Raw genomic sequence first — 118,291 nt, forward strand, 5'->3', positions numbered from 1 at the left:
ACAACACGCTGAGAACTTATCGATGCGTGCTGACATCTGCTAGCCATCCTGCCGCAGGAGATCCGTGCACTGCACCCAGACTACACACCCAGATCTCCCAGGCACATTGATTACAGTATTTATGAGAGGCAGGGCTGTTGTTGCTGAGGTTTGCTCAGTCCACAAAACTCAAGGGATGATTTTTTTTCCCCACTTCAACCTGTGTATCCCTGTTCCTCATGCACCATGGGTGGATCCACCTGCTGCATAGGGCCAATATTCAGTCTGTAGTATGTACACTTTACTGAACACTATTTCTGTAATACTTATACTGAGATAATGTTTTCAAAACTAGACTTTAGATTTTGGATACATGCAACCTTCAGACGTGGCTTCAAGCCCACTTAAGGGCCCTTAACAAGCACTACATATTCATAAACAAAATCTGCAATTAAAACAAACTATTAGGGGCGTTGGTGGCTTAGTGGATAGAGCAGGCGCCCCATGCACAAGGCTGTTGCTGCAGCGGCCCGGGTTCGACCCCAGCCTGTGGCCCTTTGCTGCATGTCTCTCCCCCTTTCACACTTCACTATCCTATCAATTAAAGGGAAAAATGCCCTAAAAATATCTTTAACAAACAAACAAACAAACCACTATGTACACAGTATGCCTGGTTGGTAATCCAGTTTTGAGATGAACCCTGTACAGGGTGTCTACAGGTATCAGACAGTTAAATTGAATGCTTTTAAAGACCCATTCAAGACAACTTTTAACCAAATTTAGGACCGATTTTTGGACAAATCATGCTTCACTTATTGTAGCATTGCAGGTAAGCTTTGCAGGCAAGTAGTGTATATGTGGTCTTTTGTCAGAATATGGTTATTAGAGTGAGTTAAGTCAAACTACATGTTGTCGACAGGTAAATTCAAGTATGAAGTAAAATGACAGTATTAAATTTTTTTAGAGATTTGTAACTGAAATGTGGACTTTTACATAAAAAAGGCTTCACATATTTGCACAAAAAATGGATAAATGAAATTAGATTAAATGTTCGTGGTAGTTTAGACCTCACAAATTCAAATTTAAGACTATTTGATAACTTTTTAAGGCCTTATTGTTGTAACATTGATATAAGACATTTTTAAGACATTTTACAGACCAGACCACCCTGCTGTAAGCTGCTGATAAAAATATGAAACCCAGGATGGATATCTGCTGCAAAAACTAGCGTACAATTAATGATAAAGATATGTTTATTGACATATCCATCAGTGCGGACTCCAATGCAATTAACCATGCAAATTTTCCAAGACAAGAGTAGATCATAGTTCCAGTGCTTTTTTTAACTGAACAAAATGTTACAAATAAAAAGATTGCGGAGGTATTCCATAATCCTTATGTCTCTCTCATTATATACACTGTGGGGGGGTTTGCATTAACGGGACATTACCATGTTAGAGAAACAACTTGCAATTGTTAACACGGACAATCATTGACACAGGTGGGCTCGCTTAAGGTACACCATCCCAAAAGAATTTGTCTTATGATATGAACCGAGTCCAGGGACTTTTGTTTTTTGACACGCTAACTCTATTGCAATGCGTCCATAAAGAGGTAATCTAATATATATACTTTATATACTCAAACCAGAGAAAAGAAGTTCCAATAAAACCACAAAATGTGTGGCGATTTCTTAAAAAATAAATGATGGAAGAGTTAAGAGTTTGTCTTGTTTTGGAGGAAAAGAAAAACAAACAGATATGGCAGTAAAATCAATATCCAAACGTTAAGGCACTAGGTGGGCCAAATGCTACACCTGTTTAGTCTTCTACAAATAATTTACAATTCAAACAGTGCAGTTTTACATTTGTTAACTTAATGTTTTCCTTTTGAACCATGTATCTATGAATCAATGTAAGGCAATACATTACAAAAAAAAAATACAAGGAAAAAAAAAATATTACAGAGACAATGTACCAAATAAACAGAAAAAAATCAATTAAGTTTTAGGACTCCTATATGCCACTACAATGGAATATTCCTTATGGCTTGGAGCAATAAAAATAATTATAATAATAAAAATAATGCATAGATTTAAATGATGATCTTGCATGCTCCTCACTCAATACTCAAAAAACATCTAATACTTATGTCCCAATACTCTGTCCCAAACCTGATAAGTGACTTGCAGAGTGATAGAAATAAAGGCAAAAAGGCCAGAGATATTAGAGGAAGGCATCAGTCTTTTTTTTTTCTTTTTTGTTTATAGCTGAAAACAGAAGTATGCTTGCATTTAGCTCGAGTGTCTGTCAGGTGGGGGAAAAAAATTACAAAATAGATATTCGTTTTCCACCCCTGAGAAACCACCACACACTGCAGATCTGCAATCCCTGTATGACAGTACCTTTAAACTGAACACATACTTGCAGGAGTCCCAGCAAAACCCCCTTTTTACCGTCCCGTTTCCATCATAACTGTCATATAATATGAAACACAGAATGTCTCCATGACATAAGTCCCTCTATCGCTCTACAGTCCATCTTTAGTTCAAGACGAGTGTGCCATCTTCTGGTAGAAATGGAGAGCTGCAAGTTTGATGAGTTGAATGAGGGTTAGCTCTGGAGTGAAGACGGGTGGCAGAGGGAGGGGGGTATCACGCCTCGTAATGTCCATGATGCCTTAGTCTGACATGTGTTGCAATTTTCCAGCGCTGGATATTTATTGATATTTTTTTTTATATCTTTTTTTTTTAACGACTTTTCTAGGTAATACAGGTTTCTCCGTTTTTGAGGATGAGGAAGGAGGGAAAGTTTAGAGTCCAGAAAAAATCCAAACCGTTCAGATGGTTAGCTGAAACAAAAAAAAAACAGAGACAGATGTCCAGTAAAAGAGAGATGCAAAGTCGTTACCTTGGTTAGTAACCCATTCTAGGTCAACATATGACAGAAGAGCTGGTTTACAGACACTGCAGCACCGTTAATTCCTTTGCATCATGTTTGACAGGTAATGTAAAAAATCTTTTATGTGGACCACTCTAACAAAGAGTTGCATATTAAGTCTATAAGTTAGTTACTGAACCGAACACATTAGTGCCAATTAGAAAAATCCCAAGTGTCAACTGAAAAGAGCCCAACCAAGCAACCAAGCAACCAACCAGGAAGTGTCTCGTGTTAGAAACACCCAGTAACAAAATTAATAAATAGACAAGTTTAAAGCTGTAGAGAAAAGTCTAGGAAAAAAAAAACAAAAAACAAAACATCAACACTTTCTGTTCTGAAGAAGTTCCTGTCAACAAGTGCTGGATGTTGTGTCTGCTGCTTGGAGGCTGGACTGCGCTCTGCTACAACACAGGAGACAAACAGCAGGTCACGCGACTGACTTGACCACATCTCAGCCCACCAGATGGGATATAATAAGACTTCTGACTGCAGCACACCCTCTCTCACTGCCTAAAACAATAGCACAGTGCCTTATTGTACGCTGTGCATTTACATTATAAAAGCCTAGACGACAGTCACAAATTGTCAAGTTACCTCAGCTTTCCTGTATTGCTTTTAGGGTTCTTGCGGAAGGACTGGTTTGGTCCAGAGCGAGTGGACATAGAACGAGGTGAGGCTCTTGAAAATGTGGATGGTGGGGTCTTGGGAATCTTCTTTCCGAGGTGGCCGATCCATTTCTTCTGCTCATCCTGGGTCAGGGCCAGCAGGAGCATGTCGCGGGCAGAGGTCACATCGTAGTTTACTGCAGGGGAAGAGACAAGGTGATGCAGATCAAGAATCAGCTCTAAATATGAGCTCAGAACTAGCCTGCATGACGAGGTTGACCACTGACACATATAGAAATAGCTTGTTTTGCTTGATCAACAGACCCAGAGACAGTTCACAACAAAAGATTAATCAACTCTTTGTTTCATGGTAAAGTTAGTCAAGCGTGTGACTGTATTTACCGTATGAACTCACTGATTATACATCTACTCAAAAGCAAATAAACCAAATAAGGAGTTTAATGCACCATTAAGAACACTAGGTAGCAGCAAAAGGAGTTACTAAAGATGCTCTTTAACTAAAGATGACACATTACAAGCTGTGCCAAAGGTATGAAATACTACTTCACACTTTAAATATTGAAAAAGGCAATGTTTTGTGAGGACAGAAATGCACTCAGCATGTCTGTTAGGCCTCAGGAATACCCTTAATGCGTTTTGGGGGGTAAAGCGGGATTTATAATTGTGCATCAGCTCTATGTAGAGTTGTAGCTTACACACGTAGGCATATACTTGTGCGGTGGTGTGTCTGCGTCACTCTGCAGTTACACCTCCAAAACACTAGTCGACAGCAGGGTGTGTGTGAAGTGTTGTCAAGTTTAGTTGATTCAAAACACTCCCAAAACACACTTAAACACGGCTTAATAGCAACAATTTCAAACACAAGAACACAAATCAACTTCACTATAACTCACAGCATTTACAGACAAACATTTGTTTTTATCTGGACACATTTTCCCCACAAATACAACATGCTAATGTTATTAGCACAAGCCTATGGCATTTTACATTGTATAAATTAGCCTAGTGGCTAACTTTTTTCTTTACTCATATGAAGCCAGGGACAACAGCAACATTTAACAAAGGTAACGTTACAAAATTCAGCTCCATTACAACTCACGAGGTTCACCTAAATGTTTTCCAAACTAACTAGCCTATGGCATGTTACACTGTATAAATTAGCCTAGCAACTAGCGGAGATTTCCTCTGCTCATATGAAGCCGAGATAAATCACACACAAGACTTCAAATGCTATTCTGTGGAGGCTTTGTTGTCTTCACAATTTATTGTTTCTTATCTGTAAAATTAAAGTAAATAATCACTCTGTTTCCATTGAGGGGAATGGTTTCAGCCTACAAAAACAGACAGGAGGTCTGCGTTGCCGCGATGTGTAGTTACATTTCTGGGGAGGTGCACGTCAAGCTACGGCGTAGGGTACGGCGTAGATTCTAGGCAGAAGTATAAATCTCGCTTCACACTGAATGTAAACAGAACTTTGGTCTGTTTACAAGAAAACTCCACAGGTGATCTTTAAGCTACAAAAGCTGCAGGTGGCCCATGTGCCACATTTTAACTCAAACTCCTCAAGAGTCATTGTGACTATCACCAATGCTCATACATTTCTGTTAAGTACCTTTACACTTAATGACCGCTCGTCTTCTTGAGAAATAAAAATGTTTGTTCATCGTAACAGCTTAGACTGCCAAGGACAGGACTTTACCTTTGCAAGGAGCAATAACATCCTCCTTTTTGTCGAGGTGGTCCTTGTGGCACTTGACGTGGCAGCGGCGACACTCCAGGGCCGGAGGCGGCTTGAAGACGTGCCACAGAGGCTTGGCGCAGGCCTCACAGTTGGAAGGGAAGTGATATAGCGTGGGGATGAACTCGTGGCCTTTGTGTGGGAGACAGTTGGTCTTGTCGCCCTGAGGGACTGTTTCCATGTCCGCCTCCTTCCTGCACTCTCCCTCATTGGCATAGAGAATCTGTATACAGAGACAGAGAGGGCCTCTGTCAAAAATAATCTGCACTAAAATAAGCATTTCTGAGGCTGGGCAGAGCTCCGCAGAATGACTTGACATTTTGACATCAGACATATAGGCAGAATGCAAATATGAAAATCTAGAGAAATCTCCAGCACAGACAGGAGCCTCCAACCTGGAATATTCTTGGAATCTCTTCTGTCTCAGCTCGGTACACGTCTCCCTGTGTGACTGGTCTCACGTGAAACAGTTTGCTGCACAAGAAGGCACAAAATTAACAATTAGATATCAATAACAAACCCCTGCATCATCACCTCTGTGAATAACTAAAAGGAGCCGAAGCCAGAAACAAATACTTACTCGATATCTAGTACCATCGAGGGGTTAGACTGTTCCTTATCCTGCTCATCATTGTAGAAAAGAATCTTCTTGCTGCTCACCACCACATACTGCGAGTATAAAAGAGGACAATGAGAGGAAGACGGATATTGTCCCCAAGGGGTTTATAGCATTCTCAACAAACCATAACAGACTTCAACACAATGCAGGTGCGCAGAGGAAGCACCAACTAAAACACGACATACCTGCTTCTTCCATCCGTATCGCTTGATATTAGCACGGTTAGGAATGGACAACCAACCCTCCAATCTGGATTCTGAAGAGCAGCCGAGAAGAAACAGAACTTAGAAAGCAATGTGGTGAATTGAAAGCACTGTGGGGCAACAGGTCATGCAGTGTTTAAATCCAAACTCAACTGGAGAAAAAAAGTTAAGTGACAAAAGTCATAATTGTTTCAAGACACCAAGTGAACCCCTGAAGGAGTCCTGCCAGCGTTAAGGGAACTGCACTGGAGTAGGTGATTAGAGATGAGTTTAGATGTCCCATGCTGCTACGACACACTCCCCATGCAGGAGGGTGAGTCCTTCTTACAACATGTTAGCAGAGCATGTAACATTTTATCATTTCAAATTATATTAAAAGCTCTTTAATAAGAATTATGCAGCAGGAATTAGTATTTTTTTCTCAATTAGCTTGATCACTCACTCCTTTCACAGAAACAACCATGTACATTGCAGGTTATATTTAATATTTGGTGGTAAAATTATAATTTCAAGAGCATGCTGCAGAAACAACACAAGTTAAATGGGAACAGTGAACTAAAGGGGGGCTTGTCTACAGTGTGAGGAAGTCTTCGTGTCCAAACGAGCAGTACTTCTAGGTGAACATGCCGACAGAAAAACAATAAGAGTGTCTGAAGCACACAGTGCCATGAATCAAAAACAGCCGTTTCAGTTTCAAGACACGTTTTGAAAGGTGCTGAAAGTGAGGCAGTAAACCCCACACAGGGCGTAGCCTAGTATGATGATAACCTCTGGTCTGATGTGGTTACCTCACCGTTGGTGCTGACCTGGTGACATTAAGCAACTCACTGCTTAACATCCCATTCAAGATAGTCTTATAATTTGGACTGATATTTTTCTCTCCACTCCACTTCTTTCAAAAGTCTTGTCGAATACCACTAACAGAGATGGCTTTCTGACCCCCGGGGAAAAGGATATTTAAGAATAAAAAAAAAAAAAAAATCAGGGGCAAAAAGACACACAACAGCTGCAGCACAGGCCAGGCAAGAAGGGCTCGTCCACACAGTTACTCACAGAGGGAAAGGAATAGACGTTACAAAGATAAGAAGAGCAAGGAGAACCGACTGGACATGAGGGGAATAAAGAGAGAATGATTTAACCACAGACACCAGCATATATGGAAACATCTAGAATCAGGCATAACTGTAAATAATGAAATGTGTTAGCAGACGGTACTACTATGAAATCTGAACAGATGTTAATCATTGTACAGCTGTAAGTATGGCAGTGTGACTTTACAACCTAAATTGGGAGACTGCCTCAGTTTAAAGCTAACCACAGGCACCTGTTGAACAGCGCTCAATAAACATCTGCTGCTCTGTCTTAAATATACAAAAGGCTGCTTACAGTGAATCATTCCTGAGAGCACAGATTAAACACTGCTCACGAACAGAATGAAAAAACTGAGAAACAGACTGATGTTACCTGAAAGAATGTTTAGATGTCAAAGGTAACAAAGCTGGGCAAAATATTGACATTATATCGAGATCATTACAAGATAATAAATATCGTCTTAGATTTTGGATACCATAATATTGTAAATGTTGTCTGTTCCTGGTTTAAAAAGCTGCTTTGCAATAAAGTGATGTCATTTTTTTAGCTGACCAGGCCTTTGTAGCTGTTCTATTATTTGCCTTTACTCATTAAGTCATCATATCCACATTACTGATGATTATTTAATATAAATCTTGCTGTGTAAATATTATGTGAAAGCACTAAGTCAGCCTTACAATATCGTTGCAACATCCATGTCGAGGTATTGGGTCAAAAATATTGTGGCATTTGATTTTACCTCTATTGCCCAGCCCTTGAATAAAGTACAACCTTTTGTTAATGAGACAATGTACACATGTCTGAACTTGAGCTCACTTAATACAAACATAACCATTTAAACTCATACTTGTGTTAAGCGGACGTTAAACACTGGTCCTTTACATTTTTTGTCAGTTTCCTATGAGGGCATTTTTAGGAACTTTGTTTGTACCAGCTATTGTAACCAAAACCTGGCAAGTTTACACATATTTGAAAAACATGTTACTACACGGAAACACAAGGAGGAGAGGGGTAAAGTGTGGTATTAACATCTTTCCTTCTTAAACATGTTTATCATAACTTGGTGCTCAAAAACAAGAGGGCCTCTGTTGCTTTCTTTCTCATGACTGCAACATGAATGGCTCACAAGTTGGTGGGTTTTTGCCTCCACAAGGTAAAACATATTAAACCCTAGGGCTGCCCCCGACTAAGAATTTTCCTAGTTGACCAGTAGTCGCCATTACTCAACTCGTCGCCCACATGTTAACAATATTAATGTAATGATTAAATGATATATTTTGGTGGTTTGAGTTGAAGGTGTGACAAAGAATAGTATCAGTAACATTGTTAACACTGTGCTACATGACAGAGAAATACCAACCGTACTAATGAACCTTCATTAATATAGGCCTATATTTTATCTACAAGTGCACGTCACACACTGAGCGAGCCGCCTGTTAATGATGCTGTGGGCTAATGTGCATGTAGCTACTTCCATGTTTCAGATGATATGTCATGTTTGTAGTCGACCAATGAAGATAAGTTTACATATCACCTTGGGTTCATCCTTCACCTTCTCAAAATGATCCCACACTTTGGATTTCCTGCCCGACATGTTATTAACTAGCCTGTGGAATAACCGCAGGTACCAGCCCCGGAAATAAGGGGTCGTATACATGCTACATCTTTAACGGTCTGGAAAACGCAAGGTCGGGTGCTAGGTGCCTTTTTTGTGACAGTCTAAGCAGCCTTAACAAGCATCGTAGAGCCTTTTTACCTAAAATCCTTAGCACAGAGCTGATCTTCTTCCAGGAGCTGTTTATAAATGTGTAGGCCTAACATCTGTGGGACAGATGTAAAGCTCTGGGTAGCCCTGCACTAACGTGATCAACTTTTCTGTATTTATCAGACTCAATATTTACAGAAGAAGGGAAAAATATCTGTCGGCTGTGATTGGTTTGTGACATGAATCCTGTCTGACAGCTAAGCGTGGACACTTCCTGTGTCTGTCCTTTCAAATTAAATTCCCACATGGTCCAGTCATATAGGTTTTGATTTGACAAGGCACAGCTCCTATTAGAGTTTCACATTTGTTTGTTTTTTCTCTGCGACTAAGCGACCAATAAAATCTTGCCGACTAATGACCTTTCTGGTCGACTAACGTTTGGTCGACTTTTAGGGGGCAGCCCTGTTAAACACATCTTTCATTGTGTTGAACAAAACACTTGGTGTTTCTATGCAACTCCAAGACTATTTAAATGCCCTTAAATTTTCCAAACTCTTCTCACATAGCGGTCTGAGAGGAATCCTGCATTTAAGACTTGAGTTAATTATGGATAGTAAAAGTACAAACAGCAGTGTCTCATTTGGCCCTGCGGTGACCCTACCTGCGATGTTACTGTCAGTCTCATCTGTCTGCAAGCTGGTGACACTAGAGTTATCCATGCGCTGCTGGAGATCGTTCAGTTTCTCCCGAAGCTGCTCGATGTCGCTCTCCTTGCTGTCCAGCTGCATTTGAAGCTCGTTGCGATACGTGCATTCCTCTGCCAGTTGCTGTTTGTAGAAAAGCCACAATTTGGGGTTAAAACACATGAGAATTTTTTGATTTTACAGGCCTGTGGTGTTCTGACTACTCTTCAACGTACCGCCTGCATCTCGCTCAACTCCTTCTGATACTTGATGGCCATGTGGTTAAACTTCTCCTTCTCCTGGTTAAGGTCCAGCTGAAGCTTGCGGTTCTCCTTCTCCTTCTTCCGCAGGTCGGCAGTGCTGCCCTTCTTCTTCTGGTCCAGCTTCATGTCCTTGCGGTTCATGATTTCAGCCAGCTTGTTCACCGCCTGATAAGTTAATGTAGGAAAACAGTTGGAAAGCATCAGCCACCATTCTCCACTTGCATTACTCGTGTTTGCAGTTACCTTCTGACTCAAACTGTGCGTCTTTACCTGAGTCTTCAGTGTGCGCTCTGTGTTGAGGACCTTCTCATAGTTGGCCTTGATTGTATTTACAATCTCTTCCTTCTGAGCTGCATACTCTGTCGAGAGAAGGAGAGTCAGCCTGTGCAACAACATAATTATAATGCAGCAAAGAAACATGAAGGTCAACAAAGGGGCAGTACCTTCATCCAGAGTACTGAGTTTCTCATTTAACTCAGCCTTCTCTTTGCTGAGGTTCTCCACATCTTTGGTCAGAGTTTTATTGGATTCCTCCAGCTGCAGAAAATGTTCAATATTGTCATTTTTTCCCCACTCAAAATTGAGACAGTAAAGTTGCATCTCACTAAACATACAAGGTGGGGGGAAATAAAATAATGGTGTTGAATTTGCTTACCCGTGCAATAGTAGAGTCCTTCTCCCCAATCTCCTGTTTATGTCTACTTGCTGCCTTCTTGTTCTCCTGGCTGAGCTCAAAGTACTGTTCCTCCTGCAGCGCCCGGGCAAGCTGCTCTGACTCGGCCTTGGTCACTGTCAGATCCAGCTGGGCAGACAGGGAGTCCCTTTGTCCAGGATAAAAGAAACTTGATAAGTTTGCTGTTTGCTCTCACAAGACACAATAAAACTCAAAATAATAGGACACAAAACCATCAGCTTATATTTGGGTGGTTATATCAATAAAGCGATGGCCTGGAGTCTCTTACCTTTCACTGCCTAACTCCTGCACCTTTTTATGAGCCTCTTGTACCTGCCGGTTCCTTTCTTCAAGCTCCTCTTTTAGCTCCTTGACCTGAGTTTTGTAAAGCGTCTGAGGGAGGACGGACAGATAGTTCAGCCAATGGCGTTCACATTAATAAAGAGGACAGAGACATCGAGTAACTGAGATTTATACTTACAGAAAAATACTGTTCGGCCTCAAGCTGGTCCTGAAGTTCCCTCATCTGTCCCTCGTTGCCTCTGTATTGTCTGTTGACACATCAACCAAATACATTAAGTACTTTATTTTCATTCATTCTAGGCATCTAGGTAATTTCCCCACACTTTCCAAACAACACTCTTCAGCCAGGCAAGCAGAGCCAGCCTCTCAGCCCGCCCCCTGTAGTAAAATGTAACTAGCAGCACAACCAGTGGCACTGGCTGCAGCACTAGCCAGAGGATTAGCAATGGAGTGGATGGAGCTGGACTCTAAACTCTAATCCTTTGATATAAACACTGTTGCAGAACAGCTTTGGCATAGTCAGCCTCTAAGCTGGAATAATAGCACTTATTGGAAATAGCAGGCAATTGTAGGGCAATTTGCGCCTTGACTTCCAAAGAGCATTACCGGCCGGTGCAGCAATAACAGAAAATTAGTGTTTCTGGCTGGTGCTGCTGCCAGTTGATTTCAGAGTAATATTAACTGGCACAATGGCGGAGTAACAGCAAATTTTCCTAACTTCCTACCACACATAATACAAGTGTTTCATCTAGTGGTCGACTGATAGTGGAGGCCAATAGAATAACGATAGCTTGGAGCAGGAAAGCCAATAGGCAATCGCCCCCCAAGAGTTTATTCTATTTATTATAATTTCTATTGATTTTATGCACATTACATAGACACAATGTAATATGGTAAGTGGATGGACAACATCTGCAACATTTCATGACAAAAAACAAGTGATCAGTTTTACAATTGGGATGGATTTATAATTGTAGTACAGGACGGCCACTCACTTGGTCAGCTGTGCCAGCTGGAACTCCAGCGAGCGTTTACTCTCTAGTGCTGTGTTGATCTCCTGTTTGAGCTGCTTCTCTGAACACCTGAGACGGTCAACCTCCTGCGTGCGGCTCTTCAGGTCGCTCTGAGTCTGAACACGTTTGCTCGACTCCTGTTCTCCCTGTATCCTTAGATTCTTCACCTGGGGAAAGGACAACACAAGAGAGGTAAGATATCACCGATACAAGGCACACAAGTGCTAAAAAATATATATATTCATTAAAGTCACTGCAAAATTGAGAGGGGTTACTTACCTCATCTTCCAGCCTTTCTTTTTGCTTCATCAGCTGCTCCATCTTCTGCACAGACTGCTTGAGGTCAAACTCTAACATCGAGCACTGCTTCTCAACCTCCACTACCCGGCTCTCCGCTCGCATCCTCGCTCCGGTCTCCTCAGACATCTTCTGCTGGACAGCTGGAGTGGGACAGTGACAGAACAGTAACAGTCAATTCCATCTTCTACTGCTAATAGACATAATATCAGAGTGGTAACCCAGATTTCACAGTAAAAATATAATCTGAAAAATGTCTGAGTATCAGGAGAACAAATGTGAAATACAAAATTAGATTATCAGAAGCTGATGCACATTTTGTCACTATTTTTGTCATATTTTTTTATTTCAGCAGCTGTATTTGTTCCAGTAGTTTTTCTGTAAACTACTGCAAATAGTGTGTTTTTGGAGCTAGAAACACAACGTGTGAATGCATGGTGGTGTAACATCCAGATGAAAAACAGGCCTTTAACCTACGTCCATTAATAGGCACAATAATGAGCCTTAACTATTATTAGAAAATGAACTTAAGTCATGGAATTAAAATTAGCCTATTTCAGCATGAACAAGTTGAAAGGCGAGAAATCACCTGAACAAGTCATCATCCTATTGCAAAAATACTGCTTTAGAGCCTGGCTTTAATATGCAACGAGGCGTTGCCCTGACTTGCTGACTGGCTTACACACCCTGAATTCCTCCCACCCAAACATCCCCTGCAGGTGAGTCTGATCAGATGGTAGACAAAGATGAAACAGGAAGAGGAAGATGAGGTCGGAAAGATTAAAATACAGGTGGAGAGGCAATAAAAATTAAGAGACAGGGAAGTTCAAGAAGGATTCAAGAAAAAAAGGAACCAAACAGAAAATGCAAAAAGGAAAAATAAAGCGGGGCAGGGCATGCTCCGACACAGGACTGACATACCATTCGTGGCAGCTGATTTGGCTTCTTCAATTGACTCGTATTTGTCAGTGAGCTGTGCCCGCGTCACCCTGTGCTCAGTCTGCTCCTGCTCCAGACGCTGCTGCAAGGTCTTCAGTTTGTAGTTCAGGTCGATCTCCAGGTTGTTCTTTTCCTGTGAGGAGGGGGAACGACCAGGAAAACAACATGAAGGCAAGCTGAGAGTGGAAGCATTTTCGTACATAAATACTACTTGTACTTTGTGTGTATACCTTCTCCAGGTTATTGCTCTTCTCTTGGGCATGTTTGCGCTCCGCTTCCACTTTGGAGAGGCTGTGCTTCAGGTTTTTGTTGTCCTCTTGCATCCCTGCCATCCTCGCTGAGAACGGACAATAAAGACAAACAGTTATTTTTATGGTGCTTATATTATGAAGCTGGCGTTTCCATTGCTTTGTCTGTCTGTTTCCAATACAATTATCATGAACACTGCTGTGTGCAAAACTCTGGTTCTATCTTTATGGACAATCAAGAACACATATGCAACCAGGGGGCAAAGAACACACTGGCACCATGTCATAATAACTTATCTATAAGTTTCACCACAAAAACACCTAATGCTTGTTTGACAAACTGTTTTGACCTTCACATAATGACTTAAATTTTCCTCCTTCCCCTCTAATGCTGTGACTTTCAGAGGCTTGTTTCCATTAAAAGATAACCAGCTGACAGATAAATCAGAGACTGATCTGACTGCTGTGGGCGTCGTCAGTGCTTGAGCATGTCCTACCTCAGTGTGAGAGTGAGGGATAGCTTTCACAGTGTGGGATTTCTGCAGCTGTCTCAAATGTCTTAATTAGATTTTTAAAGATGTATTATGAAACACACTGAGATGGTTTAATAAATATTTAAGTGTCCTGCTTTCTCTTATTCAAAGATCACTACGATATATGCTTTAGATACTTAAAATGAATGCTTTTAAAGACCTTAGATTATACATAAATTAAATATAATTTCTGAGCAACTTTAAGACTCACTGTCAGTGAGCGTCTGTCGCCCTAGTTTGTGTTGTGTGTCCTGCACCGTTGACACTAGTCGACCGTTTTTTTTTTAGCCATTGAGCGAAACGGTTCATAAATGTTTGTGTTATAGTTTTCTAGAGAACAGTACACATCCTTTGCTCTTTGAAACATCAGGTTGTGATGTGTGCTAGCTGGCTAAATAGCGTCTTGAATCCTTCCTGTCGCTCTTCCGGTTTCCCCTTTTAAATGACCGGTACAGACTACAGCCGCCTGCTGGTATGAAGACTTATTTCCTCTCATGCAGGCGGAGAATGTACGTGCTAGCTGACTATTGGCTGTAGTCTCTGAAGTGTGTTCAAGGCAATGTTTTGGCCGAGACACAGGAGACGTGGTGACGCAACAGCCTTCGTCACTTCTTTTTCTTTGATGTTGGTTTGGTGTTTCTGGGCCTTAAGACACTTGAAGACTTTTTAAAGACCTGCGGACACCCTGGTGTTGGATTTGCATTTATCAGTGTCCTCATTTGTGTGTCAGTGGATCACCTTGCAGCTCCCTGATCTCCTCAGAGCCCAGGCTGTAGTTCCTTCTCTCTGATTCCAGGCTACTCTGAAGTAGCAGGAGTTCCTTCTCCAGCAGGGCCTTCTCCCCGTCCGCTGCGCGGCACCTCTCCTGCAGCTCGCGATTCAAGCTCTCCAACTGGCTCATTGATTTGGCCATCTCCGTGTGGCTCTTCCTCAGTCTCGCCGCTGTGTCCGACTCTGCGCGCAGGAGGTCGTTGGCCTCTTCCATCTGTCAATCGAAATAGAGAGGACCAGAAGGGAAAATTGAGTGTGATGCATTGTCCTCCACTGGTCCAGACTGAGTGTGTCTGCGTGTGTATGAGTCTATTGTTTACTTGATTCTGCAGCTGGGCGATCTTGTCATTTGAGGCCTGAGAGTTCTGGCTGATCTTCCTCATATCTTCAAGCTGCTCTTTTAAAGTCGACACTAGGAACAAAACAGATGGGAAATAAATTAGGCAGGGCTTCATTTACGCTCCCAAATCAACCCCAAACAACGTCACGTCCCCAATTTCTGTAACAGCTTATTGCTTGAAAATCAATAGGAAAGTCAGACAGAGATGTGCCTGGTTTAACAGTTAACTAGATCTGTAGTAGCAGTGAGCAGGATGAAGGTCACACCAGGATGCCAGCTAATCCTTCTGGGGCCTATGTCCTGACCAGATCAAATGATAATGAGAGCATAGGGCATTAACATGCAACAAAACTATGTTCAAATACGGACTGCTTCCGCGCTTCACTTTGCAATTATACTTTAATTGCACAGTGTCTGAATCATACGTCAGCAGCACCTCATTATCTTTACCCTCATTCTCCAAATTGCGTCTCTTCTCCGCCTCCTGGTCAGCTTTTCTTTGGTACTCAGTGAATCTGTGCTGCAGCATGATCTTGTCCTTCTCCAGCAGAGACATGCTGGCCTCCGCACTCTTCCTCAGGTTTGCCTGTGGCAAGGAACAACAGAGCAGCTGTGATGTGGCAGGAAGAATCCAAACCTTAATCTAGCCCCTGATTTTATACTGTAATTTAGCGTCATCATTTGATTCTACCATCACACTTTTTGAACACATTACAAAAACAAAAGCTGTAGATGCAGTTTCATTTTATAGATGCAATTAAAGCAGCATCACTATTTTATAATTTGTCCATAAAAAGAATGTTTAAGATGGAAAAAAAAAAAAAAAAAATCAGCATTTAACCTCTTCATCCAGTTCTTTCATGATCTTGTCAATCTTGGTGTTTGATGTCCTGTGGAGAACAGAATTTGAGAAGGACACTTAACTTCAGAACACTTTACTTAACCAGAAGTGTGGTTTACTCTTTTTAAACAATCAGGAATACACATGATGCAACCAGGGAATAACACAATGGCACCGTCTCATATTAACTTCTCTATGGCCCTTTTTGCCTAGAAACAATAAAATGGCTATTTTTTTTCTCTGCATCAACGTAGAGCCTCAACATATCCTACACCATAGCCTGACATGCACCTCCCCAACAATGTAACTACACGCTGCAGCAACCTTCAGGGATTTATATTTTGGGATTTATCCCGGCTTCATATGAGCAGAGGAAATCTCTGCTCATCGCTAGGCTAATTTATACAATGTAAAACGCCATAGGCTTGTGCTAATCTTATATTTGTTTGGAAAACGTGTTTAGTGAACCTTCTGAGCTGTAATAGAGCTGATTTTGTAACATTACCTTTGGTAAATTTTGCTGTTGTCCCTGGTGTCATATGAGTAGAGAGACGTCCACTAGCTGCTAGGCTAATTTATACAATGTAAAATGCCATAGGCTTGTGCTAAAAACATTAGCATGTTGTATTTGTGGGGAAAATGTGTCCAGATAAAGACAAGTGTTTGTCTGTGAATGCTGCGAGTTATAGTGAAGCTGATTTGTCTACTTGTGTTTGAAATTGTTGCTATTAAGCCATGTTTAATGTGTGTTTTAAATCAACTAAACTTTACAGCACAGAAACCTCTCCCGCCGACTAGTGTTTTGGAGGTGTAACTGTAGGGTGACACAGACACACCACCGCACAAGTATAAATGCTCACAACGGCGTAGGCGACGCGTGTAGGCCACAGCGTAAGGTCTGCTGCTCAAGTATAAATCACTCTTTAGAAGTAAATATCTCACTAAATCTGTGCTTTGACTATGGATGCAGCTACCTTTTCATGTATAAATGAAAGTTCGGCTCCATACCTGCATTTCTGCTCCAACTCATCCTTCAGCTGCATCTCACTGTGGAGCTGCTCCTCCAGCTGGTAGATCCTTTTCTGCAGGTTCTCCAACTAAAACACACAATGAATAATTCTTGATCCTCATAGATACAGACTAATAGTGAAGACACCTGCATTTAGAGAGTTTGAGGTCATGAGAGGACATGGAAGTATGGCTGTTTCTCCATCTCAAACTACAAAAAAAAAAGTTATCTACTCACGTGACTCTTGTCTTCCTTTGTGGAGCTGCTACGTTTGTCACTGGCCTTTGTGCTGGCACTGGAGCTGCGCAAAAGGCTGGAAATAAAAATTGTTTTATTATTGATACATGATAACGAAAGTGAAAACTACAACTACCACAATTCCCCAGTAGAAGAACTACCTGTATATAACAATGTTATAAATTACAGGAGCATTTACAGGCAAACAGAAGCTAATACACATCTACTCAGAAATAAGTTATTCAAACTATGTCTACTATGACAAATTGATTTCTACCATGAAAACAGTGCACTCTACGGATTGCTATTAAAGTCACGAGTCATTTTAAGACATGAAATAATGACTGAATAGTGCACCATGTCATACATACATCACTGTAAAACCCAGCATTTTTATTTACAAGAAATTATGTAGACAGTTTGATGTCAAAGTAATCATTCTGCACATTGATTATGAGCACGGTCCGGCAGACTTACTGCTGACTGCTGTAGTAAGTGAACCCTACGAAGGGAAGCTGGTTGCCCACGAAGGCCTTTGGTATGGGGAAGGTCTCCTCCTCTCCCCGATCCTCCTCGATGTCATCAAAGTTACTGGTGTCGACGTCACTGCTCAGTTCAGGCACTACAGGGGCAGCCGCTGCACAGGGCATGAAAAGATGGAAGATTAACGATGATACAAGATAAACAAGGCCATCACAGGTCATTATGGACAATTAGCCCGTGTTTGTTAAAGGCACAGTCCATTTAAGAAGACACTCCCAAAATAATTGGTGAATTGAATTGAAATTGAATACAGGGACAAACACTGGAGAAAACATCAATATAATGTTGCATTCACTGCACGGCACGGCTCTATCAGCCAACATTGTGGGTAGCACCTGGTACTTTTTTTAGTACCACCTTGGCTGTGGTTCCAAGCGACCTGAGCCGATACTAACAGGTGGAGTTACAACACTTCAGACCACTGACTGGTCAGAGGGAATCATCACTTGCACAACAGAGACATCCTGCCAAATAGCGAGGTTGCCATCAATCATGGCCGCAATTTTTTTTTTATTCATTTGACCCAGGTTTAAAAAATGGCAGCCCGTAAAGCTACGCCACACAACTGATGAAGTGTAGATGTTCCTCTGTTTGGCTGCCAATGAAAGGATTCAGCGAGTGTCACAATGAAAATGATGTCCGTGCAGTTTCATAATGTGTCGCGATGGCAATCAGCTGAGAATTGCATCTACAATGAGGGGGAAAAGAAACGGAGAAAAGGGCCCGGTACCAAAAGTTGAGCTGAACCATGCAGTGGAAATGAGGCATAAGCTCATAATGCTCTGTGATGTGAGTTTAAGTTTGGTAAATACCAGTAAACACAGCAGTAAAGTAAGCCTAGAATTATATTATATTAATTTAATTATTAATAATTAATGCAAGTATATCTTTAATCTGTATGCTCATATCACTACGTTTTTCTCTTCTGCCTCTATTATTTTCACTTAATCTTCTCTTTATGTGTCTGTCTTATTTGTATTTTAAAGTAGATGACCTTCCAGATAGATAAAAGACACAGAAACAAGTGTTTCACTTTCCTCTGCAGAGTTTTTCTGGATCATAGGTCTTTATTGAAACCCTCTTTAAAACAAGGGAACGCAGCCAGCTAGCAGAGCTGTCAGGCAGTGGAACGACAGGGGTGGCCAACACCAAAGTGCTGACTTCAGCCTAGTAAAGTATTAAATATAAAGCCACTAAAGAACTGACTATAGCTCCTGGATTTAGCCCTACATTTCTAATCTCTCTCTGCTCCAGTGTCAATCCCGGCGCATTAACATTTGCCATGGACTGCTTCCCCATTGCTGGCCTCAAAAACGATGTGCTGCCAATTATTCCTCTGAACAGGAATCACGTTTAGTCTTGGAAAGGATACTGAATGAATGGCTCGTCTACAAGAATTTCCTGCAACTGTCTGTAGTAGGTCAGATGGAAAACATGATCGTTGGCTACATCACTGCAGTAATAGTGAGCAGACTGCCAAATGCAATGGGAGGTGTGAAAGTATAATGAGTAACAGGGGAGGTGTTCTTACTCTCTCTGATGTTCTCCCATGTCCACTGGTCATTCTTGAAGAAAGGATGCCTCTTGATCTCATCGACACCATTACGGCCAAGTCGAACTTCTCTGCGGGGGTCAGGGAGGACATGCTTAGTTTCATTCTTGATCATTTCAATAGTGTGTGTTTTCATAACACCAGTAGAAGCAGTCCTTCAATATCTCCATGCAAAGACACACATCTTCTTTGTTATTACATGTCAATCAAGATTCTTTCCACTGAGGGCCCTCTAAGCTGGGAAACAATCAATGCCTAAACAAGGCAGGGGTGTCATGATAAGGACCCACTTCAAAATGCAGTGCTTAGCGTGCCACTATCTAACCTGTCAGTCAGGAAAGCACAGATGAGATTCTTGGCGTCATTGGAGATATCGCTGTCGTCAGGGAAGGTCAGGGCATTTTTGTGGTTCATAATTTTGCTGTAGGTCCCCACCAGGGAGTCTGCATAGAAAGGAGTGTCGCCTGTACACAACAGAAGACAAACAAGAGCCATGGGTTACTGATATGTCAACAGTAAGAACTGCGTCACACATAGGCAATGTTTACGCCTGCTATTAACATGCGTCCTGGGTGTTTGGATCACAAGTGGTGAACTCTAAGTATGGGTGTGAATGCGACCTCAATGCATCTTGAGATCCGATCGCTCAGACCACATCTGGAGGTGGTCTGGGCTGCATCTGGCCACATTCTTTCAGCAGTGTGTACGCTCACGTGTCCTGCGCCACAATGAAGGAGCGCCTACCCAGCTGTTGTGTTTTAATGTGCAAAACAACAAGACAAGAAGTAGTTTTGGTTAGCCTGGAACACGCCAAGGAAGATGCCTTATCTTTACTGTTTTGATTTTAACCGTGCGCCAAGGTCTTTACAAACACGCATTGCTGCCTCCCACCGGTTAAAATAAACAATGCATTTGCTCTTAGCAAACGTAAATGATGCAGGTGTTTATATGCATATGGAGAGGGGAAGTGATATATGATCACAAGTGGTCACCCGAGACGCATGTGGGGACACTTTCTAATGCCAGGTAAGGCCCATTCTTACAAGTGAATCACCCAAGATACATGATAATACCAGGTGTAAACAGGGCCATACACACTGAACATGGAAAAAAATATGCAGTAAAATTTAATGAAGTCTCATTTTGTTGTTTTATAATATAGAGAAAGGCAGAAATAATCCTGGGTTTTTGTGATTGTAGGACATTAACTTCATGAGACAGGTATAACAACATTTAATGACGTCCCGTACAGGAAATACTCGATCAAAAACTCACCAACTAGCATTTCGTACAGGAACACTCCCACTGACCACCAGTCACACTCCCTGCCATAATAGCCGTCTCCTCCTTGGGATTTCAGTACCTCAGGCGAAATGTAGTCTGGAGTTCCCACTGCAGTGTCGCATCGTACCATACCATCCTGAGGAGGGAAAATAATATTTAAAAATCATTACAATTTCAATACTTTTTCATAGTAATGAATCTGTCAAATTGTCTTACAATGTTTTTCATATGCCTAAATAATCATTAAAATCACTAAAAATCTCACACTAAAAATATTAATAATGTATGTGGTGTGATAACATTTAATATTGTGACAGAAAATAAACGTGATACCTTGTTCATTTTCATGCAGGTCCCAAAGTCTGCCAGTTTCAAGTGGCCTGCTTTGTCTAGCAACATGTTATCAGGCTTCACGTCCCTGACGAGGCAAAAATACAGTGATATCAAACACGTACACAAAGCACAAACAATACATCGAGCATATAACAAGAAAACTAGATTAGACTTTGCCTGTGTGTGTGTGTGTGTGTGTGCGTGCGTACAGTTAAGGTTAGAGCTGCTTGAGGGTGCCACTTGGAAAAATAGCCCTCCAAATTAAAAGCGTGTGAGGGTGCCGCAGTGTTCTGCAGTGCTAGGTGAGATGTAATGAGGTATGAAGGAGGCTGGGGAACTGAGAGAGCAGAATTTATGTTTTCTAAAAATTTCCTTTCGCTACTACTTCCAGCAAGCTAATGGGAAACAGCGAGAGAGCTTTTTAATACAAATGTCATGGTGTGAATTTTCCATCATTGCAGCTGCGCACAGTGCTTAGTGTATAGAATACATCAGTAGCCATTTAATAAAAGAAAAAATGTATAGCTGGAGTGTATAGAAAGTATATCATAAAGATGTGGCTCTGTCCAGTGCAGAGAGATTGATCCCCCACTACTTGAGAATATATTACAGATTTACAGGCAGCATCATGGAGCTGAAAAAAGGCAATAGACAATTTAAATCTCATATAAATCAATGCTAACACAAACAAGACAACAGTGACAGCAGTTCTGAATCACTGTTAGGTTTTTACAGGTTTAAGACACCGGTAGAGACAACAGGTATTTAACTAGGAGAAAAAACACATTATATATGACACTGTAATGCTGGGAAAGCATTATGTCTGAGTCTCAGTTTTGAAAACAAGCAGTAATGCAGCATGGCATCTATAGCTGGAACACTAGCACAGCCCCCTTAGATCACAGGTTGCCACCACACCTTCTAGATCCTTCTGCATATCCCACAGTGGTCAAGAACCATAAAAGAGAAATTTTTACATGTTCACTTTGGACGAGGTTACATAAGCAATTCCCAACAGCTTATGAAACCTTACGGACCTCACTGACGTCTGAAATACTGCAGCGTTTTCCGTCAGAAATGACTCACATCAAGTGTTTGACTTCAGCCAAGTTGAGAGCCAAACCAACAAACACAAAGACGACTGGGAACAGGGAGAAGTTTTGCTTTTACCTGTGGATGAAGCCCATGGAGTGGATTCCGTCCAAAGCAAGAACAACTTCAGCTGTGTAAAAGCGGGCCCACTTCTCTGGGACGTCATAGTTGCTCATCAAGTTAACCAAGTCGCCACCCGGCATGTATTCCATCACCATGTAGAGGTAGCGGTCATCTTGGAAAGCAAAAAAGAGCTGCAGAATAGAAAAGAGAAGAAATAATTAATTAAAGCAATACATTTAAAAATGAACTAATGTCTTACTAATTCATTTCAGACTCACACATACGACTGGGTTTATGTATGTGTGGCCTACACGCTAGGTTACACAACTGTTAGATCATCATACCTGCACCACCCATGAGCTGTTGGCAAAAGCCATAATGTCCCTCTCCTCCCAAAAGAAAGCAGAGTCCGACCTCTTGATCATCTCAAATTTGCTCAGCAGCTTCATGGCGTATACCTTGGATGTGGCTTTGTGTCTGACCTGGAAAAGATGAGCAGGTGACAATCTAGTTAGGCTCATTCAGAAAAACACTGTCTTGAATAATATATTGTTATTTAACTTTCTAGACCGCGTTATCAAAAAAATACACATACACACACACACACACACACACACACACACACAAACAAAGTGGCGTTCTTACCAATTGTACTTCTCCAAATGCTCCCCTCCCAATAACTTTAACCACTTCATAGTCATCTGCTTTCATGCGTAGATCACGAATTTTACTAATGGTTTCCTTATCTGGGGAAAAAAAAACCAAGTAGAGACAAATGTTAACAGAAAATAGAAAGTATAGAAGCCAAAGTTGTTGCATTGACCTTTAAGAGAAGGCCTATCCTTCAAGTTGATACAGTATAAGGTGCCTGAGAGACCAGTTTCCAGTGGTTGCATTTTGTATGAAGATCAGCTCAGTGCTTCTCTGATTTTATTACCCAACATCATTTAGGTGTCATGTAATGTCTGCATTTAGCAGAGGTTGACATTTGTAGGAACATCCAGCCTGTTGGCAAACAGATCAGAAAAAGCTCACAGCACCTCTGCACAGCTGAGAGCGGCAGTTCGGGGAAAGTTTGTTGCTTACTGAGAGTCGGCTTCTCCCTGATGTAACAATGCTCGCTCCCCTCTGGGAGATAATATTCACTGTTCAGCCAAATTTGGTCATAGCTGAAACTAGGGGGGATAATTTTCAATTCACATGGGTCACAACTGGCACTGGAAGTCATGGAAAAGGGGGATGTGGGGGCATGCAAGTTCAATAGATCTAAAAATAAAAAGCAAGGCCAGAGTTATTAGAATAAGAACATTTAAGAGTGAGTCATTTCCACTGTGATCATGAAAAATCCCAGAGGACGAAAAAGACATAAATCATGTTTAGAAATGGTACACATAGGATTTTATGTTGCTGTTACAGAGATATACTGTGCGTAGGGGTGGAGGATTATTTCCAGTAGGTCCCAGGCAGCACACATACAGTAGAGCAATCAGCTGATGTGATCGGGGTGCACAGCACAATGCATGGTGGAGAGAATTCAGAGTAAAGAGCCCTTCAGGCGTTGCATGGTACTGAGGAATAGCTGTCTCACAAGACAGCTAGTCCATTAGTCTACATCCATCAATGCATTTCCAACACTTGGCTGCTACACACAAAAGTACTGTATCAAGAGTAACTGAGGAGATGTGTAATGGCAGTTTTAGCCCAGGGGTCTACAGTGGGCTGGGTTGATGATCAGATATGAAACAGAATTTTTGTTTTCCTCAAACTGATAAAAAGCCCCGACTCTATTGCATTTCCTCTCAGCCACGTCTCATGGAAGCAGGCTGTCCCAACAACTTCATGACCATCTTGACTAAAGTCATTACAGTTTAATAGATTTTATACCTGATTATTGGAAACGCAGTGACAGAAGGCCCATATGCAAAATCTGTGCACATCCTGCTATGGAAGTGCACAGTTTTGTCAAAGTGTAAACACAGCTGCAATCATTTCCCCATGAAAACTGTCACTACCTCATCAATGCTGCACATTAATCTCAACAGATTTCAGTGCAACATTTATTTGATGGAGAGGTATTCTTGACAAAGAGAGGAAAATTAAAAATGAAGGCTACAAAACATGCCACAAAGGAAGAAGGCTGTGCTCACTTATATCAGAGGCAGTGGGAGTACGCATTTGTTGTTTAGTTTGGTTGTGGGTGTTCTGGTAAATTATATATGTTTGTATATATGTAGCTCAGGAAATTAAAGACACATCTCCAAAATATAAAACTGATGCTCTGCCCCCACCGCAGACATTGCTGGCTGAGATAAACACTTTAATATGATGGCAGCCATTCCCTAAAAATGTAAATGCAAAGAACTACACAGTCATACTAGATCTATCCAGGTTTAGCTTCACTATCTGTTTTGGTTATGGGGTTCCCCAGTCTGAGGGCACTGCGAAAAAAGAGAAGCCATCACCATCGGCATCATGTGGGTCACCAGCCATTTATGAAAGCCCCTTTGTTGGGGACACTAAGCAGCAGACACCTATTGTGTCCAAGCCTACATAGAGGCGGTGACCCAAAAACAGCCTTCTTTTCTGAGCCCGGGCTTAAACCTACATGTAACAGGGTCTGCAAACACAAACGGTTCAAGTGGAAGACATGGAGAGATCATGGTTAAAGGAAAAGCATTATGTGAGCCACTTACATCTACTCAAAAAGTTGTCAATGCTCTTGTTTTTCCTCAGGGCAGGGAAGTCAAGGTCATACACCAGTGCGTCCAAGCCATCCTGAAGGGAGAGGAGAAAGGGTTAACATGCATGCAGGCAAACAAAGCTACAGTGTCTACCACTGCAGCGACATCACACACAACACGTTAAAAGCAAATACAGTGTCCTGTCAGGCAGTTGGCCTCCGAAGACCGGCTTTACACAGAGTTCTGCAAAAAGCTAGTGGTTAGCTTCCAGACTGGATTACATTAATAATGTCTAGAAGGGTTTTAGCTTGTTACAAATATCCGGATTTTAGTGTGACTGTAAACTAGTTTATGAAGTGATTAATGACAGATCCAGTGAAGGATCTCAAAGGGCAATTGTTTATTAAAAGACGCCTCAAGGCATGTCTTGCATGTCGCCTGCCATGGACCACCAAATCACTGTTGTAATACCAGCAGAAAATCTTTAAAATGCATGCCATGCATCAAAAAATGCACGGGAGGAATTAAACAAATATTTCAAACAAATATTTGAATAGGCTGAACTGATATCTCAAGCACTCATTTGTGTTTCTATAAGAGGCTGCAGCATCACTTACTGTAGCAAAGCCCACTGCCAAAAAACTAAGGAAACATATCTGGTTTTACTGTTGTCAGTGATATAACACTGACAGTCATACAGCTGGAGGTGTACATCTGCACAAGAGAGCATATGCATTCTGAGCAAGGTTATGATGTCTGGGAGCTTGAGTCAGCTGCAGACCAGAAACACGTTTATGAGCTGTACTGCTGGAAAACCTTGACAAGAGAAAACATGGACACTGTAAAAAAAAAAATCACAGTTCTACAGCTTCTCTACAGTGTATTAAAGGAGCTGTATGTGAAATTCAGAGCACATCTATGATTAAGAGCCTGGGCCGGGATTGTCTGCACACGGCTCTCAACATGGAGGTGAGTGAGCAGCTAGTGAACAGTGCTAACAGAACTAACACCGTTAACCTTTTGCACCGGTGCCATTACATATACTTGCTCTCCCACCACCATGGGTCGGGACAGCATTATTAGCAGTAAGGCAGCGATTAGCTAGTGGCTGGATCAGGGGTCGCGTTAACTGGATATTTTCAGTCATTGACCGGTTTTTTACAACAATGACCAGAAAATCTGAAGGCCATCGGTCATTTTGACCGGTTGCAATTACCACCCCTGCCCACATGGCGGCGGAGTGCACAATCAGTGGCTGCCGTTTTCACACTGCAGAGAAAAAGTCATTCATCTGCTTCATGTAGCGTTGTTGAGCCCTGGACACACTGGACGCGTTACGCTTGACTGTCCACATAGGCAGCGCATTTTTCCTGCGCTCTCCGCACCGGTTAAACATCGACTCCACTCGTCTGTTCCCGTAAGTACTCGTTTTTTCATTTCAACAGGTCATTTTAAACATGGGTAACTCCATATTTTAATCATTTTTTATAACGTTATAAGTTAATTACAATTTGTCATTGCATGCGCATGTATTGAGCGTGTTGGATAAACACTGAATGAATAGGGCATATTGTTCTGACCATTTTATTTATGTAGTTATGCCTGTAGGCTCGGTGACACAAAATTAAAATTGTAATGAAGTGATTAGGGTATTGAAAAATGTGTTCGGTTATGCACTGTTGTGTTATTTTAAATTAGAAACACGATATTTTCTCCTCACGTTCCTCAGTGCGTGCTGTTGTTATTTTATTTTGAAAATTGGCCGGATTCTCTCGTCTTTTCTGTGTCCGACTTCCTGTTTGGTACGATCTGCTCTATCCAGCTTGACAGAAGCGCTTGCGGCTCACATGAAAAATAGACCAGACGCCGAACTGAAGCACTGCCTCCGCGGGCGCTCCGCTCTGCTCAGCGGCCTGTGTGGACAGTCAGATAGGTTAACATGGGCGCCGACTGAAAAACTGCCTCCGCTGCTGGGTGCTGCGCTTCGGTTCCGTGTCCGGTGTGTGGATGTCTGTTCATCTTTTCATTCATGTCCTTATTAATGCACACTTTATAACTTGCTTGTTGGATTTATTAAAAATGAATGAATGAAAACTAAATATCTTTGAATATCTTAAAGGAAAATTAAAATGGCCGGTAAAAACAGATTATGACCGGATTTTTATGACCCTGTCGGTCAAAATGACCGGCGACGAAAAAGTCTAGCGCAACGTCTGGGCTGGATGCACAGCTTTTTTCGTAAGAGTGTTTCAGACTTTATGGAACACGCTAGTGGGGTTCACACATGGACTAACATGCACCCGCAGCTGGACCTGGAACCACAACAAAGAACAGAGAGGCTAAGATTATAACATACAAAGTGGGAACTTCGTGAGTGACTTCATTCTCTGCTCAAGACACCACTACTCATCTATATCTTTACACAGCAAATAATTATTGCTGCTATAGTGATGCTATATTAATGTTAAAAATGCACCTTTAACATAAAAGATGGCTATTGTAAAAAGGTAAACTTGAAATGGATGATCAAAAGCAAAATCCCCCACCCTGGTCACAAAGATTATTATACAAGTAACTGAAGCTACGAAATACAACAACAACAACAACAACAACAGCGTGCTTAATAAGTGTACCCTGAATATAGTGCTGCAACATCCACTGACTCTCATTAGAAACCCTTTCACGACAACTTGAACAGCATTGTCCCTATTAGCTGTAAAAACGAGTTAAGAATGATGGTGGTGATGAATAACATTAAAAAGGAGCATGCATAAATACCTATTTCAAATTATGATGTTACAGCTACAGCTTTGAAATTCCAAGAGCTACAAAAACACATTACAAGCTAGATTGTCTCTGGCTAGGCAGGAGCATAAATGCTACTAGCTGGATTTAATCTTCCATAATCCAGGATGGCTGAAAGAAGTCAGGCACACAAGCATTTGAACACAAGATACTGTTATGCATTCCCTCTAGCGGGTGTGAACCAGATGTTGAAACTGAGCAACTCCTGACTCTCTGCCACGGGTCACTTAGCCTACAGTTCTTCAAAGGTAAGAGATAAATGTAAGAGAGAGAGACAATAGCGTTCATCTGCCCATGAAATATTTAATTAAGAACATTGTTTCACTTGTTGACACGAGCGACATTATTCTCTGAAGTCGCTGTTATCTAAAGAATCTTGTCATTCCTGTCTTGTGAATGATGTTCTGTTAAATATTCAGAGGATTCCTTTTTGCATCTGAGCAAAACAATGATGACACATGGTGAATCAGCAGCTCAGACAAGGCGAGGAATCCTCTTAAGTAACTCTGCCGCTTCTGGAGGTCAGGGCCACCCCCCTCACCCATCCAGCCCTGCGGGATGGGTGGAAGCAGGGAAAAAAGCAGATGGGAGGGGAGAAGAAGAAATGGGAGGTGAAGAATGGCGGGGTGGGAAGAACAAAAGCAACGTAGACAGAATGTGGGAAATTAATGACAGGGTAGGTTGTGATCAACGCACATGGCTGAGCTGAGAGCCATCATCTCCTCAAAAAAAACCTAAATTAAAGTCAACTTTTAGGAAGGAAAATTTACACAAGACAGACCATAGGCTGGGAGAGAAAAGGGGCCTTGTTGGTCATACAGTATCCAGCGAGCCTGGGCTGGAAAAAAAAAAAAAAGCTGAAGAACTGAGTCCTTCAGGACCCTAATCACAAGGCTCTGTGCTCAGCAATGCACGTTTGCATAACTTCCTGCCGCAGAGAACTCTGGACAGCCACAGTAACATTCCTTAACAGGACTGTACACGTCAGAGAGCTATTTTAGGTATGTGGCCAAACAAGTTCTCAACAAAAAGTGAAGGAAGGGAGGAAAAAAAAAATCCATCCCAAGTACAGAGTCACATAGTGAGCCTTATTTTCAATCAGCGCTAGTGCCTAACGCTATGACGGAAAGGAGGAGGAGAGTGGAGGGCTGGTGCATGTGGGGCTGGCTGGTCCTATAGTAGAACAAATGAAGGAAAAAACAAAGAAAAATCGGAAGACAGCCATGCTACGAGTCCTCTACTGAAACAGCAGTGTGACAAAAGAGCCAGGTTTAGACAGTGAAACACTGCAGCATGGAAACAGAATCAAGGATTTAACTGCTGAAGAGAACAAATCAAACCTAAGAAACAAACTGTACAACATCAAATCAGCAATCTGACGCAGTAAGAGTGTGTAGCATTGAGTGTGATCAGCAGCTGTGCAAGGTTTAAATCTCAGTATTTGCGCTTCTGCTGTGGCGTCAGCTATCTTAGTAATATATAGTGATATAGCAAATTTTCTGGTGAATCAGTGGAGAAAGTTTTTATGAATAAAGTGCCTGTTTTGGCTATTCCCCCATATTAATAACTGAATTATAATGTTATTCCTGCTCATTGACTGGCAATGCCTATAATGGTCACACATAGGTACTAAAGTGATAGCAACAACAGTACAAACAGTACAGAAAAATCTCCACCTGCAGACAAACTTACATTGTCTCAGGGTGTAGCCATATTGTCCAACTCTAAGAGGTGTACCTAAATGCATCATACATCAGTGTATCTGTATATTTACCTGCAATATCAAGCAGCAGCACCGTAACCACATAAAAAAAACTGCATTGTGTTAAAAAATGCACTCACAGAAAAAGGCAGAGTCATCAGGTTCAACGTATAAATATGAAACCTAAGCAGCTACAGCCGACTGTTTTGGTCATCAAGGTTGAGGGTCAGTAACCAAAAATCATCTGTCACTATCGGGCTTTAAACCACTCTGCCGCAGGTCCAGATAGAGAAGCCAGGAGCACAGACGTACCTCATCCCAAAATCAGCTCCAGGCTACGCTAACTAATATGAGGCTGACGATCCAGGGATCTCTGACAAAGCTCTCTCTTAGCTAGTAATTCAGCGTAATTTCCAGAGGTGAAACTGTTCCTAGATAAGCACTTCTACCGCACTTCTTGCAACTCTGAAATTTCCAAGGCCCAAGGAGTTTGTCTGCTTTCCAGTCAAACAGAAGGGAAAAAAGGCATCGATGATAAAAATGTGCAGCACAAAATGGAAAAGAAAATGCTACACTAGTGCGGATAAATAGTACCGGGGGTAAATATTAAATGTGTGTGGATCTAGCCTTCAGCCTCAGAGACTGTGGGGACTGCCCTGCATCAACCAGGCAAGAGCATGTGAGAATATTTAGGGTTAAAATAGAACATAAAATATCTAACAATCTACCCCAGTGGTCCTCACCACACAGGAACACTAAGACAGCATTGTTGTTGCACTGAATAGCCTCTTTTTTAGTCACACTTACAATTTAGTGACAACATTATTTTAGGAATTGTAAATGACTGCTATTTTTGAAATGAACTTATTAATATAATCTCACGTTCATCCTGCAGCACCCTGGGAAATATATCCATATTATATCAACATCATGATATGAGACAAGATGTCACAATATCAAGTGTTGACTTCATGTAATTTTGTCAACTTACCACGCTGCTCTAGCTTTTCTTTTATTTCCCTTTCCCCACTTAAGCCATTTAGTCAGAAGAATAAGGTCTGCAGTTTCTCTTTCACACATGCACCACACACCAGGAGACTGTCTGTGTCAGAAGCGCTCTCACCTACTGAACACACACCATTTGATTTAGGCTCCGGCCTTTACCTACATAAGTTTCCGATTCTCGTCATCTCTCCAGTTAGACATCTTCATTGCTGTCTTCCTATAAATGACCCTCCTTCTTCACCCTCGGGTGTTTGTTGTCTTTCAGTTTTGCGCAAGCCTTTTGATAGGAACGTCATCAACACGCCCATTCGCTCGCTGTCAATTCTCTGGACAATTACCAGCTCTATTCACATATGGGCTCAATCAGGCATTACATAGATTTTGCACTAGAGAGCTGGCAGGATAAAGTCAATGTAATGTCCGGTCAAACTGCTTCAGACATTTGCGTTCTCACATGTAGCTCCTCTGGATGATGTCCACATAATTCCACGTTTGCAGTGCATGCGTAAAAGCGGATTTAGTTATTATATCCACATTACTGACTTCTAAAAAATCTCATGGTGCAATTGTTTTTTTAAAGCAACAATAGTCAACCCTTTAAAGTAATCACAATGTCAATATTGAAGTTTTTGGTCAAAAATAAAGTGATATTTGAGTTTCTCTATATTGCCCTGCCCTGCCCTACCCTAGAGGCACGCATATCCCTATTTTAAAAAACACTGATCTACACTATTATATACAGAGTAAAACCATGCATAAAAGTCACTCAAGTACAACAAGCATTGGGTGGTAGCAGTCCACAGGCTATGTTTTACTTTGTGGCAGTCTTGGGAAAAAATCACTGGGAAACCAAACCAGGCTCTCAGGACTCAATGTTATCCTATTTCTGCTGATGCTGCTTCAGCCAGAGGGCGACACATCCCTGGGATTACTAAATAATAATACGAAAAACCATCTCATCACCCTAATAATAAAATGTGGTAATTATGTTGAAAAAAAAATGTATAGTTATACAAAACGCACGAGCCAGTGGTTGACATTACATATGGCAATTATTTCTTTAAGCTTTAGGGAGAGAAATCCACACACAACACACAAGCTCTTTTCCAGACATTAAAGTCTGAGTTAAAATTTCCATGGGAGACTCAGCCACATCATCCCTTTCTGCATGCCAGCACAAGGCATGTGGACTGGCCTAAGTCGAGCCCTACTTCTCACTTCCTTTTCTGCCACCTTTTTAAGACAATATGCTTTCCACATGTGAGCAATTGTGCAGACAGCCGTTCAGTTTGCCATGCAAATAAAGGCAGTTCCATCGCAGGCTGTGCCCGTGTAAACACAAAAGTGATCATACCATACAAACCAATGACGCCATTCAAAGCATGGAATACCACAATGCTTCCTCACTGCTAACGTTCAGGTACAGGCACTCACATAGAAATGGAAATATAAGCAAATACATATCCATCTGCTTTGGGATTTAGCAACTTGTATCCCTGAGAGATTCGCTCTCTGTGATATGTTTTTTTAACGAAGTTCTTGATCCTAACTCCTTTTGTACTTAACATCTACTGACAGAAAATCCCACTTACCTAGAAAGACTGCATATCTAACAAGTCTACTGGATAAATGGCAGTGACAGTGAACCCAGGGGTGGCAAAACAGGGGCATTCCATTTCCTTATGAGGTCCCAGTGAGCGAGAATCACTGTCACAAATGCTCTCATGTCAAAATATAATTGACTTATTCCAACAGTGTAGAGCACTCACGTGTTTCCACTGACCGGGCTCTGGATTCTCAAGCAAAAACTCTGCTGTCCTGCCTGCTCTGCCCAGGATTTCTGACCTCGCCCCAGCAAATAACCATCTTATTAAACGTCAACTCGGCTCACTTCGACCATCTTTACAGGACAGGGGTCGCAGGGGGTATTTGTAAGTTGGACAAACGCACTACGACTGTAGACCTTCAGGAATAAGATGAAAGAACAGCAGGAGGCTTTAAAGTTCAGTGGGTGAATCAAAGGAAAGTGCGTTCCATTATTAAAAGACTGGATCATTTTAGTATGCATTCCTGCACATAATCAGTCAGTTGAGGGAATGCAGAGCTACAAATAGCTCAGCCAATTGTTGTTCCCATAGCTGAATAGCTGAGGAGAGCACTTTACAACTGACAGCCCTGAACCTTTCTGACAATGGGGATGGGTCAGATGCAGACAATAACCATTACCACAAATACATGTTTTTCAACTCAAAGACATGCAATTTATCATTTAAAGGACCAAAGTAGTAGTTTTCTATATTTTACCTATGAAAATCATAGCATGCTTCAAGTAGGTAATCCACCACTTTTACTCTTTATCATTGTTACTGTACATTAGCCATGCAGGGTATGACCTAATTGGGATCAGGGACCATTTTGCAAAAAAAAATGGGGGTGTTTTTAAGTATGCTGCAACATCCAAGACTCCAGTATGAGTTTACAAATCAGTGTTTCCTGGCAGCTGCAGTACCATTTGACAATAACAAGGCTGGGCATGAATATCATAATATTATTAGCCTATATATTTGCCTCAATTATCATAAACTGGTCGGTGTATAAATACAATATATGCAAAACCTTCATTCAGCATTAAAGGTCATTACTCTGCACACTCTTTGCTTTGAGTGAATATGTGGAAAAACAACAAAACTAAGTAGAAGCAGGTGACTAAACTGCTCTGTCATAACCTGAAAACAATGGCCGTCTGCACTGTAACTCAACCTAAACAGATTACACTGTCACTATCAGTGCTGACAACACCTTGCAGGTAAGGTTTGTCCATTAAAGGCAAAGGTCACTACAACAAGGGCAGGCACTCTTCGTGGGCAAGACAAGGACTGACTGTACTCTGGCTGTTACTCAAGTTAAGCCACAGCAGATTGCCGACGCAAGGCAATTAGGAAGCACTACAGTAAAATGGTTCTACATATCATGCAGGCAGTTGTGAAAACTGACACACCTCTGCCTGTTCAAAAGTTCTCCATGGCCAGACCATTACTTTGCTATATGACAGTTTCCTTTGAGTGCCTCAACTCTGAGAACTGGGCTGAATTTTGCTTGAAATGGAAAACATGGCACATTCTGACTGGGGCAGTGGGACTGTAATTGGAGGTGAAAGAGCAAAAAATGTAACATAAGCAAGTTACGTTTCACACTAGCAATTTTATTCCATTGCTTCTTTGCCACACAGCACCATTAAGAACGGGGTTAGTTGTAATGAGCACCTCCTTCAGTTAGTCAACACAGATATTGTTGTGAGATGAAATCTAATTTGAGTGGCAAATACTGGCAGGCGTTACCCTGCAAATATGATTTTAACCCCCTAGTTAGCCTATGTTATGTATTTAATAAAGCATTTCTTCATCTGTAAACTAGCTCGGAGGAGGTACAGTTCATTTTGCCCTTTCGTATCACAGCAACCTACCACATGCACTGTACCACTTACAGCATTGTTGATTCAGCCATACCAGCTTATTCAACTGATATTGTAAATCACTTAAAAATAACAGCATCCACCCTAACATGTACATGCAGCGTTCACACAGTCAATCACTGTCCACAATCCTGGTTTACTAGACTTGTGGTTTCCTGTAATTACTCTTATTACAGATTTAGAGTCCAAATAGCAGATGAAAGAGGGATCAAAACACAAAGAGGCCAACGCACCCCAAGTGTCAAAGTAAGAACAAAGACAGAAGGCCTTTATGCATCTCAAATAGAGGCAAAGCCCTTGTAAAACAAGTTCCAACATATCAACTCAACAAGTCTAATTTACCAAATAATTACAGACTTAACCACTTAACGACCAAGTGAAAAAAGCAACTAGCAATTTCTATTCAATATTTTGAATAAATTTATAAACGCACCATTTCCTCTATGCTAACTTTCAGAATTATTTGATGCAAAACACAGATCGTTGACAAGAGAAAAACTCGTATGGACAATACTCAGACCCTTTATGTCAGTGAGCTTTCCCCTCACAATGTCAAGAATTCTGTCTGTTAGAGGCCTGCCTAGAGCACAATGATTAGGGAAGGGGCAGCCCATCCAGATAAGGCGTTCTCCTCTCCAAGCAGGATTTATTTAGGGGGTGAAGATAACAGCAACAGGGTTGGAATACTGTGCTCAATGGGCCAGCCCAGAGCTGAGTGGCAAGGTGTAGGCCAAATGTCCCCATCACGCAACACAGACCAGGCTTCCATGGGAAAAAAAGCATAAGTCCAACAGCGCTATACTTCAAATGGAAAGCAATGCCAGCTCAAGACTCAGGTACAGAAACATGGCCAGTAAAAGGCTTGCATTGTGCATTCTGATGGAACCTATTACTCATAGCCGAGCATGTTGGCTGCTTTATGAGTTAAATGTCCTGATTCACGGCCTTCAGAAACATGAGTCTTCAGTCCACATAATTTTGGTTTATGGGTAGAGAGAAGAGCCCACACCCAGCTACCTCAGAGCTGCCTGCCTGGTCTCAACTCTCTCCAGACGTGCAGAATGGCTTTGGGACACACAGGGAACTCCGGGCCAGTCAAAGACAAGAGGTTATTTGATTAGCATGGAATTTTATTAAGCTGTGGGTGGAGTTGCATGGTGGCAGAGAGAGCCTCAGCAAAAGGCCTCCATTCATTGATCAGGCAAGACTGCAGAAAGGGGAAAAAAGAGGAACAACACCCTTGTGTGTGTGGCTGCCAGCAGGAACAGTCCCCGCAGCTTTTTGCCATTAAAAATGCAGAGCGTGTGCACTTTTAGGTGAGTTTAATTGCCTCTTTCTGCAACAGGATGGGAGGTCAACGAGACTAAGCAAGTTTTCTTTTGAAAAGACAGCTATCTACAGCAGCCTATACACAAACACTTCAAGTTGGGTGTGTGGGTGGGGTTTTAGGACAAGCCCCTTTCCCAAAATAGAGTGCTTCCCTGATGTTCCTTTGCTTAGAAAGTCAGTCTGTGTGCTAACACGTCCCATATCATACAGCCAAGATACAGGAGTCATTAATCAAACAGAGTTAACCTGGTGTGAACAACCCCTGAATGAGTTAAGGCGAAACTACTACTTGAATGAGTTACAGTGAAACTACTACCTGACTGAATTACAATGATACTACTGTAAATGCACTCAGAGCTGCCAGTCATTCCTTTTAGACTCAAGCTGTGAATCCAAAGCAAAAACTCAGTCATATCTACAAATACGAAACTTGTTGCCAAGGCATATCCCTGGAAATCCAGGCCAAAAAGTTCAATCCAATCACATGGCTCTTAGTTTCATCACACTAAACATCTGAGCGCAACTACTCCCATGAGTCACTAAGAGCCCAAAACCTTGTGAAAACACTCAGTGCCACTGTCATCCAAGCTGAGAGGATTCTGATAGCAACAAACACTTGACACAACAACATCCCCTTGGCATCCACTCCATGGTGAGTCAGTTCCTGGGATTGCCGCATGTAATAAAAAACCTATGAAGGTGTTGCTTTAGGGGTTAGCACGTGGCAGCAGCCGCCTTCTTTCCTCAGACAGCAGAGTCACTTCATGAATCGTCACCCATAGACAGGAAGCAGCCTGGGCGAACTCCAGCCAGCAGGTGTACTGATGCAGCTGGAGGCCTGCAGGTTACAACAGGCTTGCATGCAACACTATCACTTCAAATAGGGCTCAGATCAGTCAATCTAGACAAAACAGCACACCTAACCAATGATTTCCTTGTGATTTAAAAGCGCACACTGGTGACACCAGACAGCATTATCAGTTTGTAGTGGGTGGAAAGGAAACTAGTACAAGTAACATGATTTCTTTTACCTTGCCTGAGCAAAAATAACCTGACAAAGTGTGTGTGTATCGTGGAGAGCAGACACACGGTTGCCATCTGTCAGTCTAGTTCAGTTACCATTGCTTTTTAATTAGTTATTGAAGCTACTTCAACGGGTGCTGACAGTAGATCGCTGTTAAACATCAATCTTACTGCTGGAAATTAGAGATCCATTGTTTTTAGCTGCGAGTTTATGATTGCAGGATACCAGAGCTTCAAAGTGTTGGTTGTTTTCCTTCCGCAAATCCTTAATATATATACGATTACACACGGGTGTTTGAAGATGAATTAGTGCGTGAGGCAAACCGGCCTGTCGGCGTCAATATCGGCACATTCCTACAGTGACAATTGAGACGACTTGTTGGTCTCGGAAAGAATTTCTGCTCCAAGGAGTAGACTGACCCCGAATGGTTGCCTCGCTAGCTGCCTAGCCAGGTAGCAAGCTACAAACTTACCAGAAGACAATCCGTGTTTACTTCTGACTTTGGGTCCTTCAACATGGCATCGATTTTTTCAAACCGAGCCGCCATACTTTCCCCAGCAGACATTTCTGCTGTTAAACTCAGTCCCGGTGTTGGGTCGTGAACAAAAACAGCTCACTGGCGAGGCAGAAGGCTGGCTAGCTAGCTTTAGCAGCCAGCGGTAGCTAGCTAGCCAAATGTTCCTTTCTTCGTGTGGACTTTACACCGCACTTCAAAGAAAATACATCGTTCTCCTCGAGCTCTCACAGACGATGAAACGTTTAAGGTTGCGTTGAATGTACAAAAGCCACATTTTCAGAGTCCAAAGATGTTTTCCCAGTATAAGAGGCAAACAACTTCAGTGGCAAAAGATAAATGCGGCGACAGATTAGTCAGCCTCCGCAGGATGCCACTGAGGATAAGGGCTTAAAATGTTGGTGCATCCAAACAAAAGGCAATTAAAAGTTAAATGTAACGTCTGTTTGAAAAGCACAGTTTGAGGGAAGGTTAGTCCAGGCCCGTCCCCATAGCTGTGCCGGGCCCTTGCAGAAAACGACAATAGTTTCTGACAGCTCAAAAGTAGAAGTGGTGGGGAAAAAAAACTTCTGCTTCTTCCAAATTTCGACCAGTTTAAACACGGAGTCGTTACAACGTTTAACGGCAGTCCTTCCGCTGCGTCCCGTGCACTGTCACTGACTGTCGACTGTTTCCCGTCCTCGCTGCTTTAGCTCTCAGACGATCGAAGGCAGATAAACCGGGTTTAGATGTGTATTAGTTTTCGGAAAAAAACAGCAGACGATGCCCGATTTTCTCCCACAGTCTGACCAACATGTCCGCCTTCCTGTTCAAACACCCCGGAGAAGCAACTTCAAAATGTCAAGTACTGCGCATGCGCCCTGCCGAGGCGCATTCAAAGCAAAGAGTTCACAGAGCGATGATGGCAACATGTTGCTGTTCCGAAATGTTACAGCGTTTAGTTAGCGTCTCATTGAAAAGCTACAGTCAGAGGGAGGAGAACAACACAATTAATATTTGCAGAGAGGGTTTCCCAAAGTTTAATCTTTAATTCTATTATATTATGTGAAATTATCCACATGGGTCACAAATGCTTATGAGTCATAATCATGCACAGGGCCTCTCATAAGAAGGAGTAAAAAGGGTAAAGCTTTTGGGGGGCCCAAACGCTTTGGGGGCCTAAATATAAGCAATAAAAAGCAAATTTTACTTTAAGCATTTTTTTTTTTTTTTGTAGGAAAAAAAACACTGGACATTTTCAGAGACCCAGCCATTTTTGTGGGCAGGCCTTGGCAGATTTATTGTATTGTTTTGTATTCTATATTCAATATTATTCAGTAGCTGAAATTATCTACATGCTTTATGGACCATAATAATGTACAGGGCCGCCCAAAAAGGGGTGAAACAGGAAAGCTTTTTTGGGGCCCAGGCGCTAGGGGGCGCTCATGGAGGCCAACAATATGTATTAAACCTAAATAAAAGCATTATAAACCGAATTTGACTTTGAACCAAAATATTTACCATTACTTATTAAAACAACAAATATAAACATTTAATGTTTCTTTAGTAAAATATAGCCTGTTTCATAATGATATCATAATATATATTTTTTATTTCTTTTATTTTTTATTTTTTATTTATTTATTTATTTTTTGCAAGGGAAAGGGACCTTTTCAGAGGCCCAGACATTTCTATGGGCAGGCCTAACATTATGCACATGTGTTACAGATGCGTACAGACCATATTCATGAACAGTGTCACCCATAAGGGAGTAAAAAAGGGGAAAGCTTTTGGGGGCCCAGCCACTTAGGGGGCCTAAATATAAGCAATAAAAAAAAAATTACTTTAAGCTTTTTTTTTTTGGTAACTCTTGCAAGGAAAAAACACTGGACCTTTTCAGAGACCCAGCCATTTTTGTGGGCAGGCCTGATTTAATGTATTGCATTGTGTTGAATTCTATAGTCTGTAGTCTATATTCTATACTATATTATATTATATTCAGTAACTGAAATTATCTACATGCTTATGGACCATAATAATTTACAGGGCCGCCCATAAGGGGGTGAAAGAGAAAAGCTTTTTGGGGGCCCAGGCGCTAGGGGGCGCTCATGGTGGCCAACAATATCATATTAATCCTAAATATAAGCAATATAAACCGAATTTGACTTTTAATAAGTAATGGGAAATATTTTGGTTCAAACAACAAATATAAGCATTTAATGTTTCTTTAGTAAAAATTGCCTGTTTCATAACGGGGTAAAAAGTGGAAAGTGTTTTTGGGGCCCAGCTGCTAGGGGTGAGGGGGGCCTGGGGGCCAACAATAATCATGTTCAAATAAATAGGTTTTTTGTTTGTTTGATTGATTTTGTAGTTGTTGTTCTTTTTTGTGTGCATAGATATTGATCATATATATTCTATAGCCCCTGCAGTGTCCATTAAGATCTTTAGTAATGGATATTTATTTGTAAGAGTCATTCACCATGAGCTAATCATCTTTACTATCTTATACTGCAGTGATTTAAAAGTTCATCCTCAGATCACAGAGATTTATCCCAGCAACTCTCAGTTTGTAGTTTTCTTTTCTCATTTTGACACTAGGAAAAATTAGATTAATTCTAATCCAGGGTAATATGCTAACATCATTTCCAAATAAGTTTTTAGTCCATGTGTCCTATGACTGTCTGTCACAGTTAGTTCTCTGAATGAACAAATGAAGAACAGGAAATGCTTCTAGGATGTGATGCTCCCTTGAGAGTGGTAAATGTCAGCTGGTCTCATGTGTGGCTTATTTCTCTTTTATATCTATTATTTGCAAAAGCTGCACTTTTTTGTTCCTATTTTAATGTAACCCTTTAATAATGATATGAAATTAGCAACTGTGAGGACTTTATGTGTTTGTTGTCACTTTCTCCTTTAGTCCTTTTCAGCAGTGATCCTCTCCCAGTCTGTGTCTATTCTGCACTTCACCCAACAGAGGGCGGTGTTGTACAACTTTTATGACGAGAACTCACTTGTGTTTGGAAATTTTCGGCCTATGATGCTGACATTAACTGTACTGAAATGTCTTAACCTCTATCTGCTGTGTAAATTACACATTGTATGTATACTAGTTATATACGCAAACAAATTACTTTATTGTAAAGATGGTTTGTGTGTAACCTGTGTAAAGGCAGCTGAACTTAATGCATCAGTTTTATATTTCTGCCAATAGAGGGAGACGTTGTAAGCTTAGAGACTGTAGAAATACTTGAGGTTGCTTCATGAGTTGTGTAATTACAATTTTCATATGCAGTTGAAACAAAAATGTGTCTTACAGGTTGACTAATAAGAAGAATAAGAATGTTGTGTGTCTATTTATGTAGAAAATATGCATGTATTATGTATGTTAGGGGTGGGAATCACCACAATCCCCCCCAATACAATATTATCACGTTACAATATTATTGCTATTTTGAATGTTTTGCAATATGCTAAGTATTGTGGTGACATATCCTGTGGTATATTGCAATATAATTACATTTATTCCCCTTTTCAAGTGCAAATTAAGGAAAAACTTCTGCTTTTATCTAATAAGATAGAGCTTCAGTCTGTTCATCTCACTTTAATCATTTTGATTGCAGGAACATGTGTGTTGTGGAAAAAACAATTGATTCTATATTCTAGTAGGCTACCAAAAGTTTAATTTGTATTTGCAATAATTATAATTTAAAAAATTAAATATTAATACTTGGCATTTCTATATTGATGCAATATTGCCACCTAATATATTGCTATACTATACTGTATACATTTTTCCCCTGCCTCAAATGTATGTATGTATGTAGGTATAGGAAGGTACAGGTATGAATGCCTACATAATATATCCTCATATACATATGTCTTCATATGAGGACATCACATTTTGGCTTTATTTATACATCATTGTACTTAACTTAGACCTGATGTCCTCGTTTGCGGACACTTTTTGTGCCATCTAGTGGTAGTAAGAGCACAATACACTCATACATGTAAAAACAAGATGGCAGCCATCTCTGCCAAGTCAGTCTGCTGCTGATCAGAAGTGGACAAGGTCCAAAACCTGATCACATGTTATGGTTGAAACTTGTGTATTCATAATTAATAATGTTTGTAGCTTGATATGATATGGCAACAAGTTTGACCAACTTTAGCAACAGTAACAAGCTAAGACGCTGTTCATTAGGAAATACTCATGTGAAGACATTTGGACTTTATTGTTGTTTTGTTTGAGGACATTGGGACGTAGTCTCATTTGAGGACATTGGGACTTTGTTGTTGTCTCATTTGAGGACATTGGGACGTAGTCTCATTTGAAGACATTGGGACTTTATTATTGTCTCATTTGAGGACATTGGGACTTTGTTGTCTCATTTGAGGACATTGGGACGTAGTCTCATTTGAAGACATTTGGACTTTATTGTTGTCTTGTTTGAGGACATTGGGACGTAGTCTCATGTGAAGACATTGAGACTTTATTATTGTCTCATTTGAGGACATTGGGACATAGTCTCATTTGAAGACATTGGGACTTTATTATTGTCTCATTTGAGGACATTGGGACGTAGTCTCATTTGAAGACATTTGGACTTTATTGTTGTCTTGTTTGAGGACATTGGGACGTAGTCTCATGTGAAGACATTGAGACTTTATTATTGTCTCATTTGAGGACATTGGGACATAGTCTCATTTGAAGACATTGGGACTTTATTATTGTCTCATTTGAGGACATTGGGACGTAGTCTCATTTGAAGACATTGGGACTTAATTACTGTCACATTTGAGGACATTGGGACGTAGTCTCATTTGAAGACACTGGGACTTTATTATTGTCTCATTTGAAGACATTAGGACGTAGTCTCATTTGAAGACATTGGGACTTTATTGTAGTCTCATTTGAGGACATTGGGACTTTATTGTTGTCCCGTTTGAGAGCGTTGGGATGTAGTCTCGTTTGAGGACATTGGGACTTTGTTATTGTCTCATTTGAGGACATTGGGACGTAGTCTCATTTGAAGACATTGGGACTTTATTATTGTCTCATTTGAGGACATTGGGACGTAGTCTCGTTTGAGGACATTGGGACTTTGTTATTGTCTCATTTGAGGACATTGGGACGTAGTCTCATTTGAAGAGATTGGGACTTTATTGTTGTCCCGTTTGAGAGCGCTGGGATGTAGTCTCGTTTGAGGACATGGGGACTTTATTATTGTCTTGTTTATCGACATTGGGACATAGTCTCATTTGAGGACACTAGGACTTTATTGTTGTCTCATTTGAGGACATTGGGATGTAGTCTCAATTGAGGACATTGGGACTTTATTATTGTCTCCATTGAGGACATTGGGACTTTACTATTGTCTCAACTGAGGACATAGGAACTTTATTATTGTCTCAATTGAGGACATAGGAACTTTATTATTGTCTCAATTGAGGACATTGGGATGTAGTCTCAATTGAGGACATTGGGACTTTACTATTGTCTCATTTGAGGACATAGGAACTTTATTGTTGTCTCAATTGAGGACATTGGGACTTAACTATTGTCTCATTTGAGGACATAGGAACTTTATTGTTGTTCCATTTGAGGACACTGGGCTGTAGTCTTGTGTTAGGGCAGTGGGACTTTATTATCATTAACAATGTTTAGTTTTTTTTAATTTATTGGTTCCTACTGATCCCAAATAGCTAGGAGACATTAAAAATGTACACCAAACAAAAGTTCAGGTCTCAGTGAATAAATAAATCATACATTATTTTGACTTTGTTTGCAAGTTTGATTTATTTGTTTACTTTATTTGTTTGATTCCCTTCCTAATTCAGCCATTTTTACTGTCTGTCCATTGAATAATATAGTAGTGTAGTAGGCTGTAACCAGCGTCTCTGTGTTCGCCTGCTCATATTACGTCACAGTTAAACTTAATTTTGGTTGGTTTACCGGTTAATTCGCCAGTTAGCTACGTGGATAAGTTTGTGTTTCCATCCTCTAACTGAACCGCTGAACTGAACCAAACGGTGAGTTACGTACAGTAATTCCCTGACGTCACTTGGCGGCTCTCTCGCGGGGCTCAGATCAGCTGTGGCAGAGCAGCAGCAGCAGCAGCAGGCAGCGGCAGTGTGGACGCAGACCTAACCCACAGACCCGAACCTACGTGGACATGGCCGTGTAACGCGTTTCCGTGTGGATAAAGGTAGGCTTGCTCCGCGCTACTTTTCTATTCCTTCACACTTGGTTAAAAAACACATGTCATGGGGAAGCATGTTGGCGATCATGGACACGATCAGACTAGTAACACTCTCTGGAGGATGGTCGCGCTGCAGCCTGCTGGTGGTGTGGTGTCCGGTGTGTCAGCGGGGCTCAAACAGATGCTTTAAGTTTGTTTAATCAGTGAATTATTACATGTATTAAAGCTCCTGCTGGAGAATGGATGTTTTACAGAGAGGAGTGGTAGTTAAGGTATAACGAGGAGCAACTAATCCAATGATAAGCAACGTCTCTTAGTGAGCCTGCATGCTCTGGAGTACTGCATTAGTGGGCTGTCATTTAAAAAAGCTTTTTGTGGAATATGTACTCTGCACAAATTGACAAGCCTTGCCTAATGTCGTGGCTGTCAGGGTCCAAATGTATGTGCAACCTGACCTACATCTAACAGCCTAATTAGCATGTAGAGTATTTAGTAATTAACATCTCTGACAGTGTAATAAGAGTATCAGTGTGGGGGTTTACTTTTTATTAAACCTGTAGCAGTAAAGAATCCCAATTCATTTTAGATCAGCAAACAATTTATCTGGATATGTAAAGTGTTTTAGTGCTTTAGTCCTTGAAATGCAGATTTTATTATTTTACATCATCTCAAAAAATGCCACTGTCACTTGTAACAGTCATGTCAAGTATATCTGGAACCAGTCCACCAATTTGCATGTTTGTTAAATACTGTTAGAGTTGCCTAAGGCTCCGTGTTGAAACAGGCTCCAGCAGCTTAGATAAGGTCATATCAGATAAACAGGACCAGGAGATGGATTTGGTGGTTTGTCATTGTAATTACAGGCAAACCAGTCCGTCTTGACTTCATTTAATCTGCCATTCCTCAGGTTTATTGTCCCAGAGGTTGCATTCCTGCCTTCTCCACTTCCCCCCTTTTTGACTTAGAAATGTCATCAGAGTTAATAACAATGACATGCATGTTACCCGCTCACTGTAACGTCAAACTGAGCAGCCATTTTCCATGATGAAACAGCATTTTAATATTGAATTGTTTTCTGTCTGGGTGCATAGAAACTCAGATTTTTGAGCTGTATGCATGACAAGAAATACATCTAAAAGCCAAATTGTTGCTGCATATTTGTGATATCTGACAGTCACTGTTGTCTCCTGCAACTACATCCTCTCTAAAGAGCAACATAGTTTACATCAGACACGTCGCACAGTGTCATGTGAGTGCCTGCTCTGTACCAGGAGTATGGATTGAGAATTCGCTGGGTGGCCTGTCTCAACCGAGAGCACGCGCAGCCCTGTCAGAGAGGGCAAGGGCTGGAGGGGTCAGGGGGCTCTGAACGCTGACCATCTGGCCCTTGGGGGGCTGGTTTCCTCCCTGGCTGCCTTTGTTCCCGCGGAACAATTGGGAGTTAATCTAGGAGGAGATAAGTAAGGCCCGCTGTGACGCCACTCCTGCGCTCGGACAGGTTTCTCTCCTTAGCCTTGACGGAGACATCTCCCTCCAGTGTTGCTCTGTGAAGGCCTTGAGCTGTGGAGGTTTGGAGGTCATTTCCTTCATGTGAGTGCAGCATCTTTGAGGTTTTATTTTTCAAATAAATTGGCTCTGAGAATATGGCAGGTGTCATTGAGAAATAAGCACATGCAGGTTTTCTTGAGCAATCATGATCAACCAAAATGAGATAAACCCAACTAAAAGTCACGTAGTCATTGCTCATCCGTGTTCACTCTTAAAAGATGCCCTCTTGAAATCATACTTCATCCTTAGCATGTTGTTTTGTCAGTCTTATACGTTGTTGTATCAATGGTTCCCTTTCTTTTTTTGCCAAAGTTTAATTCACAGTTGTATTGTGCAGAGGACCTGCTGTAAGGCAGAAAGGTTTTCCAAAAATACTACATGCCATGTCTTACATGAAAAAAGCTCAACCAAGCTAAGCTTAGATGACAATTTGGGCGTAAGGCAATTTTCACCAGGGTAACAGATTGACATATTTTCCCTCATTATTCCCCCACTATCAAGACTCCTCTTTTGCTGTTAACGCCTTGTGTCTGCTCAGTTAGCCCTCAGCGTTTCTGCTGATTTTCAGGAGAGAAGAAAGAAGACGCATGCTCATTTGAAACCCAGCATTTTCCCCTCATATACTCTCTAATTATCGCTCTCTGTTATGACACACTAGCGTGTGATAGATCACTTAGATTTGCATTCGGTGTCATAACATAAAGGCATACATAACAATTGATTACCAATCCAGTCAGTAACAAAGAGGTCTCAGTTTCTGCTGTGGCTTCAGAGACGTATCATCTTAAATATTAATCAATGAAGCAAAATCATTCACATGAAACACCCTCACGGATCATTCGCAGGACCGATTTAGATCGCAAAAACACCACTGGGACTGGTCAGCAATCGGGCAGATGCTTCTCTTGATCCTTTCAGAGGAACTCCTGAGTGGCTGTGGGCTTCTCTGATCCTGAGTACAGATGGTACAAGGGACTAAATCCCAGCTTCAGAGATCAGTGCTATTGTTTCTCACTTTTTTAAGCGCAGTGTGACAAGACCTAGAAAACAGGTGGTCCTTAAAATACTGGTCATTTATCAAACTGCTGAGGCACAAGTCAGGACCATTTTGGAAAAGAAAATGTTCCTTGTGCCACTTGCTTATGTCGACACGGAGAGATGATTCAGTCATTAAAACACACTCTGTGATCGTGATCACATCGAGTGGTGGCAGATCTGGTTCAGATCTTATAAAAAGTAGCTGTGCAGTTGTGTAAAAATACTCCATTACAAGCCCGTATTCAAAATCCTATTTACAAGTATTATCAGCGAAATGTGCTTGAAATATCAAAGTAAAAGTATGCATTATGTAAGTGTTATATTGTTGGGGTAATATGGAGAAAATCAAATCACCAAATAGCTTGATATTGATATTGCAGTGATATTATAGGATGGCATATTGGTGCTTTAACAAAATATTTACACAATGAGATTTTTGATAAATAATCATCAGTGATGTGGATATAGTGACAGAAAATTACATCGCTTTACTGTATTGCAGCCTTAAAAATTAGGAAGACAACACTTACGATATCAGGATATCCCAAATCAAAGACAAAGCAGTCTTGTATTAATACAATATCAGTATATATTGCCCTATTATATACTGTATATATATCATATTATTGAACTCTTTTTATGGTTAAATTGTCTTTAATGTTGTATCTGTTGGGAGTGAAGCTAATGCTAACTGTTTTATACAGTGTTGTGTTTAATCTGTGTTATAAAGATTTTATATTTTGTGTGTAAAATATTAAGCTGCAAAGTATCTGTAGCTGTCAAATAAATATAGTGGATTAGAAGTATGACGTAGCATCAAATGGAAATTGGAATAGGAAATTATAAGTAGGGCTGGGATCAAATTTCACAATAGTTTTGACCAAATACGTCGATATCGATATGTGACAATATTGTAGCTTAGGCTATTGGTGCTTTTGTAAATTATTTACACAGTTAATTTTTTAATAAGTAATCACCAGTAACGTGGATATAATGACTAAGTTGATAAAGGTAAAAACCGAACAGATATTACTGTAACACAGCCTTTAAAATGAGGAAAACACAATATATCCGAAATCTAAGATGATATCTAGTCTCTTTTTTTTTTTTTTTAATTTAGATGTTTATTGATCAGGGACAAATGCATTAAACATTATTTCATATAAAATACAAAACAGATGTCATGCATACAAGTTTCTAGCTGAAGCTAATTCGCAACCCCTGTCCCTGGTTAGGCTTTTGCTATTAAAACAGAGTTTGTGTGCAAAGTTAAGAACAGTACAGAAACATTAATATACAAAACATATACACAAAGACAGAATCAGGACATAAACAATAAGCAAAAACACAAAACAATAAAGGGCAGTACGCTAAATGAGTACAATAATATATAAAATCAGTGTTCACAGGCTTGTTTCAGTTTCAGCCGTTGTTTTACTTTTATGTTAGAAGCCTTGAGCTCTGTCAATGTTTTAATTTCAGATGGTAATGTATTCCATAGTTTGGTACCTATTATTACTGAAAAGGATGACTGTCCGAATGTTGTCCTGCGTTTCGCTGTTCTACACTTACTGCTTGTTGCACTCCTAGGTCTAATTCCACTGTTATGTTTATTTACCAGTCGGCAGAGCATTTCTGGGGCAAGGTTGTTCACACACTTGAAAATCAGTTTTAAAAATGAGAGGCCTAGAAATCACAATATTGTGGAAATATTGATGTATCTTAATGTATTATCTGCTCTTATGTACTATTGAGTTAATGTACTTTGTGCCATTCACAGTAATAGAGATCCAGTTTACACCGAACTGGATTATACGTTATGTTTCTGAGCAGGGTGTCTGAATCGCTTTAGTAGTAACAGTGTCTAACATATAAATCTGAATTATTCCGTGGCTGCTCAGAATCTGTATAGAATAGATTATAATTGGCTAATCACTCCAGTGAGGTCATCAACTGTTTTATGGTTGTTGCCAGAAATACAAGAGCATCTCCGTGTTGATCCGCACAGCCAAATGTGTTCCGCATGGATGCCAGTAAACTTTTAACCTGTCCTTTTTTTATTGAGGGCCAAGAATGTCAGGAACATGGTGTTCACTGGTGTTTGCTTTTATATAATAGAGAAACAAATATTCACAAACTGTTATGGGAGTATCGGGGTTTTATGTTTTTCTTTCTGTAACAGGGAGTCATATCGACACGTGGTTAATGTATACTCAAGGGCAGTAATGCGAATAGTCTCCAGTTGAGAGGGTTTATTGAACCATTCATTTAACCAAAATCACGATATTAGATTCATATCATGTTTTGCCTCGTCTTCATCAACGATATCTTAGGAGGTGGTCATTTTGGATTTCAGTGATCCAATCGTTGTTAAAAAATGCAGTATGAGAGAGGAGGGAGGGAAAGCACAGATAAGGTCTGCAGGGGAGGCTGAGGAGGGGAAGAGATGGGAGAAGAGGTTAAAACAGATGTGGGGGTGATGAGGAGTGAAACAAGGCAGCTGGATGCAGACAGCAGCTGATATACATGGCAACATTGTTTTATTCCTCACACTTGTGGCTGGGCTGTCCAGTGAATGGACACATAGTTTGGTCAGAGTGTGCGCAGAGTGGAGCATGATGTGACCCAAACTGTATGTACTGTAAGAAGGTGCATGACACAGTCGACAATTGGATCATTAAAGCCAATCTCACAAAGGCCTGTGCCCCTCCCCCGGCTGAAAGGAGATGTCAAAGGTCTGTGACCTCTTCCATTTATGTGCATTGATCCCTCTGGTGGGGGAGGGGCTGCCTTCTCAAGCCCTCCGCCATCAGCTGTTACATCTTAGTTTCACCTGCAGGAAGCTGAACAGTTATTTTGTATTGTTTTTATTTCCCTCCCTTTAAAGTTAGCTTTGTAGCTGTGGTCAAACGCCATACAACACTTTATTAACTATTTAGGTTATTTTGGATAAAACAAGTGATTTGAATAGGTCCAATGAGCATGTTTTTCCCCCCAGCTTTTGATATGTTATAGACTATTGAGAAAATAGTAAAATGAGTTCCACAATCCAGCGCACAAAGTAAATGAACCAGCTAGTCGTAGTTGGAAAAAAGCAAAAAATTAGATGTAGATATCAGTGCTGTAAGTCAAGGAACATCTTTCAAAAAACATTAAAGGAATACTCCACCCCTCAAATGAGCATTTGTATATCAATTACTTACCCCATGTTATGTTGAATTCGTGAGGACAACTTTGTCTTTCTCACATGCCTCTGTGGTGAACGAAGAATCCAAAAACGGAAAAAATTCTTAATGAATTGATGTCTTAGGGGTCCACGTTTCACAACAGCAAAACTATATCAAAACAAACTAAAACAAATGTTACACACTCTGATGCAACAAGTGTGGTATAATCCGAGTCTTATTTATCCAGCCGTATGCTTAGTACCTCCCAAACACAAACATTTTCACTAAAACCTTAATATTTGAAACACTACCTCATAAACACTCTCCCGCAGACGAGTTGCACGCCTGTGATGTTTATGCAGAAGGGTTTAAAATTGTAACATTGCATGTGTTTGGAAGGTACTGAGAATAAATAAGACTTGGATTATTCTGCACACGCTGCGCGAGAGTTTGTGAACAGATGTTTTGATATGGTTTTGCTGTTGTCAAGAATTTTCTCTGTTTTTGGATTCTTCGTTCACCGTGGAGTTTTCTTCCCAAATTCAATGTATCACAGAGTGAGTTATTGATATACAAATGGTCATCGGGGGCCTGAAAATTTTCACACAGCATTTTGCCTCCTCTTTGTTTTGACTTACTGGCTGTAGTTATTTTAAATGTCATGGTGCGTGCTAATTAGTATGAAGTATTGACTCATGGTTGATAAGGAAGCTGGGGTAAAGTGTATTTGATCAATACAGATGTACAGTACATTTCAAAGAACAAACACTTTAAACATGAAATCGAATTGACCTCTTTTTTTTTTACCTTAAAAACCTACAACACATTTAAGATCAGACGTTTGTGTTCAACACACATCTTGCTCAGTGGAGGCCCATACTTTCTAAAGACGCTGCAGCAATACATTAATCAATAAGTAAAAGCTAGAGCAAACATCTCATCCCTAATTGTCTGACCATGAATTTGTGCTGTTGGTTGTGAGCCTACTTCGCACCTCTGTGTTTATGGCCTGTTTAGGAGTGAAGGGGAAAGGGAAAGGTTGTGACGATGAAATTCCTCTAAGACAAGAAAATGGCCTTCTTTCTCACAGCCTTAGAGTGTGGGTTTCAGTGATGGGTGAAAGGAACTAAGAGTCAGGAAGGTGGGACATGCAGTATGTAGGAGTGCAGCCAAAAAGACTGGCCTGAACATCCTGCTCTTTGTTGCAAGGGAGGCTTGGGATAATAGCTGTGTGTGTGTGTGTGTGTGTGTGTGTGTGTGTGTGTGTGTGTGTGTGTGCGCGCATTTATACAAAAGTAGAACACGACCTGAGTAGATTCAACTTCCTGTTGTCCTGTCTTTTATCTCTGATTCGGACATGTATGGCAGCCTCTTATCTGCCACTGCTGTATTGTCTGATAAACTAACCGACTGACTCACTGAACCCATTCCCTAGTTCCTTTATGCCTTCTGTCTCTATAACACAACAATACTTATTCCTACTCATACAACTACTCTGATGGCACTGTTACAAAGTATTTTGTATTTTGTAAAGGCAGCAACATACAGACCTGAAACAGTTGTAGGTGGCTCCAAAGCTCTGTTTCTCTGTAGTCCCAGGCCCAGATCAAAGTCGAAATAGCTCCCTGACAGAAATGGATGGAACTTATCTGCCTCCAAGTCGTTCGTCGGGAAGCGTGTCCGGAGCAAAGTCAAAAGGTCGCCATTAAGCGGGGGCGTTTGTGTGTGTGGGTGTATTTGCAGGGGAGTGATGGCATGTCAAGGTGAAGGAGGAATGTCAGTCTTTTGTTCCCTGAGTTGAATTCTTGCATTTGCAGCCCTAATAAACAAATGAAGTTAATGTCCCTGACACCTGAGCCCTTTCATCTTGCATCGCATCACAGCAGGATCGTGGCATGAAGTGTTTATCTCATGTCTACAGTGTTCCTCCTTTTTTTTTCATTATTATTATTTTTAGATCAATAATGTCTTGGATTTCTGTGGGCTCTGTTACATCAGTGTAAGCTCATGAGGAGCAAGGTGTGCATGCAGCTCAGCGGAGAGCTCTCTGTAATAATATATCTTTATTCTTGCCACTGAAACCTGGAAAGTCTCCAACTGACAATCTCTTCTGGCACAGCACTGGAGGAAGAGAACAGTTCGTTCTCACAGGGTGTACCTAACCCCCTCCCCCCCCTCCAACACCTCCAACCCCTCCAGCACACAGATGCCAACCAGAACCTGCAGCCAGACATGACTTCTCATAGCTTACACGTTCTTTTTAAAGAGTACAGTGTGTGCTGTGCCACAGGTTAAATCATAGTGCAACAGTCTGATGGAGTTCATGTTTTTACAGGTTGGGTTTAATTGTTTGGGCCTTGGCTACAAGTGTCAGGATTGTTTTTGCAAAGGTATACAATGTTTAATTCATCAGCATACTGGGTTTCTGTTTATTTATTAACATGGCAATTTAGACACATCGGTGATCATGCTGTGCATTTACTATCATACTCTCATTGTGCTTTAATGCATGCCAGCTGCAGCCCCTCTCATTTCTAGAAAGCCTGCCAAAAATAATATGAATGAGACAACCTGTGGTATACTGAGATTGGAAACAGGGAAGATACAGGAAATAACCAAATATTTACCCTATGCATAATGTGTGGTACCCTTGCCTTTCTCTCCCGCCCCTTTTGAGTTCTTTTAAACTTTATATGTGCAAATTCTAACCTCACCTTCATAAATTTTAGCACTCAAGTCTGTATTCTTATTTCAGCCTCGTAAAATGTTCCTTCCCATTGGTGATTAGGGTAATAAATGTAAGATTTTATTGTAGGTCTATCTGATACACGTGGTAGAATATGACTCATCCTGCAGTGAGGTGCGTCTCAATGTTGTTGTTGTGAAGGGACAGGACGTGCGCTAACAGCTAACAGCTACAAACACCCAGGCTTGTAGATTTCTGTCATCACCACAGCAGCATCATTGCCTTTTCCCTGTATTGACTCCATATCTCCCTGCCCACAAACACACACAAATGCACAAACACCATCACAGGGCATTCACTCTCTCTCCCTCTCCCTCCCTCCTCGTATTGAAACACAAGGTCAGCGAGTGTTGATGCAGCCAGGGTTTGTGGGGGAGAGGGCTGTCTGCAGCAGCAGAAGGCTTTTCCATAGGCTGTCACAGATTGTCCAAGGCTACGGTGACCAAGACCCAGCGCTGTGCTGCGAGGACTCAGTGTTCCTCTGTGGAGGTCATTCTATCTCTCTGTCTTTTCAATCTCTCTGTGTGCACATTTGCAACCCAAGCTGAACATGGAAAAGTATCGGAAATGCAGAATTCTTCATTGATTTTCTCTGTAGATCTGTGCACTGCCTTGCTGATAAAATCAATAGCATTAAAACACGGATTAGCATTTTTCATCAAACTAATTCAGTGAAACCAGTTTTGTTACATGTCAATAGAGGGCCCCAGGATGACGTTTTTCCTGTAGGTTGACATAGAAGTTAGAGTTGCGTAGCATCGTCAAAAAGCCATTGGCATTTTGGATTATTGCCAAAAATAAGCTCTGTGGAATGAACACCACTTTCATGATTGAAGGCTAAATGCAATCACCAGAAGTAAAAAGCTAATGTTAGGCTGTAAACAAACCATACTAGGGTCAAACGCAATGACGTTCTGTAGTCTCATTTAGCCACTTGTTAGCAACCAGCCAAACTTCGACACCCCAGCCAACATTTGTATGTGGGGCCCATATTGTCCACAGGTTCCATGTTGGCCCCATATGGGTATGTTAGTGCTACCTGGGTACCAAGTGGATATGGGTCCAAAATGGGCATCTTAGCTGGGGCCCACTTGGATAACCCACCCATGTGGGCAATTGGAACGGGACCAATATGGAACCCATGGACAATCCCATTGGGGGCCCATTTTTCAGCTCACTTACCCACATGGGACTCACATACAAATGTTGGCTGGGACATAGAAGCTTCAAAGTTCTCTGTTTTAAAATGAAACGGTAACATCGATTAAGCTTGTGTTTACCACAGACCTTATTTCAGGCATCGAAACAAAAACCCATTGGCTCTGAGACGAGGGAATCATGAGTGGTAAAATGCTAACTCATTTCCGGGTTTGATGGCTCATTCCTGGGGCACTCTGTTTAAGCCTTGACCTAGAAGATGAAAGAGGGATGTGTGTGTGTGAGAGACCTGTTGACATACAGTATTAGGGCTCAGCGAACATGTTTAAATGGCCTCCGCTGCTATTACCAGACATAAAACATACTTCAGTTTCAGAGAAGAGAGAATGGCAAGCACTGGGTCTGTGGATGAAACACAAACTATGCTAGGCAGGAGATGGGCATCCAGCATACGACTGTGTAATATAGAGAGAAAATGAAGAAGAACCGAGTATATGGCTGGACCATGCATGAAACCCTAGAGGGCTTTTGATTTGGAACAGGAAGCGACGGTATTCACTCAGTCACGGACTCTCGACTATAGCACTGGCTACGCTTTTGCAATCCAAGCCAAAAAACTGTATGTAAATACTTGTTAAAATGAAGAGAAATACACTTAGGCACACTCACAACCCACCGATTAAGCTCCTATTTTCTCGTTATAACACAAGAAGGAAGTGTGCATCTACTGCTAGCTCACCTAGCACTAAGGAGCCAGCTAACTTTACAGCTTAGCTGAGGAGGTTGCCATTAATGTTTACATCTCACGCTGTCATGAGCCTCTTGTCCATGAGTAGATGCACACTTCCTTCTGCACAGTGATATGGTTGGTGCGTGTATTTCAGTAGAAAGAAAATGGTTCCTATGAAAATGCTCTCAGCAAGGTCTGTGGATTATTTTGAGTAACTGGGTCATGATTTCTATAAAGAGACATTGCTGTTGAGTTTTTTAAATGTATGTTTTTGGCGCTCTGAGCACCACAAGCTGATGCCATATAGTTCCATTATAGACATCTCTACAGCAGGTATCTCCAACACTTGGCAACTCACACCTAAACAATCTAGACTGATAAATAGCAGGTAAGAGGACAAACATGCACTTAGGATTTTGGGGTGAACTATCCATTTAAGCTAATGAGTGAAGGTGGGTGTGTTAACTGTCTTGCTAAGCTAGGATTGATAAAAGAAAGGTTATTACTCACAGCCCAGACCAATTGGAGAGTGCTTCCCCTTTGAAATCAGGGTTAGGAAAATATCTGGTTTGGACGAAGTCAGTCTGTGCTTAGCATGAACGATATTACTTGCAAAGAAGAGAAATACCCATGCTTTAGAGCATGACTGATAAGTAGGAACATTTTGAAATTTGCTTTTTCAAATGGCCCACTTATCATGTAACTTCAGCATCCTGGCTGTTTTAAGGACCACAGCTGAAGAAAAAAGAGGAAATTAATTTGAAATTGAAACATTCTTTTATTCAACATTTCTATCACTTTGCACCTGAGTGTGCTGTTAATTGTTATTTCCGGCCGGTACACCACATTGTCCAAGGTTCCCTGTCTTAACTGTCACATCTGCCACTTGGTGAAGTATTTCATCTCATCAGAGGGATCAGTGCAAGATGAAGTGCACCAGGCCTGAATAGGTTTACTGTCACTTTTTCTCATCAGCACAGTTTGTGTGGGGGGTCAAGCCCTCGACAAAGGCTGGCTCTGCTTCCATTGTGTCATTAAGACAAAAAAAAGAGAGCCCTGCTGATGTCGTGGCTCTTGCTGCAGTAAGGAGGACTGATGGGATTTAAGTGTGTGTCCTGTCACCGAGGGCAACCTGGTGCTTATTAATCCGGAGGGTGGGGGGTAATGGAGGAGATGTGGTAAGAGAGGGAGGGGGTTAACGGGGGTGGGGTGCTGCTGATGCAGCAGTGTCGCCTGAGGTCAGGAAGAGCGACATGATGGATACAGCTGATCGCCCGGTAAGGAAGTTTTGAGGGAAAGGGGAGGGGGCGCCTTCGTCGGGACATTGAGAAGCCTCTTTGTCACGGTGTCACTCAAATGGATTCAAGGTGGCTGGGACTTTTTTCCAGGAAGGAAAAGAAAGGAGAGGTCTTATTGTGAGAGGTGGGTCTCTCTCTGGACGCCTGATAAACACAACAGACCTCTTTCTTATGTCCTCTCCGTGAGTGCTCAGTGCTCCAGCGTGGCTAAATTCAGTTAGTGTGTCAGCTCTGTGAAGGTTCAAGGAAGAACTCTGAGTGAGTCGGGTGTCTTTTGTATCCGTGCCTTTCATGTGTTTTCCTTTATTGTAAAAAAGGTTTAAAGTATCAAAAATGTTAAGTGAAGCTCTTTAAACAAAAACAAGTGACGTCTTCATCCTAACGTGTCTTGAACATGTCTAATGAGTAGAGCAGGGTTCAAACAATGGCTGTTTTCATCACTGATTAATCTGTCAGTTATTTTCTCAGTTAATGAGCTAATGATCTATAAAATGACAGAGGACAGTGAACATTTCCTAACGCTTATTATCACAGAAGGCAACACATTTGAAAAGCTAAAAGAAGCTATTATCGAAATAGTTGTCACTTTGATTCATTTTAATTCATTTAATTGATTACTAGACTAATTGTTTTGTTTTAGGGTACTCTTAGTATAAAAGGTATAAAAAAGAGTATAAAAAAGTAATCATACTCATGGTCTTCCTCAGCTTTTCTTTCAAAGAAATTTCAATCTTTCCTTACGACTAAATTACATCGTTTATTTTCTAAGAAAAATTTGAAATGATCAGGTAGGGGTGTGAAATATCATCTTGTTCACGATAATACCGGTATAATTTTTAACATCATGAAAAATTTATATTGTGATACTCGCGATATTTCGACTTGTTGACATATTGACATCATACTGTTACCCACGGCAACAACAAGCATGACTCCACGGTGGTTCCAAAAATGGTCGCAGCTTCAGTAGTGTGGAATAAACTGTGGCGTCCTGAATGTTTTACTTCTCAGACTTTTTTTAGTGACTTAACGCTCAGAGGGAACTCATTCAGCGGCTCCTCTGGCAGCAGCACAGCGTCTCTTGCTGTGCGCACATGGGAGTCGGTTTCGTCAAGTGATTCTGTCATAAACTTTTGGTAACGTAAACCTGCGTGACGCTTGCAGCTCAACAAAAAATAGTGGTATCATAACAGCCTGTCACAGGTTACAGCGTGATGATTAGAGGAGAAATGGCAGAACATAAAGGTCCAGGTGGAAAAATAAACAAAATTATTTAGGATTTTACTAAAAGAAGGAAATCAGCTGTTGATTTATATTTATAGATCCCAGGGCACATTTTTTGTATTTGGGAGCTGTTTAAATGTGTAATTTGTGGTAGATTTTATTTAGTTGTACTATTAATATTGTAACAGAATCTGAATCTCATTCTGAGTTACTGTTGTTGTTCACAAACTAAAGAAATGAGAGATCATTTTTGTTTAGTTTTTACTGAATATTTGAAGCCAAACTGTAAAACTATATCTTTTATTTTGTTGCGATTATTTTGTTTTTTAAATTAATACTAAAAATTTTTTTTGCTAATTTGTCATATCGTCAAGAATATCGTTCTCGCAAAAATACCCTGAAATATCCTGATATTATATCAGGGCCGTATTGCCCACCCCTATTACCAGGATTACAATCATAAAATACCATCAACTATGAACCATAAAATAAAGTGAAGAGAGTAACATGCAGTTAAAGTTAATCAGTGTATCTTGAGTTATTAGTCACACATAAAGCTTTGGTATTCGTACCACAACTCAGGTGTCGTATTGGCACACATCTTGAAAATAGTCAAACAATATGAAACCCTCACACAGTTTTTGAAAGGTTACTTACTAGACACCATCATCTCTTAAATCCCCCATGATCATCCTGCCCTCAGCAGCCTCAGTGTGACTGAGGTGATGTGGAGGCAGGCTGCAGTGCAGCCCCTGGAAACAGAACCTGACCCCTTTGCTCGTTCTGTCATCTGATAAGAGCCAATGTTTTGATAGTGTTGGTCCTCTCAACGTGATCCATGGCTCTCCTTTTACACCCCATAACAAACAGGGCTGTCTAAACAACAGTTTATGGCCAGGACAAGGCCTGGTCAACCATCATCAAAGATCTACTCTGGGATGAGCCATTAGGTGAGGACCAGATGTTAGAAGAAGCTGAGGTGATGGTAGAGGATCGATTTCTACCTCAGAGAATAAAATGCTTCATGTGAGTTCATATATGATAAGTTTAATTTGATCTTTTTTAAGATATATGAGGTTAGGGGGTGATTTTTGTAGTCTAAGAATAAAAATGTACATCTTTAGAGAATGCATTATGATCAGTTAAAATCCAGCATCTGCTCTTGTTTTTAAGTTCTTTTCTCTTTCCGTCCTCATGCCCTTTACCATTGACCGCCGTTTGACCGCTGCTGCTGACAGCTTTACAGTATGAAATAGAACTCATTGTTGTCTTATTCAATATGGCTTCGCTGAATAAGTCCATAAATGCATTAGGGTCCTGTGTCTCTCCCTGTTGTTCCGACTTAGGTGAACTGACGTTCAACCCGGCAGTGTTGTAAAATGCAGATTGGGTTCACTGACAGGCCTTCCATTTTATTACACAGTCATGAGCGGCGTTGTAAACCGTCACTCGTCCTTCACTTTCATTCACTTATTCTATCGGAGATAACGGCTGTGAGACCTGACCTTTCTGCTCACTGGTCACATTATCAAAGAGCTCAGACTTGTTGGAATTTTTTTGTTACATTCTTTAACATGTGTAAAAGGTAAAAATATGGGTTTCGATATTTATGGGCAAGATGCCTAAAAATCAGTGTAGATTACATTTTTATTTTTTAGCAAACGATAAAATCGAGAGAAAATTAGAAACGTGATTGCTAAATAAATAATCACAGCTCTCAGAGGTTGTATTAAATAATAAAAAGATTTATGTTTTAACTCCAGTCTCATTGTGTTGGTCAGCTGTGTCCACAACTTTTGGGCATTCGACTGAGTTGAGCTGAAACAATTATTTTATTAGTGCATCAGTCGACTACGGAAGCGTATTGCATTCACTTGACAAATGAAAAAAAATCTGTTTTATTGAGTAATTTTGTTTCTGTTTTTCGTGGTATTTTTTGTTTTGTTTTTCGGGGTAATTTTTTCTGTTTTTCTGAGTATTTTTTTCTGAGTTAAGAGAGCAATAGAACAACAGACGCTTTTATTCCTTTCTTGAGGGCTCGATATAATAGAAGCAAACATGACCCACTTGTTTAGTTTAATCCAGTTTTACTTTGTTTTGGGTCATGTGTTCAACTGATTCTGGAGAAACACTGCCATGTCCAGCAGATCTGAATGGGCTTTTCGTCTGAACAACCGGAAAGTCTTAAGGTGCCTGCGTAAAGTCGACTAACTAATGATAACACCATCTATATGACTTAAAGACAAGAGTGTCTCCCAGTGTCTCAAACCCAAAACAAAGTAAAACTGGATTAAACTAAACAAGTGGGTCATGTTTGCTTCCATTATATCGAGCTCTCAAGAAAGGAATGAAAGCGTCTGTTGTTCTATTGCTCTCTTAACTCAGAAAAAAATACTCAGAAAAACAGAAAAAATTACCCCGAAAAACAAAACAAAAAAAACACAAATTTATGAAAATTATTATCAAAAAAGGAAAATAATTAGTTGCAGCCCTGTTTTTGAGTATAAAAAGAAGTTTTAGGGTTTTTTTTGTTGTCTTCATGATTCAAACACTTCGGCTGCACTTAAAGGTCAGTTGAAAGTATATATATGTCTCATCTGTATTCATTAAAATGTATATACCATTAGATGATTGGCATGTATTGGTAGCTCTGCACAATAAATAGAAATATTATGTAAATCACAATATGGCCAATTGCAATGTGCAAGTTAAAATGTGCCACAACATACCATTAAAGGTGATGTATTGTGGTGCTACAAAGATGCCCCGGCCTACAAACCATATTGCAGACATAAGGGAACATTTGTTCAGCAGGCAGACCCAGGCAAAAGTCACATTTTAATTTTTCTATTTTTTTATTTTTCAGAGAAAATGAAGTGCAAAAATTACCATTCCCAGTAAAATCATGACTCATATCGTAATCACAGTATCTGTCACAATAATCCTAATATCTTTTTCTTTTTTTTTGCATGTCATGTAGGCCTACTTGTTTGACTTGTTTGACAGGTTGTAGTGGTGGAATATCAGTTACAGTATTTACCGTAGTTTTACTGTAAACTAAAGCGTTTGCCGTGTTACCCCTGAGTTGGTTACGTTTAACAAGGTTTGTTTACATTTGTGCTGCGTCAGTTATCTGTTTGGTGGACCCGTGCCATTAAATGATTCTGGCCTTTGCCCGTGGCTCAGATTTAGTTTAAGGTTAAAAGCCTTGCCCTTAAACTCATCCGCCAGGCCAGAGTGTGTGGCAAGGTCACCACTCCAATCAACTCCTGTTAACACAAAGGCTGCTTGTCCCCCTAATGAATTAGCACTACAGTCCCTCAGCGAGTCACTACACCGCCCTCCAGCCCCTCGCAGGCCAACCCCAGCACTGCTGCCCTTTCACACGCACCCCCTAGCCCCTAATTTTGAAATGAGTTTTATAACTGGACAGTAAACTTCCAGTGGCTTAATGATGATGACTTCTTCATCTGCCCAAATGCTCCTTTTGTCCACCCCTCCTCAGTCCCTGTACCCTGCCCCCGTTCCCTCTGGTCACACCAGGCCTTAAACCCTGGTTCACCCCACTTTATAGTTCCACAGATAATCCCCTAGAACACACACACATGCACACATGCACGTGCATGCACACATACACCCTGGGGCTATTATCTCCACTGAGCCCTGCTCTGTCTCCTTCTCCCTCTCTTTCTCTCTGTTGCTGCCGACTTCAGCAATGGCATTCAGCTGGAATGTTTGCCTTTGTTTGTGTGGCCCACTGGAAAGCCATGAATGACCTTAGCTCATCTGCTATCCTCACTAGCACTGATTTGCACTTCAGGGCCCAGCAGGCAGTCCCATGGAGCAGGGGTGAGGTGGTTTCGAAGAAGCTTGTGGGGCTTTTATAAGGAAATGAGAGCCGCGGACTGCCACCCGGATAGTAAACAGCAGTGCGAGTCTTAGCACCTTTGGTGTCAGGTAGCGCACGTGAAGCGGGTAGGAGAGGGGATTCTGCTGCGGGAATTTTCACATGCTGGCAGTTTTGTTTTCTCGATTTGTTTTTTGACAGTTGAGCTGCAGGATCGTTTTCTTATTATAAGAGTCAGATGTGTTACTTAGCACCTTGGTTGCTGTACTTCCTCCCCACCTGATACTCATCTCTCATCTCTTGATTTGTCGGTTGTCGTCCACAGAGAGCTATCAGAGCCTCAACCTGCTATGTTCTAATCAATAGAAGAGCTAGGTTAGACCTGTAGGTGGGTTTTTTACTCCAAACAACTGTCTAGAGTTGCTGAGTCAGCGAACACAAAGCCGTGGCGTTCCTCCGAGAATCCTACCCCCTCCGTATTCAAGAGTCCCAGATCTCCCAGAACCCCCCGCAGCTGATCATGTGACTCGTCTTTCCTCAGGTGGTGGTAGGGATACTTCCCCTTTGTCAGGGACTTTAGCGGGAGCTCAATGCAGCGATGAAGGATGGGCTCAGGGGCGGGCAAGCTTTCAATCCACACTCTTTTGTCTTTTTGCACGGTGTCCTTTGAGGCCAAAGAAAATGCTGGGTTTACTCATTATCTCCGTTCTAAATGGGCCATTTAAGACAGGCCACGTCAAAGTCAGGGGCTTAGACATAAATCACACTGACAGCTCTTTTCCCCCAGTTGAACTTGTGGCTACGCTGCTTTCAAATGGATCATTGTAGAGGTTTCACTTTTGTCACACCTGATAACTACAGTTAATTTACAATATCTTGACCGTGCCAATCCGAGGCACTCCTGAGACCCACTGATATGTCCCCATGTGTGGTCTAAACCAGCAATAGCCGGACACATTTCACAGTCAAACTCAAGCCCAATGTTTAGACAAATGTGGCTGATGGAGAGAAATGAGTGCATGAAAGCCCCGTAAGGACTAATGGACGCCCTGATTGGCCCGTGAGGTGGTTTACAGCAGCCATCGCACTGACTGCGCCCCAATATAACCATTGGAGAGGAGGTGAGAAGAGCTGCACGTGGCTTGATTAAAACAACTGTTGACTGTGTGTCTGTGGTAATGAACTGGAACACCAGTCACACGGCTCAGTGAAGCGAGACACCTGGGCAAGAGAGGGAGAATTTATGACAACAAAAACATAACCAGGGTTTATTGTAATCATCCATTACTATTGTTTATCTGTGTTTAACTCTTTGTTTGCCTTTTCTGTTAAAGTTCATCTAAAAACCCAGTTCGGAGACAGTGTTGCATTCACATTGTTCGTTCTCTCAACTTTATAAAAGCAATTTCATGAATTAAATCGATTCATCCGAGGGGTAATATTAGTATGAAAGAGAGACCTAAAAATGCCTCCTCATGGGAAATGGCGAGTGCATCGTCCCCGCCATCAAGTAGATGAGAGTTTACTCAGACCTACTGTTTACCTGACAAATTCTTGCTGACTTTACTTGGCATTAATTAGTCGGCAGGAAAACAGACGGACAGGAGTCTTAGGGTCTCAGCAGAGGCAGATGGACGCTCACATAGAGTCTTGGTTTTTTGCCGTTTATAAAGATGCGTTTCCTGTCCACTGTCGCACTAGGTGCTTGCTCTTGGTGGGAATTCGTTTGAATTGTTGGGTCTCTGTTAATAAATCAAGTATGATCTAGACTTAAAGTGTCTTGAGATAACTTTTGCTATGATTCTGCACTGTATTAATACAGTTAACTTGAGTTAGGGCGCATTGCTGTGACTTTCCATGTGTCAGGAGGCCACGGTAAATTATTGAGTTACGTTCGATACAAAATTTAAGCAACCTTGAGTAGAAAAGGTTGAAGATTTAAAATGTTTTTATTAAAACTGGATTATGAATCCTAAATATAGTGTCAAAATACAATATTTTTTTATGAGGACTCAGGAAGAGTGATTTAATTGGTCTCATATTGTGAAGTAAGTTTAATATTTTGCTCAGATGTTGAAGATAACTTCAGCTGCATACATTTGGATCGTTCTGGTGGCCATAGGTGTAGATTTCAGGGGGACGCGGGGGACACGCCTCCCTCAATATGTAGAACATGCATTTGTTGCGCCCAGTAAAAAAAATTAAGCAGCAGAGGACTTTACAAAATTAAGACATTGCCACCATAAATCGATACATAAAAGGCAAAGCAAGGCACACATATATCCTGCACAATGTTAAAATGAAACCTACGTCCTTGTTGGAGCCCCCCCTCCATTTAGTAACATCATGATAAGGTACTAGCCCTGATCACCAGACTGTGATGATACAGAATCCCTAACATCTGCCAGAGCCTGTTGATTTGCGGTGCATTTCCGTTTATTTATTTTGACCAGATGAGCCCCTGGTATTTATAGCGGGAGTAAAACCCCAGTGTGGGGTCAATCTCGGGCACAAAATGCTCAAGCTGACCTGACATTCTTGTTCCCATTTTGCTGGGGACGGATTCTCCTGTCTGCTGAATTGGCCCCCAATAAAAAAGTCAGCAAGAGACTGAACCGAGCGTGAGAGCAAAAGTTTGATTTAAAGATTCACCCTCCCCACCCCCACCCCTCACCCCCTTTTTTCCACCCCGAAAACGAAAACTTCCACCTGACACGGTGTCAGCGCCTTGGCGTGCTGGGGGTCACGCGTGGCAGGGCGCCGCGGCTGTGTGGCAGCGGGGAAATGCTGGATCTTCTTCTTTGTTTCCCCCCACATCTCCGCAGGCCTCCAAGAGCATCTGTCACCACAGGGGGTCAGCAGGGCCATGATGAATGAGCCCCCGGTGGATTCCCTCCCTCCTTGGCAAATGGCACAGGACAGAGGAGGGCATAGGGGACTTAGGGGGAGGGGTCTGTGTGTATGTGTGTGTGTGTTTGTTTGCATGTGAGGGAGAGAGAAAGAGGGAGGGTTTCTGCTGCTCTGAGGGAAGGAGTGGGATTCCCATTTCTCTCCATAGAGTATCATGACAAAGGTGACTTGAGACATACCAGAGAAGAGTGAAACTCCATATGCTGCCTGGATATCAACAAATTCTTTCCCTGAGGATTTATGATCTAAAATGGACTTCATATGAGAGAAAAGCTGCCTTTACATTTGGGATTTACTGCATTTGATTTTGGATTTAAAGAGTTTATCCGCTGGTCGAGCAGTCATGGAAGGTACAGGAGCTTTCTTTTTCTTACTGCTTGCTGTTTGTCGCGTGTGGCTCTGACGTAGCATTAATGAGATGGGCTTTTAGCACCTAATTTAGAGAACATGAAGAGATGTTTGTCTTTTTTTTCCCTCCCCTCTTCATTTCTCACCCCATCCCCCTTTCTCTCATGTCTGATGGGCAGTGTCTCCTCACCACAGCTTTTCTGATGTTAACAGTGTGCTGAGCTCTCTCCCGCATTTCAACCTTAAACATTAATGTATAACAATGAGGTGAAAACACTTTAGATATTTATCAAATTTTCATTAACATTTTATCTCCAGGGATTTTCATGACTTTCAATGCAGCCACTACATCCTGGATTAGCTCATTTTGACTTGCAGATTTTTAATGCCTCAAGTTTAACTGTATGGACAGTTTCAACATCTTCCTACTTCTGTTTTTCAAATATTTACATGGAATGTAGAAAAACAGGAGAGGGATTTCCTCACATTCATTTGGAAAAGTCTTGGCTTTGACTTGCAGGATCTGCTGAGTCAGAATCTGATGAAACCAGGTCAAGAGGGGAAATAACTTTAATCCTGCCTCTCGCTCTCTATTGTAAACACTGTAATGTAATTATGCAGCTGAGGGAGAAACGAAAGGAGGCAGAAAGAAAAGTTAAATATTTGAAAAAATGTTTAGGATAAATATCTGTCATGAGGATTGATTTACAACATGTGATTGTTGATTCTCCTCTTACTTGCAACATCCACATTCACTTTTCATTTATTTCAAATGAACCAGTTGTGCTTTTTAGAAAATGTACTGAGAAAGCTTTAGGCTTACATCATTTTTGAAAACTGTTTTCAATGTAAAAACAAGGGCGTAGCTTTTGTTTCAACATTTGGAGGGGATACATGTGACACAGACGGTTTAGGGATCATCTGCCACAAAGTTGGAGTGTAAAACACTTGGTTTTTGCATTCTGGTGAATTTTTATGTGCTAATTTTTGCCTTTGCTGCATCAATTAATAATGTAAATGTCATTAATTATGTCAGAATAAAACATTGAGGATGACTTGTCCACTGCGTCCCCTCAAAAACAATGCCTATGATGTAAGCACAGATGACTGTTTATGCAATTTCATGGTTGCATTTGTACTAAAATGTGTTTTAAAAATTCAATAGATTAAATAAAAAATTTGATTTTTCTTTACTGCAGCATTATCACAATCTCAGCTTCTCCTTTCTTTATGCATTTTTGTACAGTGTACATTACACATAACCATAGCCGTACATGATGAATAACATATGCTGGGTGTGTATGCACATGCAGTTGCACTTGCATTTCAAAGTGCCTGTTTAGTTAGGCCTGTGTGTGTGTGTGTGAGTGTGCGTGTGTGTTCAAGCAAAGCCTTGGCTCCAGCCTTTCTCCAAACCAAGCCAGCGTGTCGGCCTATACATTCCCTCAAATGTCATTACTGGAAAAACAGGATCTGATTAAGCACCTCGGGCCGGGCTCGTGTTGATGTCTAGATTTACGGCTCCTTCACCTTCATCTCGGGAGCCATCTGCGTCTCCTTCTGTGTCTTCTACCCCTTCGCGACGAGATAAGCATCAAAATATTTCAAGACTCTGCTCCTTGGGTAATTAGCAGAGATTTTTGTGAGAACACCAGGAGGAGGGTAAAGCATGAACTTGTGTCAGGATAGTACATCTAACACGATCAATGCTACGTTAAATTCAGACGTGATTTTTGTCTATTTTAAACAAAAATTTCAGTGAGCGATTCAGTCGCCCAGGAGGTAGAGGAGTGCAGGTTTCTGTCAGTCATATTGACGTTTTTACCTCTTTGCCTTGATTAGCTGTATCAAGCTGGCTAATCATTGACAAAATAGGTTACACTGTGGTCAGTAAATGCAAGTTGAACCAGCTTATGTACATTTGCCTTCTGGAGGACTTGGACCCCAGGTCAACCTCTTATAGTGTCGCACGACACAGTCATAAGTGATGATGCGGCAGATTGTGACTTTTGAGGGGAACTTTGCTTATGCTATATCAGGTCCTGAGTGACTAAACAATACTTTGTCAAAGGGTCAAAGTAACTGCCAGATCCATTCAGAGGAGACTGAGTGTGTGTGTGTAGTGAGCGCGGCTACAAACTAAAACACCCAATTGTGTTTGATCAAAATAGCCCCAGGGCTGCAGTGTCACATAACGCGTTTCTAGCCATGCAGTAGTGAGTACATATGGTTTGAGTCGCTGTCAATGTTTGAGTGGCTGTAAGTGCACCCATTCATTCTGTGAATGCTCTCAGTCTTTGGACCGTGAAGACCTGGAGTGCCAGACTTTCTGGAGCAGGCGTGTTTCAGTAAACAGTGCTTGGCTTTCCATGCTTTTGTACATTATCTCAACGCTGATTTTTATCTGGAGAAATAAAACTTAAGCATACATACATGAGATATGCTGCTGCAAATTTGTGGCTTTACATCATATTTTGAGAGTGTCTCAATGAGGCTGATGTCTTGAGAATTTCTGTAATGTGAAAATGCAGTGGGAACAAGTAGAATTTGACTATCAAGCTCATGTTTATATTAATGTCTGGGGAAAAAAAAGTCTTTATGAGTCAGCCAGAAGTCCATTCATTTCTATGAGAACCTCTGTGATCTCTGATGTGTTTGATTCCTTTTGTCTATTTTTTCTCCGCTGCAGAATTTGCCTGAAGTACGTTGAAAAGATTTAACTTTGCGGCACATTTCGGAAAGACCTTTTACACAAATTAGACTGATTAATGTAAAGCCGCTTTCCCATTGCACAAAAAATCTCACCTGCTAACATCTGGCTTTTGTATGTAATGGGAAAGGTTCACCGGTCACATGACTTTGCAGTAGTCATGGGTATTTATCGGCTCCAGCTTCCATCTGCAGTGATGGAAATACAGCACCCGGGTGGACATGCTAATTTTAGCCGCTTTACCACGTGCATCCACAAAATACTCTCCATCGCCATCTAAGCAGCGCTCAAACATCGTACCAAATGAGTTTGCATTGAGTTTCAAAGAGCGACTGAATAAATAAGAGATTTTAAAAAGTAGCCTTACTACTGTAAAAATGGTTTACTGTTTACTAACCTGTCCATGATGTCGAATGTGCCATGAGCCATGTAGATGGCTCCAGCCTACTGGCAATGGGAAGCGAGTCTATAGCCGGTTTAGCAGTTTTACCCGCATTTAAAGCATGCAAACACAGAGTTTGGTGGAAAAGGGATATAATACAGCTCTAGTTATACATTTTTTACAAGTGAAAAGTTTGATGGCATGTTTAGCTAGCTAACATTGGTAGCACAGAGTGCATAGTGGATCATAACTAGGGCTGTTTCAAACACCATTTTTGGGCTTCAAATCTTCAGTGAGAAACCCCTACAAATATCCGAAGCTTCGCCGAAGCTCAGCCGAGGGGAAGCAACACAAGCTATCATAAACTTTGCGTCTAATGACAGATGAGGACTTCAGGAATTTTCCTTTTTATTGAAGTGAAAACGTCTACAAAATGTGCAGTAATGACATCAAATGAATTGCTGCCACGCCCCATAAAAACAAATTGGCTCATATGTAGGCCTATAGACAACTGAGTGAATACATTGACTGTAACCTATGTTAGTGTTGAATAATGTTGGATTACCATTTATGTCATGGGCTATTTGAGAACTTTTGGGTAATGCATAAGTTAAAAAAAGAAACCCAAAGCATTCAAATACTGATTTGAATGTTCATTACCATGGCAACGATCCTAATCATACGGTTACGACTTTTAACATAACATTTCACAAAACTGTCTGCACACCTGACAGGCTAACCTCCTCACGTATTTGTCACTATGCAATATTGGTCCTGTCTTTGTCTCCATGCTGCTTCATGCACATATTCCACAAGACTGGATGGTGAAAAACACTCAAAATGAACTTTTCTGCCAGTTCTTCAGTGGCATTTTTATCCATTTGTGAGGAGATGCATTTCCTTGCGTTGAACACTTGGGGCATACCCCATATACTATACGGATATCTGGACACGAAACAAAACTGTGTGGAAACGATGCATTAAAACGAATCTGACACTGAATTACTCTTTATGAGGAGTGTTTGATTTTGTTTTTTATTTTAGCCATAAATTTGTTGTTCAAAATTGGAAGCTGTTTACTGAATATTTATTGACTTGAGATGAACACAATCATCAGATGTATAATACTGGCTCCTTAGAGAAAACCTAACTCCAGTATGCTACAGCAGTGGCTCTCAACCAGGGGTCCAGGATCCCCAGGGGTCATTGGGGGAATTCCAGGGGCTTCCCAGACAGATGGGATATAGTTTATAGTTTTATTTCTGTGAGTCATAAGAGTCACTATTCTTTTTTCAAATTAGGGGTCCTGGACATAAGAAGTTGAGAACCACTGTGCCACAGCATATCTCTCAGGATATATAAAATGTGTTGTTGTATCATTTACAGGCAGTTTTTCACATTAAAGATCTGTCTGCTCTCCCCCAGGTCTTGAAGCACTGAGTGAAAAGTCTTTGCTGACAGTTCCTGCAGAGTGGTAGAGATCCAGCATGTAGCAGAGGCAAACAGGTCCCTTCACGCCTGGGAACAATCCGACAACGTAAGTCACCTTGTTTTTATTTCACTGCTCATCTATTGGAGATTGCCTGTGCTCCCATATTTTCTCTGTCTCTGGTCCTCCCAAATCCACTGAGTGAAGATTATACTTACTTTGACCCGGGGTCACATTCACACAATCTGTTGATGCCACCCAGGAGCCGAGGAGTGGCCTTGACTGACCATCTGACCGACTGAGAGGCAGTTTTAAGTCACTACTGGGTGACATGAACTCCCCCCTTTTCAGCCTTTAGTCTTCACACATTAACCTGCGTCTCACCAGTAGAGTCCACTCATTATGTTTGACCAACCATCAAACAGACTGCAGCCACTGACTCACCTGAAATCCCCCCCCCCGACTACAACTGACCTTAGCAACCATCTGAGTCACACCTCGGAAACATCCGTAAAGCGACCTCTGCCACAGTCACGCTTTGTTTTAAGTTGCGCAGGTGATAAAAGGTCATTCTCTATGTTCACCTCCGGCCTGCGCAAGGTTAATGACAAATCTGTCCGCTGAGGCTCGAGGGTCAGCCAGCCAAAGAGGCCTCTGGAGTCTCCTTTGACTTCACAATCCAACAGGCAGCGGCTGCTTGAAACTGCCCTCAGGCACTCATTTCTCCATTCTGTCTTTTTCCCACCCCCTCTGTCTTTGTCTCTGTGCAGCCACCTTCCTACATCAGTTAAGCAAGAAATACTGTAGCTTCATTCTGTTAAGCTGCTTATCTCTTTGACAGCACAGTCAGGCACTGTTAATCCTGTCTTTTGTCTGGGTTGGTCAGATTCCTCTCCAGGAAGGTTGTTAGGTAAACATGGGGTCTGGAACCTGTCCAGGCGTGGGCTAAAGGAGACCTGGGAGGAGAAGGCAGCTCCAACTTTGTTCCCACCCTGCCCAGTATTGACAAAATAAAAAGGTTCATGGTTTCTGTCTGGCCAAAAGGCACTCTGTATCAGGTAGATATTGATTCTCTGACTGACACGTTCAGTGTGTGGTACAGACAAACAACATAGAAATCATTGATCTGATTGCTAGGAAAGAAAAAGACAGGACCTCACATAGGGAGCTTGGGTGGACATTATTCACTGCTTTCTGACAGGAGAAAAAATGACTGATTAATTAAGAAAATAATCACAAGATAATCAATAGTTGCAGCCCTAATTACAAAAAAATTGGTGCTGTTTATCAGTCTAGGTTGTTTTGATGTGAGTCATCGAGTGTTGAAGATATCGGTCATAGAGATACCTGCTTCCTCTCAAATTTAATGGAGCTAGATGGCACTCGGTTTGTGGTGCTCAAAGTGTCTGCAGAGAAGGAAGCGTGCAGCTACTTATGGACGAGTGGCTCGTGTTTGTGGCACTGTGAGATGTAAACATTAATGGCGTCCTCCAGCGTGGTGCTAGGTGAGCTAGCAGTAAATGTGCGCTTCCTTCTGTGCAGTGATGTGGTAAAAGTTTTATTTCCGTTCAGTTTCTAATTCAGCCTTTGTGCACCTTTGCCCTACCAAAATCAACAGAGTTTTTTTGTGTTGGAGAGAAACCCTCTGAGGCCAGGCTAGTTAAATCATTACAAAACTCTGAGCTCAACTTGATGTCACTTATACAACTGGCTATCGTCAAAACTAAATATAACCTTGTCAAATCAGTGCTTCAGCAGCTGCACAGGATCTTTATTTAGACCTGAATGAGGAGTTTGAGCTTTTCCAAAACAGCTGAAGTCTTCAAGCTGGGTCTCCACTCAGCTCCTGTAGTGTTGATGAACCACAACACTGGTCTGCACTGGCCAAGTGAAGTCCAAGGACAAACATGGAAGGTATTTCAGGCCAAACTCATGTCAGGAAAGCGGCCAGCACTCCCTTTATTTCTCTTGAACACTCTTGATTACTGGCACGGTATTAAAAACCAGTTGAGTGAAATGTTTTGACAAACTGAAACATGGGAGTTTGAGCAGGAAGCTCCATTGTGTGTTGGATGGACACCATGATGAAGCAAAGGATTGGTCAGCGCTGCTCTTTCATCACATTCGGGGTGCTATCTACTTCTCTTTCTTTCTCCCCACTCTTTGTCTCTTTTTCTGTTCTTTGAGACGACGTGCTCAGCCCTCTGTCCAGCTGCCAGCTGCCACCAGAGAGCCAGCCAACCTCAGGCCCACGCAGCCGACCCCGGCAGATGTCCCAGAGTGGACACTGGGGTGGAGGGGGCACGGGGGCAGAGCAGGCAGAGTGACACAACAGACAGAAGGAGACAGAGCCAAAAAGTGGCCTTGGCCATTATGTTTGGCCTGACAGAGAGACTGTGTGTGTGTTGTGTGAAAATCAAATACCAAATACCTCAATATCAATGTTGCGACAGTGTTGTAGTTTTGGCTGGTGGGGCTTTCGCAGAATGTTTACACAGTGAGATTTCTGATAAAGAATCATCAGTAATATGAATGTAATGTTAAATGCATGTGCATGCTGTTACTCATAGGAGCTTGCAGGTGCTCATCATTGATTATATTTATGATTATTTCCTCGATTTAATGATTAATAGTTTGGTCTCAGACTGAAAAATTCCTGCCACAATTACCCAGAGCTAGCTAAAGCTCTGCTTGATTTCAAATTTCAAATAACCAGCCAATTGATGTACATAGCCGAAACCCTCAGAAGGATACAGCTGCGTTCATTTGAGAACATGAATGCATTTGTGTGAGACACCTGCTGCTGGTCGGCCATCTGCAGCCCTCGCTATTCTTATGTAAGGAACAAATCAATAAGCAGAGATTACAGTGCCATGACTGTGCATTATTGCTCATGTTCCTCTTTGCTCTCACAGATAATGGGGAATTCTTACGCCGGGCAGCTGAAGTCTGCTCGATTTGAAGAGGCTCTCCACAACTCTATTGAGGCTTCGCTGCGCTCCAGCAGTGGAGATCCACAGCCAATCTTCACACAGCTCTACCTTGAGCCAGAGCCGTATCCTGGTAATATGGACGGTAGGTGATGCACAGGTCTGCCTGACAGTCATGTGTGTATTACTGATGATTTATTTTGGTCATGCAGCTCTGGATTACAGATACAGATACGATATGAACATGCCAAAGTACTGACACCTGATCAGTATTGTAACACTGAGTCAAATGGTTTGTCTTCAACAAATTTCAGTAACACTTTATTTTATGAGTCTGTATTTGCAAACGATTTCATAGGAAGGTTACTAAAAATATGTATGTTCATCATAGACGATTTTCAGATGATGGAGAAGCTTACATACAGGATACAGACAAATGAAGGACAATTTGTAAAACGATACAGACTACTCCATACCCATTGGTAGCTTTGTCACCTTCTACCTATGCCAATCCTCAATGCCTATGTGCAGTTTCACATAGATTGACCACGTCAGTGAGTAGAAAAACGTGGGACAGACAGAATGACTGACTGACAGAATGACACACTGACAGTTTCTGTGATTATGTACAGCATACCATACCATGACTTCAGTCAAATTAGAAAAAACAAACAAACATTGGTCCACAGGGGGAGCCACAGCGATTGGTGGCATTTTAGCCATTTTGAAGCATTTTTCTGTTGTTATAGCGCCACCCAGTTGCCAATTAGAGTTAAATTTCTCCAGTCACCTTGAGGCGTCCTGTTCTACATATCTACCAAGTTTAGTAAAAATCCATATGGCGGTTAGGCCTAGATAAAAAAATGAGCTCTCTAGCGCCCCCATTTTGTTTGATGGGCTCAATAATGGAGGGGTCCCCTCAGATTATGTGTGGTCATATGCCTACAAAGTTGCGTGGTGATGGGTGAAACCCTTGAGATGTTATACACCTTTATGTGATGAGCCACGCCCTCCACAATATTCATTGCCTTATAGAAGCTCAGTTTTAGTAAGTTTTCCAACTTTTGCCAAGAGGGAACTTTAGATATTGGTCCCTAGATTATGTTCACCCAGTTTCATGCAGATCGCTCAAACTTCCTAGGAAGAGATCCATTTGAAGTGTTTTTCAAAAAATTCAAAATGGTGGAAAATCTATATAAGCAGAAGTTATGGGTTCTTGAGGCAAATGTGTTCCTCATGAGGAGAGGCATCTCTGTGCAAAGTTTCATGTCTCTACGACATACGGGGCATGAGATATGCCCATTCAAAGTTTGACATTTCAATCGGTTGCTATAGCGCCCCCCTTTGGCCAATTGATGTAATATTGCTTCATTCGCATCCTCCCATGACCCTCTACCACTGTGCCAAATTTCACATGGATTGACCAAGTCAGTGAGGAGAAAAACGTGGAACACACACACAGACAAACAGAATTTTCATCATTAAATAGTAAGATAATAAAGCTGTCTAGGTAGAAGCTAGACTCGTCTACTCCTGCAGGCTCTGTTCATCTTTTGTTATGTTATTGAAGTTTTAATCTTATGCATATAGTTAAGCATTTCCTGCTAAAAGTCCTTTACATATCCCACCTACATGATAGGTATTCCCAGAAACACCCTTAAAAAGCTATGAAGTAAAAGGAGCAAAGAAAATAGGAACCATAGGACAAGGTGAACCGCAACCCGGACAATTGATTTGTTTTCATCATGGAAAAGTGCACTTATCTTTTATTTATCCTGGATTATGACACCCTAGAAGAGAAACAAAGTGGTTTAGTAGTTTGTTTAGGAGTTAGACCTGATCAGTGTTTACCTCTACTTGGGTTAGAGTTAGTTACTTGGGTTATAAATGCTACTGGAAAAGTGGAAAGTGGAAAAAAATGAATTTCTTGTAAAGAATACCTCAATTTAAAACCACATAAAATGAATTAATGTCTTATTAGAACTTAATTTTTGATTAATGCTGAATTGTACACTTGGACAAACGCCACATTTAACAAACCCTAACCCTGAGTACTTTTTTTTTTTTTTTTTTTTTTTTTTTTAAGGAATTTGTGGACGTGTAAAATACAGTGTTACTCATAATTCTAATCCAGCTCAATAAATTGAAAGTAATAGGATTCAAAATGTTCTTCAGACATGAAGGCGAAAGCCGACTTCCATGGTGGGGAGCCGCCAGGCCACGAGCTTATAAACGGCCACTCTTCCAACGATCTGGAGGAGCTGGAGGACGACGATGACTCAGACAGCAGCAGCCCTCCACTTCCCTACCTGCAGGCCCCTGTGCCCGACGGCTGCTGCACACTGGATGGTAAAACCAAAAGGCTTTGATGTGGACTGTTAAATATAAACTAAATATAAACATATACACGTTTGTCTGAAGTTCGTCTTTGTTTCTTTAAATGTTACATCTGCTTCATCCTCTGACGTAAAACGCTCTTCCTCCTCAGGGTTCTGTCAGGCCGGCAAGGACCTGCGCCTGGTCTCCATAGCAACCGAGCCCATTGAAGTCCCAGCAGGCTTTGAGCTGGTCGGCGCCAAGTCCCCCAACGTCCCCGAGCACATCCTTGTGTGTGCCGTGGACCGACGCTTTTTACCTGACGAGAATGGGAAAAATGCACTTTTAGGTCAGTCTGTTCTCCTGGTCTGAGATCAGAGTGACGCCAACAGAGCAGCATCATTTTATGCTCCTGGTAGATCTAAATCTGTGCTGGTCACACTCCAGACTGGACTGTAAATACTGGCTAATAAATGTTTAGTAAAATGAAACAATAACTCCATTTTTGTTCCATTACTTCCAGGTTTTTCAGGAAACTGTGTGGGCTGTGGGGAAAAGGGTTTCAGATACTTCACTGAGTTTTCCAACCACATCAACCTGAAGTTATCCACCCAGCCCAAGAAGCAGAAGCACTTAAAATACTACCTGGTGAAGAATTCTCAGGGTGCTCTGTGCAAAGGACCCCTCATCTGCTGGAAGGGTAAAAACCCCAGCGTGCACTGATTTGTTCTCCGATGATGTGCTGTTTGTTTATCATTCCTGTCTGTTTCTTCTCAGACTGTAAAACCCGTCAGTTCTCCAGCAGCGCATCCACATCCAAACCCAGCTCGTCCTCCTCTCTCAGCAGCAAAGAAAACGGAGGCGCTAGTGGACACAGCTCCTCTCCCTTCTCCCTCTCAGGTGAGGCTGTGCGCAGCTCAGATAATACTGCAAGATTTAGAGAGCCACTTCAGGATAACATGAACTTCTGTACATTTATCTAAAGTTTTGTCAAATTTATTGCCTCCATTTTTCCTAAAATGTCAATCCAAAATGTATATATTTCACCAAAAAGAGTCACTGCGTCTGTAGGTTTATGCTGTTACCATAGAGACAGGTGATGGCTAAGCCCTGAAATGTACTATTTATATTAGGTGAGCTGATGCTTGAACGACTACACTGCAATCAGCTGTTTCATGAATGAGTTTGTGACAAAAAGGAGGTTTGGTGTCTGTGTTACATCCCATTTTGTAGCGGTAATGAACCTTTTCAGTGTATTTTTATTATTGTTAAAAGTGGTGGTTGCAGTGTCTGATAGTCAGATTGAGATTGAGAATACTTTATTGATCCTGGAGGGAATTTGGGAGACTTTGTTGTTGCTCTTACACAATACAAACATAGGGAAATATAAGAAAATAGAAATAAATAAGAAGTATCCAGGGAAAAAAATTGCAGTATGCTATAATTCATAACACAGTATTTACTTTTAAATATAAAATTAAGAAAAAAAAATCAGAAAATATAAAAATATAAGAAGAGATATGTTTTAAATAAATAAAAATATACAAAATTAATCAGTTTTCTATGTCATATTGTAATACTTGTAAGCCAAAAAGGAAATTTTATACAATTCAGGCGCATAATTCATTATTCATTTCTTCGACCAATCACTAAATGCGATATGGCAGCAAGACGGATTCTTCCTCTCTTTGAGGAGATGTTTCTTCTCTGACCTCTCACAACAAGAGTGCTTGTTCCCTCTTTGATTGAAAATAAAGCTCCCGGGCTTACGGTATTGATTTGTTCTGAACCTGGAAGCTGCCTGTCAGCAGAGATCTCACACAGTAATGTGTTAGACAGCTGAGCCGCAGGGCTCGTTGTCGGCGTAACCCTCGCCTGAAATATCCGGACTAGTGAGACCTTCAGGTACGTCCTGCTCCCAAAGAGGTCGTCGACGTTTTGCTAGCCAAGAGGTCGAACACCGTAGCATGCGCCTCTCCACCTGCACTCCAAATGACTGGTTATCCCAAGATCATTAATGAAAAGGAGAGTTATGGTTAGTTTTTATTCATGCAGATATGGATACAGAAGAGTTAGTGTTTGATTGCAGCCCAGACTGTGGAGCAGTGGGTGTCCAGGCTGCAGGGAGCTGGTGAGCTGTTAATTGTATTTTAATGATAATTCATCATCTTTCACCTTCAGATTCTCCACCCACCAGAACGACGCAGGTATCCTCTGTCTTTTTCGGGAGTCAGGACCTCGGCAGAGACTGTAGTTTCCTCAAACCTCTGTCATCCACACCTGGAAACAAGACTCTACCAATAGGTGAGGCTGTTTTTCAGTGCACCTCTAATTGCTTGTTGCTTTATCAGCTAATCACCTTGTCAGTGTATCTCCCCTCGGCATTGTGCTTTACTTGGACTGTATTATTAAGTTCCTAAGGTAGATGAGACCAGAGACACACACAAAAACATCACATAACATTCTCAGTTGCATCCAGGCTTTGGTATTTGCAGGGATTTTGTTGCTGGTACGCCTTGGCCTTTATGTGAGTGACACTTCAGTGGCCTTGTATTTATGCTGAAAAGGGTTGCTTAGCTACACTACGTGGTTCAGCATTAAGGCAGATGGAGCCTTGGCTGACCGTAGAGCCAAGATTAACCTCTGCTACGGCTTGCTTAGACACACACACACACACACACACACACAAACAAACACACACACGTGACATGCACACACAAACAGATGCATGCGTGTGTTCTTGTATTTACACACCGATCAATACTAAAGGAAGGAATGCCGTAATGACTTTTTAAGGCTGTGCTATCCATTAGCTCCTTTACAAGGTTGTGATATTGACAGGCAAAGGCTACACACACCAATCAATGTTTTAGTGTATTGCAAACACAGTGAATATGAGATTGCAAAATGTCCGATCCGGTCATTGGCGATTGACGTTCATGTATAGGAAATCAATAGGCCACTGTTAGTGCTGACTCATTTTTATGTATTGCTCAGCACATAGTTACAGATGCCAAACTATTTATAAATTATAGCTCAACAACTGTCAGATGGATTGCCAGGAAGATTTTATAGACAAGCACAGTGCCCACCCAGTGGATGAATCTAATTATGTTGATGATCTAATGACTTTTAGCGCCATCATCAGGTCTAAATTCCAACTTGCCCAAATGGTTTATTATTTATAGTTACTTTAAAAAATATAATTAAATTCTCATCAGCCTCAACTGTACTTTGTTGAGGCTTGTGTTTTGAATTAATGAGCTAATATTAGCATGCTTACACTACACTAAGTCTGTGACCATGGTAAACATTGTGTGTATGTTAGCTTGCTGACATTAGCATTGAGTTTAAAGGGATGGTTCACCCCAAAATCAAAAATACATATTTCCCCTCTGACCTGTTTGTGCTGTTTATTGTTCTAAACTGTTCTGGTGTGAGTTGCAGAGTGCTGGAGATATCACCCGTAGATTTGTCCGCCTTCTCTCTAATATAATGGAACTAGATGGCATTGTGCCAAAAACTATATTTGAATAACTTAACAGCAATGTCTCTTTCCAGAAATCATGCTGTAGTTACGCAAGATATTACACAGACCTTGTAGTGAGCAGTTTCATGAAGGAACTATTTTTTTATCCCGAGCTACACCTGCCAACTGTATCACCACGAAAAAGGAAGTGTGCATCTACTCATGGACGAGAGGCTCATGCTCAAGACAGAGTAATAGTAAACATTAATGGCATCCTCCCCGGCTGAGCTGTAACATTAGCTAGCTCTGTGGTGCTAAGTGAGCTAGCAGTAGATGCACGCTCCCTTCTGCGCAGGGATACGGTTCGTGGGTGTAGTTCAGTAGAAAGAAAATAGTCCCCACATGAAACTGCTTACAACAAGGTCTGTGGATTATCTTGAGTAACTGGGTCATGATTTCTGGAAAGAGACATTTTTCAAATGTATTTCTTTAACGCTTTTAGCACCGCAAGCTGAGTGCCATCTAGTTCCATTATATTGGAGAGAAGGCAGACATCTCTACAGCCGAAATCTCCAACATCATGCAGCTCACACCAAAAGAATCTAGACTGATAAGTAGCGCTACAAGTAAGAGGAAAAATATGTATTTGTGATTTTGGGGTGAACTGTCCCTTTAAAGCACTGCTATGCCTACTAAACTCCTAGTTTTGTTAGTATGTATGTTGTTAGTAAGTATAAAGTCTTAACTGTCTCTGGTGTGTTAATGTGTGTATTCATGTGCATGTATGTGTGTCTCTAGTACCGACAGCTCTGAGGGTAAACGGGCCGACAAATGGCCTAGTTGTTGATGGCCGTCCTCCTTTACTGAACCCCTCCCAGGTCTCTTTGGGGCCTCAAAGTCAGGGGTATCGCACTGCTGACTTAGGAGACAGCCCTGGTAAGGATTTCTCTCTGAAGAGAAAATTAAGTCACATATTTTCCGAAGCACATTGTGTTACATTCATTATCTATTTTTTTTCTCTTGTCACGTTCCCTGCATCTCTTTGGATGTTCAGTACCCACTGCTATGAACTCGGGTCCTCCAAAGAAGCGGCACCGGAGCTGGCATCCCAGCTCATTGGTACCCGTCCCACCCACAGCCGTCCCCGTGCCAGCCATCCGGCCGATAGTCTGCTCTCCAGGTCAGTTCATGAACCAATCAGGATGGCTTTTTATGCCGTGTTGTGATGAGTCAGCGTGAAATGGGTTGTAAATCGATCCACATGGCTTCTTTTTGGCTCATTTCACTGTGTGTGCTTACGTGCCTGTGTAAGCATGTGTGTGTGCAGTTGTGTGTTTTCTGTGCCCTGAGGAGCATGTGTTGTTTATAGCACCCCCCACCCTCTGGGTTGCGGATGAGTATGCCGCGTCCCTGACGTACCTCTGGTTGTTAGGATGATTCACCCACTATCTCCATGGAGATAGTGCTGGAGAGATTGTTGCAGAAATAGTTAATAATAAAATTGCATGATTGAGGAACATTTCTGCCACGTCATGTTATTGTGGGTATCTGTGCAACCATCATTTCAAATTAAATTGTCCTTGCTAAGTTTTTTCACAGTACAACAGCCACAGATATTACTGCAGTGTTTTCTGGGTAATAGTACGGACATGAATCTTTTTATTTCCATCCAGGTTCTGTATTAGGAGTGTCGCCTCCTCAGCCACCGGTAGCAGGAGTCATTCAGCCTCAACCTGTCACCGCTGGAGAGACGGTCATCGTCCCCAACAACCTGCTCAACTCCTCAGGATTTCGCCCTGTCATCCTCATCGGTATAAGCTTCATTTTAGTCACCTGCTGTTTTTTAATCCTGCAAATTAAATATATTAAATAGTTTTACCAATAATTTACTGTGTACAGAGTTTCACAGCAGATCAAATGTTAAATTGTTGTCCCATATATTGTCCCCTACATGTTTCAGTTTTGTCTCATGATAACTGTCCTTTCAGGGCATGGCACTTTACCTTATTTCTATGGGAACGTTGGGGACATAGTGGTGAGCCCCCTCCTGGTCAGCTGCTATAAGAGCAGCCAGCTGACAGAGAAAACCCTGGAGACGTTGGGCCTCGACAGCAGCCAGCGTCTCTGCGTGGAGACAATGATCCTGCTCACTTTACAATATCTTGCACGTTTAGGTAAGCAGCAAACACTCAGCTCAAACACACAGAGAAGCCTCAGTGTCACTGGTATGTTTGCTGTCATCAAACACACGGGGTTGTGGGGTGAATGACCTCAAGGTGCTGGTGTCTCATACAAATATTTGTCTTTGGCTGATATTTTGTTACATGCACGTTTCTACTGTATATCAGTATTTTTATCGTTTCATATTTGATTTTTCTCACAGGCTCGGAGCAGATTCCTCTGAGGGAGGAGCTGGAGCAGATTGTTTTAAAGGCCATGCTGTGTTGTCCCCGGGGTCCTGCCATCTCCCCGTCTCAGCTGCCCTGGTTGGCTCGGCTGGAAGCCAGCGTCTCAGGGGGCAGCGTCCAAGTCGTGGTTACCCATAACTCTCTGGGAGAGGGCATCTCTGAGTCGCTTCGGTCTCTCAGTGAGGGTCCTCACCATCAGAAGTGCCTGCCCACATATGTAGTCGTTATATGTGCCTCCAAAATGAGCGGCAACGAGTTCTGCGTGCTTGTTTTGGGTGAGTGTCGCCACCTGGTTTTATTGGAACTCATTTAAGCTTGTTGCTATGTTATAACTTTGACAAGTCTGTGCACAATATGGATGTTAAAGGTGTAATAATGGAATCTTTATGTGTTATGTGACACAGGAAAGTACCAAGCACGGGCCTTAGCTGAAGGCATGCTGACAACAAATGAGTTTCTGAAGGAGATCAGCTACGAACTCATCACAGGGAAAGTCAGTGTCTTGGCGTCTCACTTCAGAACAACATCATTAGGTGAGAGCTGCGTCCGTACAACATGTGTTTATTGTTCTGTTGTTGTAAGAATCTTTGGGAGAAAGAAGATTAACTGAATGTTACACCTATTATATGGACTGAAACGTATTTTGTAGGGGTGAACTGTCCCTTTAAAGCCGATGTCAAGGACTTAAATAGAAATGGTGTTACGCATCAGTTCAATATGAGTGACTGTAGAGAGAGTATTTGTGTCACAGCAGCTTGTGTGCCCGCCTCTGTGTCTTTGTGTGACGATGGTGACTGGTTCATTTTAGGGGACAATCTGGACAAGCAGCTGGTGCGATACCAGCGCCGACGGAAGGGGCAGGTCATCCAGCCCTTTCAGGGCGATGTCACTGACCACATCCACTCCCAGGAAGCTGCCAGCATGTCACCACCCTCTGACAGAGGTTAGAGAGTGCTCCATCGTGCTCACTGAGCTGCTTGGCTCACCTGCAGGGGGAGAATTTCTTTTACCATCCAACAAAATCAATATATATTCTACCTAGACTGTAGTTATGTCACACAAACAAACAAATCTGATTAATTTATTGATTTATCTTCTATTCAAATTTCAGACTTTTCCTTTGTTCTGCAGTAAATGATCATTCTTTTGCCAATAAATTACAGTAAATTTTTATCTGTGTTTGTCACCGGTAGCAGTATACTCTACATTATTAAATGTTTTACTCAAGGTAATTCTTATTTTGTTGCACATTAAATTGACATTTATGCTTTCTCCCTCTTTGTTTTTCTGCAGCAGAGCTGTTAAGTAAGGTTTTCCAGATCTATCCGACCCAGCTGAGCGTCGCTCGGAGCCTCCTCTCTCAAGTCTGCTCCATCGCTGACTCAGGAACCCAGAATCTCGATTTGGGGCGTTTTTGTAAAGTGGACTTTCTTGTTTTGGTGCCTCCATCTCACATCCTGGTGCACCAGACAGCACAGCGCATCCGACAATCAGGTTTGTGTCCAGTGGTGTAAATATCAGCGTAATAAAGATTCAAGATGGTTTCTCCTCCTGCTTAGATCTTAAACTTTCAGAATTACATAATTAATAAATGTTCTAGCAGTGTTGTTCCACCAAGTTATGATAACAAGATCATATCAAATATTCATTTCTTTTATGTTTTGCTCAGGAGTACTTGTCGACCTGGGAATCGAAGACGCCTGCTCAGCCTACCAGAAATCAGACAAGTACGTGGTGCGTCTGGACGGTGACGTTCACACCAAAATGGAAGCCTTCATGAGGAAAGTCAAGCAGAACCCCTACACCCTGTTTGTCCTCATCCACGACAACTCGCACGTCGACCTCACAAGGTAAGACGACCCCACTGACACCGTGTTGCTCTGTTGACAATCCAAAGCCGTGTGAAAAGATGAGTTGTTATGGCTGCAAATGTAGCCTTGTCCTTCTGACACACTACTCCTTCTGAGTACAGCGCCGAGAGGAGAACAGCTGCAAGCGAATGAAAACAAACAGCACCGAGTATCTGTAACCTTGGATTGTGATGAAATGTAGACCAGATACTTTGAGACCCCTGATTTAATAATTATTTTTAGACATATTTGTTCTTACTTGATATTTTGTGTCGTTGCAGTTTGACAGTTTATGTTCCTGGCAGCCAGTCGCTAAGATCCTATTCAAAGCAATCTGCTGTTGTCATTGCCAGAAACCTAAAAAAAGATCACTTCCTGTGTTCCACGGGGTTTTTCTTGGGAATGACCTACAACACACTGGGCAGTTAGCGCAGCAAATGCAAAATCCCTCATGAACCATGTCCTTAATCGGGTGGTTATTTTTGTCTGTGTTAAATGTTACGAATCTAGAATATCCATCCATATTCAGACACTTTGCCCTACTCCCTCTCCAGTGCTCTGTCAGGCTCTGTGTGCCATGGCGAGCTGCAGGGTTTGGCTGACCGGGTGGTGAACTGTCAGGAAGTCCTCGATGCCATGAACCTCCTGGTGCTGCAGGTCAGCTGTTTCCCGCACACGCTGCAGACCCGCCAGTCCCGCATCAGCATCCACAACGAAGTCCATTGGCCCTCCAACCAAAGTCTGGTGAGTATTGACGACCCAAGAAAAGTCATGGAAGTCATTGTGAAAGATCAACTAACACATTTGTGCAAAGAGGGATCGTTCAGTGAGACATCTGAGCTATTTAATTTCTAAATGTTAAATTTCAATATGATGGCAGGATGCAGAGGCCAGTTTGTAACACTTGTGGTTTAGCTTCTCCACCTGGTGGACTTAAAGTGCACCTACACTAACGAGAAGGGTAACTTAGACCGTATTGACTTTTGAGATATTAACTGAAATATAATTTTCTGGGGGAAACTTTTGCTTTATTTTGATAGGTGTAGAGTTAGACAGGACACATGGGGAGAGAAAGGTATACGCCCTCAACTGAGATCACTGTTTTGGTACTACAGAGTACACCGAGCACCACACAGTTTTGGTACTACAGAGTCTTCAAAAATAGATTTGTTCTGGTTTCAGGTCAGTGTGTGTGGGTTGTAATTCTGTTTATACTTCCTGCATAACAGGGGTTTAGGTCAGTCCTAATGATATTTAAGCTTGTACTCCTCATTATTTGAATATAAAAATAGGACTCAGAGTTGCAGAGCAGAGGAGGGATGTTAAGGTCAAGCTGTACTAGTCCTTCTCATCATTATAATGACCTATCGCCCAGATGACATTATTTATAACAGTGCTTCCCAGTTAACAGGACAGCCAGGCAGGTTTAAAAATGCTCCACAAAAACATTTCTTGAGAATCACTACATGATATTAAGGCCTGTTAAAGTCACGCCCGTAACCCATAGACATATTCAACTGACACATTTTAAGTGGAACTCTTAATTTCAGAGGGCAAATAATAACGAGGTGAAAGCACTCACTTAGCTTTTAGGTCAAGCGCCATGCAGTGAAATAAGACTAATTATATTCAATACATTAGTTCCTCTTTTAAATGCTGAATTTTACGCAGTGTAGTTAATGTGTAAATGGAGGGAAAAACTAACAGCGTTGACATTTAAGAGTATGCCATGTTGATCTGTGCTATATTTGTCGTCCAGCAGGGGGAGCAGTCTCCTAATGAGTTGCTCTACTTTGGCCTGAGGGACTACAGCAGCTCCCTGCAGTGGGGTGTGGCCAGCCCCATTCTGCGCTGTGATGATGCGTTTGAGAAGATGGTCCACACACTGCTGGAAAGGTCAGTGTGGTGTCATCACTGAGAAATCATCAACATGTATTAACGTATTGTGATCCAATATGTGATCATATAGAGGTGTGTTTTCTGTCAGTTTTGAGTGAGTGGGTTAAGACGCACAAATCTGGGAAAATGGTGCCTGTGTTGATAAAAGACATCGTAACATAAAGCTCAGACTAACAAACTCCTCTGTTTGTGCCCCAGACATCCGCACCTGCACAGCATGGTGATCCGCAGCTACCTGCTGATTCAGCAGTACACAGAGGCCATGATGGCCCTAACCTCCTCCCCGTCCCTGAGAGACCACATCACCCCAGAGACCCTGGCCATGGTGGAGGACCTTATCAACGCCCCAAGCAGAGAGGGCTCCCAGGGTCGCGGCCACATGCTGCTGGTTCGAGTCCCCTCGCTGCAGCTGGCGATGCTGGCCCGGGAGCGACTGGAGGACGTGAGGGACAAACTGGGGCTTCAGCTGTGCTTCGCCGTGCTGCTAGGAAGCCCCGCCTCCGAACTCAACCTGCCCAGGAACTTCACCAGCCGCCTCAGGGTGAGAAAGACATAAAACCACAGTCATGAGTCTTTTTATTGTATTTTCTATTATACACTTTAAATATTTATACAGTTTTACTGTGGTTTATTCAGGCAAGCAACACGTTCATCAATATTTGAACAGATATGAGGATGTGAATGAAATTGGGTTTTACAGAGAAGTCTGAAGTAATTATCAGGAATTTGACTTCTTAGAACTCACTTATCTCTTTTTCTTAGACTTTTTTTTTCTTGCAACACAGAGATTAATCTCAAAGCTCATTTAAACCTCCAAATATCTCCACTGAAACACAGCCAGTGAACGGTTTTAGGATTTATTCTCAGCTCTTAGCTCTAGTCTACACAGCTGACTTAAAAAACAACACTATTTTATGTTTGATTAAATTTGTACATGATATTTGTAACCACTGAAAAGGAAACCTCACCCTTAGATATCCTATTTGATCTCTTGGTCCAGTATCAGCCTAATATGCAAGTTTTGTTTAGTAAACAGTAAACATTATGTAATAACTGTGTTTTGCTGTAGGCGTGGAGAGGCTGTGAGAATGAAGACTGGGTACCGCACACTTATGAGGATCTGGAAGGGCTGCCTTGCATCGTCATCCTTACAGGGAAGGACCCTCTTGGAGAAACTTTCCCCAGGTTAGTTCATACGCCACAATATTCCTTATGACTCATAATAAAGCCTGAGAGTCAGTTGTGCAAAGTATAGTATCTTTTAGCTCATCTTTGATTCCTCTTGGTGTGCTGTTGCCTTGACTTCTTTTACCTTCCAAGTGTTATCTTACACATCTGCATTCACACAGTGTGGGTTGTCTTCTCTACAACAGAGGTCCAGTTACAAGTCTGTCCGGCACTCAGTGTGCCAGCCTTGGGTTGTGTGCTGTGGTGTCTAATTTTCAGTATCATTTGGACATAAAATGCATTTTCAAAATTAAAGATCTTTGGGAGAGAACATAGAATTCTATGAAATGAAAATCCAAGTATATTACCTTTTCTCAGCAACAGCCTTCATCACATGTTTACCCCACCAGGTCTCTGAAATACAGCGACCTGCGTCTGATAGACTCCAGCTACCTGACTCGCACAGCCCTGGAGCAGGAGGTGGGTCTTGCCTGCACCTATGTGTCCATGGCCGTGGTCCAGGAGCCCAAGAAGCCCTCAGCTCCTCGGGAATCAGACGGAGAAAAGGCCACCACCAGCTTGAATGATGGAGATGAGCTGGAGAGGCCTCAGAGCAACGGCAGCGCTGCAACCAGAACGTCTGGTGAGTCCCTGACCTCACTGAGATACTAAATCTTAGGATTAAAGATGCAAACACCAGAAGTTTAAAGGCATGCTTCAGCCCCATTTGTATATCAATTACTCTTCCTGTGTTACCTTGAACTAGTCAAAAAAACGTAGTTTTATATCCAGATGTAAGCTCAGTCCATACTATTTAAAACACTTCTGCATACAAGTAGCACACCTGGGCACGCATTTGAACTCTGCTCCTGAATTTCATCAGCCTCTTTTACACAGTGATCGCACTACAGAGCTGCTACAAAATCCCTTCTGTATGCTCCCTTTGCATTTTTACTCAGAACCAAGTGACGGCTACATCATTCCTCCCCTGTGTGTGATTATACACTGCATCTTGGCATCCAACAATCCCCTAGTGTGACATATAACATGTGCATTTGCAGCCCTTAACGAACAATAACAATGCCATAACATGTCACAATCACAATCATTTATTTTCTCTCATGTATGTCGGCTGATCTCGTCCTCTGCTGGGAGGGTAAAGAGCTGCCAGATCTCATTTTTTTACAGCACCATTTTTCTTCTTTGAGTTAGCCGCTAATTGCTAGCAGCTGCTTTTTAAGTCTCCTGCGTGCAGTCGCACGTAATCAAAACATCACACCCCCGCTCCACTCATGGTCAGAACTTTCCAGCTTTACATTTTACACAGACCTTGTTTCAGGGCCGTTGCTACCTCCGTTCCTGGCTCAGCAAGGTGGCATAATGACGCAATATTGCCACCTTGAACAGGCAGTGTAAAAGTATCTATTGGTCAGGAGCTCTGCTGTCACTCAGCCATGCCTGTTGTTTCCTGGCCAGTGAACGAGATGCTGGGCAGGAGCAGACAACACATGCACCTGCCCAGGCACCAAACTCATCCTGAGATTGTTGATGTATGATAAAAATGATCATTAAGGGGGTGAAATATTCCTTTAAGTAATATAACGTTAGCTTTATTTGTATTAATCTATTTTATTCTCTTCATGTCTCCTCTCAGGCTCTCTGGCAGAGAACGGTGTCAGTTCATCTGACATTGCCGACTCCTCCCAGAAGCCCTCCACATCCACCTGCCCACCTGAAGGTGTCGTTACCTCGGACATAGGCACAGTAACACAAAGGTTTAAGCAAGAGTGCGATTCCATCGGAAGCCAGCTCCCCTCCAACCCCTCCAAAGCCTCCAAGGCCCCTCCCTCTCTTTACTCCAGTTCTTCCTCTTCCTCGCCCTCCCCGTCGTCCTCCTCCACCCAGAGGCCCACCCAGTCCACGCAGTGTGGTCGAGACACTAAGCCCACTCGGGTGTCCCCACGGACAGTCATCATGTCGCGGGCTGCATACAACCTGCTGGCGGGGGAGTCGGGGAGTCAGCTGAGCTCTTTCTCCCTCCTGCCTCATGCAGATGTGGCCTGGAGCAGCCCGCTGAGGCCCCCTGTCAGTGTCAACCTGCAGGGGGCAGAGCAGAGCATGTACTACCGCCAGTGGACCATAGCCAGGCAGCATCATGCAGATTATGAAGCTCCGTCTGTGCCACATCCACGGCGCCTGCTACTCAGTGGACCCCCACAGGTAACACAACACAAGTGAAACTCCCCCTGTAAGTGCATATAAATACTATAAGCATCTGGATTTAAGTGTCACTGCAACATTTCTCCTTTACTAGGTGGGAAAAACTGGGGCCTATCTGCAGTTTCTCCGTGTCCTGTTCCGAATGCTCATCAGACTGTTGGAGGTAGATGTGTATGATGAGGAAGAGGAGGAAGAAGAAGGTGAGGATCACTAGGATTTAACTGAATCATTTATTCTGACCTCATATGGTTTAAACACACTGTAGATGTTATGACAAACTAAATGTCTGATGATTTGGTTTTTGTTCTCATGCTTTAATCTTCAGAAACATCAGAGGTTACAACTCCTGTAAATTCCCAGTTGCCTGACATTGAGGAGATTCGAAAGCTGCCCTTTGACCCCATCCCCCGGCACCCTAAGTTCAGGAATGCCAGCCCTGTTTACAATGACAAGATGCCAAAGTCCTTAACAGGTCAACAGAAATATGCAAACACACTGTATTTCAATCTGCCGCTGTAAACACAGCACAGATGCTACTTTAATATACTTAAACAAGCTGGAACGTGTTTGGTTTTTGCAGATTGTAAGCAAGAAGGCGAGAGCCAAACACCAGCAAAACGAGAGACCAAGTCCATACGTCTGAGCAGGTTTGCCGCCCACAATGCCTTTCATCACTGTGAACAGTGTCACCACTACTGTGAAGCGGGCCCTGCCTCACAGGTGAGTGTGCACGGGCTTACATCAAACATCTGAGTCACTCATCTGCTGCCGTGTTTGCGCTTGATTAACTTCAAACATTGCTGACTTTGAGATGCAAAGATATCCTGTCAAAATACTTTGACAGTTGAAAGCTTGAGGGCGTTTATACCTGATGTAGTCACACGTAATGGCGACCTCTGTGTGAATAATGCGTGTGTGTGTGTGTGTGTATTGTAGCTATCGGAGTGCACCTTCCATGCTTTCACCTTCTGCTCGTCCATGTTGGGGGAGGAGGTCCAGCTCCAGTTCATCATTCCCAAAGCCAAGGAGCAGCACTTTGTCTTCAGTCAGCAGGGCAGCCACTTAGAGAGCATGTGCCTGCCTCTGGTCTCCACCAAGGTTAGTTTACTGTATACATGTGGGAGTATTTATGGTTGTGTAGGTATATGTGCGTCTAGAGAGGGTGGGGGGGATCATCTCTCCCTGCCAAAGTCAAAACTGAGCCATAAACCAATGTGATAAATATTTTTTTGGGTCACAACTTTACTGTTTTGTTTTACTCTGCGTCTGCCTCCAGGACCCTGATCTATTAAAGAGTCCAATCTTCACCCCGACCACAGGACGACAAGAGCACGGCCTGCTCAACATTTTCCACGCCATGGAGGGCGCCAGTCATCTGCACATTCTGGTCGTCAAGCAATTCGAAATGCCGCACTACAGAAAATACTGGCCCAACCACATCCTGCTCGTCCTGCCGGCTATGTTCAACAACGCAGGAGTTGGTGAGCAGCTTGCTGGCTTAATTAAACCTAGATGTCTGCGTAAAAATGTGATATTTCAAGGCAAACCTGTAGCTCACTTATTAAAGCATGTGCCTGAGTTCTTAGCAGCGACCTAGGTTTGATTCTGACCCGCGGCTCTTTGCTGTAACTTGTCCAGTTTTTCAGTCTCCCCCTACTTTTCTGTTTACCCTCAGCTAATGCTATCTATGAAAGGCAAAACGACACAAGCCCACTCATAAAAACATTGCTCCATAGCGCTACTAGTGGTACCTTTAAGTCAGTACATGAGCGACCCCGGTCATATATTTATCACAGTCAGTCATCTTTGTTTACAATAGTTAACAGGTTAAATGCTGTCTTAGCCATTTGCAGCACTAAAGTCTGATTTGTAAGGAAGCTGATAAGGTGCATAATTTGTGTCAAATGGGTGTAACTAAACTAAATTGCACCAAAACAGATGATCACCCTTTCACCTACTTTGTCTTACCATGAACCTGACAGTCAGTGTGGCTGCCTGCCAACATTCCTGTTCAGTTTAGACCCAACACACTCAGTGCTGTGTATTGAACATGCAGTTTCTGAACTGTTAGAGTTCACTTTTAAATTTGCAATGCATAGGCTACACATACAAATGTATTGCTCAGCTTTTACATTCCACTTGCACTGCTTATTACCTCCTGCAGCGCTGTGGTTTATTTGAAAGGAACTGTAGGTGTTTTGAGAAAGTATAAATGGAAAAACTGACACCTGTGCTCCCGTCTTTGCCAGGTGCGGCCCGCTTTATGATCAAAGAGCTGTCATATCATAACCTGGAGCTGGAGAGAAACCGACTGGAGGAGCAAGGTGTCAAGAGGCAAGATGTATGGCCTTTCATTGTTATGATGGACGACTCCTGCGTGCTTTGGAACACCCACCAGACAGCAGACAGCAGGTAGTAACTGTTTTTGATTTGCAAAGTTGTCACAGAGAGGAGTTGCTGAGTTTTGCGAGTAAAATTTATTCTCAGTGATTATTTTTCATGTTAAGCAACCTCTTAGCTTTTGTTACCCCATTACCACGGCTAAAAATATGTATATTATAATATTTAAAGACCTTTGTTGATGTGTGTATGTGATGTGTGTCATGTGTGTCCTGTCCTTTTTCTCTCTCTAGTGAGACATCAGAGGGAACTAACGTGTCTCTGAAGACAGTGCTGCAGCATATGGAAACCACTCCAAAGATCTGCCTGTATGCAATGTGCGGCACACGCAGGTGGAGCAGCAGCCTGGCTCGCAAGTCTCCCAGCCACCCCTTCAGCCGGTGTCACCTCCACGACTTTGCCATGCTCAATGTGGACCTGACGCAGAATGTTCAATATGACCTCAATCGGTAAGTTAGTAGAGGATTGTCAGTTAAGTTACACATTTGGTGGCTTGTTCAGCGTCTTAATCTCCTGGTGTTGCTGTTTTGGTGCTGTGTGCAGGTACAGCTGTGAGGAGGTGGACTTTAATCTAAGGGTGAACAGCAGTGGGCTGCTGCTGTGTCGCTTCAATTACTTCAGCCTCATGAAGAAGCACATTCCAGTCGGGGGAAACAAAGACTTCCTGGTCAAACCTAAACTCATGGTGGGTGTCGTGTGTGTACTATAAACTGTTTTAAATAGTCAAAGTAATGTACCCTTTTAAGAAGGCAGCATTGATGCCTTTAAAAACACTGCAACATGTGGACGGAGAATTCTTTTCACAGTATTATTAATTTGTTCCGTTACGCCAGTTTTGAATGTCTTCTTCTCCTCCTGAATCTTTCTTGAACTACACTACACTGCCCCCACAATCCTTGGTGGTACTGCTCCATTTTGTCCTCATCAATAAGCATTCAGAAAACATGCACAATTATGGACTAAATGAACACAGAGTAGGGACAGAAGGCTCCATCCATGACGAGCATAAATGAGCCCTTAGAGGGTCTTTTAGTACAAACAAACACTGGCAAGACTATTTAGGTGACCAGAATGTTATGATTATATATACTCTGAAAATCTGGGGTCATTCCACAGGGTAGCAACTGTCACTCAAAGCAGCCTCGCTCTTAATTATGCATGCAGCTTAAAGTCTTATTAGGATCTTAAGAGGTGAGTTACTTAAAAATTCATCTGCCTCCAGCTGTCATGAATGTTGAAATTAGCTAAGACTGTTTTTGTGCCAGGCTGTTGTCGGACATTTTAACACGAACTATGGACTCCTGTAAGTGGGTTTCTAGTGAATTCATTAGAAACACCATCTAACACTAAGCTGCCCTCTTCTCTCCCCAGGAAATAGAAAACCCCGCCCCAATCAGCCCGTCACAGTATGTCTGCGCCCCAGACAGCGAGCAGACCCTCCTGGACGCCCCGGCCCAGTTCTTGCTTGAAAAGTTCCTGCAAAGCTGCAGCCACAGACTGTTTCCGCTGGCCATTCAGAACAGAAAAAACCCAGTTCTGTCCATCGATAGCTACCTCAACATCAGCCCGGAGGTGCGAGCTCCCAGGAGGTTGCATGTGAAAGCAGCAGAGCAGACTATTAACATCATTCCTTCAACTAAAGTCTTCATGGCTTAACTGTTGTGAAAACCTTTGCACACACTGTAGTGTAGTTTCAGGGAAACCTCTAACTGTGACAAAAATAAGCTGCTGACTGAGTTCATTTCAAATGTTTTGTAAGCTTAAAGTTTGTAGAATTTTCCGAATCCACAGAGAAACATGTTGCACAATTTCACCATCTGTTTTGCTGAGAACATTGTGACCTGGATCCATGCACGTGTGCAAACACTGAATGCTAACAGTGCATATTGTACTGTATATTTGTGCATTTGAGGTGACGCACTCTGCACAACTTCATTATTTAGCATGCCTAGACACATTTCTTTTGTTTTTTCCTGTAATGGAAATAAATCATGATGCACAGTTGCTTATTTTGCTCGTAAAGCTGACAGGGATTATGGAGGTTTCATGAGGATAATTTCATCAATTTTATGTTTCCTTCAGTTTGCTTAGTCTATCTTTTCATGTCTTCTGTCACAGATTTCCGTGTGCTACATCAACTCTCGTCCACACTCCACCAACCTGAACCATCAGGGCCTGCTGTTCAGCGGTCTGCTGCTTTACCTCTGTGACTCCTTTGTCGTCTCTGGGCTCCTCAAGAAATTCCGTTTCCTCAAAGGTGAATCATCAGTGCAGTTATTGCTGCTTCTGTTGCTGTTGTCACACTTCTTATAACATCTGCTTACCACAGTGGTAAACACAGTATGTGACACTATTGTATGTTGCCACCGGGGCATGCTTGTCTGTGTGTTCCCGTGTTTTTCTGTGCACGTCAAACCAATAAGCACGGAACAATTAATGGTGGGCACTTAATGCATATTACCAGATAGATCATTCAATTAGAAAAAAAAATCATTAGCCTGATTTAATAAGCAGCACAGCCTCTTAAAGGTTATGAGCAGGGCTTTTAGACTCCGGTTCTGATTTATTTTTTACCGTTACTGTGTCCATAGGCGCCACTCTCTGCGTGATCTGCCAGGACAGAAGTTCCCTGCGTCAAACCATCGTCCGACTGGAGCTGGAGGACGAGTGGCAGTTCCGCCTGCGGGATGAGTTTCAGACAGCCAACTGCAGTGAGGACCGGCCCCTCTACTTTCTGACCGGCCGCCATGTTTGAGCTTGAAACACGCTGGACCCACTGCTCTGCCGCAGAGGCACAATCAGAAATGAGGATACATTTGATTCCAAACCAGCCAGCAATCACAATTCTTGCCATTCCAGTGGAAGGTCAGAGGGGATATGCTGGAGCACACGATCCAAAGTGCCCCGCAAGTGGACACAAGGACCCTCATATGGCTTTTCCTTTCATCTGTACTGCCACAGTGCACTATGCCTGGCTCTGGCTCTGAGGAGGGTCAGTGTGTGTTTTAACTCTTGCTTGTCGCTGGGCTTGCGTTCTACTGAAAAAGACTTTGCTGTGGGAAAAGAAAAAGCACAGCTGAAACTGAACTTTGTTTTGTTTGCAAAAACGGACGGTCTCTGATCAATGATGTGACTATTTGAAGATTGTATGTGTACGTGGACATTGACCACAGTGTGTCCCATGCTGGACATGCTTGTTTATCTCAGGATTTTAAAGGGAGATCCAAGGGACGTCGCTTAAAGGGGTAAATCTCTTCTCCAAGTTCACCGTGTACTTTTTGCATTGACTTGTGTTGTGCACCAAAGACATCCTCAGCTGCCGCTCGCCTTTTCCTCCTCACCCGCTCTGCCTCTCGAACTCCACAAGCTCACTGATTATAAAATGTTAGCTCACTAAATTAAAGGTAGAGTTCACCCTCAAATCAAAAATACATATATTTACTCATATCTGTAGAGATATTCATCAGTGTTGATTGTGAGTTGCCGAGTGTCGGAGATATCAGCCGTTGAGACACCTGCCTTCTTGCCAATATATTGGAACAAGATGGCACTTGGCTTGTGGTACTCAAAGCACTAAAGAAATGAAACAGCAGTAGATGCATGCTTACTTCGGTGTGGTGATACGGATGCAGTTCCATAGAAAGGTTTTAAAATGTACTTTTTTGTACCACATGTACCACAAGCCGAGTGTCATCTTGTTCCATTATATTCAAGAGAAGGCAGACATCTCTACGGCCGATTTCTCCAACACTTGGCAACTTGCATCAAAAAAATCTAGACTGATAAATAGCACTACAAAGACAGAGGAAAAGTATTTTCTATTTGGGGTCGAACTGTCCCTTTAAGGAAATTTTAAAGGTATACTATGCAGGATTATTCTTAAAAATGTGTAGACTCGTACAATCCCTCTCAATCATTACTTATGAACCACTAGAAATGTGTGGCAATGTATTGATCTGCCTCTGTTGTGTTTTTATTTTGCTCTGGTCGAGACATTTATGGGCATGTGGTCCCCAGCTAACACAGTGCACAGGTAAGATTAAAAAAAAGATCGGAAAATTGTGGACGCACGAAATAAAGCAAATATAGTGAGGTGAAACACCAAGCGGACAAAGCTCATTCCAAATCAAGAGTGAATCTGCAGCACTGAAGAGGAGACTAGGGATGAAGGGCGACGCAGAGCTGGCCTGTTTTTGTTGGGCAGGTTAGTGCAGGCAGTTAGCTTACTTAGCTTAGCTTGCTAAAGTATTAGCTTTTCCATTACAACATATGTAACATTCCTACAATAGTGCAGCAGCTTGCAGTGTATGTTAGAGCACTGTAGGTTGCAATTCCTGCATTGTATACCTTTAACACTGAGTTTGGCCTGTATTAGATTTCTATCATCAGTCATTTACACTGCAAATCCTTTTCTCTTGTGCCTCTGAAATTATTTATGTGGCATCGATAATCCTTCTGACGGGGAGCTGTACGAATGTGGTGTTAGTCTCTTAGTGACTTACACATTCATTTATCCAAAGATTCGCAACTAAAGAAAAGTACAAGTTGTGTCCTCTCAAGAATGTAGGCTGTTAATGTTCCGTCATGGCTTGAATATATAACTATGAAGCAGGTCTGTTGTCCAAAACACACATCTGACTTTCCACAGGGTTTTACTTTTACAACTCATCTGTTAATATGCAACACCAATCAGACGGAGCAACGACTTTTGTATTTAGGCATTTACTGACTTAAATACTGTGTATTTTAACCATAATCACATTACGTCAGTAAATGCAATATATATTTAGAAAGCATCTTCACTGCCAAATATTCTGCTACTGACTGTGCCTGAGATTTCAGCTCCTGTTACAATGTTCCTAGGGCGATTGTACATTGATGTCTTGGCTACCATCCACATGTTAAACTCACAATCTGCCATCTTTTGTCTCCCAAGCAAATGGTCATCAATGAAAGGGTTACACACTGTCCAAAGCAGCTGACCAGATCATTACATATACTTGAAAGTGGAATGTTTTTATATGTTTCTGCACAGGGTTGTCCAAAGAATATGCCTTAAGTGACGTTTCACACAGTCACTGCTCAAGTCACTAATTTTTTCGGACCAATGAGAATGAAGAAACCATTTAACTGTGAGGCGAAGGAATGTTTGCCTGAATGAAGCAAAGTGAAATAATTGGATTTCGGACTACTGTACTGTTTAAAGCTTTGTTTACATTATTAATATATTGTATCATCCCCTTAACCACTGAGGGTTACTGATGTTTTTTTTTTAGTCTTGTGTAACTTTTGCCAGCATATTTTGGTCATGAATGTCTCTCTGCATTTTATGTTATGTTGCAAAGGCAAGAAGAATCTACCTAGATGTGTCCTTAACCATATGTCTGTATCCCTTCCTGTTCTTGTGTTGGATTTTTATTGAAAATGAAAATCAGGTCCACGAGGGATTCTTATTTATTTGACAAGCCTTTTGGACTGATAATCATATTGAAGTGTAATATTTTATTGCATGCTAAGCTCGCTTAAACCGAGGGAGTGTGTCCTCTTCAAAACCATCCATGAAGGCTTTGCACAAGACCCAAACGAATGATTCTTAGATCTACTGAATGTCACTGGGGGAAGGAAATGTGAACTTGCACTATACAAGTTGCCAGCAGAAAAAATATATATATTTCCCACTGTTAAATTAACCCCAAATGTAGTCCAAATATAAGACTGGTGATCAAAACTTTAACTTAAACTCCAACTGTCCGTAGAATGTGTCTTTCTTTTTAATAATTGAACACTTAATATGCAACTTGCTCTCACAATCTTCACTGAAATGTGTTAAACGATAACCAGCCCAGTGGTAGCCTTGGTGTCTGGGTGATCTACCTCATGTTTACCATTGTGGTTGCGGGCTGTGAACATATGACATTAGAGCCATGCTGTTGTTGTTGGAAATTTATGAATGTAATAAAATGACTTCTAAAATCATTTTTCAATCTTTGTCTTTTACTTTCAGGCTTGAATATTTATATGCCTGTGACAGTAGCACAAATACAGTGCAACAAATAGGACTAAGTAGTTGTCATAGGGTACTCTGACAGAAATATATAATCTAATTTTTAGTTATTCACTCTGAATGTATTCAAATCTAAACTGTGCTGCCAAAGATTATTAAAAAATGAGGGTAAATGTGTATCAATAAGACATTCAGGATCCATTTTATGTAAAGCTGCAGCCAAAGAAAAGCACATCTTGTAGGGTTAAATATTTTGCTTTTTATAGGATACAGTATGATACCATACGATATACTTTATTGTCCTTGTGGGGAAATACAAATATTTATCTTGTGCAAGATTCTGCCAAACAGAGTGGAGTAAGATGATTTTGACAGCTTTAAAGCTACTTAAAATTTAAAAATTAAAAAAAAAAGCCAAACAAGTCAAGATTATTATCTTTAATTCTTAACGATTAGCCCATTTTTTATTGAATACATCTCCTGAAACATTCATAACTTTTCCTGGAAATCCCTTAATGATGCTTTCTCATTTCCTTAACGATAAATTTGTTGTTATACCTTTTTTTTTGTTTGTTTAAAACAAGCAACCTTTGCCATAATGTCTTTTATGGTTGCATTTTCCCAGGAAAGTTTTAGTTAAGTTCAATTCAAACAAGAGTATGGTATGTCCCACTTCATCCCAAAACATCTAACATGGCTGTTTGGTGGTTAAAGAGGTAGCATGGCCACCTCCATGTTGGGAAGCGTGTGCAGACAGCTTGAATCAGACTCTGAATCAGTGCTCTGAATACTCTGTACAGTTGCTTTGTAAAAAAATGGTTGCAACTGACCCTTCACTAAGCCCCACCCCTCTGTGATGGTCCAACAAGCTGTCAGAATAATAGGGAATTTATACTTCTGTGTTGCAACGATGCCGTAGCTATGGCTGTAGCCTGATGTGCACCTCCAAATGTAACTACGCATCACGGCGACGCAGACCTGTATGTTTCTGTAAGCTGAAACCATTTCCCTCAAAGCTTTTACTTACTTCAATTTCACAGATAAGAAACAATAAATTGTGGAGACATTAAAGCCTCCACAAAAATAGCATTTTAAGTCTTGGGTGTGATTTATCCTGGCTTCATATGAGCAGAGGAAATCTCTGCTCATCGCTAGGCTAATTTATACAATGTAAAATGCCATAGGCTGGCGCTAATAACGTTAGCATGTTGTATTTGTTTAGAAAATGTGTCCAGATAAAGACAAGTATTTGTCTGTGAATGCTGCGAGTTATAGTGAAGCTGATTTGTGTACTTGTGTTTGAAATTGTCTCTATTAAGCCATGTTTACTGTGTGTTTAATGTGTGTATTGAATCAACTAAACTTTACAGCACTTCACAGAAACCTCCGCCGCCAACTAGTGTTTTGGAGGTGTAACTGCAGAGTGACACAGACTCACTACTGCACAAGTAAAAATGCTCACAACGGCGTAGGCTACGTGTGTAGGGTCTGTGCACAACTATAAATCCTCTTTGACAAGTGTCATTAATACACGTCATGCCCCAGGCACAACATTTAGCCACGTTATGGATGGCCAGTCTGCATATGGGGGCGGGATTTAGCAAAGGGTCAATTGAAGCAGCAGACACAGATACCCTGACTTTTAGTCCCTAGTAGGCCTATAACTTAAAATGGCTGGACACATTTCCCACATCGAAACTTGATTGCTTTTTTTGTTGCAACTCCTCGCTACCTCCCAGTCGCCCAGTAGATAAACTTTCCAAACCAGCCCTGTCTCCAGCCTGTGATTAATAATCCTCTCACCCTCTTCAGCATCCATTCATCCCAGATCTTTTTATACTGTTTAAAGTAAACATCAGGACCTCGCTTATTCCCAGTCACCTCCTTTTCCGATATCCGTCTCACCTCAGCGCCTTTAGCGACGCTGTGACTTTGCACAACGACCCTCTCATTATCAAGAGCAGGAATGGCTTCTTAATGGATGCTATAGGATCTTCTCTGGCTTCACTGTAAGGGCACAGGGGCATTGTTGGTCCAGGGACAGTACTATTTCAGCTCCTGCACAGTAATATTAGAGCACACTTTCCATCAACCTACAACCCCTGTGTGATATAACACAGGGCTATTTTCAGCCAGCTGCAGTCAGGACAGGATAAGGAAGAGAGGGCAGGAAAAGAGTCGCTGGCGTGCTGATTCTTGCACCTCATAATTGCTCAGTGGAGAAAAGCAGAAAGATGTTGTGCGCGAAGCCCAAGAGATCGAAGGTGTCCCAGAGTGATTCATTTGTGACAAGCTGGAGAATTCCCATGCTTTAAAAGAGGCCAAAGGGTAATTGACTGTTTTATGACTACAACTATCAAATATGCAAAGACTGGCTTTCTCTGGCCTCTCTCAGCCAGAGTCACAGATCAATTTCATTTTCAGATTTGTTCTTGTAGCTGAGATTACAACAAATCCTTTGACGGAAAAAAAGAAAATGTCTCCTGATAATTCTGACATATTTCTTTCAGTTATGGAGTCCTCGGGCATCGCAGTAATTATGACTAAACTACTTTCAAACACTGACATGATTAAAAGTATCACTGCACCATTTATGACACTGTTCACTGATCTATAACTATATAATTATGCAGCGTACATTCTCACATGAGCAGATATCAACATTTATAATAGAGGGATTGCTGCCACATAATATCAATTTTCGTAGATGGTAACAAACAGTGAATCACTCATCCCTCTTGGCAGTCTACTCTAATTACTCTCAGGCTTCCATAAACCATCTCACTAAAACCAAAGCTCATCTGTCTGTGGGCTTACTGGGGGGTTGGGGTGAAGGTAAGTGGAGTGGCGGGGGATTACAGTTTGCCTTTGGTGGATCACATCCACGACTGCAGCTATGCATATCCTATCAGCAGCTAAGCCCGTGAGTGCGGAGTGAGTCAATTCCAGGGAGCACAAACTCTATACTGTGATGTGAGAAGGAGAAGGAGGGAGTGTGACCCCGCAGTGACACGCTGGTCATGCTGTAAGCCAGCTCAAGTGGTAGACTGTCAAATGACTTGGCTTCAGGGGACGAGTCTGTGACAGAGGGGAGGTGCAGGCCTGGGTGACACCTCACGGGACTGATGAGAGTCTGACCGAGCAGTCCGGATATTATCAGTGTTTAGCCAAAGATAGAAAAGTAAAAGACAGCTAGAAAGAAAAACTGAGGAAAAAAACTGAGGGATAGACAGAAGAAAAAGAGCAAGAAAGACACAGAGAAAGAAAGTAAGACAAAAACAAATGAAGGAAGAAAAAAGTAAGAAAGAAAGGAAGGTTGGAAGGATGAAAAAAGACAGAAAGAAAAAAGAAAGAGAAAAAACAAAGGGCAAAAAAAGACAAAAAGAAGAAAGAAAAAGGAAAGGAAGACAAAGAAAGACAGAAAAAAGAATGAAAGAAATATACGAAGGACAGTAAGAGAGAAAGAAATAAAGACAGACAGACAGACAGAAAGAAAGAAAAAAGGAAAGGAAGAAAGACAGAAAAAAGAAAGAAACAAAGGACAAAAAAAGACAGACAGAAAGAAAAAGAGAGACAGAGAGACAGAAAAAAGAGAATGAAAGAAAGAAATATAGGAAGGACAGTAAGACAGAGAGAAATAAAGAGACAGAAAAAAGACAAAGAAAAAAACGAAGGACAAAAAAGACAGAAAGAAATAAAGAAAGACAGAAAGAAAGGACAAGAAAGACAGAAAGAAAGTCAGAAAGAAAGATGAAAAAGTCAGAATGAAAGACTGATAGAAAGAAATAAAGACAGAAATAAGAAAGACGGTCAGAAAGAAAGATGAAAACAGAATGAAAGACAGACACACAGAAAAAAGAAAGACAAAAAGAAATGAAGGACAAAAAAGACAGAAAGAAATAAAGAAAGACAGAAAGAAAGGACAAAAAAGACAGAATGAAAGAAAGACAGAAAGACAGTCAGAAAGAAAGATGAAAACAGAATGAAAGACAGACACACAGAAAAAAGAAAGAAAGACAGAAAGAAACGAAGGACAAAAAAGACAGAATGAAAGAAAGACAGAAAGACAGAAAGAAAGATGAAAACAGAATGAAAGACAGACACACAGAAAAAAGAAAGAAAGACAGAAAGAAATGAAGGACAAAAAAGACAGAAATACAGAAAAAAGAAAGAAAGAAATATAGGAAGGACAAGAAAGAAATAAAGATAGAAAAAAGAAAGACAAATAGAAAGAAAGAAAAACGACAAAGAACTGAAGACAGTGAAAAAATACAGAAAGGAAGAAAGATAGAAAGAAAGAGACAAAAAGAAAGAAAGCAAGAAAGACAGAAAGACAGTCAGAAAGAAAGAAAGAAACAAAGGACAAAAAAGACAGAATTAAAGAAAGACTGATAGAAAGAAATAAAGACAGAAAAAAGAACGACACAGCAAGAAAGAAAGAAAGTCAGAAAGAAAGATGAAAACAGAATGAAAGACAAACAGACACAGAAAAAAGAAAGAAAGACATCAAGAAACAAAGGACAAAAAAGACAGAAAAAAGAAAGAAAGAAATATAGGAAGGACAAGAAATAAATAAAGATAGAAAAAAGAAAGACAAATAGACAGAAAAAAGACAAAGAACTGAAGACAGTGAAAAAAGACAGAAAGGAAGAAAGATAGAAAGAAAAAGAGAGACAAAAAGAAAGAAAGCAAGAAAGACAAAGAAAGAAAGAAAGTGCTGACAAAAGACAAACCCAGTGAGTTATTCTAACCTGCAGCTCACGGTCAGTGGAGCAGTCCAATAAACTGCTGAGAAAACGCATGAGAAGCAGAATGAGGAGACGCAGCAGACGAATGGACCGAGACTGTTTAATAATTTATTAAATACAGCATATTACACTCATGGTGATAATGTGCATATACTGGTAATTATACTACAGAGACCATTTTTTAATTTAAAATCTTATTGCTGCACACATTTTTTCTTCTTCTTTTAATGTAGTGTACAAAATGAAATGCAGCATCTATATGAAAAACAACCAAACATGTCCTTTGTGCTACAGAAGTGGTGTTAAGGTGCAGGACATGATGACACTGATGAGACACATGCTACTCAATGGACAACTTGGCAGAACAAAAAGACACCAAAATTCCACAGGAACAGGAAGTCAAAAATCCCTTGTGCGGTGCATTACTGAAAGCCTGGCTGCCACGCCGGATCTGATCGTTTCATCGACGCCAACTCATACACGGTAGCCAGCCCCTCGATCATTGTTGGCGAAACAGAACCAGAAGCGACTGACAACCAGGTTTCTTACCAATACTTTGCATAAAGCAACATCCAGCACTTCAAACAGCCAAATATGTACACTCTCCGTCGTCCTGTGTGCATTACTTCATTCACATTACTGTATCTAGCACCCTCGCACTTACTTACAGAACTAACCACCGACATTTTCACAAAGAAAACCTCATGGAATTCATATACTGCTCTGTCTGGCCTTTGGGATATACTTTCATATATCGAATGAAACGAAGTGCCTGGCATTAAGGAATTAGAGGCATGGTAGTATCAACTAAAATAGTGCAATTTCACATTCCTTGTCATTAATGAATTATTCTCCGTATAATACATTTGTAGAACTATTTGGTGTGCGTAAAGGTAGAATGTGTGAACATAAAAGTGCATGCAGAAGGTTAATGGAAGGAGAAGATTGACATTTTGGGGAATATGCTCATTTGCGTTGCAGAGAGCTGGATGAGAAGATTGACACCGCTCTCACGTCTGTACAATAAATATGAGACTCTATCTTAGCATATAAAGACTGGAGGCAGAGGGAAACAGCTCAGCTCTGGGGTTAAAAAAAAATCTGTTTGTAGGTGGATTTTCTCATTCATTCACTTTCCATAACCGCTTATCCTGTTAAGGGTCGCGGGGGGGCTGGAGCCTATCCCAGCTGACGTTGGGGAGAGGCAGGGTTCACCCTGGACAGGTCACCAGACTATCACAGGGCTGACACACAGAGACAGACAACCACTCACGCTTATAGTCAACAACTGACTGAGAACCCGAAGAAAACCAACGCTGACTCGGGGAGAACATGCAAACTCTGCACAGAAGTTCGAACCCGGAACTCTCTTGCTGTGAGGTGACAACGCTAACCACTGCACCAGAATGCAGAATCTGAAGGCAAGTGTTCGGGTTTCTGTTCATAGTCAAGAGTAGTATCAAACAATCGCGTGTTAAGAGGCTTTTGGTTGCATGTAGGTAAACAGAGCACATGAAGAACAAAAGGTGGGCAGGAGGTGGAATGCACTGGCCAAAGTGCATCCATCCATCTATCGAAACTCATCGGCCACTGTCTGACAGGGATTTACCTTTTTAAAAAATCTATCTGCATTCATATTCACATATCTGTTTATAGAGATCATCCATTTTAACTTTTAAAGTCAAAAGGCACAGAGACAATTTTACATGCCTTCATCTCTTCACACCTCGATCACTGCAACGGCCTCTTTTCTTGCCTGATTTAAAAATCTATTACTCGACTCCAGACTGTACAGGATTCAGCTGCCAGGCTTTAAACCAGAGTCAAGAGACGTGATCACATCACTCCAGTTTTAGCCTCTTCACACTGACTGACTGGTATGTTTTAGAATAGATTTTAAAATTTTACTGATTACTTTTAAGGCTCTTCATGGTCTCTCTCCCAGATATATCTCCGATCTCTTAGTGCCGTACATGCCAGGACGTACTTTGAGGCGTTTGCTGTCAGGGCCCCGAGGCTCTTGAACAGTCTGTCCGAGTCAGTGATCTGTTTTAAGTCCCTTCTTAAAACAGACTTTTATCGGAGGGCCTTTTCTGATTTTACTCGAATTTTATTTTCATTTAAACTGTCTTTTATTTCCTCTGTTTTTATACACCAAGTATAAGTGTTTTTATCAGTTCTTTTAAAAATTGTTGTTTTCATGTCCTTAATATTAAAATAATAAATAAATAAAATAAATTATCATTGCTCAACTCTAACTCCATTCTCCATTGGTAATTGGACAGTAAACAATGGCCGGCGCACGGAGGACAAAGTCTTGGTACTGATCCAACTATATTAGCAGATATATTTTCCAGATATCCACTGGCTACACCCCGGAAATATTGGCTGTTTCCCCCAGAGGCTAAATCATGATGAGCGCATGGATTGCCAGATTGCCTTTAGACAGAGCCAAGCTAGCTGTGTCCCCTGGTTCTAGTCTTTATGCTAAGCTAAGCTGCCATGAAAGTGGTATCAACCTTCTTATCTAACTTTCCGCAAGAAAGCAGATGTGCGTTTTTCCCAAAATATAAAACTATTACTTTAAAGAAAAAAAAACAACTGTATGTCAATAACATCTACCTTTAAACAAGGAAAACACAAACTAAATGAGACTGATTGACAAAGCAAATTTACACAGGAAGTTATGAGTAAATAAAGAAAATCCCTGAGGGCTAAAATCCTACTGTTATAAGTACTACAGGTTCATGAACAGAGATGATTGGAGTTTCATGTACAGTACTTGTGTTAACTTCAAAAGAACATTATTGCACAAGGTAACTGCAGAATTCTTTAGCTAGCTAATGCAACTAAACAAGATGGGCACAGATTCAGCTTTTCAACAGTGACATGAACAGCTATGCTCGTTTTTTTTTTCTCCAATAAGCATACCACTGAGAGCATGATTACATACAATGACCTGTTAACTGCATGGAATAAATAAATGAACGTTGAACGCAACACAAACGCTGCATTCATTAAGATGTGCCCTTCAAATGAGAAAGAACATTTTTTGTTTTTTGCTTGCGGCGGGAGGAAGAATGGGACGGAAGGACGAAGGGCAAAGATAAAATAAAGTCAATGGAAGGAAGGAAATAGGTAGAACGGGATTAGGTAGAGAGGGAAGGAATAGAGGATGGATGGAATGCAGAAAGGAGGAACGAAGGGCAAATGTGACAGACGGTAAAAGGTCAATGAAATGGGTGAAGAAAGAAAAACGAGGATGTATTGAATAAAAATGAAAGGAAAAAAACATGGAATGCAGTAAGTAAAGATGGATGGCAAAAATGAAAGAAAACATTAAAGGAAGGAAGGAAAGAAAGAAGAAAGGCATACGAGAGAGAGGAAGTAAAAGTAGAGGAACACTTTGTTAAGTTCTCTTATCACGAGAGGTCTTGGAGTCCGCTGCCTTTTTCGATGACCGCCTTAGCAAACTGCTTGAAGACTCGGTCCATGTAAGTGCTCTGTCGAGGCCATAGGCCTTCGAGGAAACCAATATGGCCGCCGTGGCAGGTAATGAGCAGGGCCAGGTTGGGGTTCTGCTTCACTGCCTCCACTGGAATGGCTGTAAAAGAAGCAAAAGATTCAGGTGCTGTTTTCTTCTTCGTGGATTAGATTCTAAGGTACCCAACTCCAGTGGAGTCAGCTTTGGCTGTTCAATACTGCAAATATTCAACTATTCATTCCTATTTTCCCATGTTGAGCTTGAGAGTTTGAACAGGGTTCAGCAGGATGTTCAGGGTGACACTGAAGTTCACGTAAAAAAGTCAAGTTAACCCTCACAGGTACTGCATGCTAACTATGTTATCAACGGATTGGAAATGTGCAACAACACTTGATATTAAACAAAAGCCAAAGACTGAATTGAAGTTGCTGTGAGCTGTGAATTGGTAGAAGATTCGGTTTCGTAGCCTAGCCTGACTGGACAAAGGTCCCGTTTATACGACAACAATTCACCTGAAAAGGGTAAACTTTAGTTGCGTTTTGGCCGATCGTTTACAGAACAGTGGCGTTTTGGGTGCCTGAAAACGCAACGTTTTGAAAAGGGGTTCCAGAAAATGGAAATGGCAGCGTCTCCGTTGTCATGTAAACATGCAATAAGCAGTTCCTCTGAAAACGGAGACTTTTCGCACATGCTCATTACGGTTCCAGTCACTAGGCATGTGCGAGAAAGTCGACCATCACAACAACAATGCCAAGCTCTGTTTGTGCTGCTCACACTGTTGATTTTATCAACACTTCTCCAACAAAGTGTAGATCTACTGTGGCAACTCCACCTCATAGCGGTCCTCTCCGCTCCTCTTACCCACACTTGAGCACCCGTTCTGGGATACACAGTGTGGGCCCGCCCGGCCTGAGGACTGCGGAGGTCAGGCCGGGTGAGCCCACACTGTGTATCCCAGAACGGGTGCTCAAGTGTGGGTAAGAGGAGTGGAGAGGACCGGCAATGGTAATGTATAGTTACCTGGGCTTCATCAATCAAATTACGTGTTACTACCCAACACTGATTATAACTATTTAATAAGAAAGTAGTATTTGGGTATAGCAAAAAACAACAAAAAATCTTCAGGTTGCAGCCTCCGACTGAAAATTAAACGGTCCTATAACTGGTCCTGAAACTGCAGCTTTACTTTACTCGATTTTGCGATAATTTCAATAACGTCGTCATATAAACGGATGTTTTCTAAAACGCAAAGGACAGACTTTTCCGTTTTTTAGAGAAACCGTTGTCGTCTAAACAGGGCCAAAGCCTCTCTTCCTCCTGGCAGCTGCCTCCTTCTCACTTGGACTCACCCTGAGTCTGTGCCTGCAGCTGCCTGAACTGGAGGGCAGCGTGAAAGCGAAGAGTGCTCACTCTGCAGCTAAATGTGGGGACCAAAACATCCCTAGATGTACACCACACACTGACGCAACCAAAAAAAAAAAAAAAAAAACACACAACTGCTCGACTTGAAGAATCTCAGTCGACTGAGGGGTCTCCAACCTCTGATTTGAATCTCTGACTTTGAGGGGGCAGTCATGCTAGATTCTCGATGCCACCATATTAGGAGTGCCAGTAAAGTCAGATTGCACAGAAAAGCTGAGGTTGCTGGGACTCACCGTGAGATGGGGAAAAGACATCATCAGCGGCGTTCAGACACAGCATTGGCACCTGCACAGATTTCAGCCTGTGGACAGGACTGGCATCATGGTAGTAGTCATCATTGGTAGGATAACCAAACATTATGGAGGTGAACCTCTCGTCAAACTCACGAATGGTCTTTGCCTGTAAGGAGCGAGTTAAGGGATTCAATTTTGGCTACTTTGTTTAACTATAATAGCATTTATGGCAAAGTTTCGCTAAAAATAATCCCGACCTTCATGACATGATCGATGTCGTAACACTTTTCAAGCACTGGTCTGTGTCTGCGGGGGAGATTGAAAATAAAAGTGTCACTGACTAATGTTAGGTGAAATGATTTGTATCTCAATATGTCCCTCGAAAACGCTGACAAGGCTGTAACAACATAATGAAACAACAATGGAGCTCAACTTTCAAAGTAGTATTACAAAAGCATTACTTTGCATTGACATCATACACAGATTGAAATATATCGAAGGTATTTTCTAATATACTTTGTTCGTCAGATAACAAATAAAAAAATACACCAGCAGTCAAGTGTTTTTGCCAGGAACTGCAAAAAGCAAACCTTTGATGAACACATAGAAATAAATACGTAAAACCCAGTTCGAGCTCCCGAGATGTTCAGCCTCTAGCACTAGCAGTGAGTTAGCGGCTGCGTTAATCCCGCTGTGGCCCCGGCTGACCTGTGCACAGAGGCTTGTAGGCAGCTGGTGAGGTAGGAGTTGAAGAGGAAGCGGTCCAGGGGTTTTTCCAGTGAAGCGGTGCACTCAAACACATCCCAGCCTGCTGAGAAGACGACGACCCCCCTCAGACAGGTCTCCCGGCCCTTGCGACCCAAGTAGTTGGCAAGCATCATCCTGAACATGGAGGGAGGGTGAGAGGAAGGGACAGATGGGGGGAAAACAGGGATTGGAACATGTTCCATTTCTGACCAATCCTTCACTTCATGGGATTAATGCAGTGCAGTATAAAAACACCTTCTTTGGCATGCTGCACTGAACCACCGGGACCATGATAAAGCACTGAATATAGCCTAAACAATACTGGGTTTCTGAGGCCAATACCCAAAATAATAATGAAAAAAAATTGAAATGAAATTCTAATATCAGGTATTTTCACTTCTATAAACCCATACGAATTGTGACAGTAGAATATTTATAGCAAACCCCAAACTGTATGCTGCACAGAGAGAAAGTTAGACCCACTAGAATTACATCTTCTGCCTATCTTGTCCTTCAGGTGACATTTTGCATAAACTAATCACAAATAAGCTGAATTAGAGAATGTGAGTGAGTTCTGAGTAGTTTCCTAATGCTGGATTATGTTAAATCAGGGGATTTCTGGGCATTGCAGTTCACATCTTCTAGTTGCAAGTTGCCACTGAGTCACCAACTGAAGTGTGTAGTTGTCTTGTAAAGCTTCGAAGGTTCAGTAGGTAACTTATATAAAAATAACAGTTTTGTCATATTTGCTGTCGCTATATCTGGACTGTAGTACATGAGACAGATAATCTGTGAAAATGAATCATGTTCCTCTGGCTCCTCGTAGTGATCCTAATGGCATTTGCAAGAGTCCGCCACGCCTGAACGAAAACAACCAATCAGAGGCAGGAGGAGTCTTTTAGGATGTGCACATGCTGCATCTTTAACCGCCTTGTAAAACATGAGGTCGGGCGCTAGGTGTTATTTTTGTGTCTTTTTTGAGCCAGCTTTTAAGAGCGCAGCGGCAGGTTGTGTCTGAGTTTGCAAAGCAACCTTAACAAGCACCACATCGTAGCCTATCTACCTGAAATCCTGAGTGCAGAGCTGATCTTTTTCCAGGTGCTATTTGCGTGTAGGTCTATTGTGTGTGACCAGCCTCCCTTACTTCGGAATGGGAGTCTGGGGACATTCGTCTTTCGTTTTGTAATAGAAATGGGCGGGGATATCCAGACCATGTGACGGCGTTGCCATAGGTACGGCACGTGTGTTACATGTAACAGAGACGTTGCAGCTCTGCAATATAGCTGAATCAAATGAAATCATATCCATTTTAATCTCTTCTTGCGATGCACTGAACACTTCCTTTTCTGTTGTACTACGGACAACAATTTGGGGAACAGCAATTCCGGTGTATGCGGGTGTAAGGCAAAGCTAATCAGCCGTTGGTCGAGGAAGTACACGGATTTGGATCCAATCACATCACTGCTGCTGGGAGCCAGCATTATTAGCACTATTATCTATTACAACTTTCCTATGGGAATGTCCACAGACGACAGAGTCAGCCAGCGTGCTGACGTCATCGGCGTCTGTGTAAGAGACTAATCGTCTGTGGGACAGATGAAAAGCTTTGGCAGCCCTGCACCAAAATGATCGACTTTTCCAAATTTACCACAGACTGATATTTACAGAAGAAGGGAAAGACATCTGTAAGCTGTGATTGGTTGATCCTCACACATGCGCTGCGCACTGCTGCGTTCCAAAAGCTGAACTCACGCAGCAGTTGCTGAAAAATAGGCGCTTGGGAACACGTGCACCTCAACGGTGTCGCTCTAGCGTTTGAGTGCACCTGCCACACGTCCTCATTGAAAACAATGAATTTGAGCACACAAAAAACGCAGCATGTGTAAGGCAGCTGTCAATCACTTCTTATGCACATTCTTTGCTTCCAACAATAGAAGAAGACCAAGGCCAAAAAGCTTGCTTTGAATTTAACTTTTACAGGAGCAGGCCGGCATCGTTCCTGATTGGTTGTTTTCATTCAGGTGCGGTGCATTCTTGCAAATGCCATTAGAGGCGCCAGGAGAAGTCAGAGGAACATGATTTGCCGCAGATTTTCTATTAAGATTTAGTTACATTTTCAGCACATATGAGAAAAGGTTATTTTTTATACCAGCTGTGGCTTTAAGTCTGAGATTTGTTAGCAGCGTCACCGCCAGTACTGAAATATCCAGTCAGCTGTTAGTGAGCGGCTTCATTACCCGCCCATTGATACTCCAGCAGCCATGATTGGAGCAGCTTCATTCGTCCTTTGGATGTGCTCAATAACAGTCTCCAGATCCTCTGTGTTGGCTGCACAGTAGGTCCTCGGGGTCTGGGTGAGACAGTAAGACAACAGAGTCTATGTTAAATGTTAATGGCTGCAAACATTGCACTGCATTTTCAATTAACTTGCTGCTTTATGCTTTTGTACCACATTGGGTGAATATTAAAAAACTAACTGTAAAAATCTTTGGCGAATACGACATAACATACAGTAGACATGTTTGAGACACAAAGATACGACACATACAGTAGATAAAGACAGACATGCACATGTAGACACAAAGAGCTTACAGATTAATGTGTACCAGACAGTCTCCCTGGGTAACACCAGGACCTTTGTTATTTACAGGGACAGATAGCAGCAAAGGAAGCAGACATATAGACTCTATCTCTGTTGCTACACACGTGCCATTTTCAGCTCGTGGTATTTTCCATCTTTTGGGAGGATCAGTTTTTGTTATGTGCTGGTGGTGTACAGTAATGCAACGTGTTTTAACAGAAGTCAATCAAAATTTAAGGCGAATCAAACTAGAGCTGAAATAATTGGTTGATAAACAGATTAGTCGATGTACAGAAAATAAATCTGCAACTATCTTGATGGCCGATGAATCATTTCAGTCTTTCTTTTTAACCAAAACTGCCAAATATTTACTGATTCTAGCTTCTCAGTTGCAAATACTTTATGTTTTTCTTAGTCTTGTGCATTAAGCTGAATATCTTTGGGTTTGGGACTGTTGTTCAGACAAAACAAGATATTTAAACATCTAGCATCTACAACATCCAGCAGGGACTGAACTCCTTTATGATTCCTTGAACCTACGTTGCACAAAGGCTGCCATCCCAGTCATAAAGTAGAAGGGATCACAGTGTCAATGTTTCTAACACTGAACACTGCCTGGTGCAGACTGGCTCCCCGGCAGCTGCACCAGCTCCATTGCTTTAATGGATGAAGGATTGGCTTTCTACGCAAGGGATTGTGGGTTTAAGTCCTATGAGGAGTATGTAGCAGAGTGGTGCAGAGAAAATGTACTGGGCTCATAACCATGAGGTTGATGGATAGAAACAATCCTCTGACATGTCATTAGTCTTTGGGTTTTGGTTGGACAAAACAAGATGATTGAAGACGTCACCTTGGGATCGCAACAATAATCGTTAGGTGTAACCCTGAGCTTCAAACAGCCAGTACAATTCACTATACCGCCTTTAAAATGCAAACAGCAATTATGCAGTTGGTAATTTCTGTTGTTATGACGATATGTTTTGCTCCAAGTTGTGTTTTACACTGTCAGAGGTGTGAGGTATCACCCCAGACATCCACCGCACTGCAGAAGTGAGGCCACACTCATTATAAATCAGTGAAGGTGTGGACGGAGGATTTATTTTTAAGTCTGTAACCTGCTGTATATAAATGGAATTGTTATTTTTGCCGGCACAAAAGAGTGAAATCTTTGTCTAATGTTGCAACAGTATATCATTATTATTTATTCAGGCTCTGATGCTGACGAACACTGAACACTGTTCTGTGATTTTTGGGAGAAGGGGGAGAATCCATTTCAACTTGAAACAGTTTGTCAGGCAGAGCAGGTTACTTAACATTACAAAACAAAACCAGCTCTAACTCAAAGGAGCCCATTTAACAAGTCCAACTTCTCAGGCTGCAGTTGACTCCTCAGCTCTCCAAGACCCTTCATTAAGATTCAAGCAGAAACACAGGCGAAGTAAATTCCTGTTTTCCTACTCTCTTACGGTTCCTCTAATCGGCCTGCACAACTTCTGGACTCCGCAGTGAAACAGCTAAACTTACAAACTGAATTATACTATGTAAAGATGTTTCAAAGAAAAATATAATACCAATAGTTGGGGTAAATATTTGAGCAGATTTAAAGTTCTGCAGTGCAAAGCTACTCCACAGGAAAGTGTAATGTAATTGGCTTTTTACGAGTTCTAGAAATAGGGCACTAGCACTCAGGACAGTCTTTGAGGCAGGGGGCATCTTTCACACAGCGGGTCATTCTAAACTAAAGCACTGGCCTATTTAAACAATGGACGATATTCACACTAAGTGGACACGGAGAAAACACTCACAGGAGCATACAAATGCTACATCATTTGCATAGAATATAGCACAATTCCCAAGTGAAATGAGGGAGAAAAGTCCCGTCTTACCCCCACCACTTGGTGCAGTGCCAAGGTTATTGAGTTTAAAATTCTTTTTTTTTAAATCAGTGGACAGCTGAGCCAACTAAATTCTGGCTATGACCTAGAATACAGGTTTGAATCAAACTGACACTGGACACTTTAGTGTCACTTTTACCCTTTTTTTATGCAGCTGAGACAGAATACGACAAAGACAACAGCAGGTCACAGATCAGCAACTGATTCAGATTTACATCCACTAAGAGGAACATTAGATTGATTGTGGGCAATCCCTGCCTGTAATGAAACACCATTTGTGCCATGAATGAGATCTCTGTATGGTGGCGAAGTGGTATGATTAGATCAGGGTGACACAGGCGTCCGTAAAGAGCATGCCTCTGTTCCAAAGACGTGCAGAGAGAGAAGGGGAGACATAAAACACAGCAGGCACGTTATGCGCTATCAGAGCTCGGGCCCATTTTGTTGGCTAAATATACCCGGGTGTAAGAGGACAGATTAAGCCAGGTGTCAGAACAGCACGTGCTTGATGAGGTCATATTTCTGTGGATCGGCATTAAAATACAGTATCTGTCTGCAACTTAATCCCTGCTGTGCAACAACATTGTCTGTGCAGCATCCGCTTAGGCTCCCTGTGGGCTCTATGACACGTGTGGAATAGACGTGCTCTGCGCTGGATGAAGCAGTGAAAAGGACAACTCCACGGGGAAGCTGTCACACTGACAAATGGAAAAACCAACTGGCCCTCATCCTTTTTATCCTGTATACATGTCTGTCTTTTGAATATGGACAAGACAACTGTAGACATGAAATATCAAAGAATAACAGGCTGAAAACAAGCAGCAACCTTGGACACGGGAATGTCCAAAAACTGCAGTTCCTCTAATGGCCACTTGGGGCTGGCTGCAAAAGTGAGTCAGTCCTCACATGCCTAACGTTGCAATGCCAAACTTCGCAGCAGAAATTAACATGTTCACAGCGTGGTACAGTAAAGGTTTGGTCTCTTAAACTAATTTCACCTTTCATGACAACTGGAGTGGCGTGAATTTTTTAATAACTCACCCGTTTACATTTTATTAGGGCTTTAAGTTATGCATAATTAACGACATGGCCCCTCTGAGTGAAAGTTGGGTGCTGTCTGTAACAAGTCTCTACCAAAGCAACAATGTTAATCAGGCAATGTAACCATGGCGTAACCCCGGATTCAAAGAGTATTGGCGTAGCTGTAGCTGTCGTTATTTCAGCATGTTTTCAGTTAATTAAAGTTAATTGTAATATTTTGCTCACCTGAAAAAGTCTTGTTCGGAGTTTAGTTTTAATAAAAGACCCTCTAAGGGTCACATCCTAGAAACACCCCTGCATTCAGCAAAGGCTGAAAATACGCAAGTTGAGTATCTCTGCCCAAAGAAGTCAGATGTTCAATTTTCCAGTGTGTACATTTTGTTTTATCGGTTTTAAGCCTGTTTTTTGGAAGTGGAAAATAGTATTAGCATAAGCATTATTGCAGTTAACCACAGACCATTAATGCACCATGCTAACCAAGGTAGCAGTTATCATTACGCCTCGTTTCCACTTACGTATGTGACTGGTGTCTGTAGATCTGTAAATATACGGCTGATGCTTCTAGTGTCCAACGCAAGCAAGTGCATTTCTTTACGTATGGATAGACACCTGATAGAAACTACATGTGGCTGTGGAGGAGAGGCTAATTTTTTCTGTTTTTCAGCATCCAGTAGTTTGGATATCCGTTTTCGACAATCAACACAGGCATCTGAACTGAAGGAAATAGCCAGTTAGCCAGTTAGCAGCCTGTTAGCTAAGTTAGCACACTGTCATAAAATACTTAAAATACTCGCAGAAAATTCCGGGCCGAAATATTACAAAGGAGAGGAGCATAGGAATGAATGGATTGCGGTTGCCTCGTCTCCGTACACATATGTAAGTGGAAACAAGGCGTTAGGGTTCATCCAAAAATGGTCACTCCAAAGATCCAAGTTTCCACTGCCAAAATGCCAAACTCAAGGCTTCAAAATGGGAGTCCACAAACAAATGGGTAATGTCACGGTGGCTACGTCCATCATTTTTATACCTTCTCTGGTTAAAAACTATGACACAGGTTAGATACTTACCAGCAGCGTTTCACCAGAAACTCCTCTGTTGTTGAAAACCACGCATCTGAAATACACAAAAACGGGTACTAAATTATTACAGTCTCAGACGTGAGTCCTTTAACCACTTTATATATTGACTGTAGCTAAAACAAGTTCAGATAGAGATGAAACAATTAATGGTGGTCGATCAACAGAAAATAAATCAGCAACTTGTATTTTCTGCTTTACTTTCATATATAATTACAAACTGCATATCTTTGTGTTTCTGACTCATGGACAGACAAAACAAGCAATTTGAATATATGTTGCTCAAGAAAATAAATGACAAGTTTGAGTTTGCTTTTTAATCAAAAGCATGCATACAAGGAAGGAAACATTTACGAGCTCTGTTGAGCTTACGCTTGTTTTTTTGTTGTCACTACAGGTTACCGACCTCCATGTTCAAGGAGCACGATGGCCCAAATTCCTTTAAACAAATGTTCCTTACTTAAAAAAAAACAAAACACTGAAGTGGGGAATATGATGAGATGTGCAGAGAGGCACAGCCGTGTGAAGAGCATTCTGTTTGTACTGTGGAGCAAAGGCATCAGCATCCCTCCTCTCATCTGTTATCTGGAGTCAGAACTGCTGTTTTGGTCGGCGTAACTCAGAAGCAGGGTGGGGCTAGATGGGGTGTTGGGCAGGAGGACAGAGAGGTGTGTGTGTGTGGGTATGTGTGTGTGTGTGTGTGTGTGTGTGTATGTGGGAGGTTGCTTAAACACACACTGCAGCACAGACTCGGAAGCTGGTCTGAGCTAAGCTGCAAAGCTTGTACCGGGATAAGCTGTAATTCATTAAGCTACACAGACAGGGGTGAGGGGTGGAAGATGCTGAGTTTGCCGGCTCTCTTCCCATGCCTTCCCAAATCTGGGTGAAAGAATGAGTGCAGAGACACGGAGAAAGGGCCTATTGGAGAGGGAAAAGGGGGGGAAAAACTGCCTCACTCTGCAACTCTTCGAGCCTGTGCTACGTTTGGCTATTTACAAAAAAGCAGCCCTTGACACAGAGCTTAGCTGCCCACTTTTATTTGTTCACCTTAAATAACCGCAAGTCCCTGGCATTCATGCACCCATTATATAAAAGTTACAAAATATTCCCAAAGTAGGTGTCAGGTTTTATGTTTTAATCAATATTGGTGTGGTACTCTGATTTTGACTGGATGCTAGATGAATGGTGAATCGTAGCATAAGGCACAGAGAGTGTCAGTTGTGTGATTTAGTGCCCTGAATATGTGCTCAGCGCTGGACCGCCGCCAGGTTATCCAGCCAAGACCACCCACCTATAGCCCAGATCCCGGCTCTGTTGGACCATGTGCAGGATGTAGGACTCTCGGCTGGTGCCGGTCAGACCGGGAAGGAGGAGGACTGTGGGCCTAGTGGCCGGGTCGGGATGAGAGAGGCTCTCGTCGTTGTCAAACCAATCCAAAGAGATCTGTCCTCCATCTGCTGCCTTAATAAGCTCACTGCAGAGACAAGCGAGACACGCAACTCAGCAATGAGGATCGTTCTGAATATTACCCTCTGCCTGTATCTCTATGTATCTATTTATATGTCTCATTCAAACACGTGTAAACACTCAAGCACACACAGGACAACACTGATATGATCTGCTCACTGAGTGGCCTTTAAAAACTGTTAACATTTTCTAGTTTTAATCTTTGCACAATTAAAATGTTCTGTTCAGTTGCAGGTAAAGTGACTACTTCATTGTATCCGTCACAAGCACTCCCAAAGGGGAATTGGAGATGTGAGTAGAATGCTCACTTACAGCTGCCTCATTTCCCCTGTGATTATCTTGTCAGTGTACTTTGCAACACACAGCAAGTTAAGATAAGGAGGAGGGCACTGCACCACTGGGTTGTTATAGTCAATCAATTTCTGGGCTATACAACCCTAGCCTGGCAGATGAGGTCATTTAGTCCCAGTGCTAGTGCATTTTAAAACCTGCACTGCACACACACACCGCGGCCAGTGAGCCAACTTGGCTGGCCGGCGGTAAAGACATCAGCATGAAATTACAGAACCTCCATGAAATATGCACCTGAAGCTAGACTTTAAAGTCAGCGAGGGCCAATCCAGAATGACCAGCACACAGAGTGGGAGGAGACCCGCTGCTAATCCTGCGCTCGGACAATGAGATGAGTGGAATTTCACCCTGACAGCCGACGACAAATAGGACAGTTTTCACAGTGTCCGTCCTTGGGGCAACCTTGAGTAACTTCATTATGGAGGTGGGGCGTCCTGTTGTCCCCGGAGGAAATGTGATAATAATTTCAGTGAATGTGACCACCAGTCTTACGGTGCAAAATAACACACAGCTGGACTAAGGTGAATACAGTCCCTTTGCATGATGGGAATATTTGTCTCCTTGACAAAGGAGACCATCAAGAGCAGAGGCAGTGTGAATGTTACTGGGACAGACAAATTATGCGACTAATAATTCAACTGAAGAACTAAAAACTGCCACAACAACAACAACAACAACAACAACAAACAACAACAATCACGATCCAATGTCTCAATATGATCAAGTGTATAAACAGGAAACACAACAAAACTCCAGTTAACAGATCCAGTATAGATTTATTCCAGCTTTGGCCGATACTGGTGATTTAACAGCGCCTATTTTCACTGATTTTTAAATAATCAATCTAAACTTTCATGTTAAGGTTGCAGTTAAGGTGTTACTTTCTCCAACCTAGCTGACAAACAACTCACACTCACCACACATAATACATGCACAAGTTATATTGTATACACACACACATACATCTAGCCCAAAACAAAGGCTATGGAAATTAAGGAATGTTTGAATACATGAAACACATTACATGAGAGTGTAACAATGAAAACTAAGTCTCTCTTAATTCATTTTAATCTCCTTTATGTCCGCAGTGGGCAAGGAATGCAGTGGCAATTAATCTTCGACAGAATGTACATTATCAAGGAGCAGGGCGGCAGGGCGGCAGGGCGGCCCGAGCCAGCATTGTGGCACAAAAGATCTCTTTTTCCTCTGAGCCTCCGAGTGTTGCCTAAGAACAAGACTCGGATTTGTTACTTGGATCTGCAGTTGTGAAACGAGTAAGCAAGAAATCAAGAAACACGCAACGGCAGTTTTTTCAGTGACCAATCTAGTTTCTGAAGTTTCTTAATAAAGCGTTTAACTGCATGAAAAGTTCTGCAGCAGCATTTAATTTCTCTAGAGTGTCACAATAAGAGAGCAAATGAAAATGCACCTGCACTGTACTATGTCAAAGGTGAACTCTCTAGTTTGCATGACTCAGGCTTATCTCATCATGGATATGTACTCTGGCCTTTGTATGACTTCAGATTCAGGTGAGGTGTGTCTGCTTGCACGGGGAATAAAGCTTGTGTGTTGTGTTATTATGTCAGTCATAGAGAGGACTTACTTTCTGTAGACAACTCCAGGTTTGGCTGTGACAAAGGGTCTCAGCAGAGTCTGGATGCGGCTCTCCCAGCACCAAAAGGTGGGGTAGTAGGTCTCTGACACTACCGGACATTGCTCCCTCAGAAAGTGGTAGAACTTCTTGCCCCCTGAGATGAGCTGTGGCTTCTGCAAAAGACAAGTGAATGAAGTGTTTGACTAAAAAGTTACTTGTGTTTTTTCATTATTGTGATGTTATATAACATGACTCAACTGGTCCATCACTGTAATAAAACACTAAGTCATGTTTTGTTACATCATTTTGTAAAAACTATCTGCATTAAAAAGGTTTGTAAATATAACTGGTGTAATTTAGGTGAAGTTGAGAATGAGGTTCACTCCTTGTTTCACTGACTTGTATATGAAGACATAAGGAATGTAAGATGACCTCTATCTATGTTGATTTCTTTTGGGTGAAAGGTCATGAAAAATTTGAGTTTTGTTTCAGAAAGGGAACCTCTTTGTGGCTCTTTGCCAGAGTATTCTGTTTCTAGACTGAGTAATTAAATAAAATGTACTTTTGATTGTTACATGAGGGCCAGGCACATGTACGTGTGCATGACACAAATAAAAATCAATGAATCACATAACTATTAGTCTTAAAAGTCAATTGCCTTAAAAGATTAGTAAATATAACCAGTAGTCTTAAGTTATGTTTACTTTATATCTAATTAAGTTCGCTTAAAATTCAGTACAGAACCACAGAACATATATGTATCCTAAGTCCATCACATGCAAAATCCTCTCTGTCATGATCAAGTTAAGTAACTTGCTTTACTTAAGTTGCAACACAAGTTATTTCAGTTGCGATTTTTACATTGCAGCAATTTCACAAAGTAAATAAAACTACATTTAAACAATCAGATATAAAGTTAACATAACTTCAGAGTAGGGCTGCAACTAATGATTATTTTCATTGTCGATTATTTCTTCGATTAGTCGACTAATCATTTTATCGAAAAATGTGTTAAAATGTTGGAAAATGTCAGTCTGTCTCTCCCAAATCCCAAAATGATGTCATCTAATGTCTTGTTTCGTACTCACGCCAAAGGGTCTCAGTTCACCGTCATGGGAGAGTGTGTAAAGCTGCCAATATTTGAACATAAGAAGCTGCAATAAGAGTATTTTGGGTACTTTTACAGTACTTTTCTATGAAAAATGACTCAAACCGATTAGTCGACGACTAAAATAGTCACTGATTATTTTAATAGTCGATTAGTCGTCAATTAGTCGACTAATCGTTGCCTTGCAGCCCTACTTCAGAGTGATAGTAATATTTAATCCCCTTTTTGAAGGCAATCAGTTCCCAAGATTTTACAGTGCACATCTCAAAACATACAAATGAGATGATTTCAGTTGTTGTGCATGATTAAAATGTCACAGAAAGCAAGGTTGAGACTAAAACACATCTGCATGCATCTGCATTTAAGGTCTCTACAATGCTAAATGATAATAACTCATGCATGCATGCATTAGCTCTGCATAACACATTATGGCATGGTGCTTTGTAAATTTAACAATATAGATTTGTTGCATAATTTATGCTATTAGCCACCCCTTTGTTTTAAATCATCCCACTGCAGGAAATGTTGGTCTGATGTTAATGTAGTTCATTTAATTGTAGTTTAATTCACACAGATTCAGTATGTACACCATATGTTTGTTGTTTTGTTATCTTGATGTTGAACTCATGCATAATAAACATATTAAACGGGTGATTTATTGTTACATAAAGCCAACAACGTGAGTCTCTGCCAGCTATCACAGGATGTCACCTGAACTCACCATGCATCACACACAGAGCCTGCAGCCGGCATCTCTAGCTAACACACACACAGTAACCGTTAATGTTAGCTTAGCTTAGTAAAAGCCGACATTAACTGTACCTGCTTCCGACGGATGGATGTGATGTAGTTACATAAGTGCAACACAATGGTGCAGATATGATTATTAATCAGTTAAATACGCTGGTTAATGCTGGTTAAATGTGCCTGACAGCCACCCCACATGTGTTAACGTTAGCCCACCGGCGGACAGATGCAGCCTAATCGAAACCTCCATCAGCAAAAGCACCGGTGGAGCATCATCATCACCCGCCTGGTGGTGATGATGATGCTCCACCTTGAAAAGCACACACAGCGGTTTGGCGTGCACACACACGGCTACGAGGCGAACAGCAGCCCCTTTAAACGCAGGTTATAAAGCATGAGGTTACTTACCTTCGCTACTGAGAGCAGATAGTAGCAGGTGTACGCTGCGCTAAAGCCCAGCACCAGAGACAGTCCCACTCCCGACCCGAACAGCCCAACTTTCACTTGATTTTCCAGATAATGCGACAGGTCCCGAGTCAAAATGTTGAAATTGAAGTCCAGCGAGATCATTGCAAGCTCCCTGTTTGCCTCTCGTTACTGCAAGGACAGCGGCCAGCTCGGGTGAAAGTCAGCTGTGTCTGCCTGCGAGCCCACTGTGTGAAGGAGACAGTCAAGGGGACCTGATGTGGGGATATATACCGAGTGTGTGTATGTGTGTGTGTGTGTGTCAGCGAGCGGTGGCGCTCTTTGACCAGCTATCAATGGAGCCGCTCAGTCAGTCGGTCCGGCTATCGCCCCCTGTAGGCCACAGGTATGAAGTGCACCATGCGGAGCTGCAGTTTCAGCATCATGAGCCTGGGAGTCATCATCCCCTTCAGTGGCATGTAACTCAGCCAAAAGACAATTAAATAGATATTTGCAATGACAGCATGAGCATCACTGAAAACATCCAGCTTTCTGAAAGATAATCACGGTGGCAGTCCACTGGAAAAATTGCATTCAAAGCCAGGAAGAGCAGGCAATTGCCCCAGGGGCTGCAGACCCACAGGGGGCCCAAACACTAGGTTCACCATGTGGCAATTAGACTGTGGTCATTTAATTAACTGGGATTGTGTTTGTTAGTACTGTATGCACCAATAAAGCACATTATAAACTGAAATGAAAGGCGCCTGAAGGCAACACCTGTAGCCTCTCAATCCCTAATCACAGGCTTCATCTTGTAGGAAAGGCCCATGAGTTAAAATCTATGTTTACCCCCTTTTTTAAAAATTTCATTTCATATTGGACTTAGATGGAGCATTTTACCAAGTGGATTTCTGCTTAATGCTTACACAGTGCACAGAATGAATGAATTAATTCTAGTTTACAGGCCACATACAGTCTGATTTGATCGCAGTTGGTCTGGACCAGTAAACCCACTGCATAATATCTTATAAATAACAAATAATAAACCATTTTTCCCCTTTTTTGGTTTAAAAAAGTACATTTTGATGATGCTAATCTGTGTATAAAACAGATGACAAACTGCCCGTGGTGTCATCAGACTGCTCACAGTCATTACATGTGTATTTTTCTGTACATTTCCACTCCTGTGTAGTACTCCTGACATCACCACACCAAGCTGTAAAAGGCCACTGAAGCAGCATACAAGAAGAAAGCTACTCAATGTTTAATTTACTCCTGAAACCTGGCACCTCTAAGCCTCCACAAGTGCATCACTATTAGGTGTGCAAGGTCATTGGACACTTAGGCGGGCTGGTTCTGGCCCCCGAGCCTTACATTTGACACCCCTGGTCAATGCTAATACAAGTCCACACAACACTACTGTAGTCTGATTTCAGAACTAGTCTATCCTAACCTTGTAAAGCATGTGCAGTAGGCTATCTGGCAAGTCCGATATTACCACAGATGCAAACTCTAGCTCAACAGCTGTGCATGACCCCATGACCAAACTGCACTTGAAAACATTT

At 41.8% G+C, this 118,291-nt stretch overlaps 4 protein-coding genes across 8 annotated transcripts in view; 1 reads left to right on the forward strand and 3 right to left on the reverse strand.

The window, feature by feature from the left end:
- Positions 1-16, reverse strand: part of usp14 (ubiquitin specific peptidase 14 (tRNA-guanine transglycosylase)) — an 8,971-nt gene extending 8,955 nt beyond the window's left edge. Inside the window, exon 1 of the mRNA XM_033651055.2 lies at positions 1-16. This exon is cut by the window's left edge and continues 134 nt beyond it. The gene's annotated coding sequence lies outside the window, so the exon portion shown is untranslated.
- Positions 17-1,214: 1,198 nt separating this feature from the next.
- rock1 (Rho-associated, coiled-coil containing protein kinase 1) lies at positions 1,215-36,652 on the reverse strand. Of its 2 annotated transcripts, none has more exons than XM_033651048.2 (33): positions 36,409-36,652; positions 24,612-24,693; positions 22,564-22,664; positions 22,263-22,400; positions 21,934-22,109; positions 20,764-20,848; positions 20,422-20,566; positions 19,472-19,610; positions 19,126-19,217; positions 17,529-17,688; positions 17,052-17,127; positions 16,814-16,902; positions 15,806-15,854; positions 15,415-15,550; positions 14,945-15,036; positions 14,592-14,838; positions 13,303-13,409; positions 13,055-13,205; positions 12,116-12,276; positions 11,819-12,003; positions 11,002-11,071; positions 10,810-10,913; positions 10,503-10,668; positions 10,291-10,384; positions 10,118-10,206; positions 9,821-10,012; positions 9,563-9,728; positions 6,087-6,157; positions 5,863-5,951; positions 5,678-5,756; positions 5,244-5,505; positions 3,513-3,720; positions 1,215-2,829 (listed from the first exon to the last, which is right to left on the reverse strand). In XM_033651048.2, exons 1-33 carry the CDS (start codon positions 36,499-36,501, stop codon positions 2,826-2,828), a joined length of 4,098 nt encoding a protein of 1,365 aa, XP_033506939.1. In that variant the 5' UTR covers positions 36,502-36,652; the 3' UTR covers positions 1,215-2,825. The 2 variants fall into 2 exon arrangements, with proteins under 2 accessions (XP_033506939.1, XP_033506937.1); XM_033651046.2 differs by lacking the exon at positions 1,215-2,829 and adding an exon at positions 3,140-3,319.
- Positions 36,653-42,515: 5,863 nt separating this feature from the next.
- Positions 42,516-93,799, forward strand: greb1l (GREB1 like retinoic acid receptor coactivator). 4 transcript variants are annotated; one of them, XM_078173418.1, is made up of 35 exons: positions 42,516-42,635; positions 67,161-67,272; positions 69,898-70,001; positions 70,080-70,239; positions 72,270-72,443; positions 72,583-72,759; positions 72,934-73,110; positions 73,188-73,310; positions 74,592-74,714; positions 76,678-76,815; positions 76,934-77,059; positions 77,553-77,690; positions 77,868-78,053; positions 78,263-78,562; positions 78,692-78,820; positions 79,096-79,230; positions 79,581-79,781; positions 79,957-80,137; positions 80,692-80,881; positions 81,897-82,033; positions 82,235-82,577; positions 83,106-83,221; positions 83,614-83,846; positions 84,858-85,423; positions 85,518-85,623; positions 85,749-85,895; positions 86,004-86,143; positions 86,360-86,521; positions 86,700-86,904; positions 87,673-87,835; positions 88,057-88,272; positions 88,367-88,508; positions 89,195-89,395; positions 89,942-90,080; positions 90,415-93,799. In XM_078173418.1, the coding sequence occupies exons 4-35, from the start codon at positions 70,083-70,085 to the stop codon at positions 90,576-90,578; spliced, it is 5,835 nt and encodes a 1,944-aa protein (XP_078029544.1). In that variant the 5' UTR covers positions 42,516-42,635; positions 67,161-67,272; positions 69,898-70,001; positions 70,080-70,082; the 3' UTR covers positions 90,579-93,799. The 4 variants fall into 4 exon arrangements, with proteins under 4 accessions (XP_078029544.1, XP_033506836.2, XP_033506838.2 ...); XM_033650945.2 differs by lacking the exon at positions 69,898-70,001; XM_033650947.2 differs by lacking the exon at positions 69,898-70,001 and having other exon boundaries at positions 79,584-79,781.
- A 4,864-nt stretch (positions 93,800-98,663) lies between these two features.
- On the reverse strand, positions 98,664-117,022 carry abhd3 (abhydrolase domain containing 3, phospholipase). Its single transcript, XM_033651538.2, has 9 exons — positions 116,730-117,022; positions 114,476-114,639; positions 112,346-112,528; positions 111,046-111,091; positions 106,699-106,811; positions 104,423-104,596; positions 103,972-104,020; positions 103,715-103,880; positions 98,664-102,179 (listed from the first exon to the last, which is right to left on the reverse strand). Exons 1-9 carry the CDS (start codon positions 116,889-116,891, stop codon positions 101,998-102,000), a joined length of 1,239 nt encoding a protein of 412 aa, XP_033507429.1. The 5' UTR covers positions 116,892-117,022; the 3' UTR covers positions 98,664-101,997.
- Between the last annotated feature and the right edge of the window lie 1,269 nt (positions 117,023-118,291).

Source organism: Epinephelus lanceolatus, chromosome 12 (assembly GCF_041903045.1).
Source record: "Epinephelus lanceolatus isolate andai-2023 chromosome 12, ASM4190304v1, whole genome shotgun sequence".
Lineage (NCBI taxonomy): Eukaryota > Metazoa > Chordata > Actinopteri > Perciformes > Serranidae > Epinephelus > Epinephelus lanceolatus.

What these genes read in the sequence shown, in the direction of transcription:
- abhd3 (XM_033651538.2), bottom strand. Translation starts at nt 116,891, where the DNA reads ATGATCTCGCTGGACTTCAATTTCAACATTTTGACTCGGGACCTGTCG. An exon ending in TTTCTGGTGAAACGCTGCTG is followed by an intron (nt 106,812 to 111,045) that starts GTAAGTATCTAA and finishes TGTCTCACCCAG; the next exon opens with ACCCCGAGGACCTACTGTGC. An exon ending in TGTCTTTTCCCCATCTCACG is followed by an intron (nt 102,180 to 103,714) that starts GTGAGTCCCAGC and finishes CTTCTTTTACAG; the next exon opens with CCATTCCAGTGGAGGCAGTG.
- greb1l (XM_078173418.1), top strand. Translation starts at nt 70,083, where the DNA reads ATGGGGAATTCTTACGCCGGGCAGCTGAAGTCTGCTCGATTTGAAGAG. An exon ending in TCGCCCTGTCATCCTCATCG is followed by an intron (nt 77,691 to 77,867) that starts GTATAAGCTTCA and finishes CTGTCCTTTCAG; the next exon opens with GGCATGGCACTTTACCTTAT. An exon ending in GAAATTCCGTTTCCTCAAAG is followed by an intron (nt 90,081 to 90,414) that starts GTGAATCATCAG and finishes CTGTGTCCATAG; the next exon opens with GCGCCACTCTCTGCGTGATC.
- rock1 (XM_033651046.2), bottom strand. Translation starts at nt 36,501, where the DNA reads ATGTCTGCTGGGGAAAGTATGGCGGCTCGGTTTGAAAAAATCGATGCC. An exon ending in TCCATGGGCTTCATCCACAG is followed by an intron (nt 20,849 to 21,933) that starts GTAAAAGCAAAA and finishes TTGCCTCGTCAG; the next exon opens with GGACGTGAAGCCTGATAACA. An exon ending in AGCGCACACTGAAGACTCAG is followed by an intron (nt 10,013 to 10,117) that starts GTAAAGACGCAC and finishes TTAACTTATCAG; the next exon opens with GCGGTGAACAAGCTGGCTGA.